Source organism: Taudactylus pleione, unplaced genomic scaffold (genome assembly GCF_031769625.1).
Source record: "Taudactylus pleione unplaced genomic scaffold, aTauple2 ptg000006l, whole genome shotgun sequence".
Lineage (NCBI taxonomy): Eukaryota > Metazoa > Chordata > Amphibia > Anura > Myobatrachidae > Taudactylus > Taudactylus pleione.
The window spans coordinates 12101964-12246142 of NW_028284409.1; the positions used below are offsets into that span (position 1 = coordinate 12101964).

Genomic DNA, 144179 nt, shown 5'->3' on the forward strand with positions numbered 1-144179 from the left:
CAAGAAGATCAGGAGTTCTGCCTTGGAGGTTTGACCACCGGCGCTCCAACTGCACAATGGTGCGTCTGCACCCCAAGCGGTGCAGTCGTCGCCCCATCTCCGCGTAGGCAACGCATCTTCTCTCTATTTGTGATATGTGGGCCAACGGGCCCCAGACGCTGATCCATAAGATCCGCGAGGGTGCGCAGCTCCCTGCGGCTGAATGCTGCGGATGTCATGATGGCAATGACAAATATCACAGTGTGCATACTTTATATACACTATGGTGCGACCTGATTGGCTGTCTCACAAAAATGGCGGTTGAAGACCAGACAGTAGATATTGTCAAATTTACATACAACAAAACTCTGTAAATACTATCACCCTACAGCCGGTGTCTTCCTGGTGCCACATTTAGTGTTCGCATGGGCGGCAGCCCACACACTCCCACAACTACGCTGTTCGGAATGGAAATTTTTTTTTTCTTAGAGGGGTGACTGTATTGGCGTGTGTTCATTGCAGTTGGGCGCATGTGCGCTGCGTATGTATAGCACACAATAACACCTGTGTACGCACATATCTTTACATAGCAGCATATGCGATTGTCAAATGTTCAAATTGGAAGATCAGTTTTGTATTTTGGCAGGCTGCTTCAAAGACAAACATGATTTTCAATGGGACAATTACATGAAAATCTACATGAGGACACACTTGCAGATTTGGATGTTGAAAGTGGGCCTGTGACAACACCACCTCCTACAAACACATCATCTACAAATGTATTTATTTATTTATTACCAGTTACAGTATTTATATAGCACACACATATTCTGCAGTGCTTTACAGAGAATATTTAGTAATTCACATCAGTCCTTGCCCCAGTGGAGCTTACAATCTATATTCCCTACCACATGCACACAATAGGGTTAATTTTGTTAGAAGCCAATTAACCTACCAGTATATATTTGGAGTGTGGGAGGAAACCGGAGTACCCGGAGGGAACCCACGCAAGCACAGGGAGAATAAACAAACTCCACACAGTTAGGGCCGTGGTTGGAATCGAACCCACAACCTTAGTGTTGTGAGGCAGTAATACTAACCATTACACCATCTGTGCTGCCCTAAATATGTCTGCCCCAAGAGGAGAAGATGATTCCTCCACTTTAAATGGCAGGATACAAGGGCAAAGTATGGTCAGTTCCACCACAGCATAAGTGGAGGCCAATAAACCACAGTAGTTAAAACATTTTAATTATAAAAAAAAACAAAAAACACAAACATGCAAAATTATATTTTATGTTTTACAAGTTTAACATTCTTTCCTGTAAACATGATTGTCCACTGTTAGTAAATATTAATGGGGAATTTTCCGAAGGAGGAAGGCAGCAGCTCTCAGGATGGCAATGCGTTTACATTTTCTTTGGTAAAAAATGTAGCCTATGCTGGTTTAGGTTAGGTTGTACAACCTAAAATGGATGTATGTGAGAAGCCAATGGTCTAGTGAAAGTAGACATGGGGTGTATTTAACATCAACTGCAATTTTTATGAGGTTGCTAGGTGATATCTATCTCCCCAAATTGCAATGCAGGAATGTAAATGGCTGCTTGCATGTATTACTGCTCAAATGCAGAGACAACGGTTCCGATGAAGCTCTGTCCTGGCAAATGGCTCAAACCAAAATGATAGCGAAGCTTTCATTTTGTTTCCGGGTTACAGTATACTGTGCAAACACGGTCGTAGGCTGCACAAGCGTCGGTAGGGGCCGACAGAGAGGTATCCAGTCGATCCTTTTTTGAAAACATAAGCCGTGTAAAAGCCCAAAGGTTTTTATGGGCCAACTGCATCTAAAAATGGTGTTAGTTGCCAGGGCCATGCTTTGCATCCCGGAGCTCAGTAAGTCTTACAAAGGCTACCTTTCGGGTCAGAAATTGATGGACAGCAGCAGAAACTTAGCTTTTGCCGTATTTTAGCTGTTTTGGTTGCTGAATTTAAAGGGGCAATAATATTAAATACAAAACCACACTTGTTTTGTATTTGATATTATTGTCCATTTAAATCCAGCAGACACAACTGCTAAAGACTCATGGCTTTGAAGCACTGCACAGTAAATTTGTTTGTGAGCAGTTGAGCGGAGGGTGATTGGATGAGCAGGGCGGTATTGTATAGCTTTGCCTAGGGCACCTAGAACCTTGCACCAGCCCTGGGGACAGCGGGCCATATCGGGAGAGAAAGGTAAACGGGGGATATCTGTGATATCTCCTGCATTACCTTTTTGATGAAAGGCCCGAAAACTTAAAAAATTTTCATATTCACCTGCTTCTATAGAAATGAAGTGATAATGTATAGAGCCCTCAGGCACTGATGTTCTTTATCTCGTATCTTGGATTTTGTATCTGTATGATATACAAGAATGCTGGCTAAACAAAGCTACAGATATAAAAGTGTTGATATCAAAGTACTGTAATCAGCACAGTCTCCTTATGCATCCTAGTTGCATCACATTGCCACATTTTTGGCCTGGCGCTAGCAGAGTAGCACAGGACCTGGGGTGCCAAGAGGGGTTGCTTGGCATGACTGCAGCAATGATGTATGAGGACACATCTGTACTTCATATCACCTCATGCTAACCGCATAACGGACACTCGTACATAAACTCTCTCACTCTGCTGACATTAGCAGAAATGGCAGTGGGGGGGTTATATATATATGTATGTGTATATTATTCATATATACATGCTGTACTTCTTCGTTCTGTCACACTGTTCTCCAAGGAGCTGGGTATAGCAGTCATTCATTACCTCCTTCCTGCCAATGCATTTGGAGATGAATCGCTGGCTAATTACTGCTTTTAAAAAATTTTTTTAATAAATATTGTTTTTTGGAATTATACCCAAAATAATTATTTTATTATGTCTTTTATGGTTGTATATTAAGGATTGTTTAGAACTTTGGAATTATACCCAAAATAATATTTCCATTTGCGCTTTCTAAGGCTATACGTGAGTTTTATATATGCCAGAGAACACCTACTTATAAAGATGTTGCAATATTACCCATATACACTCTGGGTAGCGCCTGGGAACATATCTCTCTTACCAAAACACAGATCTTATTTCAGGTTTTCAGGGTTAAAACCATTTTGATGTGTACCTAAGCAGCTCTCCCACAAGTGCAGCGCTATTTGTCATTACCCTACCCTCTGTATCCTGTCCCCATCCTCCCCAGTGTTGGGAGGTATGCTATTCTCAGGATTCATAAGGCTCATACAGTAAAATAAATTATGGTAACTTTAGGCTGGATTAAGTCTAATGTAGTGTTTATCCATGTGGATAAAAAAATAAAAGTTTTTTGAGAAGTAGCAAATTGGTCTAGGAGTTATTTATCTTGTGGTTTAGCAACGACTGCTTAGGTGATAAATTCTCACATTGTTATTTAGGCTGAGGTTTATTGAAAGGATGTGGGTAAAATACATACTCTCTCACTTTCTCCTGTCTGAAGGAAGTGAAAAAGGCACTTGTTATTGTACAGCAATGACTACTATTATTGTTTTTGTTGTATTTGCTTATTTCTTTATCTCTGTTACACTTTTTATAAAGTGCTACCTACAAAATACATAGATTGATGTATTTTGCAAAAAATCAACATCAAATAACACAATGATATTATCATATTATTAGTAACTGGAACTATAAAACACTTTTATATATTATATATATATATATATATATATACATATATATATATATATATATATGATAAGTATTTACAGGGTGAAGGGGATCAAAGGCGACATAAGAAACAATATACCAATGAGAATGCAATAAGTGATATCAAAAGATCGGACGTAAGTTCATCAAAAAATACAATATAATGATACTTATACCCAGATATTGTCAATGAAATCAATGTTCCATGTGCTTGGTCAAAGTTTTTCAGGGACTGTCAATACATGTCAATCAAAAGAAAAAACCAAAAGGGACCAATGGCCCTCATTCAGACCCACTCGCAAGCGGGCGCACGTACGTTAGGCGTACGTACAAAAATATTTAAATTCAATGGCTCGCTCGTATTTTCGTTCGCATCTAAAATTCCTCCCAAAACTCTGACGACCCCTCCTCTAACTAACGAGCGTACAAAATAGCGAGCGTACATCCCCGAAATGGCTTGAAAGGAACGCACGCACAAGTATAAACAGGAAGTGGCCTTGTCAGATGTCGATTACCTGCTCCTTTATTCTGCCTACCTCCATCAATCGTATCATGCCAATCAAGGTATCAATTAGCTTAATTGTTTGTTTTTTTCAACACAATGCAAGAAACTTTACTCTTGTCCGTGTTTGTGTTTACCCGCAGAATACGTACGGATGAAACATTCGCTTTTATTGTTCAAAAAACATGTGAACCACAATTAAACAATTGTACTATTGCTGTGGATCCCCGCATATTTCCCTGGGTTCATTTCTTTATTTAAATTTGCTTACGCATGTCACTGCATCAAGCCTATCCTAACTCTCCAGAGATTTCTGGCCCTGTCGAACACATGACTCATACACTAACCAATAAAATTGCTCCTGTTAATTTCCAAAATACATTAGCCAATCAGAAAATTTTTACACACTTTATCAAAAATGATTTTTAAGAAAAACACCACTGCCATCATGAGAGCCTCCGCATTCACCAGGCGCGAGCTGCTGGTGCTTACGGAGGTCATGGATCGCCGGATCACCAGCCAGCCTCAACCCATGACCAACCGGCAGAAGCGCTCCGCGTATGCGGAGGCACGGTCCCGCCTGCGGTCCTTCGGCTCACGCCGCAACATCGGGCAGCTGGAGCGCAGGTGGTCCGACCTGCAACGGCTAACGCCCCGCTTGCTGGCATGCTTTCGCATGCAGATCCTGGCAAGTAAGTGTTATGTATTGTGGTTTTAATGTTTGTGTTTGTGGGGCAAACTGCGTGTGCATGTTTTCCTGTCTGTTCTATTGATTATTTGTACTCATATCTGCGTGTGCATGTTTTCCTGTCTGTTCTATTTATTATTTGTACTCATATCTGCGTGTGCATGTTTTCCTGTCTGTCCTATTTATTATTTGTACTCATATCTGCGTGTGCATGTTTTCCTGTCTGTTCTATTTATTATTTGTACTCATATCTGCGTGTGCATGTTTTCCTGTCTGTTCTATTTATTATTTGTACTCATATCTGCGTGTGCATGTTTTCCTGTCTGTTCTATTTATTATTTGTACTCATATCTGCGTGTGCATGTTTTCCTGTCTGTTCTATTTATTATTTGTACTCATATCTGCGTGTGCATGTTTCCCCTCTATTTCTGATTTATTAATTCTACTGCTATTTGGCTTTTTTTTTTTTTTTTTTTTTTTTTTTTTTAGTTTGGTTGCCCGGATTTGTCCATAAACTAAACGCAATTTCTTTGACATATTTTAGGGGGACAGCCAAGACTCCGCCGTCACCGTCCGTCCAGACGGCGTTCCCGGCCACTATCCCCAACCCCCAGCCAACACTCCACCCCAAATCTTTCCCCTATTCCCCACTCCTCCCCATCCTTCCCAGACCCTCTCCCGGAAATGTCGGGCCTCCTTCCCCTCCGTCCCACTTCCCCCTCTCCTCCACCCACCCCTCTTCCAATTACCCCCTCCCCGGAGTCCATCATAACTCCGCCCCATTCTTTGGGTAATGACGGATCCTCCGAGGAGGATCATGGAGGTTTGCCCGGAGCTCCCATTTTGTCTCCCGGTATGTTTTTTTTTTTTAAAGCACAAACTGTTTGTATGTAATCATGTGTCGTGCCTTTCTTCGTGTTTTTGTGGCTTGACTTTTGTTGATTGTGAAGGTTTGCCTTTACCTCTTCCTGGTGATTTAAACATACACATATCATACCTGTGGGAATTTGTACCTAGGCCTTGTATTTTTGCCAGCCCCCCCTTTTTATTTTTGTTTTTGGGTTTAGGAGTGATTTGGTTGTGTTTTTTTTTTTTTTTTTCATGTGGATTCCCTATTGTTGTATTAACCCACACACTTTTCTCACCCACAGAGGAACAGAGGCGTCGGCAAGAGGTGGCGGATGTTGTGGGGCAGATGCGCCAACATGTTATCGGCATTCTGGTGGCCCTCGACCGGCTGTCTGGTCTCCTTCGGCATTAGTTTTTTTATTTTTGTTCTATTTTCCAATTAAATTTATTAAGACAAATATACGTTGTGGCTCATTTTTAAAAACCAAAACCAAGATAGTTTAGCCTGACATAAGTAGACTGTTCCTGCAAGGATTTCCCTTTTTTAAAAGTTAGATTGTGTTTTGTCTTTGTATGTCAAACAGACACAAGAAACACATAACAGTAACAATGTCATTTCCCTTTTTGGGTGTAGTGTCAATTACATATTTCTACATTTTCCAGGTTCCTACTTGGTGCGCAAGCTGCTTAGGCCAATCTTACAAATCCCAAGGTTGGGCCAGGCTTCCTTTTGGTGTGGATTGGGAAGCTGAAAACATATTTCAGTTTAGCTCAACTGGCGTCAGTACTGGTTTACCCCTTAGTCAAATGTAACTTGTGTTAACCTGGTTACACTTGCTGTTAACGTCCCAAAAAAGGAAGACCATTTCACTCTTCAAACATTTATTCACAACATAACAGAGAAAACAAAGTGGTCACTCTCAAAAAAAAAACACAGTGATCAATTCAAATCCAACACATACCAAGAAATAATTAAATAAAAACACAAAATCAAGAACTGGCTGACGAAGGACCATGCCAACATGATTCCACAAACATGGCGTTGCGATATGGGTTCCAGAATATATGCCCAAAAGGACCAGATCCAGGTTTGGTAAGGGTAGCAGGAAGTAGTGAGCGTTGGAGTGCCAAAGATTATGTGAACAAACAGAAGATGGTGAGAAAAATAAAAATAAATTAGATGTTCGCAAACAAACACAAACACATTAGGTATAAACACTGGAGTTTTGTTCAAACTTACCTAAAAAATCTGGCCACCACATCATCGCGTATGGCCCCCCCACATACTGACCTTCGACCAACCTCGGGGGGGCCATCCTCAGGTAAGGCATCCTCTGGCTGCATTGGGACACCACTCCTTATGGCAATGTTGTGAAATATCCCACACAGGACCACAATTTTCGACACCATATCCGGCACATACATGAGCTCGCCACCAGAGCGGTGGAGGCATCTGAATCGGCCTTTTAAAAGGCCGATACAGCGCTCCACCACTTGCCTGGTGGCTGTAAGTGCGGAATTATACGCACTTTGTGGCCCTGGTGTGGGAGCCAAATAAGGAGTGAGCAGCCAGGACATGCAAGGGTATCCACTGTCTCCTGTGAACAAAAATAGACCACATCAGGAACACTGTGTATCAAGCTTAACATTGTTATGTACTAAAGGTCTCCACTTACCCAGAAGCCACGCATCACCAGCTTGTAGGTTGGTTAATTTCTGCCATATCCCTGATTGCCGGATGACGAAGGAGTCATGAGCACTTCCGGGTAATTTAGCATTCAGGGACAGGATCTGGAGGGAGGCATCACATACCACCATTACATTCAGGGAGTGATAGTGTTTCCTGTTTCTAAATATTGCCTCCAGCCGTGCTGGAGGCTGAAGTGGTATGTGAGTACCATCCACAACCCCTATGATGTGTGGGAAGCCAGCTATTTGGTAAAAATTGGCCTTGGCCACACTAAGGGCACCCATATCCAAAGGCATTTTAATAAAATGATGGAGGTGCTTGAAAAGTGCCTCCATCACTGCCCTCAGGATCCTGGAAAAGGAGGATTGGGAGATGCCCGCCACTATTCCCACCGTTGTTTGAAACGATCCTGAGGCACAGAAATGTAACACCGCCATAAATTGCGTCAGTGGTGGTATTGCTGTTGGACTGTCAATTTGCCGCTCAAGATCACTTTCTATTAATGAGAGAGTGTCTATGATGATTTTGGGAGGTAGACGGTAGCGTCTTAAAACCTCATCATCGGGCATTCCAAAAAGGGTGACACGTGTTCGAAATATCTGGGGCCTTGCATGCCTACGATGCCTACGCCTGGGACGAGTTTGAGGTTGGTCGTCTTCCGGGAGCAGGGCCAGAACAATTCGCCCCAGATCTACCTGAAATTCAAAGTTTACAATGTAAGGCTTTTGAGCCACCCCAAAAGTAAGAAAAAACAACTTAGCTTTCTGATACCATCCATAGCTGCTTACATGCCGGGGTATTGTCATGATACGTATAAACTGTAAAAAAGCCAAAAATGAGACTTCAAAAATTTAGAGGGTGAATTTTTTTTTTTCAAATTGTTGCAAGCCAACACAGAAAATAGCCGAAACACACATTTGGCCATCGATGAAAACGACATTGCACACCGTACGTCAAATAGGGTTCAAATGGACCCCAAAAATGGAAAAGGGAAAAGCAAAACTGGATTACATGATGAATAAGCCGCCAAAAATGCGGTAATTGATTCGCAAATGCAAGTCACTACACCAACAGTCAAAAATGCGGTAATTAATTCGCAAATGCAAGTCACTACACCAACAGTCAAAAATGCGGTAATTAATTCGCAAATGCAAGTCACTACACCAACAGTCAAAAATGCGGTAATTAATTCGCAAATGCAAGTCACTACACCAACAGTCAAAAATGCGGTAATTAATTCGCAAATGCAAGTCACTACACCAACAGTCAAAAATGCGGTAATTAATTCGCAAATGCAAGTCACTACACCAACAGTCAAAAATGCGGTAATTAATTCGCAAATGCAAGTCACTACACCAACAGTCAAAAATGCGGTAATTAATTCGCAAATGCAAGTCACTACACCAACAGTCAAAAATGCGGTAATTAATTCGCAAATGCAAGTCACTACACCAACAGTCAAAAATGCGGTAATTAATTCGCAAATGCAAGTCACTACACCAACAGTCAAAAATGCGGTAATTAATTCGCAAATGCAAGTCACTACACCAACAGTCAAAAATGCGGTAATTAGTTCGCAAATGCCAGACAAAAAATGGACTTACCCAACTCGAATATATAAGATTTCCAAAAAAAACGTCTTTGGGTCCGAAAGCCAAAAAAAACTAAAAAAGATGAAATGAGTGTTAAAAAAATTAACTAACCACAAAACAGAAGAAGACACCAATTGGCCACAAATTTGACTGCACAAAACTTACCAAATCAGGAAAGGATGTGGAAAAAAGGAAAAAAATGCGAACGGAAAAACAAAAGAACTGTAGCAAAAACAAACAAAAAACCAACTCTGCCAAATCCTCCAACCGCAAACAACCAAATCCAAACAAATTAACCGCCAACAATCCAACAACCCCACCTCGACTCCACACACACCAAGCCATAAATAGTGTTTATTTTCCCGCACAAATTAAGGATGAATCATAGGGACGCACAATCAATGATGCGGCCGCAAACAAAGGACGCATGTATAAATACGTCACGAAATCACATTGAATTTCTGGTTGATTTCATTCTGGAAGCAGAAACATGGCTTCAGACCAGGGAAACAATGGCCCAAAATCCGGCGGTAAGGCCTTCATGCATTTTGTCTCCATGATTAATTTAAAACAAATATATTGGTCAAGTTGTGAAGTGGCTCAATCTGCATATTTACCCAAATAGGTGAGGAGGATGACATGGAAGAGACTGCTGGCCCCAGTCAACCCGCCAAAGCTGCCAAAAAAAAAAGGCAGCCACATTTCACAAGCAAGGAGATGGAGGTTTTGATCCAGAAGTGCGTTGACATCCTGCCCCAGGCAGCCAGGAATATGAGCCAAAGCCAGAAGTGGAGAATGTGGGAGGAGGTCGCCGTTGCTGTCAATAGGGTGGGTGATTATGTCCGTCTAGCCCGGGATGTCAAACGGCGGTAAGTAAACACTTTCCCATCCTATAAACAAACCCCATTGTAAAAAAAAGGATAATGGTTCCAATTTCATTCCACAGATGGGCAGACTTCAAATATCGTCTCAAACAAAAACTTGCCGACAGGGCTAGGCATGCAAGGGGGACAGGTGGGGGTCCCACCCCTGTGTCATTGGAGTTGACAGACTTAGAAGAGATGGCACAGGGGTGTGTGCAGGCTGTGGAGGTGTTTGGCGTGTCCAACATGGATACGGACATGCCAGACTTTGCGGCTCCTCATGTTGGCCAAGGTAAGTCTTGTGATGTCACCAACTCTGAAATGCTATTGTGCCAATATGTAGATTCTAATGTGAGTCTTTTCTCCAATTTCCGAACAGAGACAGAGGCGGATGAGTCTGCTCCAGAGGGGAGCCTTGGCCGCAGAATTTCTGCTGGCTCTGCAGGGGAGGAACCAGTACATCCGGCTGAGGACCCTGCAGAAGCCAGTCCAGGGCGTGCCCCCTCGCAGGCAGTGGGCCTCCTCACAGAACTCAATTTTAAATCGGATTGCCATACGGAGATTCTGCAGAGGATGGACGCCAGTCTGATACGGGTGGCTGAGGCCCTGGAGCAAAATGCTGCGGCCAACGTGACCATTGCTCAGGCCCTGGCGGAAAATACCAGGGCCAACATCCGCATCGCCGATGCTCTGGAGCAGCTCGTTCGCCAGCACATGGTGGAGCCGACCTCCCTTCCTGCCGGAACATCCGGATCCTCCACCTCTGGCACAACATCAGCCAATCCTCCAAATGTGCCTAGCCCTGTGCCTAGTCCAGAGGCCACAACATCTGCCTCTGGACAGGCCAGCCCGATGGCATCCCGGACCCGGTCTGGCGCCCACCCTCACCCAGCCAAACGGGCGAGAAAACGGTGACAGCAATGGCGACTTTTCCCACACTCCTTCTGTGCTTGGCTCATATTCCTTTCTGGTCAAAACTTCCCTCTCCTTTCTTGTGAAATGTTTTTAAATTTTGTATTTACGCTTATGTTAGCAGTTATGGTTTTTTTTTTTTTTGATCAAATATCTTTGCCACAAAAAAAGGCAACAAAATATTAGGCCAATTTGTTTGTGTTTAAACAATAAATTAAAAACAAAAAACTGACATTGTATTGTGACATTATTGTACAAATGGGTTACATTTAATCCTGGCCCTAAAGGCAAAAACTGACCCTCTTAAAACAAAAAAAAGGCCTCTTTAAGGAACGTTTCAAAAATCACATAGCGATGCAAATTCCACAGTAAACCAAAAAAAAGGGGAGCTAATTAAAAGATGTTGACATTATTGTTACAATAGGCCATAACCAACAAATTGTGGCCAAAATAAAACCCGAAAAATGTACGCTAATTGATTGTGTAATCATGACATTAGCAGCTCTGATTTCCACCTGCGTACGCTTTTGTGCTATCCCAATAAACTGCTTTCCAAACACATACCAAGCCGGATTTCAATCCAACACTAATTACTTTACTGACCAGCCGCGATTAATCGCAGCACCATCGTGGAGTCCCGGGACGGAGGAGAAGGCCATCGCCAATGTGGTCGAGTAATCCTGACCCTAAGCTGTGCGAGCATTTTGAAGGGAAAGCGGATGTTTCAGTGACGTATGAGACGGTCCGAACACATTTGACGTTCGCATCTGCTAATGTATGTACGCCCCAAAAACGCCTCGCCACGCCTGCGTTTTTTCATCTCCACCCCCGTCAACACCCAAAAACGCCCTGTTCTGTCAATCACATTTGACATGTCACTTCCTGTACGCTATTTTAGGAACGAGAGAAAAAAAGCTCGCAATCTGCCATACGCACATGCGCAGTGTAACACCGACGCATGCGCGGTTAGTCAACATCGGAACGCAACGAGCGTACTGTTGTTAACGTGCGGCTCTGAATGAGGGCCAATGTGTAGTAATAACAATCCAGTGGGGTTACAGAATTCCTATTATGTGTTATATGGAAATTAAGTGGTGAATTCAAATTCTCCCAAGGGTAGAATAGATCCTCGCCACTGCCAGGGCCGGTTCTCCCGTTACGCATGGTACGCAGCTGCATAAGGCGCCACATAGTGGAGGGCGCCTCAGCTGCGTACCATGCGGGCCGCGGTGCAGACTGTCTCTGTCTCTGTGACACAGCTGCACCGCGTGTGTAGCGCTGACCGGACGGAGTTTGGTCAGCGCTACACAGCATAAACACACAGCCGCTGGCTCCAGCAGCTGTGTGTTTGCTTTAGCAGCTGATGAGAGTCAGACAGACTCTCATCGGCTGCTGCTCCCACTGCCAGAGCCGGACATCTTCCGGCTCCCGCAGTGGGTAATGGGAGTGACGTCATGACGTGACATCACTCCTATAATGCAAAGCGACGGACGGACGGAGGAGCTGATATCGGCGGCGGGACCAGGAGCAGGAGCGGGTTTCAGGTAAGTGGTTTTTATTTTAATTTTTATTATGTCTCTACTGGGGGGGGGGGAAGGTGGATTACTACTGGGAGCACTACAGGGGGGCTACTACTGGGAGCACTACAAGGGGGGGCTACTACTGGGGGCACTACAAGGGGAGATTACTACTGGGGGCACTACAGGGGGGAATACTACTGGGGGCACTACAAGGGGGGGAAACTCTAGTGGGGGCACTACAAGGGGGGGATTAGTACTGGGGGCAATACAAGGGGTGGATTACTACTGGGGGCACTACAAGAAGGGGGACTACTACTAGGGGCACTACAAGGGAGGGACCACTACTGGGGGCACTATATAAAGAGCACTGCATAAGAGGTACCACTACTTGGGGCACTGCACAGGGGAGACCACTACTGGGGGCACTGTAAAAGGGGCACTGCATAGGGGGGGCGCTAAAAATATACTCGCTTACCAAAAAATGTGGGCTAGGGCCGGCCCTGGCCATCGCTAATCAATCTGGAATGGCGTACCATTAACTCACTTCAATCTGGTATGTGTAGTACATCTAAAGGTATCTTTACATCACCATTTGTGCGATCAAACAGAAAAGATGACGTACCACAACTCACAACGTACCACGTGGAAACTGTCAGTAGCCGGAGCCGCTCTACAGTCAGCGTGGCCGCTGATTGGCTGGCTGGACTTGCAAAGCCCGTGCAGTTCCGTCAGCTGGCAATCGGGAGGTATCAGTATGCGTGGTGCGGTAAGTTCGTTTTTTGCTTTACAAAGGCCATGGATTACTACGGAGACCAGCGCCAGGATATAGGTGAGTATGAAATCTTTTTTGCAGGGCCAGTCAACACAGATTCTATTGGACAAGGGGACAGACACATCTGGTATAGGTAAGTATGTGTGAATGGGTAGGTGTGTGTAATAAAGTTATACTTGATACGCTGTGTGTGTTTTGTGTTTATTTAACTATTTATTTTACAGTGGGGGTACAAGTGCCGCCTGTCTGCTGGCACTTGTAGTTCCACAAGTGCCAAAGGACAGGCATGCTGGCACCTGTAGTCCCACTGTAAAATACAATAGTTTAATTAAATATCCCCACTTTTTTACCCACGTACCCAATGCTCCAGGGGTGCGGGGAAGAGCCCCAGGCTTCAGACTAAGCCTGGGATTAAGGGAGAGGGGGAGACCCCTTTTTTGGGGGTCCCGACCTCCCCTGAGATCCCCGGCTTGGCCTGACTGGCTTGGGCTGCTAATGCTTTGGATCCGGAGCCCCGGTGAAAGGGTCTCTGGGCTGTGGCATTACAGCCCAGCTGTTTTGGGTCTGGTGCTGGTTTTAAATATAGAGGGGACCCTATGCAATTCCCCCCCTATATTTAAAATCAGGACTGGCCCTGCAGCCTGGTGTTGGTTTCTAAATTATGGGGTAACCATTTTGTTCCCCATAATCTTAGAAACCAGGACAGGCTGGAAAGCCTGGGGCTGGTTAAGCTTTAGGGGGGGCTATGTAATTTTTTTTAACCACTTTTGAGCCGTTTTTTATAGGTACAACACGGGCAGCTTAAACATATCTCACTGATATGTGCAGGCTGCTTGCTCGGGAGGGTTTTGCAGAGAGAAGACACTGCAATCTCGAGTGAGTCATCTCCTGCAAAACCTGCTACTCGGGGGAGAAATCTCCTGCAAAACCTGCTACTCAGGGGAGAAATCTCCTGCAAAACCTGCTACTCTGGAGACAAAGCTTGTTCTGCTTCACCATCGACCATCTCACTCTCAGCTAAACTCACTTCTTTCTTTGAGACTCCCGAGTCTCAGGAGCTTCAAATCACCCGAGTTTAGGTGAAGCTAAACGAGTTGAAAAAAAAACAAACTCTCCCAGACTCGATTCTTAGTAAATTTACCCCTTAGACTATAATATACTTTATACTGTCCAATTATATTCATAGTGCACAGAGAATCTTGTTTACACAGCTATAACCTATTTTGTAGAGAGATCTCTCAGCTTTATACTAAGATCCCATTTCACAGAGATCCTCTAGGTTTGCCCTATTCTTCCTAATCTTGCAGCAAGATCAATGTTTCCCTTCCTCACTTACTTTGTCTCAGTGATGCAATGCTTCACTTCTGACCCAACCTCCACGCAGGGCTGCCATCAGGGAGGGACTGCCGGGACTGGAGTCCCGGGCGCGGACCCTGGCTGAACGTGGGGGGGCCCGGCCGCTTCTACGGCTACTGCAGAGCCTGCAGCCCCAAACCGCCCCCTTGAAAAGAAGAAGGGGGACTGACCGCCGCTGCTACCGCCCGTCAACCCGGTCCCCATGGATGGAGCTGGTGAAGGAAGCAGCTCAGGCCGCTCCTCCACCAGTTTACATAACAGTCGGTGGAGGGAGAGATCGGCAATGTTGGAGGAGACGCGGATCAAGCGGAGCAGCATCTGCAGTGCTGGTGGAAGACTTGCTTCTTCACGAAAATAAGGTAGGTGGGGAAAAAATGAGGGGTTGGAGTGAGATGGTAAAAAAAAAGCCTGGGCTGAGACCGGACTCAATACCTGGTGGGGGGGTGGTTTGCTTGTCGGGAGTGAGGTGTTGAAAAAAAAAGCTGGCTAGGTAACCGGATGAGGGGGGGGGGGGGGTGTAGTGAGGTGGTAAAAACAAAAAAAGATTGGGCTCTGACTGGATTTAATAACAAGGTGGGTGGAGCCTGGATTTCCTAACCAACCTTGAGGAGTGTGCTGGTAAAAATAAAAAATAGGTTTGGCAGAGACTAGACTCAACAACCGGGTGGGATGGGGGATGAGGTGGTAAAAACAAAAAACAGTCGGGCAGAGACTGGATTTAATTACCTGGAGGGGGGTAAGGGGGTGTGCATGATTAAGGTAGCGGGGGGGCCTGCCTATTTTGTCAGTCCCGGGCACAACAATTTCTGATGGCAGCCCTGCCTCCACGTGACTCTAGATTCTGTCTGGTGCTAATCTATAATCGTTGTAGTCATCAAAAGGCATGTGATTAGCCTGAAACCTTAACGCAGTAAATATTTGCAGGCTAGACCTTTAGTTCCACTGGCATTTCCATTGAAGCATGAAAGCATATTGGTTTCTGCCCACACTTCATATCTATCTTATGACTTCCTTGCTCATCTCAAGAGTACAGGAATGTATTAAGAGAGGAGGGGGTTTGTGTTCAGTCTATATCAAGGTCCCCTCCTCTCTAGCCAGCGGCACAAGTAATTACACTCTTGGGATCTGCGCAGGTGTTTGGGAAAATGGTGTGGTGGCCATTTTCTTGGCAATATTTCTACCACGCATGTGCAAATTGCTGAATTAATGCTCACACCCAGCACCCATTATTGATGTTGGATGAGGAGCACTAAGAGATGCCTGCATCCATCACACTGGCAAGTAACATGAGCCGGCGGCCTCTAGGAGCCACCACGATTCAGCAAAAGGCCTGAACTTTGACATGCGCACCTTTTGCATGTCTTTTCACAAGACTACCGGAAAATTAAACTGCATTACAGAGCCCTACATACACCACAAGTACCACATACTTCCTCCGCTTTGTCGTCTTACTTCCCTGCACACTAAACAGAAAATGGCAGCTGCTCAAATCAATCTGGCAGTACTCTTCTGAGCACTACAAAGCCTTCCAATATTCTTGCTCCATGTGAGAAGAGCAGGTTTGTGCCAGCACTGTATCACTGGTCCTGATTTCTACCCAATTTTTAGAGCTGTTTGCACACATTGGGGCTTATATAGTGGTGGACAGTCAAAATGTATATAGGAAAAGACGCAGATAAAAATGCATATTTATGTGCATTTGTTGAGTCGGTCGCACCTCAATATGCAGCCAACTCAAAAATGGTGTATAGAAAAAAGTGTGTCTGTGATTGCTAAACAGACTTGATAGACGTTTAGGCTTTAGTAAAAGTCAGTTAAGGGTTCCTGGGGTTAAGAACGGAGAATGAGGGCAGGCTCTATCCATTAGATCCATTTCGGGTCTTCAGCCTGAGAACATGCTAATTAGTACTTGCACCTGTAAGAGGCTGATAAAGGTGTGTCAGGGTTTTTACTGAGTGGGGTATATTTACTAAAGTAAAAGTTTTTAGAATTGGAGATGTTGCCCATAGCAACCATTCAGATTCTACTTAACATGATGAGTCGACTTGTCCACCTTTCCTCGTTTTTGGGAGCCTCCCGGCCATTTCGGGAGGGTAGGCAAGTATAGTAAAGATATGAAAAAGATTAGACCAGCGCAAACTCCTTATTGGGGAAAATGATTTCTGAATGTCACAATGTAAAAATTTCAAATGTCACTGCACAACATAATACCGTCCAATCCTGAAATGAGATAGTCTTCGGATCAAAATCCTATAACTTCAACCTTTTGCCCAGTGTATAATCCGATAAATGTCACTTTTTCCGACTTCATAAATAGAGGTAGGTCCTTCTGTTTTATGCTGTACTTCTTATCTCTCCATCATATATATAAAAGAAGGGAGACAGAAGTAGGCAATAGTGTAACACGGTTTAATTTTCATGACAAAGTTAAAAACAGAAGTGAGGCAGCATACCAGAAGATGGGTCTATAAAACACCATCAAATATTTGGGACATAAATAAGGTACCTCCCGGGAACAGGAATCCACCAATAAGTCCAAGTCTGGAATAGCTGCCCTCCTCTGGTCATCCATCAACGCGATTCAGCTACTGTGAGCCTTTATCAATAAGTACTGGGCTAGTAACAGATAGATCCTTATATCCTTCTCCCCGGACCCTCATTGGTGGAACCCGTTTGAGGGAGTGGGGAGTGGCCGTCGTAAACAACTTTACAGTCAAAAATATGATTATACATGTAAATTGAAATAGATAATCCTTTCATGTAATGGCCTAATGTTACCCTGACTTCCAGGATCCAATACTGGAAGTGGGTTCATACTGAGTAATTTATTGATATAGATCTTCCACCCCTTTTCGGGTTTGATGAATGGGCCTCTCCTAAGCCTGAGGTGACCCCACTTTTATTTATTACCTAATTGGGGAGACTCTTCATGAGGGCCGTGTGACGACATGATGAATATCGCCATGCTAAGCATGTCAACATGCTGATATACTCATGTCAATATTATGAATGTCGACATGATGAATGTAGACAAAAAAATACCAAACAAATCTGTGCATTGTATTTAGAGATGAGCAGTTCGGATTTTGTGGAATCCGAACTGTTCTTAACACCGGGGATCTGAGTCCACCCGCGCCGCGGCTCGGGTGTTCCCATCTTACTCGGATCCCATTTCGAGGCCAAACGGCATCCTCCCGACGTCGGATTCTCACAAGAGTTGGTTTCTATATAAGGCGTTGCATACCATGTTTGTACAGTATTTGAATATTCTGCGTCTTTCACATCTGTTTTGTATTATAATATCTTGACGCCTGGTGCACAGTATTAATTGTATTTTCATGACATAATCACAGATTCCAATTTAAGGATGTCCTTATTATAGTTCTGAGATTGTTAAGGATACTCAGTGCTATTTTTAGCAGGAACTCAGGACCTCATTCAGAGCCTCTCGCAAAAAGCGAGACCATCGCGACCTTCGGGGCTTGCGACGAGACCCTTGCGGTAGGGTCTCGTCTACCGCAAGCCCCAGGTAATTCCTGCTCTAACAGAGCAGGAAGCTCCCTACTAACATCACTGGTGATGTCAGTAGGGCCGCCTACAAACGGCAGGCGTTCCTTCAGGAACTCCTCCGTTTGTCCGGCTACCCCCCTACCACGCCTACAAAACGGGGCAAGCTGTCGATCAACATCGACAGCCGCCCCTTTTGTAGCGAGCCTCGGAGCGAGTGCATTTGTCACTCGCTCTGGGGCTTGCGCACGCACAGTGCGAACGCTGCGCAGGCCCTCACCATCGACCCACTTGCGAGCGCATAGTGCTTGCGAGCGGGTCTGAATGAGGTCCTCAGTTCCTCGACCTCTCATTAATTATGACATAATGTCCTGGGCCAAAATGTATTTTCCATAAGATAAATTGTATTTTTAAACCCCTTTTGAGTGCCTTATTTTCTATATATGTATATATAATATAAATTTTTGATATATAATTGCTTTTCTATAGCCCCCAGTAGCTCCACCTACAGTTCCTGAATCTATTTTTCCAGACAAATAGCCCTGAGGATACCTGTATCTTAATTTTTGTAGATGATGCCTTCAGTCTTGTTGATTGCTGTCTATTGTACCTGCTTTTATATAAACATCTGCTAATTATTTAAATCACTGCCTGGTTTTTAATTGGACTTTAATTATCATATAACACTGTTTAATTGTAAAGGCCCTCAAACATCCGTAATGGGTCGGGCAATTCCCCATTTTTCAATATATGGGGTATAGGCCCTATACACTAGCAACGGATTGCCGCAAATCCCTGATCCCCAGACAGCGGGTTCAGGGCATCGATGAAATTCAACATGTTAAATTCCACTGATATATTGATCACGATGAAAATATGATTGTGTTCAGCAAATCGGGAATTTTTAACATATAGAATTTCACCTATTCCCCGTCAAATGGGTGACCATCAATGGCCGGCCGTCTGCATTTCCGATCGATGTTTCCAGTCCGATTGGGGAATTGGCCGCCAGATGTATGGGGCCCTTATACCAATTCCGACTAAAAAGTGATCGTAATCTGTAAATCAGATTGTCCAACATGTTGGATTTCACCAGCCAATAGGGGCTGTAGATTGCTTGTGTATGGTAACTGTAATCAGTGGGTTAAATAGTTAATTTCTACATAGGCATATAACTTACAAACACATATACCCCTTGCTAGGCCTCTTGAGGTTTGAAATGAGATTGTCTTAATACAGTTGCTGTTTTTCCATAGAACGGTCAAATGACCTTTTGGGGTCAAAGAAGCCATAAATATTGAGGCCTAGCTCTACCTGCCATTTCTACTACTAGAAGTATAATGAGTCATTCATAGCTTCTATGTTCTTATCAGTTAGCTACATTCCAATGGAATGACCATCATAAGCTGTGTAGAGATGCTAAGCATTATGGGTAATTAGCAGTGATGTCCAGACTCTATAGAAAAGAGCCTTGAAATAGAGCTCATCTCCATACTAGGATACGTCACTACTGTATGTCTTTGTCTGGTAGTATATATGTTAGTGCTTACAGAGCATGTGCAAGAGAGATAAGTGGTCAATGCTATGCTGGACCAATGAGTGCTTGATACCTAGCACTGTATGTAACTGATATGGGCTTAATATCCGGCAAGCCAACACCCCATACTAAGGTATATAAACCAGAGGTACACAAAGGACCCTTTAGCTCATGCACGGATCTCAAAGTCTGCAGAAGAGGTACCTGCAATGTATATTGATTATCTGGGCGTTGGAAACGATGGGCTCCCCAGAGAGAAGAAGATGAAGTACATCTTATGCTGAAGATGATGATTTACCGGTGTCATCTGAATACATAGACAAAAGTTGAGTATACAGTATACTTTGTATGTTGTTTGTTAATTGTTTGTTTGTTACTTGTAAATAAAGTGTGTTCATTTGTACTCACTCATATTGGTCACATGTGTGTACTATTTCATTTTGATCAGAACGAAACCCACCGTTATGCAGTAACAATCACCAGATTTGCAGACCGTTACTAGTAAAATGAAGAGCCTTCAAGATTGGCAGATCTGTCTTTCCTGAAAATGATCTGCAAGTCACTGAAATATATAGCTGTAATGTATGGGCGCAGATTGGTGGAAAGGGGAATCTTTAAATCTGAAAAAAAAATCACAGAATCTGTGAATTGTTTTTTGGGGATTGCTGATTCATGGCCAAATCGCAGCTTTTAGTTTTCAGGTGAGTAGCAAAATATCCTGCGATTATTAATACACAGGACCCATGTTAAGAAGAATATACAAGTAAATGAGAAAAAATTCCGCACTTTACTACTTACTAACGATGGGCCTGATTCACTACGGATCGCAACTGCGATTGCAATAGCGATTATGCATGCAGTCTCACTGCGATAGTATGCTAATCCATTGTGATCACTATGCCATCGCAGCACAACATAAGGACGCCCACTTTACCTTACACACATTCATATTCCTTAGCAAGACTGTGAAACCATCGGTAACATCGAGTACCATCGCAGCCTCACGCACACTTGCACAAGCCCTGACCTTACTCAGAAATTGCTAACCTCACCGCACGCTATGAGTACTCAGGCTGCATATGGCATCGCAGTGAATAATTTATGCATACCCCTGCAATGGTGTTGGAACGTACTGGCACGCCTACTTTTTGCCGACCACTCCCCCGTCACCTCACACAATCACTTCCTGTCAATCACTCTGTGTTGGGTCTGCGTAGTCACTGCAATTTAAGTCTTGATTTCAGTGGCCCGTTCACGCATACGCACTGTGGCGCATTCGCATGAGCAGAACGCAACAATCGGCCGATTGTGTGCGTAATCGCAATTACGATCTGTAGTGAATCAGGCCCAATGTTCATCATTATCATAGTTGTAGGAATGGATTCATGTCTGAACTAATGAAATCTACAAAACTTGTGTGTGTATGTATCTCTATGAAAGTAACACACAATCTGTTTTATTTCCTCATAGCTAGTCATTGCCGGATCTCCTCCCATTAGTGCACCACCCACTGTACTGCTTGCATACATCATTCAGGTGTTACCAGGCTACAGAATACAGAAGAAAAAAGTAAAGGAGTCATGAGTTTCAAAGAATGTTGGGTGTGGTGTAAGACACAAGGAAACTTAAAATAAATCTTCTACAATGCATAAATGGGAGGGGACTGCCAGAAATAACAGGAGTGGTATAGAAGGAAGTCAGTGTGAATACACGTGTGGCAATTGCAACTACTCGTGTCATCAGAAGCTGAGTCCCATCTTCACAGTCTGTACAATGTTCCTTCACTGGGATCGATTCATGTCAGCTAAGTCTTTCTATACAATACTCCAGGTGTAAGATATAATGCAAACTGCAATTCAACATTATTGGCAGCCTGGTGTAGAATGCGTTTTCCTCTGCTGCTCCTGCTACTGCTACTACCACAGTCTGAATCAGGTAAACACTGATAGCATGAATGGTATGTATGTGTGTGTGTGCTGTGCTATGGTTATCCAAATAGCGATATTTGCAAGCGATTGCACAATAACGACATTGTTATCGTGCAATCGCTTGCAAATTGTGTATGCATCGTGCACATTTATGTCGGAAACGACCAGCGATGCACATGCCCGCTGGTTGTTTCTGATATCTATCATCGTGCAAACAAGCTGGTCAACCTGACGATAACGTGAGGTTCAGCATGTTTGCAGATGAATGATGAGCCTGCACTGAACGACTGCTCGTTCAGTGTAGGCTCATCGCAGACTGACAAACGACCGCACGATTACAATGTCGTAATCGTGCAGTAGTTTTCAGCTCGTCTAATGGATGGGCAGCATTAGTTACAGGCCTACCTATAGCTTTTTGGTAGAAACATACATAAGTTTCTTTTGTATTTGAATCCATTTTTCTCTCATAATTTTATTTACAAATATCATTGGCAAGTTTGTGAGCTACATCTATCTGATCCAGCACTGCCTCATGGAAGACAGCAAAGGGAGCTCTATAGAGTTCATGTAATCAAATGAAAACAGGTGCAGCTGAACTTTAGACGTAACACAGTTGTTAACAAACAGATCTGTGGTAACTTTATGAACATGCATACTGTAACTAGGCACATAATAGCATAAGAGATTTCTTTTCCAACGCTGACAGAACGATTCGAGTGGTTGTACAAAGGGTCAATAAAACCCAATATTTAAATACCACAAAATATCCAATGGCGCACTCTTCTTTATTCAATATATATTTAATCAGAGAATGTTAATACGGTATAAACTTTGTTCAAAATGTTAGTGGTTTTAATTCCGGTGTATATCAAGAAAAATATATGTACAGTGCCCTGAAGTTATTCATTACTCCTATTATAGACACAAATTTATTTGCAATTCACAAAATAATATTTAAAAAATTTTGCTTCACCATTTCACATAAAAAGCATAAAGGTAGTTTATTAAAAATACAACAACAACAACAAAAAACACTTTGTCTTCCAATAAAATATAAAATACAGCAAATGATAAATAAAGGTAAGATATGGAACAATGGGCCTGATTCAGAGCCACTCGTAAGTGGCAGCTCGTTCGCTCCGAGCAATGTTTGCCCAACTGTGCATGCGTACGGATCGTTATACGCATGCGCGAACCAGTCAGTGCGGCCGAAATTCATGTGCTCGCAAAATAGCGAATGCCTGCTAATTTGAGTGACAGGATGAGGCGTATGTGGGTGGTAACAGGGGAAGGTGCTTGAAAACGGGGAGAGGAAATCCGAACGCAGGCGTGCTTAAAGGTCAAAACGGGCGTTTTATGGGTGTGCATAATTAATACAGCAGCGTCATTGACCACGTCACTTGGTTTTTTTTAACTCAGAACTGCTCGCAAAATTGTGGTAGCAAAAACCAACCACAAGAATAGCGAACAGTTCATACCCTGGTCGATGTACTCGATTAATCTAATAAATAGCGGACATGACGTAGGATGCGAGCGGACAGGGGGCGTAGTTTCCTCAAAAACGACCGCAAGTTTTGTTCGCTCGTTCAGACCTAGAGGCGAGAACAGACCGCAAACAGCGAACGGTTCATTTGAATAGCCACCCATATTTTCTGGGCGAATCAGGCCCAATGTTTTTTAAGATGCAAAAATAAAACAAAATAAAAAAAGGCTTACTTAGTCACTCTGCATTGTGTTTCTCAGAGGTGTCTGCTTCATCAAACGAAATGCATTGCAGAGTGACTGTAAGACGTTTTTCATTTTATGCTTAATTTTTCAACATTGTTCCATATCTTAATGTTTTTTTGACATATCATCATAATAAAAACCACTAACATCTTATACCAAACGGACATTCTATTTATATATGTGTATATATATATATATATATATATATATATATATATATATATATATATATATATATATATGATAATCAGATAACTTTGGCGCTTACCAATTTAGATTAAATCAGTTGTTATCAAATAAAATGACCATATATTTCCAGCTGCAGAGACTTTAATGAGCCTGTGAATACTCATTCAATGATAAAAATCTAGAGAACAAAAACAATAGAACTCTGCGCTAATGAAAATGAACACAGTATGTGAGATGGCAGACAACAATAAATAGGAATTGTCAGGACTCAATCAAGAATGCATAAATATGAATTTTTAATTAAATAATAATATATAAAACATTTGACCTTAAAAATACCTCACTTTATATACTTATGACATCATAATACCTCTAATTATCATTAATCAATCAGCTGGGATGAGTGAGACAATATAAGACACAATATCGATATATAAATTGAGTTAATGGATCTCTCAACTCCTTTATACTGATGTCAAATCCAGGTTTAGTAGCTTGATGTAGTCCACAGATTTTTAAATGTATAAGTCCCGCATGTAGCATCATATACTGAAATCAATCATGCAAATAGCCAGATGGTTACCCTCCTCAAAAAAATACAGTTGAAGTCCCGTGAGGGTAAACTGTTATAAATGGCCTGGGATGTGACAAAGTCTAGAGTAATGCTCACCCCACAGGCTTGATCTGTATCTTGGAGGCACCTTGCCGTGACTCGGCTGCGGGTGCCTTGAACGTGTAGATTAGCACCAGCCGTCAGTCTGCTGAGACCAAGTCTCACAGCAGTGTATCAGAAGTGGACGGCACATCAGCGTCCTGAATATTCAAAGTTCAGTAGGTAGACGTCTTAACTATAAAGGTAACAGCTGGGGGATCCCTCTTGCTGTCTGCCATCTCACATACTGTGTTCATTTTCATTAGCACAGAGTTATATATATATATATATATATATATATATATACACGGCATCTTCCTCCTTGTCATTGCCTGTGTCATGATGTTATACTGAGTAAAGCCTTCCATTAGCTACTGAAACTGTGAGTGCTGGTCGTACACTTTGGGGCATATTCAATTAGACACGAAAAGTATCGCGCTCGTCCCTGCTTATCCCCGTATTTAATTCCAAAGGATGCGAAAACACGTCCCGGCAAAACTCAAACAGGCGAAAAGTGCTGTCAGATTTGGTTATCATGGTAGATGCCCCCGAATAGCCCTGCTGAAGCTATTTGGGGTACTTAAATGCTCTCATTAGCTGCTAATTAGCGTCTTTGCACAAGTGGTGAAGAATAGCATTTAGCAGGTTTCTGGTGGAAATAACTAGTCCCAGCATATTTGGGGTACATGAAAATGGGTGCAAGCATGGTTTAAAATTGTAAAAGTGAGGTCTTAAAAAGTGTGAAAAATGCACCTTCAGCAAGCACCTGCAATCCAAAAAACACCTCCCCCATACTTGCAGACCCCCCAAAGTTTATTTTGCTAGTTTTTAAGTTTGCACCCCAACTTTGTACTTTTTTGCCCCCTTTTTCAAAGTCATTTTTTTGGGTGTTCTTTATTCTTTTTTAGGAGGTTTTTGACACAGTTTACCTTTGGGGACCTGTCCTAAGGGTGCAGGGTGGTTTCCCCACCTTTGCACCCCAAAACCGCAATTCTATTCATAAGCAAAACTTTTTCGCCGGGGAAATTGCATTGCGTTGTCGCACAGTTGAAAAGTCGTCACAATTGAATACGGGGATAAGTTTCCACTGGCGAAATAACGTCATCGGCAAACCTTTTACGCAGAAAATGGCTTTTCGCCGCTAATTGAATACGGCCCTTTCTCTGTGAGGGATGAGGTGAGTGCTGCTGTACTTTTGCATATAGACCACGCACCATTCTTATTGCACTGCTGTCTCGGACTGTATATAATGTATTTTATTAATGAGCAATGAAGAGTGCATCTTTGTATAAGGACTGAATGGTTTGTACTAGGGGTGAGCGGGTTCGGATTTCTGAAATCCGAACCCCCCCGATCCGAGGCCGATCCGAGTCATCCCGCCTTCCGGGTCTCGCGGGTTTTGGATCCTATATAAGGTACCCGCGTCGGCGCCATTTTCTCACTCGGCTGTGGACAGTGAAGAGGGAGGGTGGGAGTTAGGGCTGGCTGGGCTGTGTAGTGTAGTGCAGAGTAGTGTTGTGCTGTGCTGTGCTGCGCTGTGCTGCTGTTGTCCATAGGGGCTGTGTCCACTACTTCAAAGTCCATAGGGGCTGGCTGGACTGTGTTGTGCAGTCAGTTGTCCATAGGGGCTGTGTCCACTCCAAAGTCCTGTGCAGTGTCCCAGTCCTAAAGTGGTGCTGTAGTGTTGTCCAGGGGGTGCTCTGTCCATCAGGGGTGCTCCCCCCAAGTGCAAAATAAATAAATATTTTTTCTGTGTTTGTGAATTGTGTGCTCTGTGGCTGCACATGCATCAACAAAGGAGCAGTGCCAAGCGTGCGCCTGTGTCCCATAAGTAAAAGGCCGGCTGGCTTGTCCGTTAAAGGGTGCTGTAACCCCCAAAGGGCACTCCAAACAAAATAAAAACATATATTTTTTTGTGTTTGTGAATTGTGTGCGCAGTAGCCGCACGTGCATCAACAAAGTAGTGCCAAGTGTGCGCCTGTGTCCCATAAATAATGGGCCGGCTGGATTGACCGCTAAAGGGTGCTGTAACCCCCAAAGGGCACTCCAAGCAAAATAAAAAAATATTTTTTGTTTGTGAATTGTGTGGGCTGTAGCTGCACGTGCATCAACAAAGGAGCAGCGCCAAGCGTGCGCCTGTGTCCCATAAGTAAAGGGCCGGTTGGCTCATTTCTTAAAGGGTGTTGTAACCCACAAAGTGCACTACTCTCCAGCAAAAATAAAAAAATATTTTCTATGTTTGTGTGCGCCTTAGCCGCACGTATATATCAAATCAATATAACATAAATGGAGGACCAAACTTTCTCCGATAAAAATAAAATAGGGAAAGATCAAGAACCACTTCCTCCTAGTGCTGAAGCTGCTGCCACTAGTCATGACATAGACGATAACATGCCATCAACGTCGTCTGCCAAGGCCGATGCCCAATGTCATAGTAGAGGGCACATACAGGGCCTCATTCAGTGGCGGTCGGAGGATGCAAGCGGTCGCTCAGAAACTGGGCGGCCACTTGCATCCTGACTGCCCGCCTCTGTTGCGGTCATTAGGATGTGGGTTAACACCCACAGCTCTAATGACTGCTCGGGTGATGGTCGCGATGGTCAGAGACCATCGCGACCATCGGGGCTTACGACGAGACCCTAGGGTAGGGTCTCACTTGTCGTAAGCCCCGGAGAGCTTCTTCTCTAGTGATGTCAGCGGGGCCTCCCCCAAACGGCAGGCGTTCCAATTAGAACGCCTCCGTTTGGGCTGCCACCCCTCCGGCCCGCCTTCCAAACGGGATGAGCTGTCAATCAACATCGACAGCTCACCCCCTTTGGAAAGAGACCCGCTACGACCAGCGCTGTCGGTCGTAGCGGATCTCACGCATGCGCACAAGGGAGCCGGCTCCCTCGTGCGCATGCGCACTGGCAAAACATCGAGGCGGCTGTGCGGTCGTAGACCGTACGGCTGCCTCTGAATAAGCTCCACAATCCCAAATGACAAAGTTCAGGAAAATGACCTTAAAAAAAACATTTAAATCATCTGAAGAGAAACGTAAACTTGCCAATATGCCATTTATGACACGTAGTGGCAAGGAACGGCTAAGGTCTTTCCCTATGTTCATGACTAGTGGTTCAGCTTCACATGACGATGGAAGCCCTCCTCCCGCTAAAAAAATCAAACGAGTTAAGCTGGCAAAAGCACAGCGAAGAACTGTGCGTTCTAAGAAGATATCACAAATCCCCAAGGAGAGTCCAAGTGTGGTGGCGGTTGCGATGCCTGACCTTCCCAGCACTGGACGGGAAGAGGTTGCTCTTTCCACCATTTGCACGCCCCTGCAAGTGCTGAAAGGAGCACCCACAGTCCACTTGCTGATATGCAAATTGAAGATGTCACTGTTGAAGTACAACAGGATGAGGATACTGGTGTAGCTGGCGCTGAGGAGGAAGTTGGCGTGGAGGATTCTGATGGTGATGTGGTTTGTTTAAATCAGGCTCCGGGGGAGACAGTTGTTGTCCGTGGGATGAAAAAGCCCATCACGGTCATGCCTGGGCAGAAGACCAAACATTCCACCTCTTTGGTCTGGCAATATTTCTATCCAAATCCGGACAACAACTGTCTTGCCATATGTACCATATGTAATGGTGAAATAAGTAGGAGTAGGGACGTTAACCACCTAGGAACATCCTCCCTTATACGGCACCTGCAGCGCGTTCATAAAAAGTTACTGTCAAGTTCAGAAATTTTGGCTAAGACCGTAAGCAGTCCAGGGACACCTAAATCCCTTTTTCCTGTTTTATCCAAGGAATCGGTGGATGAGGAGGATGAGGACGACATCTTGCCTCCGTAGAGCCAGTTTGTGCAGGGACACATTAATTGCCAGCTTGTTTTGTGGGGGCCCAAACGAACCAATCATTTCAGCCACAGTTGTGTGGCAGACCCTGGCGCTGAAATGATTGGTTTGTTAAAGTGTGCATGTCCTATTTATACAACCATAAGGGTGGGTGGGAGGGCCCAAGGACAATTCCATCTTGCACCTCTTTTTTTTCTTTGCAGTATGTACTGTTTGGGGCCTAGTTTTTCAAACTGCCATCCTGTCTGCCACTGCAGTGTCACTCCTAGATGGGCCACGTGTTTGTGCCGCCCGCTCGTGTCGCTTAGCATAGTCATCCAGCTACCTCGGTGCAACCTTTTGGCCATAAAAACAATATTGTGAGCTGTGAGGTGTTCAGAATAGACTGGAAATGAGTGGAAATGAAGGTTATTGAGGTTAATAATTGAATAGGAGCATAAAACCCCACAAATTCTGTGATTTTAGCTGTTTTTATGCTTTTTTTAAAAAAAAATACAGATCCAAAACACAAAACCCAGAACCCAAAACACTGAAGGGTGGTTTTGGCAAAACCAATCCAAATCCAAAACACGAAGAAAGATCCAGATCCAAAACCAAAACACAAAACACGAAAAGTGGCCTGTGCACACCCCTAGTTTGTACCATTTAGTACTGTCATTTGAACTGAAATATAGAAAATGTGGTCAAAAGCAAAATATTTATTGGTGACAAGGTATATGGGCTCAGCATTTTTGCTATATAATACAATACATTTTTATTTGATACTTTAAATTAAATTGTAACAATGACGATACAATTCTGCGCTGTGTTAATAGCGCTGGGAAGGGGTTGCCGGAGCTATTTAATTCACTGTGCTGTTAGGTCGACTAAAGCATTTTTTCTCGCACCCTCCTAAGGGTGTGAACAGAAATCAAAGTAAAGTAATGGCCACGAGGCTGTCTGCGAGCTTAGCGTGACGCTAACAGCCTCATAGCCAACGCTTTAGTTGGGAAATGCCGTTTTTCGCAACTAAACACCCAGGTTAAGTCGCGAGAACCAGCATTCTCCAACTGAAGTTGTTATAGTCAGACTAAACAACGCAGTGAATTGAACAACTCTGGGACCAACTTCCCGGCACTATTCACCTCGCGCTTAATTAAATTGCCGTCAAGAAGTGATACACAGTTAAAATGCTGTTCATGTTTATTCCAATGGTACACATTTTTACGTTAGACAGTAGACATTAACCATTTCTATCAATGCTTATCTTTGTTGTGATTGTTTAATAAAGACAACAGGAGATAATTTACTTGTATGCATGAAAAATATACAATGAGAATTAACAATTGTTGCATGTTGGGGGTGCTACTGTATATTTTTGACCTTTATGATTAACAGCATGTAGTTTTTACAGCTTCTAATTATGTTATCTACGTTTGGCTCACTAGTTTATTGCATGTTTGTATGACTTATGCACTTTATTATAAATAAAGTTACCAAAACTATAATACCCCTTTCAGACAGCAAACCAAATTACCAGGTCAAACATTTTTACCCGGTAATTTGCTGATCAACACGGGTCCTTTTTCTGTCTGAAAGGGTCAACTCGGGTCGAAGTTCCCGTGATTTCGTCCCAGGTTTTTACCATGGTTAGCGACCCGGAATTTCAACCCGGATAGACCCTTTCAGACAGAAAACATACCCGTGTTAATCTGCAAATTACCGGGTTGAAATGTTTGACCCGGTAATTTGCTCTTCTGTCTGAAGGGGTTCAACTGGGACCGACAAGAGGGCCCTGCACGCAAGACGGCGTGCCGAGTTAAAGCAGGATTTTGGCTTTTTTCTGTCTGAAAGTGGTATTAGAAAGGTATATTCCCAGGGGAGTTCAATATGAGCAGTTTACAGGTGATGATGTACAGTACAGGTGGTGATATGGGGGAACAGGGAAACAAATTGGAGGTCTATTGCTGAACATGCTTATATGAGAGAGAATGCCAAATGAGTAGAACAAGATGGTGCCTTTGTAGAGTGGATGAAGGAAATTCCATGTTTTCCATTATTTTGATAAGTTACAGCTATGACACACTTTTAATGCATAAAAACCAGATAAAAGTAAATTGTATCATAGCTCATGTTTTAGGGAAATTCTAACATTTCACACATTAGTGTTGACTAATAGGTGCATTTTTTAAATTGTGCATACTCTATCTTCATGCAATAACAAACATATAGGGCTCTATTTTCTATAATCCGCATTTAAAATGCGGTTGTAGTGTGATATTTCCGATTAAATTCGCATTGCGAATTTAGGAAATATTACAGGAAATTATCAACCCCAAAAAGTCCCTTGCAGGGACAGAGCTTGTGATACCTAATACTATTTGACTTTTGGACTGCGCTGCAACTCTCCCCTCTGGAGCCGCCACTGCTACCCGGCATTAGGCTATTATTCCACAGCAATAATACATACAATTATGAGGGTTGTTCAAAAAGTAATGCCTAAATGCTCACAACTCAAATTTTATTATAGATACAGATTTGAAAATTTGCAGTAAAATACTTTGAAGTCTTTGTAACAGAATGACACAAAATTTCAGTGGTTGGTGTTTGACCCAGGAAAGTATGGTGTTTTTAACAACCTCTATGTCTTCAAAATGTTGACCCTGGAGACAGTATTTGAGAGGACCAAACAGATGAAAGCTAGAAGGGGCCAAATCAGGACTGTATGGTGGATGTGGCATTATTGCCCAGCCCATTTTGGCACTGGCCGCAGATGTTGCCATCGAAGTGTGAGGTCTGGCATTGTCGTGGTGTAAGATGACATTTGACAGTGGAATTATTGACCTTTTTTTGCAGATGGATTCTTTCAGCTTCTTAAGTGTAATAATGTATCGATCACTGTTGATTGATTGGTTTGGTTCCAAGTAATCAATGAGAATAACACCTCGGCAATCCCAGAAGAATGTGGCCATGACTTTGTTTACGGATCGATGTGATTTAAACTTTTTGGGCCTAGATGAACTTGGGTGTTTCCATTGCTTTGATTGGGCCTTTGTTTCTGGGTCATAAAGGAATACCCAGGTCTCATCTCCTGTAATTACATTTTCCAAAAACATCTCAGGGTTGGCTTCAAAGTTGGTCAAAAGGTCATTGCACACTTCCACTCTCTGGGCCCTATGATCCCTGGTTAATTGCTTTGAAACCCATTTAGCATACACTTTACGATATCCCAAATCATTGATTAGTATTTTTACAGTGCCATGGCTACATTCAAGTTCATCTCTGATGGTCACACAACGGTCTTTCTGAATCATGGCATCGACTTTGCATCGGTTCTCTGCTGTCACTGCAGTTGATGGTCTACCACCATGAGGTTTGTCGCACACGGACGATTCTCCCAATTGAAGACGATTCATCCACCTTCTGACATTGCTATAGTCAATTGTACGCTCACCATACACTTTTTTCAGTCTTCTGTGGATTTCTGTAGCACTGCAGCCTTCTTTTTCCAGAAATTCAATGACTGCTCTTTGTTTCATCTTGGATTCCATGGTATTTCTTGGACTACTTAAACAAAAATACATATATAACTAGCAGACATATTAAACTACAAACTGACAAAGTTTCAAATAAATATTGCATATTATTTAAGAGTTATGAGCATTTAGGCAATACTTTTTGGACAACCTACGTATATTATGCAGAAACTACAGTTTCTACATAATTTAAGATAAAAAAGCTGGATAAATAGGCTGCTGTTATGGATGGGAATTTTCATTTCTATTAAAGGGCATTTTATCCTTAAACACTCTGGGCCTGATTCAAAGATGTACACTAACCCAATGGCTACTGCAAATCTCTGATTGTTGGAGGACTGACCATGCGCAGGATGTGTACTCTGCATGTGCATCCCTCCATCTGCAAGTCTGCCCACACTGCACCCCAGCCGCAGCCTGATTGACAGGCTGCGACATTTGTGAGGCAGAGAGCAGGCAAATGGGGGCGTGTCGCCCCCGTTTTCCAGGAGGGACAAGTCCAGGGTCTGTGTCAGTGGACACAGATTTCCTGGCCTCGCAAGCTAACAGGACCCGGTCAGGCTTCAGCCAAAGGGACATCCATCACGACCATCGCACAATGTTGATCCCAGGCTGCGATCGCAGATGCACATTTTCTCCTGCAGTTGTAAAAATGAAGTTATCGGGCCATTCATTAAGAAGATAAAGCAGGAGATATCACAGATATATCCTACTTACCTTCCTCTTGCGGAATGGCCCACTGTCCCCATACACTAGTATCACAGATATCTCCTGCTTACCTTCCTCTGGCAGAATGGTCCGCTGTCCCCATAAACTAGTATCACAGATATCTCCTGCTTACCTTCCTCTGGCAGAATGGCCCGCTGTCCCCATACACTAGTATCACAGATATCTCCTGCTTACCTTCCTCTGGCAGAATGGCCCGCTGTACCCATACAATAGTATCACAGATATCTCCTGCTTACCGTCCTCTGCCAGAATGGCCCGCTGTCCCCATACACTAGTATCACAGATATCTCCTGCTTACCTTCCTCTGGCAGAATGGCCCGCTGTCCCCATACACCAGTATCACAGATATCTCCTGCTTACCTTCCTCTGGCAGAATGGCCCGCTGTACCCATACACCAGTATCACAGATATCTCCTGCTTACCTTCCTCTGGCAGAATGGCCCACTGTCCCCATACACTAGTATCACAGATATCTCCTGCTTACCTTCCTCTGGCAGAATGGCCCGCTGTACCCATACACCAGTATCACAGATATCTCCTGCTTACCTTCCTCTGGCAGAATGGCCAAAACGAACAGTGAAGCTTCTCGTGGGGACAGCTGATTTTCGCATCAGCTGTCTCTGCACCAGAGCAATGATGAATTTCTCCGGCATCTGCGGCGAGTTAGAATGTTAATTATTGGGGTCCATTTGGACCTCGGTAATTAACATCATGAAAAGACCCCTTACTCATCAAAGCAAGTGAACTAAATCAATAAACAATTAAGGTAATCAAAATGAACTAAGTAATACAATACAGAACAATATTTGTGTACTACGTGGAGGTGAAACCCTTTCTAAACTCAGTTTAAGGGGCCTTTTCATCATGACATAATTATCACTATTGATAATTATGTTTTAAACTCGCTGCGATTTCAAAAAATTGTTTTGGAGGTATTCATCATGCCTCACTAAAAAAAGTATCACTTCCGAAAAGCTGTTTATTTTGCGGAGTCAGCTTTTCGGAAAAGTGATACTTTTCCCCATTCAGCTGAGGTGTCCATAAGGATTTCCTCATTGCTGAATATCTCTAATCCCTTGTTGTTTCTCACCACCTCCCCCCCCCCCCCACGGCCTCCGGTGTCCGATCCTGCTCAACTCCCACCCACCACCACGTTCTCCGTTTCCGATCCGCCCCCCTGGGTGTCCGAGCAAGCCCTCCCCCATGGCTGTCCAATATGATCCCCCCTCCCCCATTTATTTATCTCAATAGCTGCTATATTTTATCTTATTTGTTTTATGATGTCATCTATTCAATACATTTCAGCCTGCCTCTGATTACTAGAGAAAGCTGTGATTCATTTTACCATCAGCGCTAGTGTCACTACACCTTAATTGTTTCAATTAGTTGCTACATTATGCTTACATTCCTTGCAAAAAACGGGTTCGTTCGACACAAAGTGTTTCTCTGAGCGGGGAATATTTATGCCCTATTTATCAAACTAATATGCACTTCATGTAAGGCAGAGGTGGTGAGATCGGGAATTAAGGGTTTCCATGCTATACATGTGCATAACTAGGGGTCTGGTAAGACCGCTTGAGTTAGATCCTCATATAAAAAATGTATTCTATGACTATTGGTTTTGACAAAATGTAGCCAGGATTCCAGTTTATCTGAAGTTGGCAGTATGAGTGACACCAGTGAAAGTTATGGCATAATGGCAAAGCTATGAGTGCATGAAAAAGTGGGAGCCGGGTAAATGAAATTTCTCTCTCCATTGTTGGAAGGAGTAACTAGTGCCCCATGGTCAAAAATATCCCTGATCTGAGCCATACCATCTTCTCCCAAAATTATATAATTACGTTTTTAAGGCTTGGTAAAAAGTTTTGGTTGCCCCATATGATCATCCATACATGCCTACCCTCCCGGTTTTCGCGGGAGGCTCCCGATTTTTCGGGTAACCCCCCGCACCCCCGGAAAGGTAGGCATTTCTCCCGCATTCTGCCCACTTCCTAGTGAAGTGGGCAGAACGAGGAGAATTCTGGCGGCGATCGCGGGTCTCCGTGTAGGGGGTGGGGCTTAAGACGTGATTCTACATGAATCATGTTGTTTGGCCCCGCCCCCTAAGTAAATTTTAACCAATCGCGGCAATTTTACCACGAGGGCGCGGGGCTTAATGACGCGATTTGTCAGGCCCCGCCCCCGTCACCCCCCCTGCTGCTTCTCTTACCCGGGCTTCTCCCGGGAAGAGCAACTGAAAGGTAGGCAATTATGGATCATCTATTTAGTCATTAATTGGGGCCTCTGAAGCTTTTTATCAACAACAACCAAGTAAAATAGGTGTCATGGAAGAGAACATTCTGGAGCAATATGGGAGGATCTTAGATCTGAGTGTTTGCAATAATGCTACAGGTGAGTAGGAAAAAATAAATTTTTCAATGCAGGTTTAATAAAAATGTCCCAAAAGCCACATGTTGAAATGCCATACCGCCTTGTGAATTACCTCTCATCAGCTTGCGCCTGTAAATTGATGGTTTCTTTCCTTCCCAGAGAAATATTAGAAACAATTTAGTGCATTTAAAGATGTCTGCGCTAACCAACCTGATCGAGAGCATTTGCATGACATATGTCAATTTAGGGAAAATCACATATTTAATGACCGTTTTCCTACCCAACATAGGATAAGCTTAGATGTTTCCAATTCAGTGGCATACTAATGGGGGTATTACTTTGGAGGGATGTCAGCAGGAGTCGAGTCTGTCTGGGTCTGACTGTCTGTGTTACTCACAGACACAGACTCAGGAGTATATTTATTAAAAGTTGATTTTAATTGATTTTGATCAACATCAATTTTGTGTTTCTGGGGCTAAATCACACATTTACTAATACTTAAGAACCAAAACAAAAATGTTTAGTAAATATGTGATTTAGCCCCAGAAACACATGGATTTTTAGTAAATATACTCCTCAGAGTTGCGCGTTACGGGAAGCAATCGGGAAGCCGACTGCCTATATACCGGCAGCCGGCTTCCCGACTGTCTTATCCCGGCATGGGTGAAATGCCGGGCATCTAGATGTAGATGCCCGCATTTCCCAGACGCCGGGAGACTGGCGCCCGGTATCACGACCAGCCGCTGGGGGGAAGGGTTAGGTTTAGGGCTCCCGGGGGGGACTTAGGGTTAGGCACCCCCCTGGGAGGGTTAGGGTTAGGCTAGGGGGAGGGAGGGTTAGGCACCCCCGGGAGGACTTAGGGTTAGGCACCCCCCCGGGGGACTTGGGTTTAGGTAGCGGGGAAGGGGGTGGTTAGGGTTAGGCACTTGGAGGGGAAGTTAGGGTTAGGCACCCCTAAGGAGGGTTAGGGTTAGGTTAGTGGATACTTACCTATCCACGATCAGGATTTCCAGCGCTGTTGGCCTTCCGCTGCGTCGCACTCTGCTCCTGTCGGGCTGCCGCTGATGGGAATCGGCGGTATTCCATATCCATTCCGCGCGTTACAGCCCTTCTAGTTGCACCATGCCGTGGTGTGACTTGGTAGCGCTCAGCGTATTTTAGTGCAATTTTTTACCTTCAAATGCGTCGTATTCGCAAAGTAATGCGAATAGGATGCACAAGCAACTTATGCTGATTAAAATGATATGTGGCATGCCTACAGTGAATCCGGAAAGTATTCACAGCGCTTCACTTTCTCCACATTTTGTTATGTCACAGCCTTATTCCAAAATGGAATAAATTCATTTTTGTTCTCAAAATTCTACACACAATTCCCCATAACGACAACGTGTAAAAAGTTTTTTTGAGATTTTTGCAAATTTAATAAAAAAAAACTAAGAAATCACATGCACATAAGTATTCATAGCCCTTGCTATGAAGCTCAAAATTGAGCTCAGGTGCATCCTGTTTCCACTGATCATCCTTGAGATGTTCCTATAGCTTAATTGGAGTCCACCTGTGGTAAATTCAGTTGATTGGACATGATTTTGAAAGGCATACACCTGTCTATATTAGGGGTGAGCGGGTTCGGTTCTACTCGGTTCCGTTCGGGTGTTTTTACCGAATCTTATTGGGTATCAGCTGTCACGGGTTTGGTTCTACTCGGTTCCGTTCGGGTGTTTTTACCGAATCTTATTGGGTATCAGCTGTCACGAGTTTTGGATAGCCAATAAGATTCGGTAAAAACACCCGAACGGAACCGAGTAGAACCGAGCCTGCACATCCCTAGTCTATATAAGGTCCCACACTTGACAGTGCATGTCAGATCACAAACCAAACATGTAGTCCAAGGAATTGTCTGTAGACCTCCGAGACAGGATTGTCTCAAGGCACAAATCTGGGGAAGTGTACAGAAATATATCTGCTGGTTTGAAGGTCCCAATAAGCACAGTGGCCTCCATCATCATTTTGGAATAAGGCTGTAACATAACAAAATGTTGAAAAAGTGAAGCGCTGTGAATACTTTCCAGATGCACTGTATATTCTGTGCAGCTGTATCTGCATGTGTCACAGCTTTGCGAATAAGAAGCATTGAAGGTAAAAAGTCACACGAAAAGACGCTTGGCGCTACCGAGTCACACTTATGCGTTATGTTTAACGCTACTTGTAGCACACGGAGGTAAATTATACGTGGACACATCTGTGCAACAGGTTTTTTGAGCTGTAGATATATACTGTATACTTACTATGCTAAGTCACCAGTTAGTCACACCTCCTTGAACTGTACAAATATTTATTATCCAAGTAACATTTTGTTGCGTGTTTTTATTGCTTATACACAAAGCAAGTGCAAGGTCTACACTTGTCATGCAATCACTAACATGACACTCCACACCTTGTAATTGGTTAACTACTTGCCTGGCATGGTCACATTAGATGCGACCACGTAAGACTGGGCTTTAACTGACATGGTCGCATCTGATGTGACCAGTCAGAAACACCCACTAGGCAGCTGCGGGAAGTTAATCTTCCAGCAGCCTCCTATATTAGAGGGACCCGCTGGTCCCTCTGCACCCGCGGCTCCCCCTCCTTTGTGTCCCAATCACTGCTGGCCAAAGTGATCGGGCACCTGGCGGCACCCCCATCCCAGCGCGGTTTCAAGGGCAGCTGTGTGTTCCATAGAAGTAGCCGCGACTGTTGCTGTGTCCCGATCACTGTGGCCAGCATCGATCGGGGATGCCGACTTCAAGGTGCTGCTTCAATGAAGCAGCAGCCACGGCTCCTTGTAGCCGGTGTAGCTGCTGCTCTGCCACACCCCCTTTGAGTGCGGCTTGCAGCTGTCACTTTAATGAAGGCAGCAACTGTAGCCCCTAGTAGCCGCGGCTGCTGCGTGGTGTCCTGCCCCCGGGACCTTTCTCCCCTTCCTTCCGGCTTCTCTGCTGCTGGTATTTAACTATTGTATTATTTGTGACAGCTTTTTTCTGTTATACACTTACTGCATTTATGCTTGAGTTTTTTACAACAGATGGAGAAACTTTGTAATACGTCCACACTGTCACTCTGATGATTTTGATCTGTTGCATAAGAGTAATTATGGTTTGTTGAGCCCAGTTATATATCGCTGTTGCTTGTTTTCTTCCTCACAATTGGACTCCACTCCTTGGAATTGGCTTCCCCTGCCTATATGTTTCTATTTACTATATTACAATCTGATATTGCAACTATTTCTTTGAATGCATATGCAATATATTCAGCGTTATGTGATACTGGAAAACAGGCTCTCCTAATTTAACGGATAGGGTATTAGGTATAGGGTATTAGGTTTTAGGTTTAGTTTAGGGGTTTGGGTTAGGGTATTACTTATAGAGTAGGGTGTTAGGGTTGTTTGGGTTAGGGGTTACGGTTAGTTTAGGGGTTTGGGTTAGGGTTAGTTAAGGGGTTTGAGTTATGGTATGAGCAATGGTTTAGCGTTATGGGTTAGGGTATTAGGGCAGAGGTTATGGGTAGGGTGAGGTTTGGGGTTAGGGCTGAGTTATGGTAAGGTTTAGAGTAGGGATGCATGTCATGGCCATTTTTGGGGCGTGTTTCTGCCTTCAACTGAGATTATGTACATAGAGAAACATGGCGCCAGCATCACTACTGAAGCAACAAATAATGTAAGGGTCATGAATTATGAATGGATTGTTTGAGGGGGGGGTCCCAAACTGGTATCTTGTCTAAGGCCTCATGCAGTCTAAACCTGGCTCTGCTCTAGATGGATTTTGAGTTCTATGTTTTGCTGCAATCCCTATAATCCTGGAGGATTCCCCAGGCCTTGTTCCAAAGCCTCAATTTCTGGACGCATTTAGATACATTCAGTATCTTTCTTAGTAGGTTGCTTATCTACTCTTAAACAACAGCTGGATTACCAAGTTAACAGATAGACCAACAGCCCTGGTGGACGTGGGGGCACCTGGAGAACTAAAACCTGAAATAATGGTTGTTGAAGGGGGGAGCAGAGATGGCATGTACATACAGGAGCAGGAGGGGGAGAAAACCCTAAGGGGAGGGAGCGGATGGGATCTGGCAGATGGGAAGGTCACTGGACTCGCTAAAAGAGGGGAGTTTTGGCAGGACAGGCCTAAAAGCAAATGAAATGGTCTGGGCTGGCACTAAATACATGGCCACATGGCATGGGACAGTTGGTGGTGTGGGGCAGTGGCTGTGCCAGAAGGGCAGGAAAGACCAGATCTATAAGGTGACAATGGAAGCATAGTAGAATGTGAGTGATGGGGCATTGGAAGGAGAAATAGTGCAAACCAAAGAGAAAAGACAAATTAAAGAAAAGCAAAGAAGGCACAGAGAAACAAAGGGGAAGGAAAAGATAAGAATAACAGACCCAAAACAGTGAAGGAAAACCCACAGCAGAGTGCTCAGTAGAATCCACAATCCCCACTCTACCCTTCTATTGGATATCAAAAATACATTTACCCAGCAGCTATTAATCATCATTAACTATTGAATATCCAAAACTAAATATATAACTGAAGACTCCTACAACCTGGGTGCTCTAATAGAGCCCTACATTATCAGATGTGCCTAACCTTTATCACATAAAGTGTCACGTGTATTCTGGTATCTGGATTTGAAATAATCGGCAACATATCTGCAAACAAATATTAATATTATTTAATTATTATAATGGCACTACAAGGTGTCCGCGGAGCCTAAAAAAGCAGATAAGCAGGGTGAGTGCATCGCGCCGCACTGGGTGACACCAACCCTAGTGATGCCATGCCACTGTATATGAGCCCAAAAGACTGCAGATCCCAATGGACATCTGATAAGAATCTGTAAGGACTGGGGTGGATTGTCAATCAGCAGCTTGTAGGTCATGGGCCCTGTTTGGAAAAAGGATAGGTACATGTAATATGGAAAGTCTCGCAGTGAGTGGATCTTCTACGTTGGGGTGGCACATTTTATTAGTGAAGTTAAACTTTAATTATTCAAATCAAAGATTTTCAGTACCATAAAATACTGTAGTACTTATTGCCTGGGAGCTTTAATGATTTTTATTTGTTTAATGTTTCTAATGAAATTCTTTAAGTTGGATATACAAATGAGAAATCATGATGTGAATGTTGGCAGAAATGAGATAATATTGTTTAGTTGATGCTTTGCATAATTACAGCATGGCAGAAGGAACTAGAATGTTGGTGTTTTTCACATCTCACACACTCTTCACAAAAGACTTCTAGCACATATGTTCACTTCATACACATCCTGTTTCAGTGGTTTTACAAGTCACCCAGTAAACCTTTAAGTATGTCAGGTGAAACCGCTCACACTTTAGGAATCACGTAAATACTGTAAATATGTCATGATGATTTCGTTTTTTTTGGTTGAAGAACAAAGATACCGAAACATGAAGCAATATTCAAGAGACTAGTGCGTGTGTGTAGCGTGTGTGTAGAGATAGCGACAGATGTTTTTAACTACTTCTCTAAAACCATACTTGCCAATTCTCCCTGATGATGAAAAACAATAGAAATCTGCGCTATAGGATGTTACTGTTTTGCTCCACATAAATAAATGATAAATAAAAAGTAAAATACAGAGTGCTTGTAAGTCTGATATAAATGAGCAAATGCAATACCTATGGGAATAAATAATTAGTAAATATAAGCAATGTTTATAGCTCTTTTGAATATTTGAAGTCCGTTCAAGTTTGAAGGGTTCCGATATAATGCCATGCAGTTCAGTGTATGAATAGAGACAGATCGGGTGCTCTAACTAACTCTCCCTGATACTGCCTACCTTGCGCCTCCTGTCTATCACACCGTCCGGCTGGTTCCCTCTGATAGTGTCCGTCTTGTTCGTCTGTGTCAAATAGCGCAATGCTGTGATGTCACTGTCAGTACGGTGTGCGCTAAACCCAGGTTTGGCGCACACCGTATTGACAGTGACGTCACAGCACAGTGACTGACAGTGACAGTCATACACCGCACTGCATGACATTATATCGGAACCCTTCAAATATTCAAAAGAGCTATAAACATTGCTAATTATTTATTCCTACAGGTATTGCGTTTGCACATTTATATCAGACTTTCAAGCGCTCTATATTTTACGTTTTAACTCTCCCTGATTGTCAGGGAGACTCCCTGAAATAATAGCAATCTCCCTGAAGAGTTTAATAATCTCCCTGATTGCACCTTACCCCCATTATACAAAAAAGAAAACAGAGTTATAAAAATGTTAATGGGACCATTAGTATCATTTCCCTGATCAACATCATTGGTTATAAGACACAGCGATCCCTATGGCTACATGCATTTTCTGGAAAGTATCAGTGTTTTATCAAGAAGTAGATCTTGCTAACTGCTTTGGGGCTCATTTACGTTTGGATGTAAATCCGTTTATGACACACCTCTCAGATGTAGCAGTACAAGCCCACTTTACCACCGTGCTCATATGTTTTGCTTTCACAATCTCCCTGAAATGCTTTTTCAAAAGTAGGCAAGTATGTCTAAAACATAGAAAAAGCAGTTAAATTAGCCATAGAGCCAGATACTTTGCTTTACGTGAAATAGCCTTGTATGAACATGGTTATAGGGTGTGTTATTAGCCAGGATGACAATGTCAGAGAAGTCTGGAATGGATCTGCCCAATTAACAGTAATAGAAGATCCATTGTAAGTTCTAACAGACAGAGACAAGTAAGTTACAAATGATCAGGCCTGATACAGAGATGGTTCTTGATGCAGCCACAATCGCATCTACTCTCGCAATAGTGGTTGTGGGAATATGCAAATGCTAATCTCAGCCTCCCCTTTGTGCGGGACGGTGAGATGGAGTGTACGAGAGGGGAGTCGCCCACTTTCAGACTCTGTGGTCTGTGCATTTGAGATGGAGATTGTAAATACTGCAACATCGACGCAACATTGGTTGCACCATCGACATTTGTGGTAGCCTAGGGCCTACTCCAGCTACTCTCCCAAATTCAACTACACATGACCTTTGAACCATTGGATTTGTGATTGGGAACACAGCACTGTTCCCTGACATGCCCGTGACACTCGGGGAGTTGAGGAGAAGGAGTTGATGACATTCCGTCATTGTTGGAAATGGATCCATATACTTAACAGAGACATGGGACTATTGTGAAAAAGATTTGATTTATTGTTTCATTAAGGGCACATTTGGAATAGTCCTTCAACAGCTCACAGAAGACCATATCATTCTCTGAGTAGAAGAGGTCTTAGGTGGCTCATTTAGATGTAAATGCTCCTGTGTTTCAGACGTACCTAAGAAGAGGCGTGAAAGACACACAAAAAAGGAAGGTTGGGGGGTTATGCATATATTGTTAGTTGGACACATCTGTAGCTCAAAAACTGTAGCATTGTGTCTGTCTGTTACTGCCCAGTTTTGTTCTATTAATGTTTTTTTTTTTTTAAAGTCAGTAGACCATATAGTGATGCTGCTCATCTTTGTTACTTGAGAGACTGGATACACAATAAAAATCAATACGCGAATACTATGTTTATAAACCGCTTTCCTAGATGACATTGGTATCATCCCCTTTTTACATTTACATGATGATGAGATACCTGTGTCTATTCGGGTTAATCCCTTATTGTTGTCCACTCGAAGAACATGGCATATATGACGTCACAGATATTCCCTAAACCCATATGAATCCCTACATCTCCCACTCATACACAATCCAAATTTTCTAAATTGGGCCGCAGGGCAACCTTTTATCTTATGGCACAGACAGGGACTCACTACAGCCCGACAATTCATAAATTGTAATTCAAAGAAAGTGTTAACATTTGTGCAAGCAGTAGAAAAGTATCCAATGCTTGACTCTTCACCTCTGACGTACCTACAGGCTCAACATTATGTAGCCAATCTTTATAGAAAACTCTCTCTAGATGACTATGATAACCGACTAGATGTTCGGAGAAAATCCTCTATATAAGGCCATTTCAATACATTACTCATTCCTACACACCCCATTACAATACGATAATCAGACAGTTGGTCTGGCACAGTGGAGGAATTACTTTCCATCTCTAACTACAGAAAAATTGTTACGATCATTTGAATTGTCTGTCAAACTGGTACCAGTAACATCCTATACAGAATTCTTCCTGAATATACTACATAGAACATACCTATCTCCTCATCTCAGACATGCTATGGGACTGTTAGAAGACTCTGCGTTTCTTAGATGTGGTACACAGAGGTCTGAATTAATGCACTGTTTATGGGGGTGCCCAATAATATGGAGGTTTTGGACCCTGATAGGGAGTTTACCCCTAACACCTGAAGGGGCAATATTCGGTATCACACCTATAGGGACTAGAATGGCACAAGGGGTTAGAAAATTACTAATAATTATATCGGCAGTGGCAAAAAAAATTATTTTGCAAGTATGGCTACAACCCACGGGTCATACACTCGCCCTATTTTTGGGAAAACTTTTTAATATTTTCCGAATGGAATGGTTGGAGGCCTCGCTACAGAAGGAAAAATCTATAAGTTCTTTGAAACTTGGGAAAGCTACATAGACACATTGTCTCAGTCACTCAAAGACCAGGTGTGGAAATGCTTCTGGAATACACTTTGGTATGAGACACGTGTTTGTGGGCAAGATCCCCCGATCTCCTTTAACACCATCCAGTTTGGGTAATGAAATTGGTGTTGCAGACCTGGGCTCACAGTGTCTTATCTTAATTTTTTAAAAATCTTATTTGTATTCTCTTCATGGACGCACCATTGTGTAACGTGTTGGCAACTTGATATGTTTAGATACCGGACAATGGATATTTCTCTGTAAAGTACTATACTCATAATTGAATGTGCTGGTTTCTGACTGTATGTTATAATTCTGTTATGCTTCAATAAAGGAAAAATTTTGTTGAAAAAAAAGTCAGTAGACAGGATTACAAATGACAAGTTGGCTCTTAAAGTAAAATTCTCAAATTCTATTAAATGCAGATTTTTTTTTTTAATAAACAAACTGAAAAATGCTGCTTGCATACGTATTCTATCCCTGCAGATTAGCACTTGGAATACCCACATTTTGCTGTAATAAGTCTATTGGGGTAAGTTTTTTAACAGGTTTGCAAACTGTTTGGTGTGATTTTTGAAAATTTTTCCTCGTAGACTTCTTCAGGTTGGTTGGATGATGCTTGTAGACTGCAACTTTCATATAGTGCCACAGATTATTCTCAGTTGATTAAGATCTGGGGGTCATTTGCTAAGTGGCTGCTTGTAAAAGCCACCACTTCCCATGTTTTGCTATAAAAGTATTGACCTTTTAAAATTTTTAAATTTGGGCTTAAACATGTCAGGGACCAACAGCTTTTACAAGCCAACACCTAATTAATAAACTTCTTGGACTTTAACTCAGCCATTGTAGAACATTCACCTCTTTTATGTTTAATCACATCAATTTTGCGTGGGATCATTATATTGCTGAAAGAAGAGGTGTGCCAACCCCCGTGTTTTGGCTTTGGATCCGGATTCATCTTCGTGTTTTGGTTTTGTATCTGGATTCATCTTTGTGTTTTGGTTTTGGATCTATATATATATATTTTTTAAATAAATAAAAAACAGCTAAAATGACGTCATTTTGACATGTTAGCATGCAATCCAAAACCCAAGTTCGGTTTTTAAATCTGAGTTCCGAACTGCGGGAAGATCTGAACCGAGACTCTGTTCGACTCGATACCCCAAAGTGATTCCAAACCCGGACTCAGTTCGACTCAGAACCCCTATATTCGGTTGTTGTTAGTTCTCTGAGAACTGGCCCGCACATCTCTAGCTGAAAGGTGAACTTTCTCCCAAGCATTAGTTTTCTAGCAGACTGCAGTATCTCCCTGTATCATACCTCACAATTGTCCCGCTTTCCACTGGACAGTTCTGCTTTTCAGGGCATCAGTGAGAGAGCATAGCAGAGAAGCAGGGCAGGTGATTAGATGCTGGGCATGCAGGGGTCCCCATTGCACCATAAATGAGTCCTTCAAGTTTAACAAGATGACCAGTCTACACTGAGGGAAATCATCCCTACAACATGATGCTACCACCCCCATAAATCACTGTTATGAAGGAATGGGCAATGTTAGGTTTGTGCCACACATGGCATTTTGAATTGTGTCCAAAAAACAAAATGTTTGTCTCATCAACCTTATCCGACATTTTAGCTGGGTCACACTGATGATTTCTGTCCAATTTGAGGTACTTTGATGTATTTTTTCTTACGTAATGGCTTCTTTCTACCTACCCTCCCATATAGGCCAGTTACAAGCAGAGCACTCGTTAGGATTGATCAGTGTATTTTCACTGCAAGTCTCAGCAACTGGACTGTGTAGCTCCTTCAAGGTGACAGTTGACTTCTCTCTCTGTGGTTTCCCTCTTCTTTCTCTGATGCTGATATTTAAGGGACGGCCCTGTGCATCAGTGGTATTATGAAGCTTCCATTTGTTCATGCTAACAAGTACTTGGATATTATTTTGTAGCCTTTTCTTACCTTGTATGTCTATAACTATATCTCTAACTAGCTTTTGCCAGCGGCTTCGCCCACGATGAAGTTGTGCGGCTGCTAACATATTTTTCTTTATTTGAGGTGTTATAGTTGTATTGCTTTGCATAGGGGCACAGTCGCGGAAGTGGCCCATGTTACCAGCAGCTCTATACAGAATGGTGGCAGCAGCGCCTTCACCCACCACTCTCACCAACGTCACTGTGTGCCCTGTGCTCCGACCGCTATGTAGTCTATCCAATTCAAGTGAATGGGCCCAAAGCACCTCTCCCCCCACCCCGGCCATGTGCATAGTGCTACACCTATGATTATTCTGCATAAGAACAATACTTTACTAATCAACAGATTTGTTTCAATCTCTCTTGCAGTAAGAATTGATTGTGCACCAAGAAATGTACTTTTCTCTACTTCGAATAAGAAAAATAAGCTTAGTTGGTCGCCACCAAACAAATCAGAAGACATACGTTATACTGTGGAGTACTGCGAGTGAGTTACAACTTTATCCTTTAATTATGTGTCTTTGGCTCATGTAGTTTGCTATTGCATTCACAGGAAAGGTATCAATTTAAGAAAATCAGTGTTTGCCACAGTCTACTCTTAACTTCAGAGAGCCCATTATTCCGCCAACATGCTCCTATGATACGCCCTCAGAACGCTCTGCCTACATGCAAACACTCTGTGCTGCCCAGGTACATCCATTCGGCCATAAGTGGAGATGCCTTTGACACTAATAGCGCTCTGTGCCGGCCGAGTGACCTGCCCCTTATTGGGGGTAAGGCGCAATTACCATAAGTCACGCCTCCTTATGTGACGTTATCTGAGGGGCGTGCCTGCATGGCATGCCTCCAAATAACGTCAGGCTGGGGAGAGCCTCACTAGCTTGGCTTCCCCCAACCCTCTCACAGCACTGAATGCATGCCGCGCGCATGCGTGCAGCATCCATTCAGACTCCGGGGTCCCGACACCTCCACACAGCTGCGGCGGTGGGGGTCCCCAACCCCCCCAATTTGACCACCCGTGGGCCACTTCCGCCCACGGGTGGAACAGCGGGACACTACTGTCCCGCTGAAATCGGGATGCTCAGGAAGGGTGCCCTCTCTATGGGTGGTGCCCTTGTTCGACCGCTCAGGTAGAACACCCCTAGAGCCGGCCCTGGATATAACCACTTTTAGTACTCGCTAAAGGGGTTATGTCAGCCTTTTAATATTTAACAAATATAAGATTACTGCTGCTGGTCACTGCATCGCTCTCACCATCTTTAGAAGATTTTAGCGAAGCCTTCCAGGCAATGCCGGGTCCCCACCGGGTGAAAGTGTCATGTGGATGACACAGAACGTCACTGGCAGTGATAGGCTGCCAGCAACAGACCATATGCCAATGAGGAGGATCGTCGCTGGACCTCGCTGGAGGGGTAAGTAATGGTGAATACTAGTGGCATATTCATTAGTTTCACTGTGATACTAAAGGAAATATGCCACAGTATTTAGATTAGTTGATAATTGTTTGGGCAATTACATAGCTCTTTTGAGTTTGTACAGTATGGAGAAGTGATCTAAAGTGCCCCAAAAGCACAAGATGCCCTGATTGTGCACAAGTCGGTAAGTGTGTTACCCAAAATATACAAAGGAATGAATAAACTGTACATGACGTGTAACTCTGTCTGATCACTATTTGTTATGGCTGGTTCTGTACATGCTTGCCGACATCCTGGCTGCCCTAACGCGTGGAGGAGGCAGCCAGAATGCATAGTGGGGGAGCATGGTGCATCATAAGGGGGGCTTTAGCTAGGAACATTACCCAGAGTTAGGGGGTATTGGGGCACATGACCACACGGTCGCGTCATTGTCGCCCCACAATGTCGAGATTACTGACATTGTGAAGCAGGGCATGGGGCCATGATGACGAGATGCAGTGTTTCCACTTTAAAAATCTCATTGGGGTTTTGGATGCTTGTTTTTTAATAGTTTGTCCCATGTGTCAGATTTGGTTTTCTTTTATAGTTATATTATATTAGTACTGTAATCAATCAAATAAAACAATCAATCTTATTGGGATTTTGGATGCTTGTTTTGTAGTAGTGTTTTCCAATTCTCCAATTTGTTTTTTTTATACTTATATTAACCCTGAAATCAATCAATCAATGCTTTACCTGGCTTCCACTAAATACTCCACTTCCTTTCGCCTCAGGCCTCTGCTTTAGTTCTTGATTAGTGAAAACATTATATAGCATTGTATAGTTTAACTGTAATTCTGTCTGCCACTGCAGTGCCACTCTGTTTCCTAGATACTGTATGCTATATTCTATTTTAAACTCCTGTGTGTTTGTGCTGCTGCTTTGTTGCTTAGTTAACCCAGCCAGCTCGCTGCAGTCTTTGGCCCTGATTCAGAGCCCTTCGTTAGAGGCAGTACGCTCGTTGCGTTCTGATGTTGAGTAACCGCGCATGCGTCGGTGTTACACTGCGCATGTGCGTACGGCAGATTGCGAGTTTTTTTTGTCTCGTTCGTCAAATAGCATACAGGAAGTGACATGTCAAATGTGATTGACAGAACAGGCCGTTTTTGGGCGTTGACGGGGGTGGAGATGGAAAAACGCAGGCGTGGCGAGGCGTTTTTGGGGCGTACATACATTAACAAATGCCAACGTCAAATGTGTTCGTACCAACTCATACGTCACTGGATGATCCTCTTTCCCTTCAAAATGCTCGCACAGCTTAGGGGCTGGATAACTCGACCACAGTGGCGATGGCCTTCTCCTCCGTCCCGGCACTCCACGATGTTGCATCGATTAATCACGGCTTGTCAGAAACTCAATTAGTGTTGGATTGAAAACCGGCTTGGTATGTGTTTGGAAAGCAGTTTTTTTGGATAGCACAAAACCGAACGCAGGTGGAAATCATAGCTGCTAATGTCAGGATTACACAATCAATTAGCGTACATTTGTGGGGGTGTATTTTGGCCGCAATGTGTTCGTTTTTGGACTATTGTAACAATAATGTCATCATGTTTAGGTTTGGTCCCTCATTTTGTTTGCAAGGTGTTTTTTCCTCCTTAGGTAATGTTTTAAACGTTCCTTAACGAGCACTTTTTTTTCAATGTGTAATTTTTTAGTTTGAACGTTGTTGGCTTGTGGGCCCGGATTAAAAGTAACCCATTTTTTCAATAATGTCAGAATCCAAGTCGTACATTTCTGGTAAATTTATTGGTATCCACCCAAAAAAAAATACACATATTGAACTCCAACATTTTGGGCAGTGTTCCACAATATTTATTAATTGTGCAAACAATAATTTTTGGGTAAACGTAAATGCAAAAATTAAAAACAATTCACAAGAAAGGAGAGGGAAGTTTTGGCCAGAAAGGAATATGAGGCAAGCACAGAAGGAGTGTGGGAAAAGTAGCCAATGGTGTCACCGTTTTTTCGCCCGTTTGGCTGTGGGAGGGAGGGCGCCAGACCGGGTCCGGGATGTCATCGGGCTGGCCTGTCCAGAGGCAGATGTTGTGGCCTCTGGACTAGGCACAGGGCTAGGCACATTTGGAGGATTGGCTGATGTTGTGCCAGAGGTGGAGGATCCTGATGTTCCGGCAGGATGGGAGGTCGGCTCCACCATGTGCTGGCGAACGAGCTGCTCCAGGGCAGTGGCGATGCGGATGTTGGCCCTGGTATTTTCCGCCAGGGCCTGACCAATGGTCACGTTGGCCGCAGCATTTTGCTCCAGGGCCTCAGCCACCTGTACCAGACTGGCGTCCATCCTCTGCAGAATCTCCGTATGGAAATCCGATTTAAAATTGAGTTCTGTGAGGAGGGACACTGCCTGCGAGGGGGATTGCCCTGGACTGGCTTCTGCAGGGTCCTCAGCCGGATGTACTGGTTCCTCCCCTGCAGAGCCAGCAGCAATTCTGCGGCCAAGGCTCCCCTCTGGAGCAGACTCATCCGCCTGTGTCTCTGTTGGAAAAATGAGAAAAGACTCACATTAGAATCTACATATTGGCACAATAACATTTCACAGTTGGTGACATCACAACATTTACCTGGGACATCATGAGGAGGCATGTCCGTATCCATGTTGGACACGCCAAACACCTCCACAGGCTGCACACACCCCTGTGCCAGCTCTTCTAAATCCGTCAACTCCAATGACACAGGGGTGGGACCTCCACCTGTCCCCCTTGCATGCCTAGCCCTGTCTGCCATTTTTTGTTTCAGGCGATATTTGAAGTCTTGCCATCTGTGGGTTAAATTGGAACCATTACTTTTTATTTGATTTGGTTTTTGGTTTTAGGGTGGTCAAGTGTTTACTTACCGCCGTTTGACATCCCGGGCTAGACGGACATAATCACCCACCCTATTGACATCCACGGCTACCTCTTCCCACATTCTCCACTTTTGGCTTGCACTCATATTCCTATCTGCTTGTGGCAGGATGTCCACACACTTCTGAATCAAAACCTCCATCTCCTTTCTTGTGAATTGTGGCTGCCTCTTCTTTTTGGCAGCTTTGCCTGGAATACTGGGCCCAGCAGCCTCTTCCATGTCATCCTCCTCACCTATTTTGGTAAATTTGCAGAATTCTCAACTTCACAACTTGCACAATATTATGTTTATAATTAATCATTGAGTCAAAATGCATGAAATACTTACCGCCTGACTGTTGTCCATTGTTTCCCTGGTCTGTAGCCATGTGTGATGTTCAAACTAGAAATACACCAGAATTGTGTTTTTGTCTCGTGACGTATTTATACATGCGTCCTTATTTTGCGGCCGCATCATTGATTGTGCGTTCCTCTGATCCTTCCTTAATTTGTGCGGGAAACGAAACACTATTTATGGCTTGGGGCGTCTCGACTCGAGGTGGCGTTTATTGAATGTTGGAGGTTACGTTGGTTGGAGTTGATGGTTGGCTGGTTTCGGAGATTGCGTTTTTTGTGTTTTTTTTTGTTTTTTTTGTTTTTTCTTTGTTTTCCGTTCTTTTTTTTTCCATTTTGAATTTTTTGGTCGTTTCCAGTTTTGGTAAGTTTGGGGAAGTATAACTTTGGGTCAATTTGTCTCTCATTCTGGTGTCGATTTTTCTAATAAGTTTTTCCTGTCATTTCATCTCTCTTAGGTTTTATTTTGGCTCTGCCCCAAAGACATTTTGGTCCGGTTTCTTATATATTAGCTCTTGGTAAGTTCATGTGTTAAACTGTTTAGGAAATGTTCTTGTTTGTCTGTACGCAACTTTGGTTGGCCTTCTACATGTAACGTTTTCTTTTGCAAATTCGAACTCTGTGTTTTTTGAACATTATTTATGCGGCGTTATTGTGCCTTGCATTTGCGAACTAATTAGCGCATTTTTACTACTTCCTATTGTGCCATGTATTTGCGAACTAATTAGCGCATTTTTACTACTTCCTATTGTGCCTTGTATTTGCAAACTAATTAGCGCATTTTTACTACTTCCTATTGTGCCTTGTATTTGCGAAATAATTAGCGATTTGTGAAATGTGTATTCATCCCTTAAAAATGTTTTTTTTTGCCTGGAGCATTGGTTGCTTACATTTGGCCTCAATTTGACGTAGTGTGCGCAACGTCGTTTTGCTCTTTGCCCAAATGTGTGTGTGTTCCCTTTTATGTTTTGTCTTGCTTAAATTTGTGATAATGACATGGCCAGCATAAAATGATGTATATTTTTGATGTTATTATTTGCAGTTACAACATATCATGACAATACCCCGGCATGTAAGCATCAATGGATGGTATTTTCAAGCAAAGTTACATGTATTTTTATTGGGTGGGGTAAAAAGGCTGACATTCCAATGTTGTCATTTCAGGTTGATATGGGTCGGATTGTTCTGGCCCTGCTCCTGGAAGCCGACCAACCTCAATCTTGTCCCAGGCGTAGGCATCGTAGGCGTGCAAGGCCCCAGATATTTCGAACACGTGTCACCCTTTTTGGAATGCCAGATGATGAGGTTTTAAGACGATACCGTCTTCCTCCAAAAATCATCATAGACACTCTCTCATTAATAGAGAGTGATCTTGAGCGGCAAATTGACAGTCCTACAGCAATTCCACCACTTACGCAATTTATGGTGGTGTTACATTTCTGTGCCTCAGGATCGTTCCAAACAACGATGGGAAAGGGGCGGGCTTCTCACAATCCTCCTTTTCCCGGATCCTGAGGGCAGTGATGGAGGCCCTTTTCAAGCACCTCCATCATTTTATTCAAATGCCTTTGGATATGGGTGCCCTTAGTGTGGCCAAGGCCAATTTTTACCAAATAGCTGGCTTCCCACACATCATAGGGGTTGTGGATGGTACTCACATACCACTTCAGCCTCCAGCACGGCTGGAGGCAATATTTAGAAACCGGAAACACTATCACTCCCTCAATGTAATGGTGGTATGTGATGCCTCCCTCCAGATCCTGTCCCTGAATGCAAAATTACCAGGAAGTGCACATGACTCCTTCATCATCCGGCAATCAGGGATATGGCACAAATTAACCAACCTACAAGCTGGTGATGCGTGGCTTCTGGGTAAGTGGAGACCTTTAGTACATAACAATGTTAAGCTTCATACAGAGTGAGCCTGATGTTGACTTTTCGTTTTCACAGGAGACAGTGGCTACCCTTGCACGCCCTGGCTGCTCACTCCTTATTTGGCTCCCACACCAGGGCCACAAAGTGAGTATAATTCCGCACTTACAGCCACCAGGCAAGTGGTGGAGCGCTGTATCGGCCTTTTAAAAGGGCGATTCAGATGCCTCCACCGCTCTGGTGGCGAACTCATGTATTTGCCAGATATGGTTTCGAAAATTATGGTCCTGTGTGGGATATTTCACAACATCGCCATAAGGAGTGGGGTCCCAATGCAGCCAGAGGATGCCTTACCTGAGGATGGCCCCCCCGAGGTTGGTCGGAGGTCAGTATGTGGGGGGGCCATACGCGATGATGTGGTGGCCAGATTTTTTAGGTAATTATTTGAAAAAAAACAGTGTTGATACCTAATGTGGTTGGGTTTGTTTGAGAACATCTAATTTTTGGCTAATTTTTTTCTCCCTCTTCTGTTTTTGTACATAATCTTTGGCACTCCAACGATCACTACTTCCTGCTACCCTTACAAAACCTGTATGTGGATATTTTGTGGATATATTCTGGAACCCTTATTGCCCGCCATATATGTGGAATCATGTTGGCATGGTCCTTCGTCAACCAGTTCTTGATTTTTTTTTTTGTGTTGTTGGTTTTTTGGTATGTGTTGTATTTGAGATTATCACTGTGTGTTTTGTTTGTGAGTGACCACTTTGATTTTTCAGTTATGTTTCTAATAAATGTTTTGAGAGTGAAATGTTGTCCCTTTTTTGGAACGTTACCACCAAGTGTAACCAGGTTCACACACGTTACATTTGACTAAGGGGTAATCCAGTACTGACGCCATTTGAGCAAAAATGTTTTCTTTATTCAGGGTCCAAACCAACACCAAAAGGAAGCCTGTACAATCCTTTTGCTTCGTAATATTGCCCTAAGCTGCTTGCACACCAACTAGGAACCTGTAAAATGTAGAAATATCTAATTGTGACTACACCAAAAAAGGGAAATCAGATTTGTACTGTTAGGTGTTTCTTGTGGCTGTTTGACATAAAAATACAACACACACTCTTATTGACAAAAATTTGAAATCCTTGCAGGAACACTCTACTTATGTCAGGGTAAACAATATGTGGTTTTGAAAAAACGAATGAGCCAGAACGTAACTTCAAACAAAACAATTTATTTACAGAATGGGCAAAAAAAAACAACTACTCCCTAAGGAGGACAGACATACGGTCAAGGACCACCAGCACCCCGATGATATTGCTGTGCATCTGGGCCACACAGGCGGATAAATTGGCCCGAAGCCTCTGTTCCTCTGTGGGTGAGAAAAGTGTGGGGATTAATACAACAATAGTGAAACCACATTTAAAAAAAAAAAACAACAAAAAACATTTAAAAAAAACTGCATTAAAACTCATCACACTAAAATGGTGTTGGGCAAAAATACAAGGCCTATGTCCAAATTCCGACAGGTGTGCTATGTGTATGTTGAAAACGGCAGTAACAGGTTACGGCAATCGCCCAAAACCACTTAATTTTGGAAAATAAACACAAAAAACAAAAACAAAAAAGAATACATACAAACAGTTTGTGACAATAAAAAACTGCAAAAAAAAACATACCGGAAGACCCAACGCCAGCTACAGAAGGCCCTCCATCGTCCTCCTCGGAGGTGGGTCCATTCCCCAAAGATCGGGGCGGTGTAATGACCGACTCCGGGGAGGGGGTCATTCTAAGAGGGGTGGTTGGAGGAGAGGCGGAATTGGGACGGAGGGGAAGGAGTCCAGAAAAATCTGGCTGAGGGTGTAGGAAAGCTGGGGAGGAGTGGGGAATAGGGGAAGGAGTGGAGTTGGAGTGTTGGCTGGGTGTGGGGTAGAGTGGCCGTGATCGTCGTCTGGCGGGACGCTGACGGCATAGTCTTCGCTGGGCCCCTAAAAGATGGGAAACAAATTGGGGTTAGTTCCAACACAAATCCGCGCACAAAAACAATTTCAAATGCACCCCCCAAAAAAAAAAAAAAATGATATGAGGAGAATGAATAAATATGAAAGACAGGGAAAACATGGCCATGCAGATATGAGGAGAATGAATAAATATGAAAGACAGGGAAAACATGGCCATGCAGATATGAGGAGAATGAATAAATATGAAAGACAGGGAAAACATGGCCATGCAGATATGAGGAGAATGAATAAATATGAAAGACAGGGAAAACATGGCCATGCAGTTAGGGCCAAAAAGACAAACATGAAAACCACAATCCATTAAACTTACTTTCAGCGATCTGCATGCGAAAGCATGCCAGCAAGCGGGGCGTCCGCCGTTGCAGGTCCGACCACCTGCGCTCCAGCTGCCCGATATGGCGACGTGAGCCGAAGGAGCGCAGGCGGGCCCGAACCTCCGCATATGCGGATCGCTTCTCGCGGTTGGTGATGGGTGGAGGCTGGCTGGTGATCCACCTATCCATCACCTCCGTAAGCACCAGCAGCTCGCGCCTGGTGAAGGCGGAGGCTCTCATGATGGCAATGGAGTTTTTCCTAAAAATCATTTTTGATAAAGTGCTCCCAAATTTTATGATTGGCTAATGTATTTAGGAAATTAACAGGAGCAATTCTATTGGTTAGTGTATGAGTCATGTGTTCGACAGGGCCAGAAATCTGTGGAGACTTATGATAGGCTTAATGCAGTGACATGCGTAAGCAAATTTACATAAAGAAATGAACTCCAGGAAATATGCGGGTATAAAAACAAATAGGCCAATTATTTAATAGGGGCTAACATGTATTTTGACAATTAAAAGCGAATGTTTAAGCCGTACGTTTTCTGCGGGTAAACACAAACACGGACATAAATAAAGTTTATTGCATTGTGTAAAAAAAAACAAAAAAACAATTAAGCTAATTGATATATTGATTGGCATGTTACGATTGAGGGAGGTAGGCAGAATAAACGAGCAGTTAATCGAAATGTCACAGTCCAACTTCCGGGTAGTACTAGTGCGTGCGTTCCCTTCAAACCACTTCGGGGATGTACGCTCGCTATTTGGCACGCTCGTTAGTTAGAGGAGGGGTCGCCTGAGTTTGCGTCCGGGTGAAAACTGAAAACAATATTGTAAGATGGTCAAAATTAGCTGGAAATGACTGGAAATTATGTTATGTTATGGATAAATGTTATTGAGGTTAATAATACTGCAGGAACAGAAACATAAAAAGAAAAAGAATACCAGGCGCTAGTACTTTAAAATATTATATAGCAGCAACAGCCTAGTAAGTTGTATTTACTCACTAAAAACCTTAAAAAAGGCACATAGATTGCCGGCAATGTAATAATTACCTCTTATAATGGCAGAAAAAAAAACAATTTCAAGACGCCAATTACATAATAATAAAAATACACTTTATATAAATAAAAAAGAATACATGAATATATAAAAAAATACACATAAATACACAAATATATACCACGAGTATAGATTACAGGTTCAACACACTAGCAGGTCTCTGCCGACATGTAATCATATATATAATATCCACACACCCTAAGGAGAATGTCCTACTTGGCAAAGGAGCTCAAATTGCCATTAGAATTCCGGCTCTTGTAGTTAGATGCTCCTATAATGCGAAAGTCTGTAGGTTACACATATGTCCACTTCTAACTGTCCGGGGTTGGGATAAACAAATAGAACTAGCTTCCACCATAAATATTAATGGATGATGAATGCCTTCAGGCACCTGCTGCACAATGCAGCTGTGCCTCAATACGGTGTCCCAGAGGCTTCCTTCCACATGTAAGTATGGTAAACTCACAGCAGTCATATTATGGGCTCTATTTACTACAATCCACACTTGCAATGCAGATTGTAGTGTGATATTACTGACTGAATTCGCATTGCGAATTCAGGCAATATCACAAGGATTCACTACAAATCCTTTGCAGGGACAGAGCTTGCGATAAAGCTCTGTCCCTGCGAATCCCCTCCGCACACTTATCACGGTATTTTCGCAAGAAATACTGTGACAAATGCCGACGCATGCACCAACCAACCATTGCTAAGCCCCGCCCTGATGCTAATCCCTGCCCCCCGCAATTGCAGACACCCCTGCGAACCCCTTTATACCCCTGCGACCGCCCGTCCCTTAATTACACTTACCTGCAGCCATCGGTGCTCCGGTGATGTCCTACGTGGCTCTGGTCAGCTGACATCCCATAATGCACTGGGACTCAGTCAGGTGACAACCGGGCCTCAGTGCAGGCTGGGAGACAAGCTGACCAGAGGTAGGACATCACCTGGAGCCCCGATCACCGGTCCCTGGACTCAGGTAACTTTTTTTTTTTTTAAACTAATGTTTTTTTCTTTCTTTTTTTTAGCAGAAATCAGCGTGTGGTCTGTTTAGACCACACAGCTGGTCACTGGGGCCGGCTCCAGGCTCTGCTCTGCTGGTCAGAGCAGAGCAGGAGTCCAGTAACCGGGGGAGACCCTGGATAACACCACCTCCACGTGGCGTTATTATTACAGGGCTTTCCCCGGGATTTTTTCACATTTTATTTTTAGTAACTTTGGCCAGATCACATTTCCATTACAATTATGGGAAATGCAATCTGATTTCTAAAAATAAGTGATAATTAGGGCTTGGAGTAGAATTTTACGAATTCTACTCCAAGGGCTCTAGTTATTAACATTTTTCACACCCTTTTCACATTATTTTAGTATCACCTAAAGTTACTACGGGCAATTGGAGTAGAATTCATAAAATTCTACTCCAAGCCCTAATTATCACTTATTTTTAGTAAGCAGATCGCATTTCCCATAACCTGGAGGTGGTGTTATCCAGGGTCTCCCCCGGTTACCGGACTCCTGCTCTGCTCTAACATAGTAGAGCCCAGAGCCGGCCCCAGTGATCAGCTGTGTAGTCTAAACAGACCACATGCTGATCATTGCTACAAAATATAAACAAAAATAGTAAAAAAAAAAACTTACATGAGTCCAGGGACCGGTGATTGGGGCTCCTGTGATGTCCTCCCTCCAGTCAGCTGGTCTCCCAGCCTGCACTGGTGCCCGGTCATCACCTGACTGAGTCCCAGTGCAGTATGGGATGTTAGCTGACGGGAGCCACGGAGGACATCACCGGACCACCGATGACTGCAAGTAAGTGTAATTAAGGGAGGGGGGTCACTGGGGGGTGGAGGGGAGGTCCACGATCACGGGGGGCAGGACCTATTGCTGGTGGCAGGGCTTAGCGACAGTCGGTCGGCGCATGCATCGTCACTTGTCACTGTATATTTTGCGAAAATACCGTGATAAGTGTGCAGAGGGGATTCGCAGGGACAGAGCTTTATCGCAAGCTCTGTCCCCACAAGGGATTTGTAGTAAATCCCTGTGATATTGCCTGAATTCTTGCGAATTCAGTCGGTAATATCACACTACAATCTACATTACAAATGCGGATTGTAGTAAATAGAGCCCCAATTGCCCTGTAATAACTTTAGGTGATACTAAAATAATGTGAAAAGGGTGTGAAAACACCCTTTTTCACTTTATTTTAGTAAAAATAATGTTAATAAACAGAGCCCATAGGGCTCTATTTACTACAATCCGCATATTGAATGCAAATTGTAGTGTGATATTATCGACTGAATTCGCATTGCGAATTCAGGCAATATCACAGGGATTTACTACAAATCCCTTGCAGGGACAGAGCTTGCGATAAAGCTCTGTCCCTGCGAATCCCTTCTGCATACTAGTCACGGTATTTTCGCAAAAAATACAGTGGCAAAGTGTCCGCACATGCGCCGACCGACCGTCGACGCTACCCCCGGAGCTACGCCCCACCCCCCACAATCGCGGAGCCCCCGTGACCCCCCCTCTCCCTTAATTACACTTACCTGCATGCTTCAGGCTTCCGGTGATGTTCTTCATGCCTCTGATCAGGTGATCTCCCATACTATGGGACCAATCACCTGATGACCGGGCCGCAGTGCACTATGGGAGAACATCACCAGAGCCCCGACCACCGGTCCCTGGACTCAGGTAAGTAAAAAATGTTTTTGACTATTTTTTTTTCTTATTTTTACAGTAATCAGCTTTCGGTCTGTTTAGACCACACAGCTGATTACTGGGACCGACTCCCAGCTCTGCTCTCCCCGTTAGAGCAGAGTAGGAGTCCAGTAACCGGGGGAGACCCTGGATAACGCCACCTCCAGGTGGCGTTATTATCACAGGGCTTTCCCCGATATTTTTTTACAATTTATTTTTAGTAATTCTGGTCGGATCACATTTCCCATTACAATTATGGGAAATGCAATCTGCTTACTAAAAATAAGTGATACTTAGGGGTTGGAGTAGAATTTTACGCATTCTACTCCAATTGCCCTGTAATAACTATAGGTGATACTAAAATAATGTGAAAAGGGTGTGATAACACTAGGGGTGTGCATCGGCCACTTTTCGTGTTTTGTGTTTTGGTTTTGGATCTGGATCTTTCTTCGTGTTTTGGATCTGGATTGGTTTTGCCAAAACCACCCTTCCGTGTTTTGGGTTCTGGGTTTTGTGTTTTGGATCTGTATTTTTTTTTTTAAAAAAAAGCATAAAAAAAGCTAAAATCACAGAATTTGTGTGTTTTTCTGCTCCTATGCTATTATTAACCTCAATAACCTTAATTTTCACTCATTTCCAGTCTATTCTGAACACCTCACACCTCACAATAGTGTTTTTATATCCAAAAGGTTGCACCGAGGTAGCTGGATGACTATGCTAAGAGATACGAGTGGGCGGCACAAACACGTGGTCCATCTAGGAGTGACACTGCAGTGGCAGACAGGATGGCAGTTTGAAAAACTAGGCCCCAAACAGTACATAATTCAAAGAAAAAAAAAGAGGTGCAAGATGGAATTGTCCTTGGGCCCTCCCACCCACCCTTATGTTGTATAAACAGGACATGCACACTTTAACAAACTAAACATTTCAGCGCCAGGGTCTGCCACACGACTGTGGCTGAAATTATTGGTTCGTTTGGGCCCCCACAAAACAAGCTGGCAATTAATCTGTCCCTGCACAAACTGGCTCTACGGAGGCAAGATGTCGTCCTCATCCACCGATTCCTCACCCTCTTCAGTGTTGTGTACATCCTCATCCTCACAGAGTATTAATTCGTCCCCGCTGGAATCCACAACCACAGGTCCCTCTGTACGTTCTGGAGGCTGGTCTCCCTGGAAGAGTTGATAATTCATTTTATGAACATCATCTCCACATTTTGTGGAAGCAACCTCCTACGCCTTTCGCTGACAAGGTTCCCGGCTGCACTAAACACTCTTTCGGAGTACACACTGGAGGGGGGGCAACTCAGGTAAAATAGAGCCAGTTTGTACAGGGACCTCCAAATTGCTTCTTTATCCTGCCAGTACAGGTACGGACTGTCTGACATGCCTACTTGGATGCTGTCGCCGATGTAATCCTTTAACAGACAGACGCACGCTTGTCGCTGCTGCTTTGAGGATGCAAGTGCGGCTACAGCCCACACAATTCACAAAGACAGAAAAAAAATATTTTTTTTATTGTTTGTGGAGCGCACTTTGAGGGTTACACCACCCTTTAACAGACAGACGCACGCTTGTCGCTGCTGCTTTGAGGACAGTATCATATGCAGTGACAGTAGACTTGTCAGAAATTGTTGGCACGTCCTTCAGTCCGGACCAGATGTCCAAACCGGCCCTTGACTTTTGACACAGGCGCACACTTGGCGCTGCTACTGTGTTGATGCACATGCGGCTACATCGCACACAAGTCACAAACAAATAAAAAAAATAGTTTTTTATTTTTTGGAGCACTTTGAGGATTACACCACCCTTTAACAGACAGACGCACGCTTGTCGCTGCTGCTTTGAGGATGCAAGTGCGGCTACAGCCCACACAATTCACAAAGACAGAAAAAAAAAGAAGAATATTTTTATTGTTTGTGGAGCACACTTTGAGGGTGTCGCCACCCTTTAACAGACAGACGCACGCTTGTCGCTGCTGCTTTAAGGATGCAGGTGCGGCTACAGCCCACACATTTCACAAAGACAGGAAAAAAAGAAGAATATTTTTATTGTTTGTGGAGCGCACTTTGAGGGTTACACCATCCTTTAACAGACAGACGCACGCTTGTCGCTGCTGCTTTGAGGATGCAGGTGGAATCTAGACGGGATTTGGAACCGGGGACACACTACCTCCATCAATTGTCTAAATCCCACTGCACTAATGGCGGATACCGGACGCACATCTAACACCAACATAGCAGTCAAGGCCTCAGTTATACGTTTTGCTTCAGGATGACTGCTGTCGTACTTCATCCTCATCGCTAGGGACTGTTGGAGGGTCAATTGTTTAGTAAAAGCAGTGGTGTTCCTACTTCCTCTCTGGGATGATGAACAACTCCCAGCAGCAGCAATAGCACTAGGAGGAAGTGGTTCTTGATCTTTCCCTATTTTATTTTTATCGGAGAAAGTTTGGTCCTCCATTTATGTTATATTGATATATACGTGCGGCTAAGGTGCACACAAACACAGAAAATATTTTTTATTTTTGCTGGAGAGTAGTGCACTTTGTGGGTTACACCACCCTTTAAGAAATGAGCCAGCTGGCTCTTTACTTATGGGACACAGGCGCACGCTTGGCGCTGCTCCTTTGTTGATGCACGTGCAGCCACAGTGCACACAATTCACAAACACAGAAAATATTTTTTTATTTGGTTTGGAGTGTACTTTGGGGGTTACAGCACCCTTTAACGGTCAAGCCAGCCGGCCCTTTACTTATGACACAGGCGCACGCTTGGCACTACTTTGTTGATGCACGTGCGGCTACTGCGCACACAATTCACAAACACAGAAAATATTTTTTTATTTGGTTTGGAGTGTACTTTGGGGGTTACAGCACCCTTTAACGGTCAAGCCAGCCGGCCCTTTACTTATGACACAGGCGCACGCTTGGCACTACTTTGTTGATGCACGTGCGGCTACTGCGCACACAATTCACAAACACAGAAAAAATATTTTTTTTTTAGCACTTGGGGGGAGCACCCCTGATGGACAGAGCACCCCCTGGACAACACTACAGCACCCCTTTAGGACTGTGACACTGCACAGGACTTTGGAGTGGACACAGCCCCTATGGACAACTGACTGCACAACACAGTCCAGCCAGCCCCTATGGACTTTGAAGTAGTGGACACAGCCCCTATTAACAACAGCAGCGCAGCACAACACAGCCAGCCCCTATGGACTTTGAAGTAGTGGACACAGCCCCTATGGACAACAGCAGCACAGCGCAGCACAGCACAGCACAACACTACTCTGCACTACACTACACTACACAGCCCAGCCAGCCCTAACTCCCACCCTCCCTCTTCACTGTCTACAGCCGAGTGAGAAAATGGCGCCGACGCGGGTACCTTATATAGGATCCAAAACCTGCAAGACCCGGAAGGCGGGATGATGACGTTTTGCCTCGATTTCAGATCCGAGTCAGGCGGGAAAAGTCGAGCCTGACTCTGATCGGCCTCGGATCGGGGGGGCTCGGGGGGGTTCGGATTTCAGAAATCCGAACCCGCTCACCCCTAGAAAACACCCCTTTTCACTTTATTTTAGTAAAAATAATGTTAATAAATAGAGCCCATAGTGAGCTGTAGCCTTCACCTCTAGTGAATTTGTACAAATATCCTGGCGTACCAATGGCGTGGTGTAGCTAGATATCACACTCGGAAATCCCAGCTTTTGCATTTTAGGTGCATCTAACTACAAGAGCCGGTAATTTGAGCTCCTTTGCTAAGTAGGACATTCTCCTTAGGGTGTGTGGCTATTATATTAATACCCAGTGTCCATGATTACATGTCGGCAGAGACCTGCTAGTGTGTTAAAACTGTGATCTATACTAGTGATATATATTTGTGTATTTATGTGCATTTTTTATGTATTCATGTATTCTTTTTATTTATATAAATTGTCTTTTTATTATGTACTTGGTGCCTTGAAATTGTTTTTTGTCTGCCATTGCAAGAGGTAATTACTACATTGTCAGTAATCTACAGTATGACCACAACCCCTATTTGCCATCTTTATGAACAAAAACATGCCCACATTACATGATATTAGCCATTTTTATAAATATTTAAAGAAATCCAGATCCAAAACCAAAACACTAGAGGGTGGTTTTGGCAAAACAAACTCAGATGTTCACGCACATCTCTACTGTTAGCACTGGGCTAGGTTTACGGAGAAGGCTATTTATTAAATGTGAATACTAATTTTGGGGCCATTTAGGGGAGGAAAATAAGTTTATTTATTAAAAGTGAATGCTATTAATTTAATGTCAGGGCAGCTTGGTGTATAATAGAACTATTTATTAAATATGAATACTATTAATTTAATGTCAGGGCAGCTTGGTGTATAATAAAACTATTTATTAAATATGAATACTATTAATTTAATGTATGGACTGCTTTGTGGGAAATAAGAATTTATTGAATTAGAATACTATTTATTTTTTACGAGGAGTCAGATTGCAGGGGGTATTGATTTAACAGCAAGTATAGTTGGGGGGGGAATACAGTGTTTTCATATTGTTATGCTTTCCATATCTAATGTACTTACCTCTTTTCCCAAACAGAGATTCACCAACCCAGAATCCATACAACCAGCAACTTAATACACAAACGGCAACAGGTAGCAAAAGCTGCAAAAACAGGTAGGAGAGAGCAAATAAGTCTGCCAGCTGTCCCGATTCTGGTTGAGCAGTTACAAATTTAAGTAATGTGTGACTGCCCCACATATACATATCTATTTATCTATCAATATTATAAGAGCATTATGTCTGTCTGTTTCGAATGGGCGCAAAAACTACTGAACCGATTTTCATGAAAACTGCATCATTTGGTAGTGGCAATTCCTAGAAATAACCTGCACTTTGTTTCATCTCGATCCGTCAAGTTTAAGCTGAGCAATAACAAAAACAAAATTTATTGACATCATCAATGCAAGAGATAGGTATGACACCATGTGCGCAGCCAGTAAGGGGTGGGGGGAGAGGTGCTTTGGGCCTATGTTTACCAGGGAGACATTACCTGTCATACTCCTGAGAATTGATATAAAAATTATTAGAATAAAACAAAGAAGGTATTTTTAACTTAGAAACATCTTCTTTGTATATTGCAATCATTTTTATAGTTAACACTCACCAGCTTTGTGGAGCTCTCTGAAACTGCAAGGAGATGAGAGATGAGGCAGCAACAGCTCAGCCTCACTTCTGTATAGTCAGACACTACCTGCAGAGCTGGGGGTGTGACCACACCACTGGCAGTAAGCTGCACAAAATGAGAGCTACTAGAGGCATAACTCTGGGTATGGGGGGCGTGCCTTGAGCACAGATGGACACCTTTGAAGTGTCATGTGACCAGGAAGTCCACTGCATTGTTTACATATCAGAGCTTAGTCAATAGTAGCAAGAGCAGGAGAAGGCACAGTGATGCAGGTAGATGAATTAATAGACACTGAAGCTTAGTGTAGTGAGGGCAGAGTTACAGTAAGTAGGGGGTGAGACAGGCTCCCAGCACTTAGACCCATCTCCATGTGTGCCTCTCCAGCCATTGAACTCACCGCACATCACTGATGTTTACTTGAATAAGACAGGCTACATAGCCGTCTGTGCACAGGGCACACGGTGACATTGGTGTGAGACTGAGTGGTGAGCGAAGCCGTGGACAAAACTGCTAGTATAGTATATATGTATTAACTCTCGTGTGCAGTGGGAGAAAGGCACTTTTTGAGTTTTACCTACTGCTATAGATTTGCCTAGAAAATATATTTTTGCAGGGTGGATTAAAGGGAATGAATGTCCCAAACCATACCTCCCAACATGACCCTTTCCTGTACTTCCCTCTTAATTTATGATTGCCATCACATGTGTTGAAACACCTTTCTTATCAATTAACTAGTTCAACAGAAGGTGATGGCGATCAACTCCCAAAGAGAGAAGTCTAGAAACAGAGCATTTTCTCCCTCCTGGAATGGGTCATGTTGGAAGGTATGGCCAAACCAGTATCTTGCCTAGCGACCCATGAGGTTTTAACAGGCCTTGAACTGATGCAGTTATTGTTCTTTACTTCTTCCCCTCTGATGGCTACCTACATCTCCTCAAGCAGCTGGACACAACCATTTAGGTTTGCACACCGCCCTTCAGTGGCCTCTACTATCACATTCCCACAGGTCCCTTCATGCCCCAGCCCAACACTGTCATTAACTATTAACAAAATACAGAAATGTAATAGTATTTAGTGTTTGCAAAAGGCAGATCTTACTGTAGATCTATAATTATTTAGGATGATTTAAAATGTAACCTAATTTTGGTCTTTACATGTAGGGTATATTTAATTCTTAGGATCACATGGTGATAATGCTGGTTTTGTTGATGTGGATGTCCACCCGTGATTCTGTTTCGCATAATAGAGGGGTACATTTTTTCTTGAACTGTGAAACATTGGTCTTCACAGTATTTCTTGTTTCCAGCAACAGCCATTGTCACTTTCCGATTTAATACAGTCATTGCACTCTGATGGAAGGCAGTAATGTCTTTATATCTCTCTAATTTATCTTATTTTTTAGCAAAACACAACCACCACCTTGTGGGTCATAAACCTTTGTCTCCATTTCTAATCCCTATATTTTTTAGCTCCCCCCCCCCTCCCTCCCTCTCTCTCCTCCTGTAGTCGGTGTGTTGAATTAGAATAACTTTCTGTGGGAGTCAACAAAATATTACTTTTCTTTGACACCTTATACAGTAGTTTGAGAAAGGTCATAGAAAGGGCACTAATCTATTATTGTTGAGAAACTGGATTTTGAGAGAAACTCTTTGTTTCCATGAATTGCAAATAAAAACATTTAGCAAGAGGAGCACATGGAGGCGGAGCTACTCAGCCTCCACATCGATTGAGCAGTGCATATATCACTTTGCTCAGTAGGGCCTGGAACTGCTTATTGAAAAATAAGTGCTGAAAACTTACAGTAACCTCCCTCCCCCCCAATCTGCCACTGGCTCTATAAAAGTCATCATCAATGTGTTATTATAGGACCAATCATTCATTTTAGTGGTGCATGATACACATCTCTTTTTGATTCAACAAACTATTCCAGGAAGGGAAATAAAGCTTTTTTTGCTTGGTAATTACTATCCCTAGATCACTCCCATGAGCAATATTGATCAGTTGTTTTTGGAACACAAAAGGGATTATTAATTTATGCCCCTTTGAGAATTATGGAATCCTCATTCACTGTAAATTCTTGTTTACTAATTACTATTTATCATCCTTTTGTGAGTAAGGACTGTGCTTACTCCAGTCGTTGGAACCAATACTTTTTTAAATGCAAATAAGACTTTAGACCATAGCTAATAGCCTGCGAGTTGCGGCAAGTTACGAGATTTTGGTAATTTAACCATGAGACGTAGGGGCAGATTCAATTGCAGCCGCAAGGTTTTATATAGATTCTATACAGTTGCCTGGCAGAAATTCAACCACGGTAATTTCAATATAAATTAATGCAGCTTATTTCTCGCAGCCCCAGAGCAGGTGTAAAGTCAGGGAAAATCCCTGTTTCAAGTTAAACATGTTGGGACTTGCTTCAGAACCCCTTGGACACGTCCCCTAATGACTAATTAGGCAATTGGAAGTTTCCAATTAGATTAATTAGTCCAATAATACATGTCATTATTGGGTGTTTAAATTGGTCTGCAATTACCTAAAAAAAAAATCAAGTTTTTAATTTTTTAATGAACCACTACTTTTATTAAAGAATTTATTTAAATGTAAATATTTGTTTTTTTATATTTAAAATGGCCTGAAATTACCCCAAATCATTTCAAGTACTATTTTTGAGCTTCTTCATCTTATTCATTTGCAATTAAACAACAAGTTTGTTTTTTACCATTTGTTTTTACTTTTTAAAAGAAATTGCCAAAATCATCCATTTAAAAGCATTTTTACAGCTCAAAATATTATTATTTGGGACATTAATAAATATCATTACTGTTTCCCAATATTTATTTTACTTTTTTTGGGGGGGGAAGCAGGCTGATTTACACATTTTTATTTTAATTTCCCGCTGGGTTTTGTGGTAAAAATTACCACAACCATTATTTTTTCTATTGGATAGCGTGGGTACTGAGAGTGCGCATACCTGCGATAATGAAAATATGATCACAACAGCTGTGGAAATTTTTACAGCAAAAAGTGCACTTCTAATTGGATATGCCCTTTGAAGTGGCAACTTTTTTAAAGACAAAACCAGATGTTAACATGCAGTGACTCTCCTACCACAGAAAGGTAATGAAGGGCAAGTTGTGAAAATGGCTGCAGGAATTAAGGCAGAAACATGTACAGATACGTCCAGTTACATATATGCTGATCATGCTACAAACGTGTGCACGCATAGTGCCATGCGGTTACCTGCGGCTGCATACACTACTGTACGCTATGGTGCGCACTGCGATGCACCATGCAATCCTATAGGGTTGCAGGTGCGAACTCAGAATGCATAACTATTCGCAGGTGTGCGACTTGCACCATGCGTGGCATGATTTGCTGCGCAAGCAGCAAAGATGTCACTAGGCATATCGGTAGAGTTAAATATATGAACTGTCAATAATACTTTCATTTATTACATAAAGAGGGACCAGTTTGCTGCCCTTATACCTTAATAATCAATAATGTACATACAGTGTAACCCATTATTTTTAACACTTTTCTGGTTACTCACTAATCAGACTTTAAGTTTAAACTCAAGAGTTCACATTCTGTTACACAGCATAATAAGGTGTATTTTTTCCCCTACTGTAACAATATTAATGTAGATATAAAGCAGGCACATTGTTTTTTCTTTATGAAAGAAATATTTCTGTAATGGTGTAATCTTTTTCTTATTATATTATAATCAAAATAATAATAATAATTTTTTTTTTACACAATGACATTTTTATTTTGTTTCTTCTATGCACAGATGTCATGGTGGTAAATATTGGAAAGAAAAATTAGAATGCACAAATATCACTGAGACTCTGTGTGACTTAACCAAAGAAACAAGTAATTCTGCAGAAACCTATTATGGTAGGGTCACTGCAATTAGCCAAGTCTGTTCAAAACTATCAAAACCAACGCAACTAATTAGCACACTCAGACACAGTAAGTATACATTTTTTATTTAACTTATATAAACTCCTAAGCAGGGGCATATATATATATAATGGGTCCATGGGGGCCCTCACCGCACACCCTGCACCCATATTTTCTAATGCTCACCTCTCCAAAGTCCCGCGTCGGCTGTCGCAGCCCTGCATAAAATGCCTGGAAACAGGGCGCTGCAGACAGTTTTCTGCCATTTTGCGCATACACAGTGGGGAAATTGCCAGTAAAATTGCAGCCGCGCCATTTTCCAGTGACCTGTGCATGTGCAGTAGACTCTGGGCACAGACTAGTGCCCAGAGTTTACTGCAGTGGTGCACATCGGCCCCCTCCTTTTTAAATAAACCCCTGCTCCTAAGAGAATGTCGAAATTCTGGTATACGAGTTTGTGTATGCCCTATTGTGGCAATATGGGGATCTTTGAAATGAAATTTATGGTTTACTTTGTGGCCAATTTCCATGTAGATCCATAAATGATCTCTAGGTACACATATACAATTATTAGTACATGTATGTATTCATTTATTATACGTTTCTGGTACAGATTTCATGCTTTGAGATATCCAAAGTTCTCTATGCCTTATAATCTTCATCAAACCTGGCACCTTATAATCTTCATCAAACCTGGCACCCTTTGCTTCCTAGACTTTTCTGTGCAGCAATTCCAAAACTGGGTCAGCGCATAACTTTCTTATGAATTAAACCAACGGGTGAAGCTCTATAAACCATTCTATACATCAAAGGGCAAGCCAGAGGAAAGTTGGTGTGCATATTTGACTTGCTACTGCTTTTCTAGAATGGTCTTTATAGAAAGAGCTACTGTAGATCTCAAGCAAAATTGTTCATGACCCTTATTGGCCTTGGGGGGGATTACCTCTCTGAAAACTATTGGAAGATATTTTTGAGAATGTGCCATTATTTACAACAATTTAAATGAAATGAATCCATGCAACAACAAGTTATTATTTTTCATCATTGATTTGTATTAACATTTTGCACAGGAAATGGGGTACAGAAGGGGAGGAGGGGGTGAAACAGAATAGCCCAAGTGCAGGGGGGGACCAAAAGTAATAGTAACAAACAATTAAATAAAGACACCACATTTTATAAGAAACCTTAGAGCAAGACATACTGTATGGTTTCCAAGTGTCTTTTCTTTTTAAGTCGAATGCACAGTTCAATGAGAATCCAGTGCCAGTTAGACAAAACATAATATCCAAAACATGTTACATGTGATTATTCTGCATAAGAAATACAATTTAGGTCTCAACAGAATTGTTTCAATGTCTCTTGCAGCAAAATGTGTTCCAAGAAATGTAACTTTTACGTCTGAGAATATGAAAAATAAGCTTACCTGGTCGCCACCAAAAATATCTAAGGGTGTACGCTATACTGTGGAGTACTTCATGTAAGTTATAACATCCTCATCCAGTTATCTGTATGTGTCGCACTCTGTTTGCAATGTAAGTGACTGAAACATTATTCATAAAGTGCTTCAAAATATGGTATTTTTATGTGTACAATACAAAGGTGGGGGAAGGGTTACTGTTATGGCACTAAAACATGACGGGCAAATACAGAAAATTAAATGAACTTGTACATCCCTTAGGCTCAATGAGAGCCCTTTGTGATTTGTCCATGGTGTTACTATCTTGTCTCTCGTCATGATGATAAACAGAAAAACATAAGAAAATGTCTATCAGTGATCCATAAAATAGCTTTGTGTATCCAGAAATTCTGATTATAGCCGACACCACATCTAAGAGCATACCCCACTCACAAGATATAAACCATGTGTTTTCATGTAAATGTATCTTTAAAATGCAGTCCACTGTCAAACGTGAAGTAGTGGCTGGAAATCTATGTACAGTGTACCCGGTACTCACAAGACAAATGCAGGAACCAATTACATAAAGGTATCTTGAGTGCACAAATATTTGATTGGTGTACCGAACTCACTATTTAAGGAGTGTTGATCAATCCACTGGATATAATGGTGCAGTTCAGACCGGAATAAAACTAAGTTTCAAGACTTTCAGATAAAAATGTCCAAAAATTAATCATAAAAGTTCACAAACTACCATGCAATTGTACAAGAAGTCCATTAAGTATAAAAAAAATAGTATGGAATACAATAATATGTATATCCTAGCAAAAATAGCTAAAAATTACAGAAGCGGGTGGTCTTTAAAAAAAACATACCTCAAGGTAAAAATAGTTTGTATGAATCACACTTCCTTACAGTCGACGGTTTCAGCTCATTAGAGAACCTTTGTCAAGACATAAGGACAGTGTGAGAGTGCAAGATATTTATACCACCTCCCTCCTATCAGGAGTTGGAAGGAAATTACATCATAATAGTAGCTTTCGAATAACTCTCTGTGGCTAAAGAAATACAGTCACCTGCTACACCAGCCCTATTTAACTTCACTTTGCATACCCAAATGCTTCAAGATGACAGGATAAACTTCTCCGCTCTAGACAGGCAGCGCCGCGACTGGAAGTGACACATGCTTATCATTTGCCGGAAGCCGAAGATCCAACTTGATGTACTGCGAGATTGGCATCGCCGCGACCGGAAGTGACGCATGCGTGTCATTTGCCGGAAGCAGAAGATCCAACGCAAAGTACTGCAAGGTCTTCAATTCACCGCACAGCTCTGACAGGGGGTGACATATGTGTCTCACTCACCGGACATTGGGTAGTGTTCAGGGTTACCTTGGTAACCCATTCTAAATAGATGCTATATTTAGTATAATAAAGTACAAATTGGATGTATAAATCATAATAACCAATATACTTATTACAGATGGATAACATTACATCCGTACAAAAATGTATAAAGACAATCTTATAAAGTTGAAGCAAAATACAAACACATAAAAGACCATAAAATAACATCTCCAGTCAGCAAATACAATACATCGATGAATAGAGGTGGAGAAGATGGCAATTTTCAATATTCCTTAACTCGACCATCTTAACGAATGCAATAGATAGAAGTCCTTGAAATTCCAAAATCCTCGTAAGGAATTTATTACATATCGTCCAAAATTAGTCCATATGTCTAAAATGACAGAACAATAATAAGAACACAATATACAGTAATACAGAAATAGAACCACATTCTTATAGAAACCATTTGAGTTGTCTCACTGTATTTGGGAAGAAATTTTGACAGGTAGTTCATCATTTCCAAGAAGCACTGAACACTTGAGTTTGTCCTCAGTTGATGGCATTTGCTGAATGGCCACCATTTTTTTAAGGGTCTGGTTCGCCCCCTTATCAGTGAGGAGGTGACCAACATATGAGACTTCTGACACCCGAAAACTTAATTTGTCTGGGTTGAGCTTTAAGTTAATGGCACAGATCCTTTCTTGCACCTGACGGAGGCACTCATTGTGTTCTTGCATGTTGTGACCCCAGATGAGGATGTCATCGACAATGATTTCACACATGTACCCTGGAAACAGCTGTTTCATGCATCATTGGAAGACTTCAGTGCCGGTGGTCAGGTCATAAGACATACATAAAGAAACATATCATCCAGCAGGTGTCATTCATGTGGTGAGCTTGGACAACTCTTTGTCTAGCGGTATCTGCCAAGATCCTCATTTAGCATCCAGGGTGCGGAATATTATTGCCTCAGGCATGTCAGTAATAACTTGTTCAAACGTTCTAAATTGGTGTTGAGGCCCCAATATTGCTTTGTTGAGGTGTATAGGGTCTATGCATATTCTGACCCATCTTTTTTACTGCAGCTACCATGGCTGAGACCCACTGTGTCGCTTTCTCTATCGGGTTAATTACACCGAGCCTTACCATGTGGTCTAATTCAGCAAGCACTTTGTCCTTCATAGCAACTGGGATGCGTTGGGGTACACAGATTGTGGGGACAATCGACTCATCCTGTCACATGTGGTAAATGACAGGGAGTTTACCAATGGTTATCATAGTCAAACATATCTTTGAATTGCTTGAGTTTTGGAGTTTCTTGTACCATATGGACTTCAACTCCCAAGTGTACCAAGCCAATTTCAACGCTATCGGGCAATCCAAGTAGTGGGCTGATCAATGATGTGAAACAGTAATGGTGCACAACTGTAGTGTAGCCTTGCCCAGATGTTTTTCCCTCCAGACGCCACAAGGTTTACAGCAGCTGTCTGGTCACTTAGTGACTGTGGGTTTGTTCTGTGCAGGAGAGTCTTTGTTTGCGTTGTGTTTGATACAGAGGCTAGTAAAGGTTTTTCCTTTTCAGCGACCAGATACAGTATAATATAATAAATGTTCACAATATATCACATTGGCAGGTTCTAGTACTGACTCAATGCCCGATTCAGAGCTGTACACTATTCTGATGTAGACGCATTTGGCCGATTATCGACCATATAAGTTGCACTGCGCATGCATCAAGGTACATTACAGTACTCACTCGCAGCAACTTTTCATTATCAAGTGATTGATAGGGGTCATTTGGGTGAGGTAATGGGGAATGGCGCCAAAAAACACAGACATGTCCCAGCCGTTTTCAGGGCATGTTGTAGCCTGCATCTGTGATGCTGGTTGCCATTGTGTATTTGGATCCATTTATTACAGTTAATGCATTTATTAAAGGTTGGGCATTTATGTTGTTCAGGTGGATGGTGCCCACCACAGTTTTGGCTTTGCCTGTATTGGGGTGTTGCACACTGTATACTACTGTATATACTTCTGCCTCCCTCCTTAATTCCTCTCAGACTGTTCATTAATCATGCAGATGTGAATGACAGTTTCTAAAGTCAAATTCTTTTCTCTTACTATCTATGTGCTAATGGTGACATACCTCAAACAATTGTGTCTCTGATTAGTATGATGGTGATGGCACCAAAATCAATTTTTTTTTAGCTAGTAGCTTTATTGTACCTATAGACACATGATTGTACATTTTCATTACACTTTTTGTTTATGATATTAAATGTGTGTCTGTCCATTATTACATTATTACAGGTAAACCTATCTCCTCAAACTTTGTAAGCGGCACTTCGGGGACCTCCGCATCCTCCCCTTCCTCATAAATAATAATTGTGTCTGCTTTACCTACTGCCTCTGCACCAGCCAGATATAGTAAAGTATATGCTTGTACCTTTTTTAAACTTATGAGATAGTCAAATGATGCAGTGTACTTCCCATTCCTTTCTCAAATTAAGCCAGTTGTCAGTGATCTTTTCATCAAAGATTAGGATGTAATGGTTAGCATTACTACCTCACAGCACTGAGGATGTGGGTTTGATTCCCACTACGGCTCTAACTGTGAAGTTTTTATATTCTCCATGTGTTTGCGTGGGTTTCCCCCGGATGTTCCGGTTTCCTCCTACACTCCAAAAATATACTGGTAGGTTACTTGGCCCCCAACAAAACTCACCCCTAGTGTGTAAGTGTGTGTGAGCATGTGGTAGGGAATATAGATTGTAAGCTCCACTGGGGCAGGGACTGATGTGAATGGCCAAATATTCTCTGTAAAGCGCTTCGGAATATGTGTGCACTATATAAATTCCATTAACAAATAATAAATAATAATTAGGGGATCATTGTGGCGGAGACCTTGAACCATGTCTGCTATCTACTGACACCATGTAGATGTGGTGTAGAAAGACCCGAGTGACAACGCTCAGGAGTGAAACAAAATGTGTTTACTCAGCATGACAAACATAACCGGACTGAGCTCCGAGAACAGGAGCCTCTCAGCATGCATAGTCCACAAAACCTCACGTTCTGCCAGTTCACCTCCAAGATCTCTGATTTGGCATGTGTTTCACAAGGTTCTCAACCTGGTAATATTTCTCAAAAGATTAAGTTTTGAATTTTCATAGCTGTTACATAATTTGCATGTGACAAACTGTGCTTTAGAGTTAACAGATGTATACATATGCATTTAAAATATTCCATGGTATCTGCCTAAGGCATATAGTCTATAAATGTTGATGCCTGCACTGATCAGTGGTACAATTTCTTCTTCTTGCTGTTTAAAGTTAGCCCCACAACTTCTAGAAAATTATCAAATTTCCAAAGTCGTACATACCAACATCTGAAGTCTATGAAGCGGATTGGGGCCAGGACCGCAGCACACAGGGGTTGTCGCGTCTACACCCTGATGGGCGTTTTATCCCATGTAGCCATCTTCCTCTACGGTGTGCAGCAGTGCAACACCTCCCAACACCCTGCAAATTGGGAAACAGTCCTCCGAAGTTGGGACTGTCCCAAACAAACTCAGTGAAATGTTGTTAATATTGTGTGCGTTATAAATAATACACCTTAGATATTTTTGTGTCTGTGTTGGTGGCTCTCCCTAGAGTTCATATACAATTAATTGCAAACAAGAAAAGGAAAGAATAACTATTTTTTGGGGGGGACCTCTTATAAATATGATTTAATTCAAGTATTTTTAAAAAATTTATCTAAAAAGTTGGTAATGTGCAAATTTAAGGACATGCAAAGAAACATATAATAACAAAACCCCAAGCAAGTGAAAGAATTAAGCAAATGTTATTGCCAGAAACAGGGTTCTGGAAAAATATGTTATTGTCATATCAATCAGTAATAATTTCAATAGCAAGTATTGTGATAAATCACAAACAAAAAAGGTCATACATAATATTCTAACCAATGATCGTTGATCAAAACATCTATACATTTTATGTATGCAGGGCTGTTGAATTACCCACAGGGCCTGGGGCTTAGCCAAGCCCACCTCCAGGTAAAAAACAATGTAAAATACAATGTGCTGCAAAGCCAAGATGCAATCTCCCGCCCCCCTCAGTAGCTTGCCCGGACACCCGCTGGATCTCTTCAGCAGGCCCAGGTAATTAGTACCTACTCCTCTCTCGGCATCCCTCTATGTATGTTTGGGAGACTAATATTCACACAAATTCTAACTGCTCTGTCTGTGAAGGGAAAACAAATGAGTAGGAAATTAAGTATAAAACATACATTTATATATTTCTAATTCTTGTAGTGCAATGTTGGAGAATCCTGGGGTGTCCAACGGTGAGTTAACTCTCAATTTAGAAATCTATAAATGTACGTTCTATTATCATGTAGCATAAGAAAATACATAAATGTATGAACCCAAGTGGGTGCAGGGCCGTAGCTAGGGTAGTGCAGCCGATGCCATCGCACAGGGCACCACAGGTCAGGGGGCGCTGTTTAGGCCTGTAAAATGTCTGTTTATTATCATTCTCACTTGTAGCTTCCTCTTATTTCATCCCCAGCATCTCCTGGCCTCCTCTATCTCTTCCCTGGCCCTTCCCCATGAGGCCATTCCCCTTTTTTTGGGTGAATTATGTCCCTTTGATAAATGAGGGGGCGCCAATGCTCTTTCTAGCACAGGGCACCAAAAAGTCTAGTTACGGCTCTGAGTGGGTGCTATTGTCATGTAGCATTAAGACCACCAAAACAGGGACACATTGGCGTGGCTGGTGACTTACAATATGTTTGCACATATACTGTATGTAACTGAGATCTCTGCAATGCTATTATTATGTATCCTTTGCAGTGTGCTGGGGAATTCTATGTCCTTTTCAGAGACTGATTGCAGGCAAAACTGCACATTAGTTTTTTATAATCTTATTTTCTCCTTCTTTGTTATGAGATAATAAAAAATGACATAATGCTGCTCACACAATGTCTCCTTTATACACATTTGACCTTTTTATTGTATTTTTTATATGCACAGATATGGTGAAGAATGTTGGCAGGAAAAATTAGAATGCACAAATATAACTGAGACCTTGTGTGACTTAACCAACGAAACAAGTAATTCTAGCAAACAATATATTGGCAGAGTCACTGCAACTAGCCAAGTCTGTTCACAGTCAATACGAGCATCCAGATTTTATCCAGATGAGGAAAGTGAGTATTCATTCATTCATTTATACTTTCAAATATGTACAGTACGTACGTGTATTTATGTGTGTGCATATATATGCGTGTGTATGTGTACCCAGTAAGGTAATGCAGCTACAACCTTGTGATAGTTCAGAACCAGCATGAACCAAACACATTTTTAAAAGATAAACAGACACAAGAAATCGCCCATAGTATATTACTGTAAATGAACCACAATAAATACAATTATAATAATTCCAAATAGACCAGTACATTTTAATAAATCTAAAAAGGCTCATCTCAAAATCAACTATCTCTTTAGGCACATTTGATAGAAGATCTGGTATTGCTGTAGATAAATTAAAAAAGAGAATTCCATTGCATAAACCCATAAATAATTTATTTTTAACACAATTGCTCACAGGAAAATGGAGTATAACAGGCTTATCTTAAACATAGGTTTCCACAGGGTCCCGGACACAGCTCATAGCTTCGCCGTTCCTAGAAAAGTAAACTATGGCCATCCTACAGGTTTCATCCAAAAGACTGTCATATGTGTGTCCTCCCATCTCTAACATCAGATATTTATACTACCAAATGTGAAAACACACCTGCATCTTATACTAAAATTATAATTAACCCTGGTTAATATGGTCCACAATAGGAATTTGTCATAGTATGAATATTAAAATATATACAATATGAAAACAAATACATACATACATACAAGTAACATTAAAAACATATTAACATATAGAATTTATACTAACATACTGTGTGCTCAGAAAAGTCTGAGCACACACCCTGAAATCGAAAAGAAGCTTGTCTATCATACATTCTGCTACTTGTGTATGAATGAGTATGATAATAACAAAATATATTATTTCCGTACCGATGCAACCCGGAAAAGCGATAGAAATGTGTCAAAAGCTCCAGTTAGTCAAAAATGGCCAAAAAGAACTGTGAGTTAAGTGTGGGAACACGTGCTCAAATCATTGTTTTGAGGGAAGAAGGTTATTTTTTGCGGCAAATCCACAATGGTTGAAGGTATCTGTTGCGGCCGTGCTATTGAACAAAAGTCAAAAACTTTATTGTGACTACTAGCAAGCGTAACAGACGTTTGACCGCTCCGGAAATAGGAAGGGAGTTGCGGAAAAGTCGTTCCCAGCCTATGTCCGATAGGACGGTGGCCAGGCACTTGCAGGAATATGGCCTTAGTGGTAGGGTTGCGGTAAGAAAACCACTTCTACGTGCTACAAACGTAGCAAAAAGGTACGCATGGGCTAAGAAGCATAAGGATTGGACTGAGGAACAGTGGAAGAGTGTGCTTTGGACCGACAAATCAAAATCTGTACTTTTTGTCTCGCGTCGCCGGGCTTTTGTGCGTCGTTGTCCAGGTGAGCGCTTCCTCCAGACTGTTTAGCGCCAACAGTTAAGCATGGAGGAGGCAATGTGATGGTTTGCGGGCAACCAATTTGGTGACTTAGATAGAATCGCTGGTATAATGAATCAAAAGGTGTACCACAACATATTAGTGCATCATGTGATTCCCTCCGGAAGGTGACTTGTGGGTCAGAACTTCATTTTCCAACAAGATAACGATCCAAAACATACGTCCAAGTTGTGTACTAATTATTTGCAGAAAAACAAGACGCTCAAGTCGTAACAAAAATGGTATGGCCACCTCAATCACCAGATGTTTGGGAAGAACTAGACAGGGAAGTCTGAAAGCAGATGCCTACCAACACTGAGGGCCTCAGGGAGGCTCTTCAAAGCTGCTGGAGTCGAATGGATCTCCAAAAGCTGGAAAAATTAGTAAATAGGATGCCAAGGATATGCAAAGCACTTATCAAAGCTAAGGGTCGTCACTTCAATGAAAGCAGACTACCTAAAACTACCAAAATAAACTTGCCTAAAAGTCAAAACAAGTATTTTTTTTGTTTCCTTATTGTTCAAACAGTTGTTTATTTTGTAAACAAATCCATTAAAACAGGTTTTATTTCGTTACTGTGCAGTTAAATTGAAAATTCCTTAAAATATACTGGTGTTCTCAGACTTTTGACAAGTACTGTATGCATTTCTATTTAATAACAACAACAAACTGACAATCAGTTATATATTTAGTAGAATGGACTGATGCATACCACTGGCCAAAAGGAGTACATTTTAATTTAGTATTAGATAGATCTTGATTACTAGTCCTATATTACTATGTTGATATTCCATGTGTTTGATATATTTATTAAAAATGTATGTTCTTTGGCATAATACACTTTGGGCTCATCAAATATGGTTGATATGGGATGCGGTTAGGATACCAACAAGCGGGTTGGCATTGGAATCCCAAACACTGAGACAATACCGGTGCTGAAATAATTGACATGACTCAGGATGCCGACGTTGGGATCCCGGCAGATGTCATCCTGATCATAAGGACACTGGGGATAGGTAAGTGCCAGCCGCGGGGATGACGACTTAGGTTTAGGCGCCCCGGGGGGAGTTAGCGTTAGGCTAGGAGAGGGGGGAGGTTAGGGTTAGGCTCCGGGCAGGGGGGATTACGTTCAGGCACCACCGTGGCGGGAGGGTTAGGGTTAGGCACCAAGGGGAGAGGGTTAGGTTTAGGCACTTACAGGGAGGGTTAGGGTGTGAGGTAGGGAGGTTTAGTATAAGGGTGCAGGAAAGGAGGGTTAGGGGGTAAATAGGACAGGGGAACATTACTTACCATTCCCCTGTCAGGATTTTAACTATCGGGATGCCGCTATCAGTGTACTGACAGCCGGCACCCCGTCCACCGGTATTTGATACCGATTCCGGCTGATACACCTTCACTAAACTTGTTATAAATACAGCAAAACTCCTTACAGAACATAGCAATCTAAAATAAAAATGCATCTTAAGCCAGTAGTACACAAAATCACAATTAAAAATTAATTTTTATATGATAAATATATATATATATTCCAAACTAAGAATAATAGCACTCCAAGCAATTGTGTTCGATAAACTATATAGGCTTGTTGTCAAATAACAGAGCAAACTTATCTCTCTCGACCACAATGCTGCTAGGAATTTGGGATCTGGGCACTGCTTGTCCAGCATAAGCGTTGGTTAAGTGTAGATATTTAACTGCCCCCTCTGTCTACACCACTGCCTGAAATATTTCACTGTGTGAAATACATGGTACTATTTTTGTACTCCATATCAATGTATGTCCATTACATCCATTAACTGTACGATGGTGTGTAAATGAATTGGAACCTTTTAGTTGTAAATGTAGGGCTAGATAGAAAGCATTCATCAATAAAACTGTTTATAATATTGCTGTGATTGTTGATGTCAGTAAATCTAGTGTTTTCGGATTGCAAAAAACTGGATTTGTATCACTGAAACTAAAGTGGAGATGAGTGCAGAAATGTAAAACACATGAAATGTAAAATCTATTGATTAGAAAAAAATGTATTTATGCATATGTAACCAGCAAAGACTTGCCAATAAGACTGACTAGCTGGAGGTGTACTAACTGATTCTTCTGCAGTGTGACACAGATTTCTTGCAGGGAACCGCAAGGCTGGTGAACAATTGACACTAAAACATAACAGTGATATACAGTATCTTCCCCTTTATTTATTTTAGCATTAAGACCATTGTGTGAACGTATTTTGTATAGAGATTTGATGTCTGCCAACGTCAGGAGTGACATCTATTTGGTCTAGTGATATTTTCTAATCAACTTTTTTTAAACTATGTTTTCTTATTTTTTCTGATATACAATAGATACAAGGTCTCATAGTGGAAAACTGATTTGCCTCTGTTTGCGGAAGTGCGGCTATTTTGCTGCCAAAGCGCATAGGTGTATAGAGTAAGTTAGCAAACTAAGAAGAGGAGCAGACCTTTACACCAGTCAAAGGGAAAAGTTATGAAGAGTACTGAGAATGCTGCCATGGAGCACTGGTGCATCTAGTCAGTGGCAAATGCAGGATCTTCAAAGGGAGGTTTCCAAATACTAGGTTACACAACCAATGACAACAAAATCTAAACACATACAGGCAGCACTCCTCTGCTACTCAATAATCCAAGTTTGCTAATCCATTTACTACATCTTTCATCAATGCCTTAACGAAAGAAAAAAATAAATGGATGAATTGAATACGGGGGTGCCCTCTCGTAGTTCAATGATAGGGAAAATACCATGTGGAGCTTTTCAGCCCATCCAAGAAAAAAAAGGCAGCATTGAGTCCTCCATTGGAAACAGACACGCACACTGGCACAGACACACGCACACACACACACACTGCCAAAGACTACACAGACACACACACACACTGACAGACACATACTGACACTGATACACACACTGAGAAAGACTACACAGACACACACACTGACAGACACATACACTGGCATTAGGGGTGTGCACCGGACACTTTTCGTGTTTTGTGTTTTGGTTTTGGATCTGGATCTTTCTTCGTGTTTTGGATCTGGATTGGTTTTGCCAAAACCACCCTTCCGTGTTTTGGGTTCTGGGTTTTGTGTTTTGGATCTGGATTTTTTCTTAAAAAATAAAAAAAAAACGCTAAAATCACATAAATGGGCCTTTTTTTGTTCCTACGCTATTAATAACCCCAATAACATTAATTTCCACTCATTTCCACTCTATTCTGAACACCTCACACCTCACAATATTGTTTTTAGGCCAAAAGGTTGTACCGAGGAAGCTGGATGACTATGCTAAGCGACACAAGGGGGCGGCACAAACACGTGGCCCATCTAGGAGTGGCACTGCAGTGGCAGACAGGAAGCCAATCAGCGTTATGGTGCCCATTTGCATGTAGCACGAACCCGGGAGATCCGTGCTACATGCATCTGTGTGATTGGCACAGAGCAATGACAGGTCCGTGAGACCCGTCTGTGCTGCTGTGGTAAAAAAAAAAAAAAAAAACCTGTGTAAAAAAAGAAAAAAATGGCGTGCACCCCCCCAAAAAAGAGCAACCAGCCCCGGGCATTAGTAACCCAGTGCTGGGTGTGCTTAAATACAGGGGACAAACGACGTAGGGGTCCCCTGTACTTAAGCACAACCAGCACCGGGCTAGTCAGAACCAGCGCTGGTTGCCAAAATACGGGGGACAAACGACGTAGGGGTCCCCTGTATTCTGCGCAACCAGCTCTGGGCTCTGATCCGGTCCTGGTTCTGGAAATATAGGGGACAAAAAATGAGTAGGGTTCCCCTGTATGTTCCAGAACCAGCACTGGACTTTTTCTAGCGGGGGGCTGATGCCACAGCCAGGGGAGCCCTTTCACCGGGCCCCCCAGCCGCAGCATCAACCCTGACCGCTAGTCAGCCCAGGCCGGGGATCCCTGGAGAGCTGGGGACCCCCCCAATAAAGGGGTCACCCTCTCCAGGGCACCCCAGGCCCAGGCTGATAGCCCGGGGCTATCCCCGCCACCCCTGGTGGCGGTGGGTGGCGGGTTGATTGTGTGGTGTGGTGTAAATAAAGAATATCAAACATTGTCTTTACAAGTAGAACTGCAAGTCCCAGCTAGCCTGCCCCGCATGCTGGTACTTGGAGAACCACAAGTACCAGCATGCAGGGCATTAAGGGCCCACTAGTACCTGTAGTTCACCTGTAAAAAAAATGTTTAAAAAAACACAGGACACACACACCGTGACAGTATAAGTTTATTAAACATACATACACACACACACATGTACACATACTCACCTATGTAACCTGTAGCATCGGTCCACTTGTCCGGTAAAGTATCCATAGGGGACCTGTGAAAAAAAACATACTCACCATCTCCTATGCGAGGTTCTGTCCTCTTCGTTCCAAAGTAGGCATCCCCGGACTTGGCAAAAAAAAAAAACGAAAACGCGATCCACGAACTTAGTACCGTTCTATAGAACGGTACTTCCCGAATGAGAGCTTAGCGGCGGGGTATCACCATGGAAACCCCGCTGCTAAGCGTTCATTGGCTGAGAGAGGTCATCTCCCGTCTCTCAGCCAATGAACGGCTCCCTCCATTGTAGTCAATGGTGGGAACCGCAGGGTAAACTTTAATAACCTTGCGGCTCCCAGCATTGACTACAATGGAGGGAGCCGTTCATTGGCTGAGAGAGACGGGAGATGGCCTCTCTCAGCCAATGAACGCTTAGCAGCGGGGTTTCCATGGTGATACCCCGCCGCTAAGCTCTCATTCGGGAAGTACCGTTCTATAGAACGGTACTAAGTTCGTGGATCGCGTTTTCGTTTTTTTTTTTTTTGCCAAGTCCGGGGATGCCTACTTTGGAACGAAGAGGACAGAACCTCGCATAGGAGATGGTGAGTATGTTTTTTTTCACAGGTCCCCTATGGATACTTTACCGGACAAGTGGACCGATGCTACAGGGTTACATAGGTGAGTATGTGTACATGTGTGTGTGTGTGTGTGTATGTATGTTTAATAAACTTATACTGTCACGGTGTGTGTGTCCTGTGTTTTTTTTAAACATTTTTTTACAGGTGAACTACAGGTACTAGTGGGCCCTTAATGCCCTGCATGCTGGTACTTGTGGTTCTCCAAGTACCAGCATGCGGGGCAGGCTTGCTGGGACTTGCAGTTCTACTTGTAAAGACAATGTTTGATATTCTTTATTTACACCACACCACACAATCAACCCGCCACCCACCGCCACCAGGGGTGGCGGGGATAGCCCCGGGCTATCAGCATGGGCCTGGGGAGCCCTGGAGAGGGTGACCCCTTTATTGGGGGGGTCCCCAGCTCTCCAGGGATCCCCGGCCTGGGCTGACTAGCGGTCAGGGCTGATGCTGCGGCTGGGGGGCCCGGTGAAAGGGCTCCCCTGGCTGTGGCATCAGCCCCCCGCTAGAAAAAGTCCAGTGCTGGTTCTGGAACATACAGGGGAACCCTACTCATTTTTTTCCCCTGTATTTCCAGAACCAGGACCGGATCAGAGCCCAGAGCTGGTTGCGCAGAATACGGGGGACCCCTACGTCGTTTGTCCCCCGTATTTTGGCAACCAGCTCTGGTTCTGACTAGCCCGGTGCTGGTTGTGTTTAAGTACAGGGGACCCCTATGTCATTTGTCCCCTGTATTTAAGCACACCCAGCACTGGGTCACTAATGCCCGGGGCTGGTTGCTCTTTTTTTGGGGGGGGGGCACGCCATTTTTTTCTCTTTTTACACAGGTTTTTTTTTTTTTTATTTACCACAGCAGCACAGACGGGTCTCACGGACCCGTTAGTGCTCTGTGTCAATGACACAGATGCAAGTAGCACGGATCTCCTGGTCCGTGCGTGCATCTGTGTCATTGAAATACACAGCAGCACAGACGGGTCTCACTGACCCATCTGTGCTCTGTGTCACTGTCAATCACACAGATGCATGTAGAACGGATCTCACGAGTCCGTGCTACATGCAAATGAGCACCATAATGCTGATTGGCTGAGAGCCGTGACAGACGGCTCTGTCAGCCAATCAGCACTTTGCCCATTAAAGGCAAAGGCATTTTTTTTTAAATGGCCGCTCGAGGCAAAACCTCGAGATCCGACAGCAGATCTCGAGGTTTTGCCTCGGGAGAGGGATCCGGGGCAGACAGGGAGATCCGAGCTTGGGCTCGGATCGCCCCGGATCCCCGAAGTTCGGGTGGGTTCGGTTCTCAGGGAACCGAACCCGCTCATCCCTAACTGGCATAGACACACACTGACAAAGACTACACAGACACACACTGACACAGACACTCACACTGACAAAGACTACACAGACAACACTGACAGACACACACACTGGCACAGACACACACACTGACAAAGACTACACAGACACACTGACAGAGGCACACACACTGACACACATCTCTCACTTAAAAACACAAATAAAAACAGCTCTGGCATCATTTATTAAAGATCAACCCCCACCCTGCCAGCACCCCTGCCCACTCGCCTCGCCGGCACCCCCTTCCCTGTCCACCTCACCAGCATACCGCACCCCACATGTGATACACAGACCTGCGGTGCGGCTCCAGGAGAGACTGCCGGCAGTATGATCTCTTTCACCCGGCAGCAGCTCTCAGTCTCTCACAATGCTGGTGCTCCCATGTGAACTGCCTAGGAGGGGCTACACGCTGCCGTTGCAGCTCCCCTTACAGCCAGTATAACAGCAGGCACAGTTGCCTGAGCTTCGGCAGGAGCCTGAGGATCTCTTTACAAAAAAAATAAATAGTTCAGCTTCACAGCGATGGAGCAGCTGGCAGGGGGGGTTTCTAGGTACTCAGTGTGCAAGTGTAGCAAAGATTCCAACTGTCCAAAAAAGTGGGACTGTCCTGATGTCCCACCCACACACTGCAGTGTACTGTGGTGGGGGGGAGTTAACACTCTTTTCCCCGCTGGTCTGCATAGCAGAGCAGAGCAGTGGGTGAATATAAGCTGTGCGCATGCGCAGGGCATCTACACATTACAGGGAGAGCCTGGGGACAGCCAAGCATCTCCGGAAATTCTAGGCATGCCCCCAGAGTGATGGAAACGGAGGAGTGCCATGAGGCAATGCCCCATTCCAGCGAGGCCATGCCCCTTTTCCAGGAATGAGTAAAGGGTCCCTAATTTTGATTCTCAATTGCTGGGAGGTATGGTTTAGGGGAGCAATGCAGAAAAGAGATTTCAATTTTACGAGCAAGATTATGGAAATGAGTTAACAGGTGGAGTGGTGCACTTGTAGGGCCCACACCACCATTTCCACTCTGCAGAAGAACTGTAGTTTTGGACCAGAGATTGGGTCTCATTTGTATAATATTCTTACAAAAGGTGCTCATTTAGGAGCATATTTCGCAATACGTATATGTGCCTGTGAATCTCTCCCCCGCTCTTCTCAGGGGTTTTTTTGCAAAATAATACCCTGAGAATTTGACCGCGCATGTGCAGCCTATTTCCCCCATCCCATGACCCCCTTGCGATCTTCCCTGCAATCCTCCCCCTCTAAGCTAACACTTACCTGCATGCTATGCTATTATCACAGGGCTACCACCGCTATTTTTTTTACAATTTAAGTTTATTAAATTTGGAAAGATCACATGTTCCATTACAAGTATGGGAAAATGCGATTGCTTACTAAAAAATGTGAAAAAAATGTGAATATAAGGCTTTGGAGGAATAATCTGAAAAGGGTGTGAAAACACCTGTTTTCACATTATTTTAGTAAATATAAAAAATTATATTGATAAATATGCCCCTAAAAATAAAGTGCAATGTGTGTAAAGAAAAAGTATATAATTAAAACTAAAGACGAAATATCAGTGAAAGTATTGGAAGTACAACCCTTGAAAATAGAATTTATAGACAGACATTATTTCTGAAACTCTAATTCTTAAAGTAAATAAATGGTGAAAGTAGTGGCTTCAGAGGAAAATGGAGTCATGTATAAGAGATAAGGGATTGACAACCATGTTCATACTGAAACTATTTTGACCTAATCATGTGTAATATAGTAGGGTTAGAATTATATGTTTATTGTATTTTTATTTATGTTGACAAGCAAAACAATCACTTCATCCAGATAGCTGCCCGATATTACTTAGACTTTTGTAAGGCAGTTATTTGACATTAATAATTTGACTTTAAGTTGTCAGTCAGTGATGAATTATATTGATAGCTTAATTTTTTTCCCCCTTAATTATCTACGAATGTATTATGGACTTTAGCTTGAGCAATTTGCAAACAATACATTTTATTCAATTTACTCCATTTATATTTGTTTTGTAGCTACACTTGGACCACCAACAGTTAACTTGATTCAAACTGATACATCAATTGAAATAAATCTGACACACCCTATTGATCTTCATCATATTTACAAATATGTAACATATCATATTTACAAGAATGACATAAGCATTGCGGTAATTAAGGTAAGTGTGTATTTTGTTTCCCCAAATAAGATTGTTCTATTTCTGAACAGAGGAGACTCAGACCAATGATTTGGAGTATTTACAACAGCAATAAACCCTCATAATATGTAATGGTAAGATCAGAGCCGTAACTAGACTTTTTGGTGCCCTGTGCCAGAGAGAGCATTAGTGCCCCCCCTCCCCATTTTTTAAATAGGGACATAAGATAGTGCAGTGGCATCACAAGGGGGGTGCGGGCCGCACCCGGGTGTCACCCGCCGAGGGGTGACACCAAGGTGCAGAGACTGACACTCCCCCACAGTGAAAGGAGCCGGGTGCTGCACTGTAGTATTAAGTGCAGCACCCGGCTCCTGACACTGTTAGGGAGCCGGTACTGCAACTCAAGCAGTGAGCACCCCCTGCAACCCCCTTCCCTCCCCAGTAATATTAATAATGGGACCACGGGGGATTGGGATCAGGCCGCGAGGCCACGTCACGCACCATCGATCGAGGCCACGCCCCTTCTCACAAGGCCCCACCCCTTTTTGGGGGTGCGGGGCTGCGCCGCACTCAAAATGTCCCTCCCCACACTGGGTGACAATGCGGGGAGGGACGCCACTGAGATAGTGCACCTGAAAAAGGGCCTTGGCCTCATGGGGAAGGGCCAGGGAAGAGATAGGGGAGGTCAGGAGATGCTGGGAATAAAAGAAGAGGAAGCTACAAGTGACAATGATAATAAGTATTAAAAGTGACCGGGCCCGAACAGTGCCCCCTGCCCTGTGCCATGGCACTGGTCACACCACCCTAGTTACGGCCCTGGGTAAGACATTACACAATTAAATAGAACGTATAGCAGTTAAAAGTGGATCCCATCTTGTTTAATGCAATAGAGACAATGAAATGCGTTACCAAGATTAGCAAAATAGTCATTTGAGATATTAAGAATTTATATTGTATTATTAAGTGAATGAAATGTGGTGTAAAGAAAAAGAAAAAATATGTTATATAATCCTGTCAGTTAGGACGATATAATGAAAAACACTACAAATAGAGAGAGAATCGCAAGGAACTTATGATTTCCGTCCCTCATAAAACAAAAGGAAATAGAGGGGAGTGCATTGGAATTGTGTTCAGGTTTTGATGTATTAAAATATCAAATCATGATCCTATTTTAAAATGAATGAAATTGTACACTATATATTCTTTTAAAATATAAGGTTTCAAAATCAGAAAACAAATCTTGTCAGTTCTCATAGGAGTAATTGGTGTAATGTGGTCAGTGAAATGTATCTCTCTTGTAAAGGTTTGTCCAGGGAGATCCTAATGATCACTGTGCTTCATCTTATCTAACAAGCATAATTCACTGCTATTCATGGAGTTAGAGTATTGAAGACGAGGAGAAAATGATATTCATAATTACACTCTTACCCTGTAATCTATTGATATCTAGAATCATTATTTAATACGCTTCAGGGCCGGTGTTCCATAAGATAATGTGCATTGAAAAAAAGAGTAAATCTGTTATTTAAATTAAGTTACCTATAAGATATTTAGGGTCTGACTCAGAGGTGGACCCAGAATAGGCCGCAGCAGCTTAGTTTGGTGGTCGCCCATCTGCTACTTGATGCAAATTCCGCTACAAAGCCCTACCCTTGTGTACATCCGTGCATTTAAATGTGCAAGGACTGAGACGCCCACTTTTAGCATCCGTACAGTAATACCGATTGGTACCTATAAAGATACCACCATCGGTCCCACCATCTAAACTTGCACCATCCCTATGGGAGGTGCAGTCTCTGTGTCCATATATATGGCTTTCTGTGCCAACCACTTTCACCGACATGCCTGCAACACTCCCATAACCTGCCCACAAGACAGACTGTCTCTATGTGTGCGCTAAGACAACTCCCTGTCACTGCCAAGGAATGTGCACTTCATTTTCAATGCAACTGCATTTCTGTACAGAGAGAATTGGGAAGGTGTGACTTAGGCGCATGCACAGTAGCTAACAATCGCTGATATTGGAATTACGTATACCTCTGACTCAGGACTTTAGTGTCAGCATCTTCAAAAGCTCAAATCATGACCTTGAACTAATCTCCCATCCATCTAGCCTTTGGTGTGTGCGGGAATGAAAGTGTTGTGCCAAACCTATTCAGTTTGATGTGGATACACCATATACTCTTATAGGTCTATGGGCCTGATTCAGAGCCGCTCGTAAGTGGCCGCTCGTTTGCTCCAAGCGATGTTTGCCCAACTGCGTACGGATCATTATACGCATGCGCGAACCAGTCAGTGCGGTTGAAATTCATGTGCTCGCAAAATAGCGAATGCCTGATAATTTGAGTAACAGAAAGATGCGTATGTGGGTGGTAACGGGGGAAGGTGCTTGAAAACGGGGAGTGGAGATCCGAACGCAGGCGTGCTTAAAGGTCAAAAAGGGCGTTTTATGGGTGTGCATAATTAAAACAGTAGCGTCATTGACAACGTCACTGGGTTATTTTATAGTCAGAACTGCTCGCAAAATTGTGGTAGGAAAAACCAACCCCAAGAATAGCGAGCAGTTCATACCCTGGTCGATGTACTCGATTAATCTATTAAATAGACGTAGGATGCGAGCGGCCAGGGGGCATATTTTTTCAAACAATGACTGCAAGTTTGGTTCGCTCGTTCAGACCTAGAGGCGTGAACAGACTGCAAAGAGCGAACGGTTGATTTGAATAGCCACCCCTATTTTCTGGACGAGCGAGCGCTAATTGCGTACGGCTCTGAATCAGGCCCTATATTTGTATCACATTGACCAAACCTATGGGGAACAGATCTTCTCAGGAATTAAATTGACTACTAAGAAACCATTATTGTTTCCTCAGTTTATTATTATATTAGGGATATAGGTCCTGATTCAGAGGTGCTCGCTATTTGCGAGCGCTCGCTCTGAATCAGGGCGGATTTAAAAAAAAAAAAACGCCTCCAGGTCGCTCGCATAGCTGTGGGTGACCACCAAAAGCTAGTGCGGGCGGCCTGGCAATGGTCGTGATTATCGCGACCATCGGGCTTGCGATGAGACCCTTGTGGTAGGGTCTCGTCCACCGCAAGCCCCAGTGAACTTCCTGCTCTAATAGAGCAGGAAGTTCACTACTGACATTACGTGTGATGTCAGTAGGGCCGCCCAGAAACTGCAGGCATTCCTTCGGGAACGCCTACGTTTGTGCAGCCACCCCCGACCCGTCTACAAAACGGGGCGAGCTGTCGATCAACATCGACAGCCGCACAGTCTTGTAAAGAGCCCCGGAGCGAGTGGTTTCTCACTCGCTCCGGGGCTCGCGCACGTGCAGTGCACATGCCGCACGTGAGCACTGCCCTACCATCGATCCGTTTGTGAGTGCAATGCGCTCGCGAGCGGGTTTGAATCAGGCCCATAATTCTGTTTTTATTCACTTAGCACTGGGGTGATCTTGCACTTTACAAAGCATCCTTTGTAGTGTTCTGGTATCCGGTAATTTATGACCTCTCTTCTGTCATTAATGAAAGGAAATTTCTCACATTGGCTACTTTTCCCATTGTTGTCATGCTCATGTAACTGATATAGGGGGAAATGTATCAAACTTTGGAGAGAGATAAAGTGCCATCCAATTGGCTTCTAACTGCCATTTTACAGACTGATTGGTTGGTACTTTATCTCTCTCCAAGGCTTGATACATCTTACGCTAAAGCTGAGTACACACCCGCAAACCTATCTAACAATTGGTAAGTGGATACACATATACCAATCATTCGGCCGATGTGTCTACGCTGTCTGCACTGACATCATAACTGAGCGGTCTTTTAAATTTGCCCACCCTGTTGAGGTGTCAGTCACCAGCAGGTCCCTGCGGCGAGTGTACGGGTGGTCGGCAGACTGCCCGTACACACAGCCAGACGTGCCGATATATCTGCAAGGTATATTGGCATTGGCTGTGCTGCAGGGCAGATGCAATATGTCTGTGAACCACATCATTCACAGACATATCGTCTGTACACACCCGCCGATGAACTACAGCTATATTTTGCACGGTCAATGGAACAGGCAAAATCTCTCAGTGTCAAAACAGGATTAGTCCCTTATTTAACCAAGTTCCCTTTCCTTCCTTTTTGAAATCCATATAGTGAATCTGTTTACATCCATGCTTAATTTTCTTCTAGGTGCCATACTATAAGATAGAGTATTTAGCCTTCCATACAACCTACTGTATAACTGCAAAGGTGTCTGTATTTGGGAAAGAAAGTAGTTTATCAAAGAAAGCATGCATCACAACTAAACCCGGTAAGGAAATGGAAAGCTCTATGTGTATTTTGTGTCTTTGTTTCTTCGCATACAAATGATTATTTTCATGATGCTGCCCAGATTACTCATATCCAAAATCTATGTCATTTCTCTGACTTCTAGCAATATTGAATGTGTGTGTTTCCCAATGTCCACCAAATTTATAGAGGGAAATTAAATTAGCTGTGGGACTATGGGGGCTTGTAGGTCCCGGATTAAGTACCCGGAGCAATTCAATTATATGTATCCCACAGGAAAGCTGAGTCCCCCCCCATAGGATCCAGAAGTAAAAGCTGCACGTTTTATTTTAAGATGTCTATTTTTATATTAAATTGTTAGTTTAGTTTATTATGCAGAGGCCGCACAGCTGTACAATGCACCTGCATACACAAGTAGGGCAGACACTGGGGGATTGTAGCTCACTTCATTCTCAATGATATTTATTGACATTAGAGGTCCAACCAGGGTACTGTCACTAACTTTACATAATGTTTCTAAGTATCAATTTAATGTGGGAAAATTTGCCCTATTTGTTATCACAAACATGGACACTTTTGTACGTCTGGCATATGTGGGTACATAATTGCATAGAGCTGCTATGTTATAATAGATATCCCTTTATAGAGTCTACAGTATTTAATTCTTATTGACAACTTAGAGCCTCTATTTGAGTAAGGACCAAATCCAGCTATAGGGTCGGATACAAAGTTGCATGCAAATTGCCTGCAATTACACTCACACTGAACTAAATAACAATATTTATCCATATGCCAAGTTTTACGCAATTGTGTGGCCGCACTACCCAGATCTGTCCACCCATCACCATGATCAACACACACTTGCAGGGCCGGCTCGTCCATTATGCTGCGTACGCGGCTGAGTAGAGCACCGCAGTGAGAAGGGCGCCGCTGTAGAGATGGGGCCCAGCGCCGTACTCAGCAGTAGTGGTGGCAGTGAGGATTTGTCGCCAGACAGACAGCTATGGAGAGAGAGACTATTGTGGCTAGCAGGCCGGCAGCTAATCAGGAGTGGCTAAAGGGCAACTCCTGATTGGCTGCTGATCAACTAGCCACGAATGGCTCGCAGCCGGTGCCAAATTCAAATTGCAGCTGAGGTGTCTCTCTCCATGGCTCCCAGCCTGTGAGCTGTAATATCCCCTGTACCTGCCATCAGCCCCCTCTGTGCCTCCCATGAGCCCCCTCTGTCTGTAATATCCTGTTTCTGTAATATTTTCCCTATCTGTAATATACCCCCCTGTATCTGTAATATCCTCCCCTATCTATAATATACCCTGTGTTTGTAATATCTCCCATGTCTGTGATAATATATCCCCTGTATCTGTAATACCCCCTGTTTGTAATTTTCCCTATATCTGTAATACCCCATCTGTAATGTCTCCATGTCGGTACTCCACCCCCTGTCACTGTGCCTGGTGCTCACCTGTCACACAGCCCCCAGCCTGATGTCCCCTGTCACACAGCCCTGTGCCCTGGCCACCAGCACAGCAGGGAGTGACATCCATGTGTCCATGATGCCTGGTACTAGCTGTGGTCTCTGCCACACCAGGAGATGCCCTCTGAGCTCCTGGAGATCTGTGTCCTGGTGCGTGCCCTAGTGGAAAAGGTCTCGGAGACAAACAAGGTGGGTGCAGGAGTGATAGTAAAAAAAAACACTATCCCCTGTCCCTTCTAATAATTCTGCTTTATTCTTTCGTAACATTACCCAGTGCCTGCTGTCTGTTTTACTTCTTTTCACAGTGCCCCTCTCCTCTCTGCACAGTGCCCCTCTCCTCTCTGCACAGTGCCCCTCTCTTCTCTGCACAGTGCCCCTCTCTTCTCTGCACAGTGCCCCTCTCTTCTCTGCACAGTGCCCCTCTCTTCTCTGCACAGTGCCCCTCTCCTCTCTGCACAGTGCCCCTCTCTTCTCTGCACAGTGCCCCTCTCTTCTCTGCACAGTGCCCCTCTCTTCTCTGCACAGTGCCCCTCTCTTCTCTGCACAGTGCCCCTCTCTTCTCTGCACAGTGCCCCTCTCGTCTCTGCACAGTGCCCCTCTCGTCTCTGCACAGTGCCCCTCTCGTCTCTGCACAGTGCCCCTCTCGTCTCTGCACAGTGCCCCTCTCGTCTCTGCACAGTGCCCCTCTCGTCTCTGCACAGTGCCCCTCTCCTCTATTCACACTCCCCTTCTCCTCTCTGCACAGTGCCCCTTTCCTCTCTGCACAGTGCCCCTTTCCTCTCTGCACAGTGCCCCTCTCTTCTCTGCACAGTGCCCCTCTCTTCTCTGCACAGTGCCCCTCTCCTCTCTGCACAGTGCCCCTCTCCTCTCTGCAGAGTGCCCCTTTCCTCTCTTCACACTCCCCTTCTCCTCTCTGCACAGTGCCCCTCTCCTCTCTGCACAGTGTCCCTCTCCTCTCTGCACAGTGCCCCTCTCCTCTCTGCACAGTGCCCCTCTCCTCTCTGCACACTCCCCTTCTCCTCTCTGCACAGTGCCCCTCTCCTCTCTGCACAGTGTCCCTTTCCTCTCTGCACAGTGCCCCTCTCCTCTCTGCACAGTGCCCCTCTCCTCTCTGCACAGTGCCCCTCTCCTCTCTGCACAGTGCCCCTTTCCTCTCTTCACACTCCCCTTCTCCTCTCTGCACAGTGCCCCTCTCCTCTCTGCACAGTGTCCCTCTCCTCTCTGCACAGTGCCCCTCTCCTCTCTGGACAGTGTCCCTCTCCTCTCTGCACACTCCCCTTCTCCTCTCTGCACAGTGCCCCTCTCCTCTATTCACACTCCCCTTCTCCTCTCTGCACAGTGCCCCTTCTCCTCTCTGCACAGTGCCCCTTTCCTCTCTGCACAGTGCCCCTTTCCTCTCTGCACAGTGCCCCTCTCTTCTCTGCAAAGTGCCCCTCTCTTCTCTGCACAGTGCCCCTCTCCTCTCTGCACAGTGCCCCTCTCCTCTCTGCAGAGTGCCCCTTTCCTCTCTTCACACTCCCCTTCTCCTCTCTGCACAGTGCCCCTCTCCTCTCTGCACAGTGTCCCTCTCCTCTCTGCACAGTGCCCCTCTCCTCTCTGCACAGTGCCCCTCTCCTCTCTGCACACTCCCCTTCTCCTCTCTGCACAGTGCCCCTCTCCTCTCTGCACAGTGCCTTTTTCCTCTCTGCACAGTGCCCCTTTCCTCTCTGCACAGTGCCCCTCTCCTCTCTGCACAGTGCCCCTCTCCTCTCTGCAGAGTGCCCCTTTCCTCTCTTCACACTCCCCTTCTCCTCTCTGCACAGTGCCCCTCTCCTCTCTGCACAGTGTCCCTCTCCTCTCTGCACAGTGCCCCTCTCCTCTCTGCACAGTGCCCCTCTCCTCTCTGCACACTCCCCTTCTCCTCTCTGCACAGTGCCCCTTTCCTCTCTGCACAGTGCCCCTTTCCTCTCTGCACAGTGCCCCTTTCCTCTCTGCACAGTGCCCCTCTCCTCTCTGCACAGTGCCCCTCTCCTCTCTGCAGAGTGCCCCTTTCCTCTCTTCACACTCCCCTTCTCCTCTCTGCACAGTGCCCCTCTTCTCTCTGCACAGTGTCCCTCTCCTCTCTGCACAGTGTCCCTCTCCTCTCTGCACAGTGCCCCTCTCCTCTCTGCACAGTGCCCCTCTCCTCTCTGCACAGTGTCCCTCTCCTCTCTGCACAGTGTCCCTCTCCTCTCTGCACAGTGTCCCTCTCCTCTCTGCACAGTGTCCCTCTCCTCTCTGCACAGTGTCCCTCTCCTCTCTGCACAGTGCCCCTCTCCTCTCTGCACAGTGCCCCTCTCCTCTCTGCACACTCCCCTTCTCCTCTCTGCACAGTGCCCCTCTCCTCTCTGCACAGTGCCCCTTTCCTCTCTGCACAGTGCCCCTTTCCTCTCTGCACAGTGCCCCTCTCCTCTCTGCACAGTGCCCCTTCTCCTCTCTTCACACTCCTTCTCCTCTCTGCACAGTGCCCCTCTCCTCTCTGCACAGTGCCCCTCTCCTCTCTTCACACTCCCCTTCTCCTCTCTGCACAGTGCCCCTCTCCTCTCTGCACACTCCCCTTCTCCTCTCTGCACAGTGCCCCTCTCCTCTATTCACACTCCCCTTCTCCTCTCTGCACAGTGCCCCTTTCCTCTGCACAGTGCCCCTTTCCTCTCTGCACAGTGCCCCTCTCTTCTCTGCAAAGTGCCCCTCTCTTCTCTGCACAGTGCCCCTCTCCTCTCTGCACAGTGCCCCTCTCCTCTCTGCACAGTGCCCCTTTCCTCTCTTCACACTCCCCTTCTCCTCTCTGCACAGTGCCCCTCTCCTCTCTGCACAGTGTCCCTCTCCTCTCTGCACAGTGCCCCTCTCCTCTCTGCACAGTGCCCCTCTCCTCTCTGCACAGTGCCCCTCTCCTCTCTGCACAGTGTCCCTCTCCTCTCTGCACAGTGCCCCTCTCCTCTCTGCACAGTGCCCCTCTCCTCTCTGCACACTCCCCTTCTCCTCTCTGCACAGTGCCCCTCTCCTCTCTGCACAGTGCCTTTTTCCTCTCTGCACAGTGCCCCTTTCCTCTCTGCACAGTGCCCCTCTCCTCTCTGCACAGTGCCCCTCTCCTCTCTGCAGAGTGCCCCTTTCCTCTCTTCACACTCCCCTTCTCCTCTCTGCACAGTGCCCCTCTCCTCTCTGCACAGTGTCCCTCTCCTCTCTGCACAGTGCCCCTCTCCTCTCTGCACAGTGCCCCTCTCCTCTCTGCACACTCCCCTTCTCCTCTCTGCACAGTGCCCCTCTCCTCTCTGCACAGTGCCCCTTTCCTCTCTGCACAGTGCCCCTTTCCTCTCTGCACAGTGCCCCTCTCCTCTCTGCACAGTGCCCCTCTCCTCTCTGCAGAGTGCCCCTTTCCTCTCTTCACACTCCCCTTCTCCTCTCTGCACAGTGCCCCTCTCCTCTCTGCACAGTGTCCCTCTCCTCTCTGCACAGTGTCCCTCTCCTCTCTGCACAGTGCCCCTCTCCTCTCTGCACACTCCCCTTCTCCTCTCTGCACAGTGCCCCTCTCCTCTATTCACACTCCCCTTCTCCTCTCTGCACAGTGCCCCTTCTCCTCTCTGCACAGTGCCCCTTTCCTCTCTGCACAGTGCCCCTTTCCTCTCTGCACAGTGCCCCTCTCTTCTCTGCAAAGTGCCCCTCTCTTCTCTGCACAGTGCCCCTCTCCTCTCTGCACAGTGCCCCTCTCCTCTCTGCAGAGTGCCCCTTTCCTCTCTTCACACTCCCCTTCTCCTCTCTGCACAGTGCCCCTCTCCTCTCTGCACAGTGTCCCTCTCCTCTCTGCACAGTGCCCCTCTCCTCTCTGCACAGTGCCCCTCTCCTCTCTGCACACTCCCCTTCTCCTCTCTGCACAGTGCCCCTCTCCTCTCTGCACAGTGCCTTTTTCCTCTCTGCACAGTGCCCCTTTCCTCTCTGCACAGTGCCCCTCTCCTCTCTGCACAGTGCCCCTCTCCTCTCTGCAGAGTGCCCCTTTCCTCTCTTCACACTCCCCTTCTCCTCTCTGCACAGTGCCCCTCTCCTCTCTGCACAGTGTCCCTCTCCTCTCTGCACAGTGCCCCTCTCCTCTCTGCACAGTGCCCCTCTCCTCTCTGCACACTCCCCTTCTCCTCTCTGCACAGTGCCCCTTTCCTCTCTGCACAGTGCCCCTTTCCTCTCTGCACAGTGCCCCTTTCCTCTCTGCACAGTGCCCCTCTCCTCTCTGCACAGTGCCCCTCTCCTCTCTGCAGAGTGCCCCTTTCCTCTCTTCACACTCCCCTTCTCCTCTCTGCACAGTGCCCCTCTTCTCTCTGCACAGTGTCCCTCTCCTCTCTGCACAGTGTCCCTCTCCTCTCTGCACAGTGCCCCTCTCCTCTCTGCACAGTGCCCCTCTCCTCTCTGCACAGTGTCCCTCTCCTCTCTGCACAGTGTCCCTCTCCTCTCTGCACAGTGTCCCTCTCCTCTCTGCACAGTGTCCCTCTCCTCTCTGCACAGTGTCCCTCTCCTCTCTGCACAGTGCCCCTCTCCTCTCTGCACAGTGCCCCTCTCCTCTCTGCACACTCCCCTTCTCCTCTCTACACAGTGCCCCTCTCCTCTCTGCACAGTGCCCCTTTCCTCTCTGCACAGTGCCCCTTTCCTCTCTGCACAGTGCCCCTCTCCTCTCTGCACAGTGCCCCTTCTCCTCTCTTCACACTCCTTCTCCTCTCTGCACAGTGCCCCTCTCCTCTCTGCACAGTGCCCCTCTCCTCTCTTCACACTCCCCTTCTCCTCTCTGCACAGTGCCCCTCTCCTCTCTGCACACTCCCCTTCTCCTCTCTGCACAGTGCCCCTCTCCTCTATTCACACTCCCCTTCTCCTCTCTGCACAGTGCCCCTTTCCTCTGCACAGTGCCCCTTTCCTCTCTGCACAGTGCCCCTCTCTTCTCTGCAAAGTGCCCCTCTCTTCTCTGCACAGTGCCCCTCTCCTCTCTGCACAGTGCCCCTCTCCTCTCTGCACAGTGCCCCTTTCCTCTCTTCACACTCCCCTTCTCCTCTCTGCACAGTGCCCCTCTCCTCTCTGCACAGTGTCCCTCTCCTCTCTGCACAGTGCCCCTCTCCTCTCTGCACAGTGCCCCTCTCCTCTCTGCACAGTGCCCCTCTCCTCTCTGCACAGTGTCCCTCTCCTCTCTGCACAGTGCCCCTCTCCTCTCTGCACAGTGCCCCTCTCCTCTCTGCACACTCCCCTTCTCCTCTCTGCACAGTGCCCCTCTCCTCTCTGCACAGTGCCTTTTTCCTCTGTGCACAGTGCCCCTTTCCTCTCTGCACAGTGCCCCTCTCCTCTCTGCACAGTGCCCCTCTCCTCTCTGCAGAGTGCCCCTTTCCTCTCTTCACACTCCCCTTCTCCTCTCTGCACAGTGCCCCTCTCCTCTCTGCACAGTGCCCCTCTCCTCTCTGCACAGTGTCCCTCTCCTCTCTGCACAGTGCCCCTCTCCTCTCTGCACACTCCCCTTCTCCTCTCTGCACAGTGCCCCTCTCCTCTCTGCACAGTGCCCCTTTCCTCTCTGCACAGTGCCCCTTTCCTCTCTGCACAGTGCCCCTCTCCTCTCTGCACAGTGCCCCTCTCCTCTCTGCAGAGTGCCCCTTTCCTCTCTTCACACTCCCCTTCTCCTCTCTGCACAGTGCCCCTCTCCTCTCTGCACAGTGTCCCTCTCCTCTCTGCACAGTGTCCCTCTCCTCTCTGCACAGTGCCCCTCTCCTCTCTGCACAGTGCCCCTCTCCTCTCTGCACACTCCCCTTCTCCTCTCTGCACAGTGCCCCTCTCCTCTCTGCACAGTGCCCCTTTCCTCTCTGCACAGTGCCCCTTTCCTCTCTGCACAGTGCCCCTCTCCTCTCTGCACAGTGCCCCTTCTCCTCTCTTCACACTCCTTCTCCTCTCTGCACAGTGCCCCTCTCCTCTCTGCACAGTGCCCCTCTCCTCTCTTCACACTCCCCTTCTCCTCTCTGCACAGTGCCCCTCTCCTCTCTGCAGAGTGCCCCTTTCCTCTCTGCACAGTGCCCCTCTCTTCTCTGCAAAGTGCCCCTCTCTTCTCTGCACAGTGCCCCTCTCCTCTCTGCACAGTGCCCCTCTCCTCTCTGCAGAGTGCCCCTTTCCTCTCTTCACACTCCCCTTCTCCTCTCTGCACAGTGCCCCTCTCCTCTCTGCACAGTGTCCCTCTCCTCTCTGCACAGTGCCCCTCTCCTCTCTGCACAGTGCCCCTCTCCTCTCTGCACACTCCCCTTCTCCTCTCTGCACAGTGCCCCTCTCCTCTCTGCACAGTGCCTTTTTCCTCTCTGCACAGTGCCCCTTTCCTCTCTGCACAGTCGCCTTCTCCTTTCTTCATAGGCTGCGGGGAAGGCTCATAAGCTTAATTTTTTGGAGTTTGGTACATAGGGGTCATATTGTAGTTCCCATTGACTGGGGACTGCTATCAGCACTGATAGTTAGCCTTTCTGTGAAATCTACTGCATTAGGCTCTTAGAAAATAGGGGTGATACATAAAATTATGCAAAAACTGTAGTTTCTGCATAATTTTATGAAAAAAAATGCCTTGATATGTAGGCCCCATAGTGCTTTAACTTTATAAGTGTATAATATCGTATAATCCACTAAGGGGCACAAAAATCTATATTCGCCTACAATAAAAATAAGCTTGGGCCACACTTGCACCCTATACCTGGTGCAAGCGATCCATCTGGAATCATATCTGTACTTATGCATAACTTACAGTAACTTAGCCTGCAATTACGACTACACTCCCTCACTGAACTCAGCCTACATAAATACACCCCATTGCCGCAGAGTTACGCCCATTCATCTGCAAGTGAAGAAAGATGTGACTAAAACGAGTACAATTCTGAATCGTAACTGCGTCACAAATGCATGTGCTCAGCTACAAAGCGTTGGCAGTGCTAAAAATCGCAACATCTCTCTGCAGAACAACCTAGCATGCAACACTGTATCAGACCCTAAAGCAGGCCATACACAGTGCGATGGCACAGCGCGAGGCGATGGGGGATCCGACTTCCAACATATCAGGCATTCCCCATAAACGGTGCGATCGGGTGGCTGACTGCCCGATATGCCGGCTCTCCCCTCCCTCACATTGCATCCCCTGATCGACTGACCCTGCAGTAAGATCAGGGGGTGCGATGTACGACCCCACAGGTGCGCGCTCGGTCCGACATCAGGCCCATACACGGTGCGATATAGCAGCCAAATCGCACCAATCAGTCGGATCAGCTGCTTTATCGCACCGTGTATGGGCACCTTAAGGGTGCAAATTTACAACTGGACAAATCATGATGCAAGTTGATAAAGTGCACTCTTTTGTGTCTGCATGGAAATACTGGCTGGCTTTGCATGTAGCACACACATACTGGCCAGCTTTATTCTCCACTGCGACATAGGATGCAGCCCTATCACAATTTTTAATCTGTCTGTGCAAAATCAAAGGGAAACAGTTGCAAATTAGACCAAAATCGACAATTTCAGTCCAATTTTCATAGTTAGCAAATAGGAACAAATGTCCCCAACCTTGAACAGTTCAAATGAGCTGCCTTATATCAAATATATAGATATACTGCTGTTTAATAGGGAATTCATAACTAACTCTGGGCCTGATTCAGTAAGGATCACTATTGTGATTGCAATAGCGATTACGCACGCAGTTCAATTGCAATAGTATGCTAATTAATTGTGATCGCTATGCCGCCCCAGCACTACATAAGGACGCCCACTTTACCTTACACACATCCGTAATGTTTAGCAAGACTGTGCAAACATCGGTACCATAGTAGCCTCACACTCACACTCGCACAAGCTCTAACCTTACTCAGGAATTGCTAACTTCAGTGCACGTTATCAGGCCTCAGGCTGCGTAGGGAATTCCAGTGGATAATTTATGCACGCCCATGTAACAGTGTTCAAACGCACTGGCACACGTGCATTTCGCCAACTACCACCCCGTCTCCACCCACAAACAGCACTTCCTGTCAATCACTCTGCAATGGGTCTGCGTAGTCATTGTGATCGCAGTCCCGATCGCAATGGCCAGTTCGCGCATGGGCACTGCGACGCATGTGCAGAATGCAACAATTGGCCTATTGTGTGCGTATTACAGTAACAACTGTGATCCAAGCTGAATCAGGCCCTCTAATACTCTTTCAAAGGCTTTCAGCACAGTATTCTCTAATCATAGAAAGCCATTTATGGAATAGAAGTGGAAGTGCAGTCCAGCCCAAAGTCCTAATCACTTCATCACTAGCACCTAAGACACCAATATATAAAACGTGCCTTTGTACAAAAGAGAGATGTGTGTTATTACTGTAATCATTTATACTGTAGTATGACTTGAAAATGCATGTTGTAGTATTAGGACCCGTGTATATATACAGAACTGCCTACATTCAACTTTTTGATCAGGTTTACTTCATGCATAGACACTGCATTTTTTGTTGGTCTATTTGGCCGGAATGACCAATTTGGTAAACCATTGTAAGGTGTGTTCTAAACACTTAAACTCTGCACACAATGATGCGAATCATTTGGCATGGTTTTTTTCTGTAAAAATGTGTAGGGTTTGCCCAGATTGCTGTATGTGTGGGAGAAAATCTGGCCCTATTGTATATTCCTAGCCACAAAGATTTGATATCAACGTAATAGTAAGGTGAAAGAGATAACCTATCCTTGATATGGGTTGGGTACGTGATCTGGGCGCACAGAATCCCAACACCGGAATCCTGATGGAGGAAATCCTGACGCATGCATGTTAGCAGGTAAGTAATTTAACCTTTCCCCTAACCCTTACCCACCTTTCAAGCAGCCTAACCCTAACCCCCACTCCCGCAGCCTAACCCTAACTGCCCCCCCACTCACGCAGCCTTACTCTGCTCTCCCACAGCCAAACCCTAAACCTACTCCTTAGTTTGCAGCTGCCGCGATTCTGACACCTTACAGGATTCCGGCACCAGGGTTCTGAGTGCTGGCATTCTGTACGCTGGGATGCTGACTACATCCCCTTCGTATATACTTTCTACAAGTGCTGTATTTGACTATATTCAGAGCATATTAATAAGAGTTAAAATTGCTGTTATTTTTTACAGATCGGAGGTCCGATGAAATTGTTACAGTTATTGTAGGTATTTTGTCTGTGGTACTTGTCGCCTGTGTATTGTTTGCAGCAGGATATGGTGTGCATAAATATATCCATGTCAGCAACCTGAGTCAACCACACATTCTGGTAAGTCTCAAATTTATATTGGCATATCACAACATTAATTCTCAGTGCCTTTTTGAATGAGGAACCCAGATATAAACTAAGAGCTGTGTAAAGTGTCAGTTTGGTTCTTCTTCCATTTATATCATTGGCATTTTATGGTATGAAGTATAGTAATGGCTGCACTGTTTGTAATAACACTGTTGTAGGTCCTGTAACACATTTTCTGCTCACACATGTTTCACTGTAACTCTCCAGAACTTTTTTGTGAAAATCAGTAATATGAATACAGTATTAAGTAGTTAAAGATCTGAATACAGTCAGATTTATTTTCATCTGAGTTATGTATTATAAATGTAATTTTTGATTTGTTTCATTATTATTTCAGAACATAACGGCTAACAATAACAAAAACAACAGAGTTTTTGTTGAAGGGCATACTGTGACCATACATCTTATTACCATTGAGTCTGGCATTAAACACTTGCAAAAAAACATGTCTGATGAACAAAAAATCCAAACCAAGAGTGAGCTGTACTTCACTGATGGTGGAGACCATATCAGTCATGACTCAGGAGTTATAGAAGATGATCTTGGTTATGTCAGTCTCCCGGAACCAGTGCCAGCTAGTACGCCAAGTAAGCCACAGCTGTCACCATATGATATGCCTCATCGTCTTGTTAGAGAACAAGTTATACCCATATCAGCACCACTAGATCCTGAACTTGGGGAACAAGATCTGTATGGACAAATTAAATGCAAGTCTGACACTGCATCTTGGCAAGAAAATGATGATTTGAAAGTCATTCAAAATATATCAGATAGAACTTTGTCTGCCTACCTCCCAAAGAATGATAATCATGTTACCAAATTACACTCATTAAATGATGACCAAGAATTTTTAATAGACCAAAATTGTGAAAATGTAACAGATGACACAGATCTCTCTGAATCTGGAACCCTGTTTGTAGATTGGAGTCCAAAGAGTCCTCACCTCCGTATCCCAAACTTGTGTATCAAAGCAGATGAGCAATTCTGCACAGAGGAATGCCATGAAGTAAAAGAGGGACTTTTGTCGCATCTCAGCATACTCCTCCAACCGGAGGAACCCTCAGAGAAAGATGAGTTAGTACAGCTGATGGAACGCTGGGAGCTGAGCATAAAAATGGAGGAATAGACAAATTAGAAAACATTAAGTACACTGGGTCTGATTCAGAGATTGTTGGGGGTCTGCACATGCAATGATGATAGCTCACAGTCTCTCCTTTGGGAGGCTGACACAAGGACAGTGTCGCTAGGTATAATCGTTCCTGGCTGTGTCCTGCAAAGCTATGTATGTAACCTTCTAATTTTGAAATAAAATAAGGGCACTGCCGATATGTTCCTGAGTTAAAAAGTATTTTTATTTAAATCGTTTTTCAAAATACTTCATATCATCTGCAAATCTTTGCTAACCTTTTAAGTTAGATATAATTATAATCAGCCTTCTTTTCCCTTTATGTTGCATATTTGTAATAAATGGTGGCACATTTTAGTTGGGTGAATAAAGACTATGCATGCCAAATGGTATGCAGTTAGACTGTCAATGTTCACTATTTTGATACTCATAATGTCAACACCAGAATGTTGACATGGTTGAAGTATCAACATGTTACATGCTGACATCTGAGGTGGTAGAGGCTGATACAGTAGAGCGGTTTAACATGCTCAGGATAGATATAAGGATAGTCCTACTAAGAATTAAGGATTCAATATGGTTTGAGGTTACCAAAAGTTAAAAAAATTGACAAACTAGGTTGACAAACTAAGGTTAGGGACACCTTACAATAGCATGGTTGACATTATGACCATGTTGACATTTTATCAGTGTCGACGTAGTCAACTTCAACATAAAATACAGAACCCTGCCAAAAAAATGTCCAGCCCTGGCTTCCACTATCCTGACCTTGTGTCTAGGGTAGATCAAATTAGAGCTATAGACAGGAGAGACTGAGCAAAGACTGCCTGAAGGTTATTTATTACAATACATACGGCAAAACTTAAAAAACATTAGTTTTTTTTTTAAAGTATATAATCTGCAATATTTTTTTTTAAATTAAGTCATCTTAATATGCTATGACTTTATATTTCTTATCTACCAACAACCATATGTTCTTTCTAAGCTACAGTCATTGAGAAAAAAGTTGTAGACTATTCATGTGTTTTTGTTTGTTTTTTCCCCAGATCAAATTAAAATGATTCTTCTTTTTGTTAGAAATTGAATATTAAATTATATTGAGACAGAATGTTTTTACTATACATATACTGTACAAGTTCTTGAGCTCATTTGGGAGACAAGTAAAAAAAAGCATACCTTGCACCTAGACCAGGCCTGGCCAACCTGTGGCTCTCCAGCTTGTGTGAAACTGCAAGTCCCAGCAGCATTCCCTAATACCCAAACAAGGCATGCCGGGACTTGCAGCTTGGCAACATCTACAGAGACACAGGTTGACCGGGCCTGACCGATACAAACTATGTTGCATTGCAAGGCGTGCAAATACATTTATTTTGTCTTCTTGCAGGGTAAATACTGGCTGTTTTTGTATGTAGGCCACAAAATGCTGGACAGTTTTATTTTCATACTGCAATTTAGATTTCAGTTTGGACACATCTCTCCATATCTAAATCTCACTATGTGATAGGGCCACTTCTAAATTTTATGTAAGGTGAGCTCATTGAAATGAACCGCTCTTCATCTGCGCAATCAAGTTTATAAATATGCCATAAACTTCATGTAAAATATTATGAAATGCATAAAATAGTGTGCACGTACAAATATAGTACAATGATAAAAAAGGTAAATATGAAGTGGCTGCACTTTAGCAGGAAAAGGATAATAAAAACATCTTCCAAAAATATATTCAGTTTATGTTTTTATATATTTATCTTAGGATTATTAATATAGCCCTCTTGTTTGACGCATTTATACTCCTACAAAGCTGTTTCACATTTGTTTTATGGAATTTCTCCTTTTCATTTCTTTTCTTTGTTTCATCAAACTACTATTAAAAGATTTATAATTCTGCAGACTTACCGCAGTGTAATGTGACTACCATGGCAACCACAGTCACATGACACATGATGAGCAGAGAGGCTTAGGAACACTTGTCTGAGTTTTGTTTTTACTGTAAATCCCACTCCTCCTCATTCCCCATTTACTATCACATTACAGAGTTGTGTACCTGAATGAATGTGTTTGTGTCTGGCAGCCATACTTGTTTTCGCTGCAGAGGAAAAGAAAAGTATTTTTAGGAGGATAATTTGAAAAATGATGCATGCTTAAAATAAATTTGCTATTTAAAGAAGGAAAAAAATATATAGGACTGCTGCTTTAAACTGAAATTAGCAACTGCATGTGAGTTTTATATATGTTCAAGACTGCAGTAGATATGCAGCAAGATACAGTTGCTATAATGACAGTAGTTCTTGCTGTACACTATGTTGTCAATACCACTGGCTGGACTGTTACTAAAATACTATTATTTATATTTTCATGTTTACCTAGTGTGTTTCAGTCCTTAGAACACTGTAAACTTACAAATATCCAATCAAAGCCAATATTACATATACCCAATCTTGGTGGTAGACTACCACTCCGTATGAAGGACACACATACAGGACTGAAACAAAGATTCACTGACAGGATAGACAGAGACACAAGCAGGACTGAGGGACTGCACACTGAGAGTGCTAGAAGACAGGCTCACAGGTCAGAGAGACAGACACACTTACATGACAGAAAGACATGAGCAGGATTGGGGGGCAGTCACACTGAGTTTTTAAATACAAGTTCATAGGTAACACAGATATACTGACAGTTTACCCTCTTTTCCCTGCAGATCAGGCATCTACAGATACCCCTGAGGGCTGTCCTTTCCTACCATAGTTGTGTGTTAGGTGCCACATGATGACATAAAGGAAACTGCACACGAATAGTCTGTTCTGATGTTACCTTAACAAATCCCATATTCTGCCTATGTTTGTTCTGTCAAGTGACATGGAGGGGGCGGCACCAGAGCCCTCTTCCTCGGAACTTATTGACACGGCACCATTTCCTTTCTATGGGCGAAGGCTGCACAGTGTACATAATGTAATACGGGATATAGAAATGAGGATTGTCTTTTTAATGGTAAAAGATACTCACCTTAGCATACGTGAGCATAGGCCTGGACACACACAGGCACATAACAGAAAATAAGCAAACAACATAAAAGTAAAAGTCTCAGCACTCCTTGTGCTAATATCTGTGGACCCTCCAGGTCCTGGCATCCTAATGCTAACCACCACCCCCAACCTATCGCCTGGCCAGATTGTCTAGCATCAGGAGCAATGAGCAACAGGTATGTGAGAGTTTTAAACCCTTCCTGTGCTGCTGACTTCCTGCTGGCTCTGGGTGACCTGGAACACCCGGAATTCTATATTTCCAGCAGTGGCGGATCTAGACTCTTCTTTTAGGGAGGGTGGTTTACCGTTTAGCACTGACGCCTCCCCTTTCCAGTCCTGACTCCTCCCTTTTCCAGTCCTGACTCCTCCCCCTCCAATTAACACCTTGCCAGCCAATAATGTGAGCTGCAAATGCCTAAATCGCCCCCCCCCCCCTGGATCAGCCAGTGATTTCCAGTTTGAGCTCTACAGCCCAGAATACCTGGAATTCCAAACTTCTATTGTAGGTGCAGAATGTGCCAATCTTGTTTTCTTCTCTCTTGGAGGGAGCTTATCCCAACAGAATGTGGGCAATTCAGGTGAGAGACAACCCCTCTCACCACAATAATGTAACTATTTCTGATGCAGGGAACTACCTGATGAGGGGACATGTCCCCCTGTGGGGTGACACACACATGTCCACTCAAATGAACCCCTCTGTACTGACACTGGTTCAGTATATATACCTAAACATGAACTGAGTACATCAGGCTAAGTGCTTTGCTGAGGACACCGATAAGTAAATAAGTGAATGATACTGTATTTAACTTATATAAATTTTGATGGGAATCAGTATTGAATCCCGGCTGCCGCATGGCCGGCAGTTCGATTCCCAGCAGCGGAAGCCCGACAGCACTGGAAATCCTGATCGTCCCTAAGGTAAATATAAACTAACCTAACCCCCTAACCCTAACCCTCCTTAGGGTATCTAACCCTAACCTCCCCCCAAGTGCCTAACCCTAATCCCTCCTCTAAGTGACTAACCCTAACCCCCCCTTCTCAGCTGCCTAAACCTAAGTCCCCTGGGGGGGTGCCTAACCCTAAGTCCCCCCCCGGGGGTGCCCTAAACCTAACCCTCCCCCCCGCGGCTGTCCGCTCACGGCGCCCGGCATCCCTTCGATCGAGATGCCAGGCGCCTGTCTCCCGGCATCGGGGAAATGACAGGCGTCTAGATATAGACGCGCAGCATTTCACCCTCACCGGGATATGACAGTCGGGAAGCCGGCTGCCGGTATTAAGGCAGACGGTTTCTCGATTGTATACCATTTTGATGATTTCACAACATTGGACAAGGAATCATCCATGCTCACCACGTTCATGGAGCATCTCTTTGAGAGATACCCTTGTGAGATCATTGTTGATGACATCCTTGTTTGGAATAGAACCATGGAAGAACACAACATGTGTCTTCACAATGTTCTCAAAAAAATCAACGTGCAGTTAAAACCTGGCAAGTGTCGTTAGAGTCACCGAGGTCCTGTATGGTGCCCATGTCCTAACTTAAGAGGGTCTTAAGCTGGATCCTGCCAAGACATAGGCATCTAACACATGCTTATCCCCACAGATAAGTTGAGTCTGCATCGCTTTTTGGGTATGATGACCAACTACCATACAAAATTTCTACCACCCTACAGTGAGGTCACAGCCCTGCTCCACCAGCTTTTGCACAACATAGAATGCTATTGGTTGGACTACCATGCTGCTGCTATTTCTTGCGTGAAGGCTATGCTCGCTTCCAGCCCAGTGCTTCAATTTTTTTATGTGCATGTTCTTCTTGTGATCTCTGCCAATGCCTCCCAGCATGTTCTTGGTGCTGTCTGCCGGCAGCATCAAAAAACCATCTGTTTTGCATCCAGTTCCCTTAGTGAGACTGACTTGCATTAAGCTCAGATTGAAAAGGAACTGTTGGCTCTAGTTATTGCTTGTCAAACTTTCATGAGTTTATCTTTGGGTATCCAGTGCTTGATGAGACAGTAAAAAATATATAAAAAAACCTCAAAAGAGCAAAATGGACAAGGTATTATAGCTGTATTTTAATTTCAGCATAGAAAAATAATTAGAACAGTATTCTTTGCCTCTATAGACAACTTTATCCCTTCTGTTCCTTAGGTATAAGCAAAGCTCCGATTATATTGCTGTAAGATGTCAGTCAAGCAGAGAGCAGAAAGGGATCATTAGGTTTGAAAAGATAGTTGATATCTGTAGTATAATAAGCAAGCAGTCACGTCAGGCAAAAGGACAGCCGTTTTTAAATGCATGCAAACAGGGTTTAGCGGAAGGATAAATAACTTGGATTGTCAGCTGAAGGCAAATACGGTCATAAACTTGTTAGATGTTAATCTGTGTCCACAATCAATGGTTAGTTGATATATGTATCACATGCAGTCCATACCTTACTCCATATCAATGGATATACAAGCGCTGACAGGAAAATACTCCGCTGTAGTTTTAAACCCTGTACTCACAGTGCTCCCGGGAGGAAATTAAGTGGATCAATACTGGCCAGTAGATTATAAAACAGTCTCTTTATGCGTTTCTCCACCTTCTTACACCTCAGCGGCTTCCTCAGAAGTAGACTGTCAACTCTGACAAACCCGGTTTTTTATTCCGGTGATCGGCGTGGCGCGCATGCGCACTCGGAGCAAATCCAAGCCTCGTTTTGGAAAGGCATTTCCTAGTCTTATTTGACCAAACTTTATAGATCTCTGAATTTCTGAACAGTACAGAGCTGTAACTTAAAACATTTTCTTGACCATTCAAGGAGGATGCACATATATAGTAAAAAAAAAAGGTTACTACTAGTCTGTCTGACCAAACTTTATAAATAACTTAATTGCTAAACAGTACACAGCTGACATATTAAACATTTTCTTGCTCATTCAAAGAGGATACATGTCGTTTTTACCTCTTCCATTACAACAAATCAAAAACGAATAAGACTTATTATAATAATCTTATTAATACAAATATATCAATATGACTAATAATATATACCTCATTAATCTATGGGTACAATCCCCCATATATAAAAAAATAAAAATGAAAAGAAAAAGAAGAAAGGAGGAGAGAAATATAACTATATACAAATATGTATACATATAAATACTAAACACATATTTAATAGATATGCAAAGATCCATATAAATAACACAATCGTACATAGAAAACCCAGACTTATCTATATATAACACATACATATCTATAAATATATTAACCCGTGCTTATATAGGTCATTTGGAATGTATCCGAAATGGGAATCCAAGTACCTACAACACATAAGTGTGTCACACGGAAACCCATATATGAACCCTAAATTATGGTAAACATATAGGAACACCAATTCACTAAGCATAAATAATACCCAATAAAAATAAAAAATAAATAAATAATAAATAAATAAACAATAAAACTAGCTATACTCAACATAACAACTATAAAATGGTGAACCCAAAAATTATATATAATGAATATGACTCCCTAAATATTAATCTCAAAGATATGTCGGAAAGCCAAAAAGGAGAGAGAGACTAAGGACCAAAAATGTGTATACAGATTGATAGGCAATTATGCCGAGTGCAAAGTGTGAAACAGATGAGACCAATCCATTCTTATACCATCTAACAAAGATCCAAGGGGTAACAAGTACAGATCCAAAGGGAACTTTGGTAATCCGACCAGATGCCCCATTGATCAAAAACATATCAAACAGTTAATTTTTATTCTTAATAACACATTCATATATTATTCAATTCTACCGTGTCAATTAGACCACTTGGTATTAAGGTCCCTAACCTATAGATCCAGTAGGCCTCTCTTTTACAAAGCATTCTATAGTTATATTTCTCTCCTCCTTCTTTCTTCTTTTTCTTTTCATTTTTATATTTTTATATATGGGGGATTGTACCCATAGATTAATGAGGTATATATTATTAGTCATATTGATATATTTGTATTAATAAGATTATTATAATAAGTCTTATTCGTTTTTGATTTGTTGTAATGGAAGGGGTAAAAACGACATGTATCCTCTTTGAATGAGCAAGAAAATGTTTAATATGTCAGCTGTGTACTGTTTAGCAATTAAGTTATTTATAAAGTTTGGTCAGACAGACTAGTAGTAACCTTTTTTTTTTGCTATATATGTGCATCCTCCTTGAATGGTCAAGAAAATGTTTTAAGTTACAGCTCTGTACTGTTCAGTAATTCAGAGATCTATAAAGTTTGGTCAAATAAGACTAGGAAATGCCTTTCCAAAATGAGGCTTGGATTTGCTCCGAGTGCGCATGCGCGCCACGCCGATCACCGGAATAAAAAACCGGGTTTGTCAGAGTTGACAGTCTACTTCTGAGGAAGCCGCTGAGGTGTAAGAAGGCGGAGAAATGCGTAAAGAGACTGTTTTATAATCTACTGGCCAGTATTGATCCACTTAATTTCCTCCCGGGAGCACTGTGAGTACAGGGTTTAAAACTACAGCGGAGTATTTTCCTGTCAGCGCTTGTATATCCATTGATATGGAGTAAGGTATGGACTGCATGTGATACATATATCAACTAACCATTGATTGTGGACACAGATTAACATCTAACAAGCTTATGACCGTATTTGCCTTCAGCTGACAATCCAAGTTATTTATCCTTCCGCTAAACCCTGTTTGCATGCATTTAAAAACGGCTGTCCTTTTGCCTGACGTGACTGCTTGCTTATTATACTACAGATATCAACTATCTTTTCAAGCCTAATGATCCCTTTCTGCTCTCTGCTTGACTGACATTTTACAGCAATATAATCGGAGCTTTGCTTATACCTAAGGAACAGAAGGGATAAAGTTGTCTATAGAGGCAAAGAATACTGTTCTAATTATTTTTCTATGCTGAAATTAAAATACAGCTATAATACCTTGTCCATTTTGCTCTTTTGGGTTTTTTTTATATATTTTTTACTATTGGCCGATTGTTATTTTATATGTATTGTTTTATATATGTATTGTTTTTTATTCTATGTCCATATTAAATTAATAATCTGATAGCGCAGTCGAGTTTTTTATATTTGTTTCTGTTTTATATAGGCTTAGAGCACACGCCTATTTTTGACAGCAGCCATTGGTTATTTATTTTAAATATTGTGCGCTCGATCTCCTACTTGTACTTGATGAGACAGACCACCAGTTACCTCTGATTACCATTCTCCACAAACCCTTGCATACTGCCTCAACATGAATTCAGCATTTCATGCTCAAGCTCTAAAGGTACCATCTGGATGTGGTGTACAAATGTTGAAAGGACGTCCATATTGCTGATGCATTTTCATGTGCTCACCACAATGACTCGATGACCTGGATGTCATGGAGTTTAATGTCTTCTCCTCCAGGCACATGGAGGAGCTCTCTGATGTGAACTCAGGGATTACTTCTGCCAAATATTGTCTTGTGATGTCCTGCATAGCTGGCTTTCTTCCTCCAGGGTTGGTGACTATATTACAGTTCCTTCCTACAAATAAATTTGGAGTACTGTGGTCCAAAAATTATTGGGATTTTTTTTGGCAAAAAGAATTATTAGGTGCATTAGGTACTATAAATTCAAAATAGTAAACCTCTCACCCAGGACAATTAAATGAGGAAACATGAAGCGACCCTCTGGGTCAGCTATTACCACTTCTTAATATAAGAAGCCAAGAAGAAATCCTGAATCCAGCCAGGCAAACAATGTGTTTCCTTGAGAAGCACAGTATCGGGGTGAAAGGTTTTAGGCAAGAAAGCACCCTACATCGTTTCACTGGGAAATTGAGGCCCGCCTCATTCCGTAATCAACATTCAGGACATTTGATTTAGTATTATCAGCTGTAGAATTATTGGAAACAAGAAAGGTTATCCCACATCAGTTCTGTCGAGACTAATAAAAAATTTGCTATAGTAAGGTGAGAACCCAACCCAGTCCCAACATGCTAGGCCAAATCTCAATAGTAACCGGGCATAAACCTGCATCACTGGGTGAAACCAAAAAGGAGGGATGTGGGAAAGGGCTGCATCTCAGGAGAATGCAAGAGGAGGGGAACATCAAACAGAAATACAATAAACAAAAATAAGAAACAGATCCATAAGCCATATCAGATGTCATAAAAAAAGGATCCAGGTATCAGTGGTCAGCCAAACACAGAAAAACAAGTTCAGTCAAATAACTCGCAAGAATGACCCACAGGCATCAGAAGCAGTTGAATATTGCAAGTTGAAGTGCAGCTTCCTACTCAAGATAACGTCTAATTTATTTTGCTGGATACAGCAAGGCAAACCAGATATTTTGGTTGAATAGATGGGAACATATTGGGGAGAACACTTCTCTTCTGCAGAACCGCAGATGAAAAGCCTTGAAAAGCATGACAGAAAAATTTGGAACAGTGAGAGATTTGGCTTTGCAGTAGGCCATGAGGTCATTATCCTTATCTCTATAGTCCAGGAACTTTTCAACAACTGGACAAGGACGCTGACAAGAGCCAGCACACTCAGGGCCAATTCTGTGAGCCCTTTTAATCGTGACCATTCCAGAGGTAGAAGAGACTTGGAGCACTTGTATGATGTCCATACTGATGAGGTTGAGGAGGGCAGAACCCTTAATGCTTTTAGGCATTCCAATAAACCCGTGGTTGTTACTCCTATGACGATTCTCCAAATCATCTAACTTTTCTGAAAACTGACGAATAGTGAGATCTTGGTGGTCGATAATGGTTTGCATGGCAAGGATGGCATCTTCAGAGTTGCTGGTCCACTGCTCCAATATCCCAATGCTTTTAGTGGTAGACACCAGATGAGAAATAAGGATATTGAGAGATAATTGAATCCCAATCGATTTTTTATTCATGTGGTGAATTCACTTGTGCAAATCCCTTTGCAGAATCGGATATAGTGGCTATGGAGGTATCGGAAGAAGGAGAGTCGTGTGTAGGAGATCATTTTTGACAAGTGGTATTTATTCAGGAACCTTTCCATAACCCACCAAAATCAGCAGCCAGAGCAATTATGAGACACCCACAGCATAAACAGTGTAAGATGGTCACATAAAGAACTTCACATGACCAATCTACACAGTGCAATCATATATAGTCAGGTGATAGGGGACTGAAATTTGACAGGAGAGGCCACAGCACCTACTGTAGCTCTCTATAGAGACCCTTAATAGCAGGAAGCATATAATCAGGCAGCCTCTCAGAAGTAACGGTGGGAGAGGGAAGTAGCTGTTACTCAAGCAGTCCAGCAGGATGCAGCCTGGGTTAGGTGAGGGCAGGAGCAGTGCCTGTAATAGTAGCTGGGCAGAGGCTGCAGCCAGGCACCAACACTGTGAGCAGAGGGGAAAGTTCGTAGTCTTATGGGAGATATGGCAATATCTCTGTCATGCACGGCAGCAGTACTCAAGAGGGCTGGATCCAGATAGCTCCAACAGAGAGTAGCCAGCAGACAGGAGCCAGCAGCAGCCCAGAGATTCCTGTGAAGAGGAGCAGAAGCCAAGTTTGAAGCAGGTGACACCAGCCAGAACTCTCCGCATGCCAGGCAAGATTGCAGCAGCAGATATGTCTCATACTGACCAGCCGGTCTCCAGAGGGATGCGTTGCCCCGCAGGTGTGGTGTGCTACCCTCGATAGTGCAGAAGGTCTCCTCAGTCCCCACACTCCCAGAAAGAGCATCGAGCCAGGTTCCTCGTCAGGGGAACTGGAGGAGGAAAGAGCAAGGAGATCAGTGAAATTGCGGACAGTCTATTGGTTCCGCCCACTGGCAGTCAACATGAGAAGTTTAATCATATGTTTAGATGTTGGGCATCTCGGATTCTAAATGGAATTTGCAGTGGGGACACATTTTTCACTTGGTACTTTCCATATAGACTTATGTTGTTAGGACATTAGGGCAGTCTTCCTATTGGCATATGATAAAAATTTTGTACTGAAGATACTACTTTTCAAGAAACACATTGATAGTATTGAAAATCTATGAGAGAGTTAAGTTTATCAAATAGCATCCAAGGAGCTAGGTTGTACAGAAAACAGAGACTTTGCTAGACATGGAATCAGAGCCATATGTTGTGGTGGAACAACTTCATGGAATTCTCTCACGTAAAGTAAAGCCCAATTAAATATCTTAACAACTCCTGATACAAACCTTTATAGGATGCATGTTCTACCTTCATTCAGGTTAAAAAGCTGATGGCATTAATTATGGCCAAATAGAAGTATAAAAAGCAGAAATAGCATTTAATCTTTAAGAATGGTGAAATGCAGTATATTCAATGGAATGCGCTTGTTTGAAAGCTGAATTTTTTTTAAATTATTTTTTCTGGCATCGAGATGGTTAATTGTAATGCTCATTTTAAGATTGTGTATTTACTGTACTTTATATATCTCAAACAATTTACAAGAAAAGCTTACTGTTAACTTAATTTTATTTGCTTGTTTCTTTACCTCAAGCTAAATGCTCTATGTAAGCAACTATTTGTTACAAGTCATCTAGATAAACCAGTTTTATGACTGTTAAACTGGTTCCAGAACATGCTCTGACTGTGGAATCAATAGTCTCACCTAGATTCCTGTGACTGGTGAATTTAACTACTGACTGACTGGGAACTTATTTTTCTTCAGGACTAAGGGTGGGTACACACCTAAATGATCGGCAATCGTGTCAATTTTCAGGGTGATTTGTCTTCACCCTGGACATCACATGATTGCCGGTACACACTTAAACTATTTAATGAAAGACGGAACAATCACTGGGCCTGATTCAGAGCCGGACGCTATTTGCGAACGGTCGTCTAGAAAAAGGGCCGGCTATTTAAATTGACCGTTCGCTCTTTGCAGTCTGTTGACGCCTCTGTGTCTGAACGAGCGAACAAAACATGCAGTCTTTTTTTTGTAAAAAACGCCCCCTGGCCGCTCGCATCCTATGTAATCTCCGCTATTTATTTGATTAATCGAGTACATCGAAAGGCGAATGAACTGTTCGCAGTGCTTGTGGTTGGATTTTCCTACCGCAATCATGCGAGCAGTTCAGGCTAAGAAATAACCAAGTGACGTGGTCGATGACGCTGCTTTGTTAATTATGCACACCCTTAAAACACCCGTTTTGACCGTTTGGCACGCCTGTGTTCGGATCACCACTCCCCGTTTTCAAGCACTTTCCCCTTTTACCACCCACAAACGCCTCATCCTGTCACTCAAATTAGCAGGCATTCGCTATTTTGCGAGCACATGAATTTCGACTGCACTGACTGGTTCGCGCATGCGTATTACGAGCCGTACGCATGCGCAGTTGTGTGAGCATCGCTTGGAGCGAACGAGCGGCCGCTTATGAGCGGCTCTGAATCAGGCCCTCTGCTCCGTCCTTCATTAACATGTACATCCTCATGCAATATCGTGTGATTAACTGTGCAGCACAGCCAATCGCACATGATAACGTGCAAATCAGTCATACACACTGAAGAATATGCCCGATTGTCATTCCGATTTGGCTAAATCGGCCAAATCGGGCCGATATCGTTTAGGTGTGTATCCACCCTAAGACTACATTTAGGTTTAGGGGTGCAACTATTTTGTTGGGAATAAAATGTATTACTTTTTTTTTACTCATTTACTAGTGTGAATTCTATATTTTACATTTACTTTTTTTGGGAGGGAGATATAGTGATTCTCTCTGGCACCATATTGGGGGAAATATATATATATATGTACCTACTTAAAGAGAATATATATATATATATATATATATCTCTTTAAGTAGGTACATAGGGAAATCCGCAGTCTAGGTCCAGTTAGCAAGATATTTTTTCCGCATTTGTTTATTTTACATAAATAGGGCTGTGTACCTAGGATAGGTTGGAGATTATATTATATTGCTACATTGCATCATTCTAAATATATGTTCATACAGTATCTCTATGCAGACCAATGACCAATTTTAAAACCTAAATAAAAAAAATAGGTTATATAAAAGTGTTTGTGAGTAAAGGCTGCCAGAACTTTTACTGCACAGCTGATTTGACCATCTACTGGCCTATACGTAATCCCATTGTAGCTGCTATAACCTATAAGTGCTTACAGTACCTGCTTTGAATGAGACCAGGATTTTTCATTACTTTACAAGAGAAAGCAACAAAACAAAATTAATCTGTTCCAGCTTGTACTTTGCTAAGCCTCACTTTGACTGGTGTCCCATCACAGCCTACTATTTGCTGCACAGTATGGGCAGGATGTACTAAGCATCACATCTGCAATGCGGTACATCCCACCACCTATCATGTACATACTGCCGTTAGTTATGCCGTTATGTACTTAGAAATGCGTTGAGATGTCCTTTGCGATAGACTGGAATAGAAGGACTTTCGGGTTTAATACCCTGAAGTCCCTCTCTGCATGCGCAGAACAGTGCATGCCACTGCGAGGGACACTAGGAGGGACCTGATGGGATCCCGCCAAGAAGACATGCGAATAGAAGCCCATAGGCTTTTATTGGGTAATTATCCACCGGGTCCAAGCTCCGGAATGTACACATGGAAATGTAGCCAAAACTCAGAAAATGGCATTTTCATCCCATCCTATAGTATATCTGGTATATCTGGTGACTGATCTCAGTCAGGGCAAGGTTTAGGGACAGCAGATGCTATCGTGAAACCACCAGAAGAATTAATCTCATGATTTAATTAGTACCTCTGTTATTTTGATTCAACCATCTGTGCTCAATCATGGATATCACTAAAACCTGGACTGTTACTGTGCCTTGAGGACCGAGGTTGGGAATACCGGTCTATGATGTCAATCCAAATACAGTAGGTGCAAGTTTGCAAAAATGCATTTGCTTCATGAAACTTGCAAACATCGCATGAATAATGTGCACTCCCGAGAAACATGAGATCCATTTAGAAATTCCTATTCGTGCTACTCGCGCGAGGGTGTGTGCATTTTCTATAGCATGTGATTTGTGAGAAGTGCATGAAAAAGTGGGGAAACCATCCTGGAACCCCCAAAAATTGGAATTTTGTTAGCAGAATCATATAGAAGGCTGTTTGTGGACATAAGGAAAGTACTGGAAGTTTTTAAATGGTGTCAAACGGCTGATTTGTGCATTTTTAAAAAAATTTTTATCATATGAATAATTCAAATGAATTAAACGAAAAATGCAAAAAAATATAGAAAAAAAGATGATTTTGTGTTAATTTGAGGACACTTTAATTATTTTCAATAAAATGTAAAACAATTATAAAAAGCAATTATTTTAAATTTAAAAAAAAAAAATCTTTAATTAAATTTAGGGTGTCTAAATTAAAGAAAAGTAAATTTTGGTGTGATCTGAGGCCATTTTGTAACACAGAAAAATGACATATAATTATTGAAAACTTCTAAATGCCTAATTATTCATTGGGAGGGGTGTCCAATGGATTCTGTACTGTGGGCCTGATTTAGAGATGTATACTAACCCAGTGGTTCTCAAACTCAGGGACTCATTCAGACCCGCTCGCAAACGCTGATCGCTCGCCAGCGGGTCGATGTTGAGGCCCTGCGCATGAGCAATGGCCGCACTGCGCGTGTGCAAGCCCCGGAGCGAGAGAGAAATTCTCTTGCTCCGGTGCTCACTGCAAAAGGGGCAGCTGTCGATGGTGATCGACAGGTCACAGCGTTATGTAGGTGGGGTGGGGGGGTTGCTGACCAAACGGAGGCGTTCCTGAAGGAATGTCTGCCGTTTGGGGGCGGCCCCCCTGACATCACTCGTGATGTCAGTGGTGAGCTTCCAGCCCTATTAGAGCCGAAAGCTCACTGAGGCTTGCGGCAGACGAGATTCTACCACAGGGGTCTTCAAACCATGCATGCTGGGATGTGTAGTTCCACAGCAGCTGGAGAGCCAAGTTTGAAGTCCCCTGCTCTACCACAAGGGTCTCGTCGCAAGCCCCGATGGTCGCGATGGTCTTGACCATCGCGACCATCAACCTGGCCGCTTGCTAAAAGCTGTGGGTGGTCACCCACAGTTTAGCGAGCAGCCAGGAGGCCAGCTCATTAAAGAGAAGCGGCCGCCCTCATTCAGAGCGAGCGCTCGCATTTTGCGAGCGGCTCTGTATGAGATCCACAGTCCCCAGGAGCCCACACAGGTCACAATTTCCAGGTCACCCAGCAGGTGCACCGGTGTAGTCATTACTCACTGACAGGGCCGGCCCGAGCCCAGTTTTTTAGGTAAGCAAATTTTTTTTGGGGTGCCCCTAGGGGGCCTGTTGTGCGTAACAAAGGTGTGTGTGATGAAAAACAATAAGGGGGCGTGGTCTTGTGGGAAAAGCCGTAAACATACCTAAAGCATGCTATATATATAACTATGCAACTACATATCTACACAAATGTTAAAATAATAACTCTGTGTAATATGTATATGTGTGCAGTGGGTATGTGTGCAGTAGTAATGTATGCAGTATGTATGAGTGCAGATGACCTGAGGGCTACTGGGGCACTTTCTACCCCCCACCCCCTGACAGGGCCAGGCCCCTGTAACTGACCTACACAGTGCTCTATCACACTTGTATAGTGGCAAATAGTTTGAAGACTCTCCCTTGTTCTCAGCGTGATCTCTCACAGACAGGGAGAGATCGGATTACACTGCAGGCAGCTGCTAAGCTGTCATCCACCCTGACGGCTCCTGTTACGTGCCGCGACTGCTGAAAGTGGATGCCCCCCAGCTGTTATTACATGCCTCCACCCCCCCCCCCCATTTTTACCTGAGCCTCTGCTGCTTTCTCTGCTCATGCGACACATAGCTGACAGATAAGGATAAAGACTAAAACATGCACTTTTTAGGGTCCTGAGGACCAAGTTTGAGAAATTGTGCGCTAACCCGACATTAAGTGTACATCTCCGATGGTTTGGGATCTGCGCATGCACAGAGCAGGTCCTGCAATCTCACTCGCAGAACCCCCCCACCCCCGCAAGCCACAGCATGATTGATATGCTGTGGCATTTGGGGGACCACTATTCCTGGAAGCGGCGCCATGTCATCCCCATTTTCTGGGCGGACGATCCCAGGGTCTGTGTCGGTGGATGCAAATTTCCTGGCCTTGCAGCTGCCAGGACCTGGCCAGGCTGTGGTAAGCTTCAGCTACCGCAGCCTGGCCAACGGAGCAACCATCGAGAGCATCAGTCACGATGGTGATCCAAGGCTGAGACCTCAGTCGCATTGCTGGAATCGCAGAAGCAACAATGAGGTGTCTGTTTTCTAAAGACCCCTCCTGCTGCATTTTCATTTGAGATGTTTGTGTGCGGCTCTGCAATTCCGTTCATCTCTGAATCAGGCATGACATTTTTGCCTTAAAATACAGATTTTCCTTACCATCTCACACCCTCAGGGGGGTGTGCACAAAAAAATTTGATTTAGGATTGCAACTGAAAATCGCAGTGCGAGTTCGCCGTGATAGTTGCTTGCACAAGCCAACTTGCAACTTGGATTTCCCCTACATGTCTTTTTTTTTAAATGTCCTTCTAAATGTTTCATCCCACACACCAACTTAATGGATTCTATAGAACATTGACTCTTTCATTAAAATGATTAGAAACTTAGGGGGAGATGTATCAAACCTTCTATATAGGATAAGTGTAGAAGTTGCCCCATATCAGCTTCTAGCTATCATTTTATTGAGTATACTTGATAAATGTGAGCTAGTCTGTGATTGGTTGCTATAGAAAACATCTGCACTTTCCCTCTTTAGAAGGCTTTATACTGTACATCTCCTCCTCAATGGTTGTCAAAACCTTTATTAATGTTACAAACGGGCAGATTGGGAACTGTCAATGGGTCAGGAAAAACTGATTCACCTACATTTTTGTAGCACATGGCGCAAGATACTCTCGCTCAACTACCTACTTTTCCCAATATTGTTCATCTTATTGGCATTGCCATACAAAGAAACTCACAGGGGTACTGTTTATTATTTAGCTAATTTACTAATGTGAGAGGTTTTAGAAGCTGAGATGTTGCCCATAGTAACCAATCAGAGTCTACTTAACATTCAACTAGAAGTTCTAGATGATAATAGCTAGAATCTGATTGGTTGCTATGAGCAACATCTCCACTTCTAAAAACTCTAACTTTAATAAATATACCTCACAGTGAAACTAGATTAGTACTTTTGTCACAAAGAAATTGGTGCAAAGTCATAGATTAAGCAGAATGACAAGTGGCCCGAGACATGGCACAGTTGTACGTATTGGAACTCTGGGCCTGATTCAGACCCATTCGCAAACGCTGAGCGCTCGCAACCGGGTCGATGGTGGCCCAGAGCGCATGCGCACGACGGAGCCGGCTCCGTCGTGTGCATGCGTGAGACCCGGATAGAGACGGCCACTCCGTTGCTCTGGGTCTCGCAACAAAGGGGGCGAGCTGTCGATGTTGAGTGACAGCTCGTCCCCTTTGGTGGGCGGGCCAGGGGGGTGGCTGCCCAAACGGAGGCGTTGCCATGTGAACGCCTGCCATTTGGGGGCGGCCCCACTGACATCACGAGTGATGTCAGTGGAGAGAGTCTGGCTCTGTTAGAGCCGAAATCTCTCTGGGGCTTGCGGCAACGAGACCCTAACACAAGGGACTCGTCGCAAGCCCGATGGTCGCGATGGTCTTGACCATCGTGACCATCAACCTGGCAGCGCGCTATAGCTGTGGGTGGTCACCCACAGCTATGCGAGCGACCAGGAGGAAGCACAAACAAAAAAAGAAAAACGCCCTGCTTCAAGTGTCCGGCTCTAAATCAGAGCCTCTGTCTTTTTCCTTTTTCCTCAGATTATTTTACCAAGATTAGTGTCACACACTGAAGTACATGAAATGCCAGTGCCACTAGCCAGTGTATCTTTCTACATGAAATGGCGGTGGTACTAGTCAGTGTATCCTTGTACATGAAATACCAATGCCACTTGCCAGTGTATCCTTGTACTTGAAATGCCAGTGCTACTAGTCAGTATACCCTTGTACATGAAATGCCAGTGCCACTAGTCAGTATACCCTTGTATATTAAATGCCAGTGCCACTAGCCAGTGTATCCTTGTACATGAAATGCCAGTGCCACTAGCCAGTGTATCCTTGTACATGAAATGCCAGTGCTACTAGTCAGTGTATCCGTGTACATGAAATGCCAATGCCTCTAGTCAGTGTATCTTTGTACATGAAAAGCCAGTGCCACTAGCCAGTGTATCCTTGTACATGAAATGCCAGTGCCTCTAGTCAGTGTATCCTTGTACATGAAATGCCAATGCCTCTAGTCAGTGTATCTTTGTACATGAAATGCCAGTGCTACTAGTCAGTATACGCTTGTACATGTAATTCCAGTGCCACTAGCCAGTGTATGCTTGCATGAAATGCCAGTGCCACTAGTCAGTATACCCTTGTACATTAAATACCAGTGCTAATAGTCAGTGTACCCTTGTACATGAAATGCCAGTGCTACTAGCCAGTGTAACCTTGGACATGAAATGCCAGTGCCACTAGTCAGATATGTTCCCTAGTACATGTAATGCCAGTGATACTAGTCAGTATACCCTTGTACATGAAATGCCAGTGCCACTAGCCAGTGTTTCCCTATACATGAAATGCCAGTGCCACTAGCCAGTGTATCCTTGTACATGAAATGCCAGTGCCACTAGTCAGTGTATCCTTGTACATGAAATGGCAGTGCTACTAGTCAGTATACCCTTGTACATGAAATGCCAGTGCAACTTGCCAGTGTATCCTTGTACATGAAATGCCAGTGCTACTAGTCAGTATTCCCTTGACATGAAATGCCAGTGCTACTAGTCAGTATACCCTTGTACATGAAATGCCAGTGCTACTAGTCAGTATACCCTTGTAAATGAAATGCCAGTGCCACTAGCCAGTGTATCCTTGTATATGAAATGCCAGTGCCACTAGCCAGTGTATCCTTTTACATGAAATGCCAGTGCCACTAGTCAGTGTACCCTTGTACATGAAATGCCAGTGCCACTAGCCAGTGTATCCTTGTACATGAAATGCCAGTGCCACTCGCCAGTGTATCCTTGTACATTAAATGCAAGTGCCACTAGCCAGTGTTTCCTTGTACATGAAATGCCAGTGCCACTAGCCAGTGTATCCGTGTACATGAAATGCCAGTGCCTCTAGTCAGTGTATCCTTGTAGATGAAATGCCAATGCCTCTAGTCAGTGTATCTTTGTACATGAAATGCCAGTGCCACTAGTCAGTCAACCCTTGTACATGAAATGCCAGTGCTACTAGTCAGTATACCCTTGTACATGAAATGCCAGTGGCACTAGCCAGTATATCCTTGTCCTTGAAATGCCAGTGCTACTAGTCAGTATATGCTTGTACATAAAATGCTAGTGCCACTAGGCAGTGTATCCTTGCATGAAATGCCAGTGTCACTAGTCAGTTTACATTGTACATGAAATGCCAGTGCTACTAGTCAGTGTACCCTTGTACATGAAATGCCAGTGCTACTAGTCAGTATATCGTTGTACATGAAATGCCAGAGCCACTCGCCAGTGTATCCTTGTACAATAAATGCAAGTGCCACTAGACAGTCTTTCCTTGTACATGAAATGCCAGTGCCACTAGCCAGTGTATCCTTGTAAAAGAAATGCCAGTGCCACTAGTCAGTGTACCCTTGTACATGAAATGCCAGTGCCAGTAGCCAGTGTATCCTTGTACATGAAATGCCAGTGCCACTAGTCAGTTTACCCTTGTACATGAAATGCCAGTGCCACTAGCCAGTGTATCATTGTCCATGAAATGCCAGTGCCACTAGTCAGTGTACCCTTGTACATGAAATGCCAGTGCCACTAGCCAGTGTATCCGTGTACATGAAATGCCAGTGCCACTAGTCAGTGTACCCTTGTACATGAAATGCCAGTGCCACTAGCCAGTGTATCCGTGTACACGAAATGCCAGTGCCACTAGCCAGTGTATCCTTGTACATGAAATGCCAGTGCCACTAGTCAGTGTTCCCTTGTACATGAAATGCCAGTGCCACTAGTCAGTGTATCCTTGTACATGAAATGTCAGTGCCACTAGTCAGTGTACCCTTGTACATGAAATGCCAGTGCCACTAGCCAGTGTATCCTTGTACATGAAATGCCAGTGCCACTAGTCAGTGTACCCTTGTAAATGAAATGCCAGTGCCACTAGCCAGTGCACCTTGTACATGAAATGCCAGTGCTACTAGTCAGTGTATCATTGTACATGAAATACCAATGCCTCTAGTCAGTGTATCCTTGTACATTAAATGCCAGTGCCACTAGTCAGTGTAACCTTGTACATTAAATGCCAGTGCTAATAGTCAGTGTATCATTGTACATGAAATACCAATGCCTCTAGTCAGTGTATCTTTGTACATGAAATGCCAGTGCCACTAGCCAGTGTATCCTTGTACATGAAATGCCAGTGCCTCTAGTCAGTGTATCCTTGTACATGAAATGCCAATGCCTCTAGTCAGTGTATCTTTGTACATGAAATGCCAGTGCCACTAGTCAGTCAACCCTTGTACATGAAATGCCAGTGCTACTAGTCAGTATACCCTTGTACATGAAATGCAAGTGCCACTAGCCAGTATATCCTTGTCCTTGAAATGCCAGTGCTACTAGTCAGTATATGCTTGTACATAAAATGCCAGTGCCACTAGCCAGTGTATCCTTGCATGAAATGGCAGTGTCACTAGTCAGTATACCATTGTACATTAAATGCCAGTGCTACTAGTCAGTGTACCCTTGTACATGAAATGCCAATGCCTCTAGTCAGTGTATCTTTGTACATGAAATGCCAGTGCCACTCGCCAGTGTATCCTTGTACATTAAATGCAAGTGCCACTAGCCAGTGTTTCCTTGTACATGAAATGCCACTGCCACTAGCCAGTGTATCCGTGTACATGAAATGCCAGTGCCACTAGCCAGTGTATCCTTGTACATGAAATGCCATTGCCACCAGCCACTGTATCCTTGTACATGAATTGCCAGTGCCACTAGCCAGTGTATCCTTGTACATTAAATGCCAGTGCCACTAGTCAGTGTATCCTTGTACATTAAATGCCAGTGCCACTAGTCAGTGTATCCTTGTACATGAAATGCCAGTGCCATTAGTCAGTGTACCCTTGTACATGAAATGCCAGTGCCACTAGCCAGTGTATCCTTGTACATGAAATGCCAGTGCCACTAGTCAGTGTACCCTTGTACATTAAATGCCAGTGCCACTAGCCAGTGCACCTTGTACATGAAATGCCAGTGCTACTAGTCAGTGTATCATTGTACATGAAATGCCAGTGCTCTTAGTCAGTGTACCCTTGTACATGAAATGCCAGTGCCACTAGCCAGTGCACATTGTACATGAAATGCCAGTGCCACTAGCCAGTGCACCTTGTACATGAAATGCCAGTGCTACTGGTCAGTGTATCATTGTACATGAAATGCCAGTACTACTAGTCACTATACCCTTGTACATTAAATGCCAGTGCCACTAGCCAGTGTATCCTTGTACATGAAATGCCAGTGCCACTAGCCAGTGTATCCTTGTACATGAAATGCCAGTGCCAGTAGCCAGTGTATCCTTGTACATGAAATGCCAGTGCTACTAGTCAGTATACCCTTGTACATGGAATGCCAGTGCTACTAGTCAGTATACCCTTGAACGTGAAAGGCCATTGCCACCAGCCAGTGTATCCTTGTACATGAAATGTCAGTGCCACTAGTCAGTGTATCCTTGTACATGAAATCTCAGTGCCACTAGTCAGTGTATCCTTGCACATGAAATGTCAGTGCCACTAGTCAGTGTATCCTTGTACATGAAATGTCAGTGCCACTAGTCAGTGTACACTTGTACGTGAAATGCCATTGCCACTAGGGGTGAGCATCGGCCACTTTTCGTGGTTTGTGTTTTGGTTTTGGATCTGGATCTTTCTTCGTGTTTTGGATCTGGATTGGTTTTGCCAAAACCACCCTTCCGTGTTTTGGGTTCAGGGTTTTGTGTTTTGGATCTGTATTTTTTTGAAAAAAAGAATAAAAATAGCTAAAATCACAGAATGTGTTGGTTTTTCTGCTCCTATGCTATTATTAACCTCAATAACCATAATTTCCACTAATTTCAAGTCTATTCTGAACACCTCACACCTCACAATAGTGTTTTTATGTCCAAAAGGTTGCACCGAGGTAGCTGGATGACTATGCTAAGCGACACGAGTGGGCGGCACAAACACGTGACCCATCTAGGAGTGGAACTGCAGTGGCATACAGGATGGCAGTTTGAAAAACTAGGCCCCAAACAGTACATAATGCAAAGAAAAAAAAGAGGTGCAAGATGGAATTGTCCTTGGGCCCTCCCACCCACCCTTATGTTGTATAAACAGGACATGCACACTTTAACAAACCAATCATTTCAGCGCCAGGGTCTGCCACACGACTGTGACTGAAATGATTGGTTCGTTTGGGCCCCCACAAAACAAACTGGCAATTAATCTGTCCCTGCACAAACTGGCTCTACAGAGGCAAGATGTTGTCCTCATTCTCCTCATCCACCGATTCCTCACCCTCTTCAGAGTTGTGTACATCCTGATCCTCACAGAGTATTAACTCGTCCCCGCTGGAATCCACCACCACTTGTTCCTCTGTACGTTCTGTAGGCTGGTCTCCCTGGAAGAGTTGGTAATTCATTTTTATGAACATCATCTTCTCCACATTTTGTGGAAGCAGCCTCCTACGCCTTTCGCTGACAAGGTTCCCGGCTGCACTAAACACTCTTTCGGAGTACACACTGGAGGGGGGGCAACTCAGGTAAACTAGAGCCAGTTTGTACAGGGGCCTCCAAATTGCCTCTTTTTCCTGCCAGTACAGGTACGGACTGTCTGACATGCCTACTTGGATGCTGTCACCGATGTAATCCTCCACCATTCTGTCAATGGTGACAGTATCATATGCAGTGACAGTAGACATGTTAGAAATTGTTGCCAGGTCCTTCAGTCTGGACCAGATGTCCAAACTTGGTCCTGCCTGCCCTGCATCACCGCCAGCGGGTTGCTTAGGATACCTAAGTTTTTTCCTGGCAGTCCCAGTTGCGGGAGAAAATGAAGAAGGAGCTGTTGACGTGTCATGTTCCGCTTCAGCTGACAGTGTTTTCACCAGCAGGTCTTTGCACCTCTGCAGGCTTGTGTTGGCCAGAAAGAGAGACACCACATAGGCTTTAAACCTAGGATCGAGCACGGTGGCCAAAATGTAGTGGTCTGATTTCAACAGATTGACCACCCTGGAATCCTGGCAAAGCTAATGAAGGGCTTCATCCACAAGTCGCACATGCCGAGCGGAATCGCTCCATCTTAGCTCCTCCTTCACTTTCTCCAGCTGCTTCTGCAAAAGCCTGATGAGGGGAATGACCTGGCTCAAGCTGGCAGTGTCTGAACTGACTTCACGTGTGGCAAGTTCGAAGGGTTGGAGAACCTTGCACAACATGGAAATCATTCTCCACTGCGCTTGAGTCAGGTACATACACCCTCCTTTGCCTATGTCATAGGTGGATGTATAGGCTTGAATGGCCTTTTGCTGCTCCTCCATCCTCTGAAGCATATAGAGGCTTGAGTTCCACCGTGTCACAACCTCTTGCTTCAGGTGATGGTGAGGCTGGTTCAAGAGTGTTTGCTGGCGCTCCAGTCTTCGGCACGCAGTCGCTGAATGGCGAAAGTGGCCAGAAATTTTTCGGGCCACCCAAAGCATCTCCTGCACGCCCCTGTCACTTTTCAGCAAATTCTGCACCACCAAGTTTATTGTGTGAGCAAAACATGGGACGTGCTGGAATTTGCCCAGATGTAATGCCCGCACAATATTGGTGGCATTGTCAGATATCACAAATCCCCAGGAGAGTCTAAGTGGGGTAAGCCACTGGGCGATGATTTCCCTCAGTTTCTCTAAGAGGTTGTCGGCGGTGTGCCTCTTACTGAAACCGGTGATACACAGCGTAGCCTGCCTTGGAACGAGCTGGCGTTTCTGAGATGCTGCTACTGGTGACGCTGCTGTTGTTGCTGCATAAGGTGATACATCTACCCAGTGGGCTGTCACAGTCATATAGTCCTTAGTCTGCCCTGTTCCACTTGTCCACATGTCCGTGGTTAAGTGGACATTGGGTACAACGGCATTTTTCAGGACACTGAGTACACTTTTTCTGACGTTTCTGTACAGTCTTGGTATCGCCTGCCTAGTGAAGTGGAATCTAGACGGGATTTGGAACTGGGGACACACTACCTCCATCAATTGTCTAAATCCAACTGCACTAGTGGCGGATACCGGACGCACGTCTAACACCAACATAGCATTCAAGGCCTCAGTTATACGTTTTGCTTCAGGATGACTGCTGTCGTACTTCATCCTCCTCGCTAAGGACTGTTGGAGGGTCAATTGTTTAGTAAAAGTAGTGGTGTTCCTACTTCCTCTCTGGGATGATGAATGACTCACAGCAGCAGCAACAGCAGCAGCGGCAGCAGTAGGCGTAGCAATGCAGGATCCTCCGGAGGAATCCCGGATAGGAGAGTCAGTCATGCCAGAGACATGGCCTGCAGGACTACTTCCGATCCTGACTAAGGAGGAAATTGACGGTGTGGTTTGCAGGCACTTGGATACAACAGGACAACGGGATTTAGGTGTCCCTGGACTGCTTACGGTCTTAGCCAAAAGTTCTGAACTTGACAGTAACTTTTTATGAACGCGCTGCACGTGCCGTATAATGGAGGATGTTCCTAGGTGGTTAACATCCCTACCCCTACTTATTTCACCTTTACATATGGTACATATGGCAAGACAGTTGTTGTCCGGATTTGGATAGAAATATTGCCAGACCAAAGAGGTGGAATGTTTGGTCTTCTGCCCAGGCATGACCGTATTGGGCTTTTTCATCCCACGGACAACAACTGTCTCCCCCGGAGCCTGATTTAAACAAACCACATCACCATCAGAATCCTCCTCGCCAACTTCCTACTCAGCGCCAGCTACACCAGTATCCTCATCCTGTTGTACTTCAACAGTGACATCTTCAATTTGCATATCAGCAAGTGGACTGTGGGTGCTCCTTTCAGCACTTGCAGGGGGCGTGCAAATGGTGGAAAGAGCCACCTCTTCCCGTCCAGCGATGGGAAGGTCAGGCATTGTAACCGCCACCACGCTTGGACTCTCCTTGGGGATTTGTGATATCTTCTTAGAACGCACAGTTCTTCACTGTGCTTTTGCCAGCTTAACTCATTTGATTTTTTTAGCGGGAGGAGGGCTTCCATCGTCATGTGAAACTGAACCACTAGTCATGAACATAGGGAAAGACCTTAGCCGTTCCTTGCCACTCCGTGTCATAAATGGCATATTGGCAAGTTTACGTTTCTCTTCAGATGATTTAAATGTTTTTTTTAAGGTCATTTTCCTGAACTTTGCCATTTGGGATTGTATGTGCCCTCTACTATGACATTGGGCATCGGCCTTGGCAGACGACGTTGATGGCATGTTATCGTCTATGTCATGACTAGTGGTAGCAGCTTCAGCACTAGGAGGAAGTGGTTCTTGATCTTTCCCTATTTTATTTTTATCTGAGAAAGTTTGGTCCTCCATTTATATTATATTGATTTGATATATACGTGCGCCTAAGGCGCACAAAAACACAGAAAATATTTTTTTATTTTTGCTGGAGAGTAGTGCACTTTGTAGGTTACACCACCCTTTAAGAAATGAGCCAGCCGGCTCTTTACTTATGGGACACAGGCGCACGCTTGGCGCTGCTCCTTTGTTGATGCACGTGCAGCCACAGTGCACACAATTCACAAACACAGAAAATATTTTTTATTTTGTTTGGAGTGCACTTTGGGGGTTACAGCACCCTTTAGCGGTCAAGCCAGATGGCCCTTTACTTATGACACAGGCGCACGCTTGGCACTACTTTGTTGATGCACGTGCGGCTACAGTGCACAATTCACAAACACAAAATATATATTTTTTTTGTTTGGAGTGTACTATGGGGGTTACAGCACCCTTTAATGGACAAGCCAGCCGGCCCTTTACTAATGGGACACAGGCGCACGCTTGGCGCTGCTCCTTTGTTGATGCACGTGCAGCCACAGTGCACACAATTCACAAACACAGAAAATATTTTTTATTTTGTTTGGAGTGCACTTTGGGGGTTACAGCACCCTTTAACAGTCAAGCCAGCAGGCCCTTTACTTATGACACAGGCGCATGCTTGGCACTACTTTGCTGATGCACGTGCGGCTACTGTGCACACAATTCACAAACACAGAAAAAATATTATTTTTTTTTGCACTTGGGGGGGAGCACCCCTGATGGACAGAGCACCCCCTGGACAAGAGTACCCCTTTAGGACTGGGACACTGCACAGGACTTTGGAATGGACACAGCCCCTATGGACAACTGACTGCACAACACAGTCCAGCCAGCCCCTATGGACTTTGGAGGAGTGGACACAGCCCCTATGGACAACAGCAGCGCAGCACAGCACAGCACAGCACAACACTACACTGCACTACACTACACAGCCCAGCCAGCCCTAACTCCCACCCTCCCTCTTCACTGTCCACAGCCGAGTGAGAAAATGGCGCCGACGCGAGTACCTTATATAGAATCCAAAACCCGCGTGACCCGGAAGGCGGGATGATGATGTTTTGCCTCGATTTCAGATCAGAGTCAGGCGGGAAAAGTCGAGCCTGACTCGGATCGGCCTCGGATCGGGGGGGGCTCGGGGGGGTTCGGATTCCAGAAATCCAAACGCGCTCACCCCTATTTGCCACCAGCCACTGTATCCTTGTACATGAATTGCCAGTGCCACTAGCCAATGTATCCTTGTACATGAAATGCCAGTGCCACTAGCCAGTGTATCCTTGTACATGAAATGCCAGTGCCACTAGTCAGTGTATCCTTGTACTTGAAATGCCAGTGCCACTAGTCAGTGTACCCTTGCACATGAAATGCCAGTGCCACTAGCCAGTGTATCCTTGTACATGAATGCCAGTGCTACTAGTCAGTATACCCTTGTACATTAAATGCCAGTGCCACTAGTCAGTGTATCCTTGTACATGAAATGCCAGTGCCACTAGTCAGTGTACCCTTGCATTCAACTTTTGTTGCATTATGTCGAAGCTGGATAATTGGCTGCGACAAGACCACCTTAAAATTAGATCGTAAAGACGCCATCTTGCGACTGGCCGCAAGACGCCATTTTAGAAAATGAGATTGCAAGACACCATTTTTCGAATGGCGGCCCAAGCGCCATTTTAGGTAAACTCACACTTAAGTACATATGGCGATATTACTATTAGCATCATGCAATTGCATCTTTCACCATTTCTCATACACACATTAATACGCACAATTGCGCTGTTAACTAGCGCATATTAGCGAATGCATAAGATCCTGTATGAAAACGCTGTTTTTTAGCTTCTTCACAGGTGTGTGGGTGCTGCCGTTTAAATCGTCCACAGGTAAGTGAAAGTATCTTGACTGTCTTTCACCAGTTAAAATCTTTATTGAAAAACGTAGGAGTTGTCTCAGAATGGGAGCCATGCAAACAATAGAGATGTTAGACAATGATGTTCTGCTAATGGAAGCGCCGCCTGGATCGGCCCGTCGTATTATGCATACTAAGTACGGTACTTATGCAATAAGGTATTGTGATGTATGGTTTAAAATGACGATGAAGTATGTTAGACTGTTTCCCAGAATTGGTAGTTTTGATAAAGATGTATTAGATAATGTCCGGGACCACATCAGTCTGATGCGCTCCCGAGAGAAAAAGGTAAAATATTATGAATGTTTAAATTTGTGGCAGCATGAAGGGGATGCGTGGCTTAAAAATGCGCAAGCGACGCAAACTAGTGTTGCGAGCGCATTGCCAGAAAATACACCCGAGGCGCTAAATTGCAATGCATGCGAGCCGCAAAATGACGCGCACGTGCGGCCAGGTAGCGTTGCAGAAGGTATTGTCAGCAGTTCACGCACACCACCTCCACCTTATGTGGAAGGGAGTGCAAGTACAGTTATCGAAAAAAAACATAAAAATTTAACAAGCAATTTGTACCCTCTCTTAAGCAACCATAAAGAAAATGTTCATGATTGTAATGTCTGCCATTTCCCATGCTGTACAAATTATAGATGCTGTACCACGACAATCACGAGTGGTGCCGCCATCTCCATCGGTAACAGCAAGGGAAGTGCTAACACCCTCTGCACCCGTAGAGGAAGTTGTTAATACCATACGTAGCAGCAACAGATTAAACCCCCAGCCAGGTAACAAGGTCAAAGGTAGCAGCGCTACCGGTCTGCATCCCATTCGGACAATAACCGTTCCGAATGGAAATGCAGATGCGAACGGTGTAGTGCCCACACGGGAAGTGGTAATGCATTGTCCTTGGATAAGAGCAGATCTAAATTCCATCATAAATGATTACCCCGATCCCAAAAAGGAACTAGCCAAATGTCAAAGATTTTTGAGGAATTTGGGTACTTCTCATGAACCAACTAATAAAGATTGGCGTGTGGTGTTAAGGGCCTGTCTACCATGCAATACCGACGTGACAAAATTTATCACGGATTGTGTGTTGGATGGTGATGTTCCCTTAACACACCAAGTAAACCAAGGTAACATTTCCCTCATTGTAACTCAATTGGGTATATATTTCCCAGTAGTAGTTAACAGGAACAAAATTTTCACCATAAAGCAAAAGGAGAGTGAATCTGCAGAAGATTATTGCGACCGGGCTCTGCAGACTATCACCCAGTACACTGGGTTAGAGGATATTAAAGATAGCACTCACCACAGGGGAATGATAGTCACCATACTCAGGGATGGTCTTAAAGAGAACCTAAAGACCTGGTTTCAGACCTCGCAGCCTGGCTGGAGGGGAGTCACTATAGATACACTCATAGAATCTGCCATAGAACATGATAAGAACATCTCAAAGAGGAGAGCGGCCCAGAGTGAAAAACTAATGGCTGTCAGTATCCAAGCTCTGGAAGGAATGACGGTAACATCACAGCCAACAGACACACTTGCATCTACACACACATTTACACCTGAACAGTTATATGCCCTCACTAATCCCACGCAACAGCAAACACAGCTCTATTCCACTAACCCTACACAACCACAGGTCCCATACTACTCACAAACTTCATACCCCCCACAATACCCTTATCCTCCATATCCCTACCCATATCCATCACCTTTTCCCCCTGCTCAAACCTCACAACAACCCGTGTCTTCATCCGATCCACGAACATGTTTTAATTGTAACCAGCCAGGACATTTAAGTAGAAACTGCAGAGCAAAAAGGGTAGGAGCCCCAAATCAGGGAAAACCTGCATATCCCCATAAGGGATATGCACAGAGACCAGCAAATGTCCAACAGGCACCAGATCCAATAGTAGCCATTCATGCTTTTTTGAAGAATGGAAGCCAACGCTAGGGGACAGGTCATACCTGTAGTCTACAGATAGTCAGGTTAACGGGAAGTACTAGGGAAGAACCGGTCATGATGGTTGATGTAGCTGGTACTAAATATCCTTTTCTTGTAGACACAGGGGCGACCAGGTCAGTGATAAAATCTACGAGACAATGCCAACAATGGGTGTAAAAGGTAAAGAGGAACGTTATCCTTTAACAAAATCCACAGAGGTTAGTATCGGGCCGCTGCATACCAGGCATTCTTTCCTTCTGGCTGCTGTGGCTCCTACTAACCTGCTGGGTAGAGATTTGTTATGTAAGATGGGATGTGTTATATATTGCACCCCTGATTTCTAGATATTCCAGGGACAGTTGTGCACGAGGTGCTGGATATGTTCGACACTCCCCAAAGGATAATGTATCACTCTACCAGTTTAAATGAAAATCCATCTCAGGTAGATCAAATGTTGTCCCAAATTCCAGATTCCCTTTGGACTAAGGATGGAGAGGACAATGGATTAATGGCAAACGTAAGCCCCGTAATGGTAAATTTAAAATGCGGTAGGCAAGCTCCAAAAATTCCCCAGTACCCACTAAAACAGGAGGTAGAATTAGGGGTTTTTCCAATAATTGAGCGATTATTGCAACAGGGAATTTTAGTTCATACAGCTAGTGTAGCCAACAGTCCCATCTTTCCGGTGAAGAAGAGTGGTGGGAGGGGTTATAGGCTGGTACAGGACCTTAGAGGTGTTAATAAGGTAGTAGAGAGCCAATTCCCCGTAGTGCCAAATCCAGCTGTCATTCTTATGCAGATCCCACCAAATGCAACCCATTTCACTGTCATTGACCTCTGTTCTGCTTTCTTCTCTGTGCCTCTCCACCCTGACTGTCAGTATTTATTCGCATTCACATAGAGAGGTGTACAATATACATGGACACGATTGCCCCAAGGTTTCATAGACAGCCCTAGTATCTTCTCCCAGGCATTGCATGACTGTTTACAATCTTTTCAACCTGCCAATGGATCTGTTCTAATTCAATATGTGGATGATTTATTACTATGTTCAGATTCGTTTATGTCATGTTTGAATGATACTAACTTTTGTTGCTTCATCTCTCGCATAAAGGACACAAGGTTGCTAAGGACAAACTACAGCCGTGCCAATCCAGAGTAAAATATTTGGGGCACTGCCTAACTCAGGGGCTACGACATCTCACAAACTGCCTACGTCTAGCTATTCTTATTGCTGGACGAGACTACATTTACCAGCATGTATAGCGGAATATCTCTACCTCCATACCCCTGTATTTCTCTTTATTTCTATTTATTTTTATTACCATTGATAGGCAGTTTGTTTTGATAACTTCTAATATCCTCTGCAACATGTGGATTAGATTCTGCACCTTACTCAATTCTTGTATAGACTTGCAATTACGATATTTATTCTATGAGTTTTATTTAGAGACAATGTGGGGTGATTGAATATTTATTTCTCCTCTGGTCATTATGATACTTATTGCTGTATCAATTTTGGATTAACTATCAAGCCATAATAAAACTACATTATCCAGTGTGCGTAGCGTCACACTGTTATGTGTCTCTAATACATGATCTAGTAGGGCGGAACTGTGTAACCGCCCGTCAAATGAATGTTAAAACAGCGCGGAGTTAGACTACATAAACCAGCATGCATTGCGCTAGCTGGTTGGTTGACTCTGAACATATGATCTGGTAGGGCGGAATTGCGTAACCGCCGTCAATTGATCAAAACGGTACGGGATTTGACTACATTAACCAACATGCATTGCGCTGGATGTCATCCTATTGGTGCTTTGACTGATCAGCTGAGACCGATGGAGGCGTTGCCCTTTGGTGAGCTACCGCCTACTAGAGAATCATAGGTTGCTGAGATAATGGTGTAGGGTATTTATACAGAAGTAATACAATTATGAGATGTGGATGAGGTGAACAAGCCCTCAGCCGGGCGAAACGCGCGTCCTTCCATACTTATTTTTGCACAATTGTCCAGCCAGCACATGGGTTGGACTTTCTCTGGAAACTGATAGCAGGAGCGGTATTGTATACGCACCATCACACAGCAGAGTCTCTCTATTGCATGGTTCAGTTGATTGTATTGATTTACATGTAGCATAATAGCGCTGTTGTGCTAACTATGTATATTTTTAGCTGAGCATGCTGAGATGTATATACATAAAGACCTAATGTACACAGGTTTTTCTTGACATGTATCTCGCTTCATACATATGCTGAGTGGTGTGATTTTGGACTAAATAATTAATATTGTCCACTAATTAATTAATTTATACATGGTTTGCTCCTGGCAGTAATACAGTAACACTACCTGTGTAATTTACTTATCGAAGCATTTGGCTATGTGGCTCTGTAGATATATTTACAATATATGCTTTGCCTTGTTATGGAACTGATAGGCTATATTAGCATATATTAACATCATGAGATATTATATACAGATTAAAGTTGCAAATAGAGTCTGCCTGTGCATTCTTTATTTGATTATGGTTACTTTTTCATCAAATGGACTGCTTAAATATAACTAGTCCTACATATATATTGGTCTGATCCATAAGTGTGTAATTTTTCCCATAATATCTACAGCCATACATTACTTGATTGCCCAATCTCATCTGATCTTGGAAGCTAAATTGTAATTGGCTTGATCAGTACTTGGGAGGTGACTTCCAGGTAAGACTAGGTGCTGTAGATAAAAATATAAAATATATAAATTGGGATTGTTTTTCCACTTGGTCAGACAATATTTTCTTCAGTTAACAGTATTACCTATTTTAACTATATTTAAAATGGGACTGTGCATATATTAATAAATTCGCCTTCAGAAATTTCTGTATATGATAACTGCTATATACAGGATGGACTTATACCATCCAATTCTAATTTTATAAATATCCTTTGGTACATTACAATTTTATTGATACTATTAAAAGTTATGTTTTAATGATATTAGTTATACTTTAAAGAGTGCCCCAGACCATAGCCCTACTTCTCTCTCCATACTTTGTGGACATCTCACAAATGACAGAATACAGGCCATACAGAACATGACACTGCCGCAGAATCAACAGCAAATTCATACCTTCTTGGGAATGTGGGGATAGGGTAGAATGTGGATCCCAGGTTTTTCTATTTTGGCCTTACCTTTACAGGACTTAGGCCCTCATTCAGAGCCGTACGCTCTGAGCAGAGCGCACGCTCTGAATGAGGGCCGGCCTCCATGAAAATGGAGCATCCTCCTGGACGCTCGTATAGCTGTGGGTCACCACCCACAGGCTATACGAGCGTGCATTTTGATGGCCGCGATGGTCGTGACCATCGTGACCATCGAAACCGCGAGCTGGAGCCTGCGGTTGAGGTTTTCAACCGCAAGCTCCGGAGTGATTTTGGCTCTATCAGAGCCAAAATCACTCCCACTGACATCACTAGTGATGTCAGTGGGCCGGCTTCTGACGGGAGGCGTTCCCGTGGGAATGCCCCCATCAGGGAGGCACGCCCCCGGCACGCCTACCAAAGGGGACGTGCTGTCAATCAACATCAACAGCACGCCCCCTTTGATCAGACACAACGAGCGAAGGACTTTCCTTCGCTCGTCGCATCTGGCGCATGCGCACGACGGAGCTCCCTCCGTCGTGCGCATGCTCAGTCCAGAACATCCACCCACTTGCGAGCGGACAGTCGCTCGCTAGTGGGTCTGAATCAGGCCCTTAGTCTTTTCCTCAAAGCCCGATCGTGTCATACACACAGAGGAATCAGAGCAGGCTTTCCTTAATCTTAAGGATAGTCTGACAAAAGCACCTGCATTGGGAATACCTGATTATGAAAAACCTTTTGATTTGTATTGTACGAAAGCCGATGGTTGTGCTGCAGGTGTCCTCACACAAAAACATGGTGATGCCAGTAGGCCCGTAGCATACTACAGTGCCCAATTGGACACTGTGGCAAGATCACTCCCCACCTGTTTGAGAAGTGTAGCAGCTACTGCTCTATTGGTGAGTAAAAGTGAGGACATAGTATTGGGTCATGATATGATTGTCTACACTCCCCACACTGTATCTGCTCTGCTGAACTCTGCTCAAACCAGACACGTTTCCTCAGCTAGGTTTACCAAATGGGAACTAGCTCTAATTGCACCTGCAAACATCACTGTTAAACATTGTAGTACGCTGAATCCAGCAACGTATTTACCATATGTACAACATGATGTACAAAGGGTGGAAGGGGACGAGTTGCTGGCGAGAGGTGAGTTCAGCGGACATAATGATGCACATGATTGTATGGAATATCTAAATCAGACCTTTACTGCTAGACCTGACATACGTGACACACCTTTACAGAATGTAGATGTGACTTTTTACACGGATGTGAGTTGTCATAGACAAACAGACACAGGTGAGTTATGTACAGGTTATGCTGTTGAAAATGACACAGACATCATAGAAGCTGATCCTCTTGGTCCTCCTCACTCAGCCCAGGTGGCAGAGTTAGTAGCACTAACAAGAGCGTGTGAATTGGCAGCAGGCAAGTCTGCTAACATTTACACTGACTCTAGGTATGCGTTCGGGGTGGTGCATGATTTCGGTGCTCTTTACCGTCTGAGAAATTTTATGACAGCAGCAGGCACACCAGTTGCACATTCCTGACACATAAAACATCTTTTAGAAGCAATCCAACTGCCCAAAGTGGTGGCAGTAATTAAGTGTAAAGCCCATACATGTGAGGATGATCTGGTGTCACAGGGCAACAACAGAGCCGATGAAGCTGCAAAATGGGCAGCAGGGTTAAAAATGTTTTCTCCAACTGAACAAATTATGGGCCTGATTCAGACCCACTCGCGAGCGGCTGTCCGCTCGCAAGTGGGTCGATGGTGTGCACTGTGCATGCGCACGACGGAGGGAGCTCCGTCAGGCGCATGCGCGAGACGCGACAAGCAAAGGACTTTCCTTCGCTCATTGTGTCTGATCAAAGGGGGCGTGCTGTCGATGTTGATTGACAGCACGCCCCTTTTGGTGGGCGTGCCGGGGGCGTGCCTGCCAGACGGAGGCGTTCCCAAGGGAACACCTACCGTCAGAAGCCGGCCCCACTGACATCACTAGTGATAGAGCCAAAATCACTCCTGGCCTTGCGGTTGAGAAACTCAACCGCAGGCTTCTGCTCGCACTGGCGATGGTCGCGATGGTCAAGACCATCGCGACCATCATCCTGCACGCTCGTATAGGCTGTGGGTGGTGACCCACAGCTATACGAGCATCCAGGAGGACGCTCCATAGTTATGGAGGTGGGCCCTGATTCAGAGCGAGCGCTCTGGTCAGAGCGTCCGGCTCTGAATCAGGGCCTATGTCTTTTCAAACAATTGATCTGCTGAAATTAATTGAGATGCAAAAATTGTGTTCAACTCAGGAAAAGTCCATCTGGAAATCCAAGGGATGTAGGCAAGAGTCCTCCGGGCTCTGGAGGGACGGACAAGGTAAGCCAGTAGCCCCCAAAGCATATTACCCCAGCCTGGCTGAGGCAGCCCATGGTCTGACTCATCTGGGAAAGCAAGGTATGTGTAAATTGGTGAGGGCATACTGGTGCGCACCAGGTTTTTGTTCCCAAGCAGAAAAGAGAGCAATTTCCTGTCTGACCTGCTTGAGGAAGAACATAGGGAAAATGATCCATACCGAACCATCCCACATTCCACCAACTGATGGACCTTTACAGGTAATACAAATTGATTTCATCCAATTACCACCCTGCAGGAACCTTAACTATGTGTTAGTGTGCACTGACGTATTTTCCAACTGGGTTGAGGCCTACCCAGCGGCCACTAATACTGCTGCGTTTACTGCCAAGAAAATAGTTCAGGAATTTGTATGCAGGTATGGTATCAATAAAATCATCGAGAGTGACAGGGGTACTCATTTCACGGGTGATGTTTTTCAAAATATGTGTAAGCTGATGGGTATTAATAGCCGACTTCACACCCCCTACCGACCGCAAGCCAGCACCAAGGTAGAGAGGATGAACGGGACTATTAAAAATAAGTTAAGTAAAATCATGGCAGAGACTGGACTAGGATGGCCAGAAGCGTTACCATTGGTTCTACATAGTATAAGGACCACTCCTAGACCCCCTCTAAATCTGTCCCCCTTTGAAATACTGTTCGGTAGACAACCTCATTTGATTATAAGTCCACAGGTAGACTTGAAGGGTAACAACGAGGTAACTGTAAGGTATCTTGTATCAATGAGTAAGCAGTTAAAACAACAGCAGCAGAAATTGAAATTGTTGTCCAATGATATGCCTGAAACTAACTGTCATGATGTTGAACCAGGAGAATATGTTATGATCAGAAATTTCTTGCGTTCAGGTTGTGTAACTGATCGGTGGGAAGGTCCATACCAGGTGCTGCTGACAAGTACTACATCTTTGAAGGTGGCTGAGAGAGATACCTGGGTCCATTATACTCATTGCAAAAAGGTCAATCAACCGGTGGAGAAACAAGTCGGAGACAAGGCTGATAGCGTGGACCTGTCTATCGCGAGCTTGTTCCGGGAGGATTGAAAAGATTGTAGTGAGATACTTGAACTAAAAGAAATCTGCAGGTCTTTGTTGTGACAATGGACTGGCCTGCTGTGTTCATTTTCATATTCTTTTCCAGAGTTTTCACCATTCTGGTTGGCTCGGGGATATCCGGTTTATGTAACAGGGGACCAATTGAGGAGATGGGAGCTGATGGCAGTGCTGATGGAATGGAGTCAGGAGGAGTGCAATGCCAATCAGGGGAGTGTCTGACCAATCTTAGTACTGTTATTGTTAAGAGAGCTATAAATCTGGATACTCGGGGATGGTGTGGAGGTTTATCGTCTGAAGATTCCTTAATTTGTGAGCTTTGTGGTCCCTAGTTGATGAGAACTGTATGCAACGGTGCCAGCCTAAATATAACCCGTATTGGGGTGGGTATCCTTTAGAGGATTATCATAGCATGGTAGGCAAAGTGTTAAAGCAAACTGATTGCTGGGTGTGTTCACATGTGCCACAGGGACAGCATAACGTAGGGTTGGTGCCATTTCCGCTGAATATCATGGAAATTTTAGAATTACAAAAAGGGAAAACATTGGATGGAAAATTCCTCTCATCCAAGCCACCTCATTTCAAACTCTATCAATTCCAAGTAGATAGATCACTTTTGTGTTTAAACATAACCAACCCCAATAAACCCGGGAGTTGGGAAGTGACGGGGAATAATCACACGATGACCGACAGCTGATAATGAGTCCATAAACCATGATCTGTTACGCTCAATTAAATCTAGTGGGAAACATTTTAGGTACCAGTACACATTGAGTTCCACAAAATAAATTATTGGTAATGTACCAGATGGTTATTGTGCTAAAATAATACAACCAGAGACTTGCATGTTCCAGATGGAAGACCCTGAGATAGGATTATGATATTGATGCATACTATTCCTTATGTTCTCCCCGATAATGTGTATTTTATATGTGGAAGAAAGATGTATAAGTGGCTCTCCCCGAGTTCCGAAGGTTTGTGTTACCTGGGAAGAGTAGTCCCAGAAGTTATGACCCTCACACATGTTGAAATGCTCGGTATCCATTAAAACACACCATCTCCATATCTTCACATGCAGTATGAACACAGAGGCAAAAGAAATATGATACCTGGTGACGTGCATAAAGCCACTCAGTTAATTAGTGAGACAACTGGCTTCCAAGTTTTAGTCGCACTGGATCCCACCAGAATCGCTCGGGGTACATTAAATTTTAGATATATTCAGGAACTTGCTAAATTGATAGATAATATCACCGAGATGTATGATGACACATTCAGGTATACAGGGAGAGAATTGCAAGCGTACAAAAAAGAACTTGTGCAACACAGGCTAGTGTTAAATTATTTAACTGCTGTTACTGGAGGGTACTGCGTAACTTTGGCCACCCAATTTGGAGTAAAATGTTGCATCTATGTCACCAATGTTCCCAACGACCCCAAGGAGGTGATAGACCGGAAGATGGATGAAAATTCTGCAGCTAAAATGGGAGTTTCATAAGAACCATAATGCTTCAGTGGCTGAAGTAGGGGAGAAGATAGAAGGATGGGTTTCATGGCTGAACCCAGTAAAATGGTTCTCAGGTCTAGGGGAATGGGTCCAGGAAGTAATCGCCAGCATAGTCAAATTCTCGATCCTTATACTGATTGTCACCATAATATTTGGCATATGTGTCCGGTGTGTTCCTATTGTGTTGAAGTGTGGAAAATGTAAAAATAAAGTAAAACGAAAGAATGAAATTATGATGGTGGCCAGTAATGACAATATGAATGTTGAGGTAAATATAGAACTGCATTACAACCCTGAACTAGGAAATACCATCATTTAATTTATTATATTTAGACCTGCATAGAATGTATTATTGAAATGTTATTTTTAAAACACCTCAGATAATGTAAAGTCTCAAATTCACCTTCAAGACTGCCTTTATAGGACTGGTGTATCCCCACACCTTTCACATGATCTTCCAAGATCCGCGGTGTGTGTATAACAGTAGTTTTATGTCCCCACTCAGAGACACGTTATTGATGGATTAGGAACCACCTTGTGCCATCTCATAATAACACTAAATAATATATAAATGTAAGCCTAAATTAATTTTTAAAATCAGATTGTGATAGCATGAGACAAAACCAGCTTAAAATTAGATTGTAAAGACGCCATCTTGTGACTGGCCGCCAGACGCCATTTTAGAAAATGAGATCGCAAGACGCCATTTTTCGAATGGCCGCCCAGGCGCCATTTTAGGTAAACTCACACTTAAGTACATATGACGATATTACTATTAGCATTAGCATCATGCGATTGCATCTTTCACCATTTCTCATACACACATTAATACGCTCAATTGCGCTGTTAACTAGTCGCATATTAGCAAATGCATAAGATCCTGTATGAAAACGCTGTTTGTTAGCTTCATGCGCATGCATCTGCCCCAAGTTAACTAGCGTCTTTATATCAAACCCCAAATACTTACACAGTACATATTCACATAAAAGGTCTCATAAGCTTTAAAGTATAAGATTCAAGTTTGTTCATTTATTATAATTGCTGTGAAATAAAGGTTATTTGGTAGCTAAGGTTTAATACATGATAAGTAAGTCATGTTTGATATTATACTGATCTGCACTCTTTCAACAGCATTCTGGTATCGTCAGTGTGAAGATCGCAACATGCATTCTCAACTTATGGACCGCAGAGACTTAAAGCACCGAAATGTACATTATATGACCAACTGTTAAGATGTGCATGAGGCAGGAAACCAGAGACAACCAGTTGTTAGAGGCTGGACTGTGTCTGTTTGAATCAACCTTTTAAATGCTCTGCAACAGATGCATCCTCTTTGGGAACCAATGGCATCAGCGACAAGCCTCTCTATTGTGTTGTCTGTTTCTGTGAGAGTATAAACTTGTGTGTTGTGACCCCAGTCTGAGTCTTCTTGCTGAATGCTGATAGACGGGGGTTTCTTGCTGATGCCTACATCTGGTCCAGAGCGCTGCGTATGTATAACTGTACTTGGGTCTGTATAATTCTTTGCGCTAAATTGTACTTAGATCATAGCGTGTAACTGACTGTACTTTTACTTGAAATATCGCTTTGTGCTTTGGAACCACAGGTTCAAGGTCTGGAGTCTTTATTTACTATATGACTGCATACGCAAAATAGCGTCATCCTTAGAGGTTTATAGGCAGGATATTAGAAGGTATAGGAAGGAGTGTATAGAAGTTCTAATTCAATATCCTTAATTAGTGATGCAAGTAATAGGCATATTTTGAGAAAGCGTCTCTGGCGCTTTGTGCAGCTAAGATGCTAAGTCTGTGGGCAGGGGTGTTTTAAGAGAGGAGGGGGCTCATGTGCAGCCTTCGTTTGGGCCCACTCCTCTCTGTTGGTGGCTTAGCGGCACTAAGCTCTGTAGATTCTGGCTTCATGCCAGAATCTATTGCGCATGCGCAGGTCTCCAGGAAAATGGCACCAGCCCCTACTTTCCTGGGAACATCTTTTCTATGCATGCGCAGATCACTAGGAAAAAGGCCGCGGCCATTTTCCCAGTGTGTTTGCTGCTCTGCAGTGCCAATCTGGTGCTGTGGAGCAGCACTTCAGGAATTGGTGGAGACATAAGTATAATTACCTTTGGGTGCAGGGTATGCAGTGTGGGTCCCCCTGGACAGAGGGGCCCGTGTGCACCGCACTCCTTGCACCCATTATAAAGATGGGTGGACTATAAGGTGCAATTTGAGCAAAGGTGTAAGTGGATGTCTGTAGGTAGGACAAAATGAATTGTAAGTTGAATAAACAAATGAAGTAGGTAGAAGTAGGTAGAATTATCACTCCAGCATCTCTCTAGCCATATTGATTGTAGGAGTGGCCAAAGCAACAATCAATGGTGACAACAATAGCAGGCTATTTAGGGACATATACAATACAGGGAGCATCCCAGAGTCTGATATATATAATACAGAGAACATCCCAGAGACTGCAATAGAATAGAGAGCATCCTAAGGACTGCTATATATCAGAGACAGCATCACAGTGACTCATATTCAACACATAGAAGAGACCAATATAGAATGCAGAGAGCATTACATACACTGTCTTACAATACAGAGAGCTTTCCAGAGACCACCATTCAATACAGAGATCATCCTTGTGATTACTTAAATCTAGAGAGTAGCCTTGTGACCACCTTACATTATAGAGAGTATGCCAGAGACCAATATTGTTACAGTTGTGAGGTATAAGTACCTGTTGCAAATGAATGAGACTCCATTATCTGGATGCAAGTGTTCGGTGTGGGCAAAGGACACGAGACAGCTGAGTCTGAGGTTACTTGTACATGGAAACAGCAGAAAAGTGGGTGCATGGTCAGTTGTAGAGGAGAGGTTAGTACACAAGTTTAGGAAACACAAGACAAAAAAGCAGTTTATGGATGACTTGCAAAGTGTGGTTAGTGGCAGAAGCAGAGGTCGGTATACAGGTGTTAATAATACAACCTGAGTGACAGTTTAAGGGTTAATAGCTTTGACATGGTAAAAAAAAACAAGCCAGAGATAGGTTCTAGTAGAGCATATGCAACAAATAAAAGCATGTAGAGGAGGTCCAAGGAATAAGGTCTAAGCAGGAGCAGTGGTCAAGGCACAGGAGACAGTCTGGCTAACAAGATTCATAAGGATCTTCTTGCAATAATCAAGCAAGGATTAAAGGGCAGATCTCCTCAAATAGGCTTACAAGGGGACAACAGGCAGGAGTAGTGCACATGGTCCTAGCTAGTGGACAAAGTATAAGCGTTTTGATGGGCAATGGTGGTGAACTGACACAATCTGTACTGGCAGGCAACCCACTGGTACCAGAACACCTGTACTGAATATGAACAACACCACACAGAGAAATCCTTGAACATGACAGCTGATGTTCTTTGACCCCCTAAGGCAAAATTTCAGCAAAAAGTACTCCAATGTGGTATACTGCTGAGGAGGTGATTATAAGCTCATACAGCCATAGAAAGTCACAGATACAAGCATCAATTTCCTCGTAGCTCTAGTAAGTGTATTTACATTAGAGTATGTAAAGAAAAGTTTCTGATATCTGTCACAGACCTACAAGTATTAATGGATCTGGTGCTATCAGCCAGTATTCACACAACCAGAGATATGGTTGGGGTGTCTAGCACATCAGTAACTTGTGCCAGGGAACCTGCAAGGAGGTTTGGACCCCTATGCTCTGGGTATGCAGGTTGGCATCCCCTGCTCTGGTTATTAGCATGATTACTAGAGGGAGCAATCACAAAGAGATGTCTTCAGGTTGGGGTCTGGTACACCTGAGGTCTTGTATAAACCAAGGGGATTAGGCAAAGAGGAGTCATGAACAAAGCCATAGGCAGGATACCAGGAGATCACTTACAGTACAGGCCACTGGGGCTATGCAAAGGAAAGTAACAAACCAGCTGGGTCATATCAGGGCTGGTCTTGCTCTATTTGCTGCTCTAGGCAATATTTTATGGGTGCTCCCTGTGTGCCAATTGTCCAACTGTATGCCACAGATCTAGTGCCTGATACTTTGGTGATCTAAGGTGATAATGAATGAAGGATGTTCACTGGGACCTTGCTGACCTTGAAAAGCTATACAGAAAAAAGAGCAACCACACCAGTTAATGACTGTCTCTTCTTGTTCTATTTATTACTTTAATAATTATTTTTGTAAATGAAGAGGTGCTACCCACTATAGTTGATAACAAGTGTTGAAACAAGAAACGATAGTGGAATGGTGCACTGTTCGTGTCTGAATAAAACTTAACTTTTAATTTATTATTTGTTTAAAAAGGAATATCTATTAATTCATTTACATAAAACATAATTTCAGGTGACATATTCTTGATCTGAAAATCAATGTCGAGGACTGTTTGGATAGACAACTATTAATAATTTAGTATAATACCTTCTTGTAATATTGATTGTTGCTATTACACTGTGTAATAGAATCTTCCACTATGCAGTCTATTATTGTTTGCAAAGATTCCTGTCTAACTACTTTGTTTCTTTCTACCTGGCAATTGTATCCAAATGACAGTGATAAAGTATCTGTTTAAAGCTTCCAAATGCACTGGTTATTTCTCCAGATGAACAGCTCACTGCAATCCTATATTTATAATGCAATCTTCTAGTTTTGTCTATCCCTATTAAACATTGCTTAGATCATATGAAGTGTAAGAGAAGCAATCAATATTACAAGAAGATATTATACTAAATTCATCATAGTTGTCTATCCAAAAAGTCCCCGACATTGATTTTCAGATCAAGAATATTTCACCTAAATTATGTTTTATGTAAATTAATTAATAGATATCCATTTTTAAATGAATAATGAATTAAAAGTTAATGTCAGACCCTGATATAGTTTGTCCTCAGCTAAGGGTTCAGTAGCCGGGGGGTTATGGTGAGTTGGTGGTAGGAGACAGAATGGCAGAATATAAGTCTTCATCATAGGCTACTTGCAGATGTTGACGAGACCTACTTCAAGGTGTGGAGTCTAATACACTTGATAGTGTTCAACAGTGACCCCTCCAAGCAGGATATGGGTTTCGCTGCACCAAGTGAACAGGTCGCAGCCCCCAGAGTAAGTATCTGGGAGTGGCAAGAAGACAAGGACAAGACTACGAATGTACTGGAGGAACAACTGGAAGGATCATCAGGATGAGCCAGATGCCAATAGTGATGGGAACAACTCTGGGTTTCCAGACAGAGTTCCGCCACGGGTAGCTGTACTGGGGAACTAGACACTAAATGGTGAAGAACACTGCTTCAGTGATTTGGTCGCTGAATAGCGATGGGTAACAGTGTGGAGGTTTTGATGATGTGCAATGGAGGTTTTTAGGTGACTGGGTATCCAGATGCTGAATAGTGATGGGCGACAGCTCGAATGAACCAGATGCTGAACAGCGATGTTAGCTGGCAAGGTATCCAGATGCTGAATAGCAATGTTAGCTGGTAAGGTATCAGACACTGAACAGCGATATTTAGCTGGTAAAGTATTGTCACATCCAGAGCGTCATTACCTGTTGGCTCGAGGCCTCTGCCTGTGCAAGTGCTCTGGAGCGGTCCTACTGGTTGGGGTGCTGGTTCCTGGAGGTTGGCGCGAGGTGCGCGAGGAGGTCCCGGGGGAACAGGCCATGCTGGTACAGGTAAGACTGGTAGCTTCTCCATGCTGAAGACTGCTGGGTGCCGCCATCTTGGTTTTGGGCATGTGACCTGAATGGGCCTATCAGGTTGGAGCTCTGCATGTGACTCTCAGCAGCCTATCTTGCACCTTCCCATGGTACTTAAGGGTGGTCAGCACACCCTCTAGTTGCCAGTGCTACATATTCTCAGCCTTGATGTGTGAGAGTTCTATGTGCTCCCTAGCCTTGGTATATTGCAGTCT

At 43.8% G+C, this 144179-nt stretch overlaps 1 protein-coding gene across 1 annotated transcript; it reads left to right on the forward strand.

The window, feature by feature from the left end:
* Nucleotides 1–21166: 21166 nt before the first annotated feature.
* Nucleotides 21167–102394, forward strand: LOC148543079 (interleukin-20 receptor subunit alpha-like). The gene is made up of 10 exons (XM_088452912.1): nucleotides 21167–21409; nucleotides 45358–45475; nucleotides 62202–62279; nucleotides 66581–66762; nucleotides 68059–68170; nucleotides 74474–74649; nucleotides 84374–84519; nucleotides 88681–88801; nucleotides 99385–99521; nucleotides 99886–102394. Exons 1-10 carry the CDS (start codon nucleotides 21358–21360, stop codon nucleotides 100672–100674), a joined length of 1911 nt encoding a protein of 636 aa, XP_088309038.1. The 5' UTR covers nucleotides 21167–21357; the 3' UTR covers nucleotides 100675–102394.
* Nucleotides 102395–144179: the final 41785 nt, after the last annotated feature.

Coding starts and splice junctions, on each gene's coding strand:
- LOC148543079 (XM_088452912.1), top strand. CDS start 21,358: ATGCGTTTTCCTCTGCTGCTCCTGCTACTGCTACTACCACAGTCTGAA. Junction 45,476..62,201: donor TATACTGTGGAGTACTGCGA/GTGAGTTACAAC, acceptor TTTCCCAAACAG/AGATTCACCAACCCAGAATC. Junction 88,802..99,384: donor ATGCATCACAACTAAACCCG/GTAAGGAAATGG, acceptor TATTTTTTACAG/ATCGGAGGTCCGATGAAATT.